Here is a 126,739-nt window from a genome sequence, read left to right as displayed (position 1 = left end):
TTTCGACTTCATTAAATCGAAAAAAAAGGCGTTTTTTCAGATTTCGCGGATTTTTTTCGCCGTAGTGCGTTAAAACGCCGCTTTTTACGTCGTAACGAAGTCCTCCAAGAACGCGCGTAAAAACGGCGTTTTGTGCATCAAAGCGCGCGTAAAAGACGCATGTTGGTGCACATCACCCGCGTAAAAAACGGCGTTTTTCTAGTATGAAAATAATCACAGACCGACAATAAGCACTCACAAACTAAAGTCTTCGAACAAGTTATGATTCAGGGTTGCTGGCACCTCATTAAGTTAAAAGTTGGCATTGTTAACATGAAGGCCCAGAGGTTGTTAATTGTCTTCTATTGTCAGTAAGGCCATTTTGTTCTTACTGCAGGAGGTCATGGAACAGGTCACCCACAAACCGCCGCACACTGTAAGCCAGGGAGATTATCTGCAGGGGATTTTGTGTGTGTTGATTCAATACCTGGCCCATATAATATTGTCTGATGGCTCTCCAGCCTGTGTTATTCTCTCTGGTTCACGCAGGGACATTTAGGACACCTACACTCCAAAAAGCTGCTCTTCAGAGGCTTTCTGGCCTTGTTTAGAGGGGAGTATTTTTAATGACGTGTGGAACCGTCTGCTCCTGTGTCAAACTGGCAGCCAGTATTTGTCTGACCCAGTGGTTGGAGAAAGAACATTTCAATGCACAGACCTGTGTATGCCAGAATCCTCCCTGCTGCGAGAATGCATGACACTTTTAAATCATTTAAGATGTTCTGCAAATAACTGCAGATGGCAAGAATGTATTCGAGTTCTACAGTTCATGTAGAATAATTAACTTTTTTTTCTGTTCATAAAGCTTTATGGCTTTTGTAGTAAGGAATGATACATTTATTAGAAATGTGCACGTTTTGTTCTTTGTCTGTCTTGGTAAGCCTCAAGAACCCCCACCCCCCTCAGCTCTCAGCTGACACTTCAAGAAATGGAGCATGTCAGAGTAAGTGGTCATCCTGCACTTACATAGCTCCAAAAGAGGAGTGTGTTTTTTCAGTGTGTTTCAAGCTGTCGGCAGTAGGTCATGCCATTTGTGGGCGGGGGAAGAATAATGGTACATACTGCCTGGAAGACCCTATCAGTTATTTATGAAGTCTTTCTGTACATACAGTGTTTCCTGCCAGGGGAGCTGGGAAACAACCACAGATGGAGAGACAACATGGTTCTGAGTCAACAACATAACTGCTGTTGCTTTGATTTGCTTTGGGTTTCCTTCTACTTTTCAAAAGGAAAAAAGTGACTTCTTAAAATGTAATTTGACTTTAAATTTCATATACTGTTAAAGGATAAGTCTGGTGATTTTATATATTTTTCTTATTCTAAACAACTAATCCCATGAAAACACCAGAATCGACATCTCTCTGATCTTTCTAACTAGTATAGTCTGTGCAGCCACAATGGGCACTGTAGTTTTTTTGTCGACGGTTCGACAAGCACAGTCCTGCTGCCATAAATACTCATCAGTGTACCAAATCTGCAGCTGAAAATAGTCTCAGATAAATGCACAGTTGTTTTCTGTTTGCTAAAAACTACTGTGACCAGCTGTTATAGGAAATGATTTGTTCTGCCACCAGCAGTTGTTTCAGCTGAACATGGTGTTGCTAGCAGCAAACACTGCTGACTCAGTTCTCCAGCAGTTTAGCTGACAGTTTTATATTCAGCCATGGATCAAATATTGACAGGCGGCTTTTATCAAGTCTACTCCCCAGATGCCCTAAATGGAGCATTTCCTGTTGGTTTACTTGATTTGTTAATTTCGTTGTTCACTGCTAACCAAGATAGCCACCATACTAACATGCTAATGGTAGTAATACTAATATTATGCTAACATGTCACCAATAAAACATTCAACATAACTGCTGGATTACTGTTGACGATGTATTGAAGGACAGTATAATCTATTTGACAGTTTGTCTCTTGTTACTATAACAGCTTTAACTCATTTTCTGATTTGTTAACGCCATCATTTAGTTTGCTTTTTCCTGGCTGATACTGTTGTCACAGTTTCACATAATGCCAACTCCTGTCGTCAACCTTTTTTGGAAGTGTTTAGCCTGCTCACTGCATGGCATAGTGAGGGCAAATGCTGTCCGCTGTAAAAATGATGGTTCGTTGTATATATTTGTGACGTTTTAAAGATCTATGTCTTCAGTAGGAACAAATGAGCTTGGACCTAGGTACCACAGAGTAGGAAAGTATAAATAGAGGGACTCATTCAGTGATAGTTTGTCTTTTCAGGGACTTTGCCAGCAATAAGAAACTTTCCATTAGCTTTCCTGGTCACATTCTGGCCTAACAGTAATGACCTGTTTGATTGTCCAGTTCAGCATTGGGACAAGGTAATAATTGTGCGGCAGGTTTGTGCACGGAGATAAGATAAGGTTGAGTCACCAAAATACCCAAATTTATGTATTTCAGTTTCATGAATACCATTTGACCCTTCTAAAGAAACAGGAGAGAGTTGTTGCTCAGAGTGCTTCTCCTGCTGTCTCCTACAGTATATGACATCAGTGCAGTTGATAAGTTTATTCTAATATTGAAAGACACACCGAGCCTGCTGGTAGCACATGGAAAGGATTTAATTGGAGATTTTCAAACATAGCATCAGTGAATTTGAAAGGTCAGTCTTTGATGCATTCATTTGATTTTAGCGTTTTGAGATGATATGTTTCATGGAATAGGTGGTTTCTGAAAAGGTACTGCCTCTCTGTCTATTTTAAGAGAAGGTCATAGAGTGCAGCTAAGTATGTTGTTTCTCCTAAAGGTGGATAGTGAAAATAGAGAGGGGCGCGCTGGGATCTCAGTTTACTCTGCGGGGAAGTAGTTCAGCAGGTGAAGGAGCTCTTTCCCCGTGCCTCTGTCTGTCTGCCTGTCGCCATGTCCCATAAACCTTATCAGTTTGTCGGCATTCATTCACACGTGGCCTTGTCTTTTTCACTGTCACTGTGTCTCCTCTCCTCTCCCTCTTTCTCTCAAGCTGCTTGCTGCTCCCTGCCAAGGAAACGCTGTGAATTAGAGCACCGAGCTCGGTGTCCAAGCACCCTCGGGTCATTTCAGTCAGTCTTCGCTCTGCCAACTGGTACAGCAGACATGCACCAGCAGCATATTTTGTGCGGTCTGGAGTCCCATTTTCCCAAACGCATCTAAGCGATGTAATCATCTTAAGTCTCGCATGCAAGCAATTCATAGCACTTTGAAATCACTTTGAAAGACAGTGCTTTGTGTGCTATCATGAGTTTTGCTAAAAACATGGAAAATGTGGGCAGCAACTAAAAACACAGCTTGAACCTTACGGCAAACTCTGTCAAGGGAGGATTTGATCACAATGTTCATGTACGACTTCATATAGAATTACTGCCTTGTTAAGAAAAAAATCAAATTGATGCCTTTAAAGGGATGAGGACATAAAAAGAAGCACTCGCGTTAAAATAGAGCCAACTTCCTCATTACTGATTCACTTACTGGCCACATAACAGTCCCTGACGCACTGATGAAGAGGTATGCTTATGACCACTGTAATTAGGACATGAATTGTGCAGGGAACTCTTTGCATATTGTTCCCGTGAGTTCAGGTCAGCTGTTTTTAGTAGGTCACATGTCCCTTAGTCTCCTCTATGCTTCAAGGAAGGAAGCCACGCCACCAGACTGCATGCATTTATGAGAGCACAGCACCGGCTCACATATGTAGGGAGAGCCTACAGTCCATTTTTACATCTCCTCCTGCGTTCCAGACAGGATTGCAGAGTCAGAATCCATAATCACACTGTACAATCGTACAGAATAGACACACATGTGTATGTGCTCACTGTCAACTCCCACACGCAATGAACCATTTTGCCATTTAGGGTTCATATCCCCCCCCCCATCCCTCTCCTCCCCTCCCATCCTCACGCCTACTAAGCTCATCCCAGGTGCCTGCTTTGCCCGTTCAGCCACTCTGCCCACCCACGCCCTCACACTCTCAGTCCCAGCAGCGGCAAACGTTTTCCTGCTCTCTTCTTCTCCTCTCTGCTCCCACCCACTCCAAAAGGCTGTGAATCACTGGCTGACATGCAAAAGCACCAGCAGGGCTCTTGTGATTTAGATGGAGAGGGACTAACATCTCTTTTTCTCTTGGTTTGTGAAGCATAGCCCATTATGATGGGGTCTAACTTACACATAGGTAAAACTCTTACAACTTTGTGTAGCTGTGCGAGGCGGCTGTAGGCTGAGTTAATATATACGTGTGTATGTGTGTGTTGGAGTGTGTCTGTAAGTGTAACACAGTGCTGGCATGCGTTTGTGCCAGGGGGACTGAGAGAACAAATTAATTGTTCTCTCATGTAAATGTTGTTTAGCACTTAGTGGAGTGATTCATGCGTCGACAAAATCAGCCTGTGTAAGTGACAGGCAAGTCCTTGCTGTCTTTTCAGAGAGCCACTGCTCAATGATTCATGTCCCCCAATCTGTCAGCAGGCGCCGACTATTGTAGGAGATCCAAGCCTGACTTCTCCTGAATGTTTCTCAAGTGTAAAAAGTGTTTTTGTTCCAGCTGATTGCAATTGGAAACAAAACATTCTGGCATATATGATGAATTCTGGTCAGGAGCATTTCTCAACATTTGATTCGCAGAGGGACAGTTTGTGTAAAGCCACATATGAGGACATGGCAGAGTCTTAACAGAAAACAGCCTGCCGCTGATCAGGAGTCTGAGACGCAGCCTGACGTTCAAGGAAGTTCACTCCCAAACTGTCCACAAGGGCTGCAACAAACAGTTTATTTTCTGGATTAATCAAGTACTAGTTTTTCTCTATAATTTCAGAAAATGGTGCCCATTGTAATTTCCGAGAGCCTAAGAGGGCGTCCTCAAATGTGCTGTTTTGTCAGAGCAGCAGTGTAAGAGCCAAATATACAGTATTCAGTTTAGTATCTGGCACAGTAAAGCAGCATTTTTGAGAAGCTGGAGAATGTTTGGCATTTTTGTTTGACTGGAATGCTTTACTAATATCAACATAGTTGATTCTGTTGATTAAACTGCCTTTCAAACTGATGCATGCCGCATTCACTACGTTTACATGCAGTCAATATTTGGGTTATGGTCAATATTCTATTCTGAAACATTCGGAATAACCTGTTTACATGTGTGAGCAAACAGGGGTAATCAATTGGGACATCCCGATCAAAACAGCGACGCACGGACAACGTGTCGACGCATGGAGAACGTCATGACGACCTGCACATCAATTCAGCTTCTTCTTCCTGTATCCAAAAACAACAACAACTGTGGTAGCAGTCGCCTTCGTTTGCGCTTTGGTGCTGGTACTGACCCACCACCACTATTCAAAGGAGCCAGAGCTGTGCCATCCATATCCATGCTACAATGGGGATATTCCGATAGGCGTATACATGACAAAAAATTCGGGTTAGAAAAGGAGTAACCCAGGGGTCATATTTGGGCTTTTAAAAACCGGAATATGAGCATATTCCGTTTTTTCAAAAGGGTTATTGGTGTTTACATAGCCGTGTGCAACCGGGTTATTGCTGATATTCCGGTTATGAAAGGGTTACTTGACTGCATGTAAACGTAGTGATTGAGTCTCTCATTGGGAAAACAATGCTGTTCATTGCGCTGCGTTCAATCTGTTTGAAAAGACACAAGGTGCTCCTCTCTTTGGCCTTTCTGCTGCGGAGTGGACTTGACCTTGATTGAAACATTCACGCAAACGGGCCATATACAGTCGGTGTGTTTCAGTTACACTGGTTCAGCCACTTGGCAACGTGAGATCACTTTCACCCACTGACAACTGTGATTGTCTGGACTCCGCTCTGCCAAGAAACGCTTCACACAGATGGTGAGAGAGAGAACACGGAGGTTGGATGATGGAGACCGATTTCACCGTCTCTTACAGGCCTCGGCTCTAAATATTTCCTCAGTGGGTTGATGTGTTCTTGCTGACATGTTTGCGGGCCTACATGAGCATCTTTGGAGCGCGAGTATACAGTGAGTGTGTCTGTCAGCGACTCATGCAGCCTGCGGAAGCTACACAGGCATTGTGAGGACTCGGCGGGGAGCTCTGTTCCCTTTATGTTTGCCAGGAGCAGCTCTCCACCCACGGTGGGCAGGCAGGCAGGCAGGCAGGCAGGCAGGCACGGTTGGCTGCTAGTTTGGCATTCACCGGATGACTTGGGTAGAGAGGAGGGAAGGCACACAGCCATTCATGGTCACATTATGCACACGGGGAACAGGAAAGCTGTGGTGGTTCAGAAATATTCTCCAATAAAAGTCTCTCTCTCTGTCTGTGACCAAAAGAAGAAATGTGTTAATTGGGCTATAGAACAGAAATAAGTGCTGAGTTTCTTTGCACCCATGTGCTTAAGGCTGTGTGTATATTTACCACATCCCTGCTGTCTAAACGTACTGTACATTGTTAACAGAACATGAAACACTTGTCAGACTCAACATGTGGCTGATGATTTATTCTCTCCTTTCTGCTTTTGCCTGGAGATTACAGGATTTAAGTAGGTGAACTACACCGATGCCCTGCAAAAATCAAGCCACCCTGCAGTGTGGCAGACTGCATGCTGCCTGCACCCACACTAACGCCAGCCTCATGTGATGGTGACACCGACAGGCTTTAATTGGCTTCTATACGTTCAGCAGACAGTTGGGGTCGCCAGGAGTCCGAGGTGCAGCATGCGTGAAACCATGTGGGCCTAAACTGCCACTTAAAACAAGTGCTTTCACCATTAGGCACCGCGGCCTACACCTGTCAGCCTGAAACAAAGTGTGTGATGGAGTAAGATCCCGCTGTTTGCAGTTTCACCGCTCACTCGAGGCGGCTGCGCATCTTCCAGTAAAACCAGCAACAAAATAAATGACGAATCAAAGCGAATGATGCCTGCACATGTTTATGAATAAATGCATTTATATACATTTAGGAGCAAATTACTAGACCCAACTAAAAGTTCTTTTCTTTTTTTCATTCGGGATGCTTAACCTTTCTCTCGCTCTTTCCCTCTTTCACCGCCCGCCTCCCACCTGCTCTCTCTCTTTCTCTCTCACCCCCTCTCTCCCTCCCTCACTTCCCTTACACTTTTCACTCAGCTACCCAAGATGGCGGCAGCCTCATCCATCCAGCCGCCGAGCGTTCACTCTTCTCTAGCCGGGGAGAGCGCACTTTCCCCGCCGATGGACAGCCCCGAGAGCCGGCAGCCGGAGGATGAGGAGGCGGCGGCAGCGCAGCCCTCCGACTCGGGGATTAGCCTCCGCGACCTGCCGGACCTGGAGCCGGAGGAGATCGAGAGGAGGCTGGCCAAAACTCGCCAGGAGCTGAGCAACAGGAGGAAAATCCTTATTAAGAACCTGCCGCCCGACACCACCAACCAGGTAGAGTTTATACTGGAGAAACTGGAGCAAAAGTCGCGCTGTTCACTGAATGTTCTGCTTTTACGCAGAACGAGACGTACTGTGCGTCGGTGGCGCTCACGGGTGTAGTTTGCATTCAGCTTCGCACTTTTCATTACGCTTAACATAAACATTATTGTTTGGTGATGAGAGACCCGGTGTCTGATGCGCTATGGTGACATTAATTTACCTCAGAGGGGAATATTTTTAATCCCATCAAAGCCGCATCTTCACGAGAAGCTTGAGTTCTTTATTTGATCAGTTTATTATGGGGTCTGGCGGCGTGTCATTCGTTAAACACACTCACCGAAACAGCGCGAAGTGTCAATAAATTGTTTCTGAATGAGTTTCTGCAAAAGCTGTCGCTTCCCTTCCAACACAGACATAGGTCTCTTACCTCTGTCACTCAGCTTAACCCATTTTAAGGTGAGGTGAACATATAAACCTTTCTTTGTCCCACTTGCAACTTTTTGCAGTATACATTGCAATCCATGACACATATATTGAAAATCAACGCTGTAATCAGCTCATTGGTTGAACTTGGTGTGTTTCAGACAGTGCAGTATTGCACAGTTAAAGTCCTCACTCGTGCCGCTTGTGTTGTAGAAACATTGTTTTAAACAGTGTAAGCTGTAGTAGAGTAACAACTGCTTCAGCAACCTCATTTTGTTAAATGTGATTTCTGACTATACGTCTTGTAAACACTTCACTACAATCAGATTCCTTCACTGGAGACAGAAACAGACTAGCCGGTTAATCTTTTATGTTTATTGTACATGCAAGAACTTTGTATACATGTTTCTTGTCAAAGACCACAGAATGACCTCACTGTTTATAACTATGAGACCGTTTTGGTTTCTCCTAGTGTCATTCGTCACTTTTGCCAGCATGTAAGCTTTCACAAGACGACCTGTCAAAGGCACTGATGGTGTATTCCTTCAGGGTTGTAGCATCAAACATTCTTAGAAAGAGGCACAGTGCCAAGCAGAACCAGCACTCTGCATGGTGTCTGTGTCCGAGAGAGAGAGAGAGAGAGAGGAGAGAAAGGACGAGAGAGAGGGAGTGTGAAAGGGTGCGACTGCATGGTGTGTGTGAGAAATGAGAAGGAGAGTGTAGAGAGCAAGGAACAGTGACTTGGATTAGATGAAGCGACAGAAGTGGAGTTTCTCTCTCCCTCTATTTTCCACATTATTCATGTGCCAGAACGAGTGTGATATGTTTAGTGAGCTCGAACAGAGCCGTCGGAGAGCAGAGCCGCATGAAGCCTGAAGCCTGCTGAACATCCCACATGAATTTATCCATTTAAAGGAGTAGTCCTCGTTGTGATGCTGTTGAACTGAATTAGCTCAGGCTACGTATCTTACATGTAGAGATATCTCAGCAATTTGGCATCTTGTCAAAAATGAAACTTTTAACCCACATCACAGCACTCCAGATGAGGATAAACACTGCTGTGATAGTTAACATTTTCCTCTGTGTGTGTGTGTGTGTGTGTGTGTGTGTGTGTGTGTGTGTGTTTTATTTTTTAAAATGTTTCAGTCGCTGTGCTCTGTTTGAGAGGCTGTGGAGTTGCTATGTTTAACCACAGGATCTGTAGCTTAAGCTAATGTCCATGTATCAGTAGTAGTGTGTAAATGATGAGTCAGTAATGCTATCGACAGGAAGATGCAAAAAAAAAAGAAAAAAAATCTCATAATAAATCACCAGTCTTTCATCACACAGAAATAAAAAATGTTCTCTCACTCCAGCTTCTCAAATTACTGCATCTCTCTTTTCTATAAATGCAAGTGAAATATTTTTGGTTTTTCAACAGATGGTTGGATGAAAAATGCAATTTGAAAATGTCATCTGGGGAAGTTTGTGATGGGCATTTTTCACTATTCTGACATTTAATAGAATAAATGATCAATCAGTCAGACCACAGAATAGCAGCCCTAATTGATATCAATGCACATACCACCTGATCTAATTTCTTGGAAGGACATCAAGCTTAAAACCTGTAGCTGCTCTGCTTTGGTCCTTTACAGAAATCCAGTGATATTTATAGAGCTGTTGATGTTACAGTAGCTTCCATAAGTTTATAGATTGATGACGAAGGAAAGTCCTCGTCAAGTGTCTTTTATAACCTGTCTGATGGACTCAACAATGCCCAGCCGGCTCCATCTTCCATTTCCCTCATACCCGCTGCCCCATTAGTGAACACTATATCGCATATTGTGTGTGTGTGTGTGTGTGTGTGTGTGTGTGTGTGTTTGTGTTTGTGTGTGTATGCGTGTGCGTGAGAGTGTGTGTAGTTCACGGTGCACTGTGTCAGATATATGGTCCTGCTGACAGTCCTCATCTCAGAGAGGAGTGGGGGGTTGGGTACAATGGAGTGAGGAGGAGAGACAGAGGAGTTAAGCGAGAGGAAAGGAGGGAAGGAATCTTAATGAAAAGAATAGAAAGAGGGTGGGAGACATGATGGGGATGTAAGACTTTTTCTTCTCTTTGATGATCACAATATCCCTCTCAAACATGAGCCATTAATGACTCTTATCCACAGCATTTTAGCAAATAAGATTTGCTCTCAGTAGTATTTTACTGAGTAAAAATCAACCATTGAATCCCCTTATTAAATTCATATCCTTTTGAAACACTTCCAAATAACTAAAAACACAAAGATCCAATTGAGATCTGTAATGAGCTCTTTCTGGCTGAGAAGGCAGAACGGCTGCAGCTTTGTGTGGCAGCCTGATTAATGTTCATTACCTGTAGCTATAACTTGTAAATAAGATGAGCAGCAGGAATGATGAAACGTTGATATGTATGTGACACATTTCAGTTACAGGTGTAGCATACCAAATTTTTACATGTTCTATTTCATTAGCTGCTCGCTCTAATTGTGGAGGACCTAATGCAGAACCATTAATCTGATAAACTTGAAATATTGATAGTATGTCTGTGAGAGCTGAACTGGAAGATTATCCTAGCAGAGACACAATCAGCACAAAAATAGTCAATGCTTGGCTGCACAGTGGTGTTGACTGACAAGTGGTCGAGTGCACATCAACCACACCAGTGGTATTTTAACCATTTCTTCTATAATGTTGTGGGACTGAAGGACTGATTTTAAAAAGTATCAGTATTGATGCAGCAGATTCAGAGATTCTTCCAACATTCATTTTTCTTTCCAAAACATGGTGCCTACATTACCCACGATGCAAGTCGACTACCAACCATTCGGTTGGAGATTGTTCTGCTAGTAGCAGCTAATATAGGCTGCTAGCGTCGAGCAGAGATGAGGAGTGGTCTGTGAAGGTCTGGTAAGCTCTCTGCTTTTTAAGTCCAGATTTTCTTTATCCTCACATGTGTAGCATCCAGACTCAGGTGACATCACTTGAGGCATTTTTTTATCCAACATTCAGAAAGCTGAAAATTTTCCAACTTACAAACAACTAAGCTGAAAGTATCTCCTTGAGGGGTTGAGGTCAAGTATTGAGAAAGATCTTTGCTCCTACCCCTACTGTGCACCCCAGACTCCACTTTGAATTTCAAGAAGAATAAAAGTGATGTTTAATCAAATCCAAGCACGTAGTGTAAAAACATATTTGCAGATGCACTGGAGGGTAAAATAAGAGTGTGTGTGTGTGTGTGTGTGTGTGTGTGTGTGTGTGTGTGTGTGTGTGTGTGTGTGTGTGTGTGTGTGTGTGTGTGTGTGTGTGCGTGCGTGCGTGCGCTTCCAAGGACTTGTTAAATTCTTGAATTATTCAGTTTCTCAGAAATACACAAAACTTGTGCAAGATGTGCACATGTTTGTATGTTTCTTTTTGAGCACCAGGCAGAGTGCTCGTGAGTGTGTGCAGTTGTGTTTGCATATGTACAGGTAAACACAAATACATATAAATGTCACAAAGCAGCGTGTGCCTGAGCTGTTCTCTTTCCACCCACTTCCTCCTCTCGCTTTGCATGCTGTGATGTGTGTATGTGTGTGTGTGTCAGCAGCAGATGTTCATGAAATCTGCCCCTCCTGACAGTGGGCAGCCTTCATCACCTTCACCACTTATGAACCTGCATGCAGACACACACGTTGTGATTTAGCTGTTTACGGTGGAATTAGTCACCTCGAAGTTTTGCAGATGTTTGTGCCACAGTGTGCCGCAGGCATTCAAGATACACCTGTTTCAATGACTACTGCAAGTACAACCAGGGCAGACCAATAAGTTGATGCAGTCTGTTGGCTTATTTTTTGTATGGCATTATTTGGCAATGGCTCCTGTCCGTGAGATGATGAAATTTGTTTGTGAAGCACTGTGACCTCCAATGCTCAGCCAGTTGAAATCCTTGGTGATGGTGGAGAGAAGGGTGATTGTTGTGGTGTATATTAGAGCTGAGTGATATGGGTGAAATTATTATCAGGATAATAATAAGGGCATGTAGTTCAGTAATTAGAAATAAAGTATCATGGCACAGCAGATATATGCAAATTCACATATGCAAAATAACCTGACTGATGCATTATATCAGATATACATTACACAATCCAACTTTGTGAGTTTATTACTACAGTTTGCTCAGAACTATTAACAAAAGAGTTGACGCAAGATAATTTGATAGATCATTTTGACAGTTCATATAAGCTACTGAAAGGCAGTAGTAATAGCTGCATATAATTAACAGTTAAGTTATGATTGGTGAAATAGCGTCAGCTTCAAACTGCAGTCGCACTGACCGGATAGAAGTTCAGTAGTAACGCAGAAAGAGAGTGAAATGCTTTGGAAAGCACAGGAAGAATGTGGTCTAGACTAATTGGATAAAAGCATAAGGAGAAATAATGAGTGTGTGTGGGGAGTGCTGAGGCAAGGTGGTCTTCTTGGTTGACCCGCCACGATACGTCTACATTCAAAAGAGCAATTTTAAGTTCCAATAAAAAAATGTAGTCAGTCTCTGTACTGTTACGGCTCCTCCTCTTGACTTTCTCTCACACTGCTGCTTAAACTGTTTGCACTTTGCAAGCTATGCGCGCCTGCTGTTCACAACTGCTGCCATTGGTGTGTGTGTTTGTGTGTGTGTGTGTGTGTGTGTGTGTGTGTGTGTGTGTGTGTGTGTGTGTGTGTGTGTGCGTGCGTGCGTGCGTGCGTGCGTGCGTGCGTGCGTGTTAGTTTGAAATACAGCAGGTGGAAGGGTTCAGGGTCCTGCTGGTCCCTGTTTACTAGAGTTGTGGATCATTGACGTTCATACAGCAGCCACACCGCAGAGGACTGGAGTTTGATGCTTTTGATACACAAATGAAGTGAGATTTTGGAAGTGAGGGTGTATAATGAGCCGGGGGAAAGGACTGTTATGTGACTGACAGGAGGAAAGACACACAATGACTTCAGACAGTTGGACATTAATGTCAGAAGTGCATGTTCTGTCAAATTGGATACACCTGACCTCATCCATCAGAGTCAGCAGCATGAAATCCAGTCAGTAGCAGCTCTGTGGGGCCAAAAACACCTCTGTAATGAGAGGTCAGATAAGAGTAAGCCATGCCACATTCCAATTTGTTACCCAAGAACATTAAAGCATACAGTATATCTGGCAAGTGAGGACCCAAGTGTGAAGACTGCTCATAGCGCCGTCTGATGAATCTCAGTTTTTATGGTGAGATGCTGATGGCAGAATCAGAGTTAACAGCATGAACCCCTCGATCCTCCCTCGAGTCAGTGGTTTATTTTCATAAATCGCTTTCAGGAGTTTTATTCTACCCACGAGAAACAATGGGATCTGTCATTCTGTCAGGTTTAAAAAAATAAAAGAAGGACAAAAATGTTACTACAGTAAGCCTTTATGGAATACAAACAGAAAACGTCTCACCCAAAATGTCTTTCATTAATCAAGTGCTCCTGTCAAAATGCCTCTCTAACTGGCAGGACAGCTTCTAACAGAAATATGCAGTCTGTAATTATACCGTTTGTCAAAGTCTTATAATTTTTGAGCCATATGACCAGAAACATTTATGTACTGTATGCATTTGGTTAATCTAGCAGTTATATTGCCATTGATCAATGGCTTTAGTGTGTGTGAAATGACACAAGCTCCTCACAAGTTAGTGGAGGCCAAATTATTTTCAGATCCAAAGTTGAGATCCTGGTGTCTTGTCTGACACATTTCAACTCTAAAACCTGTCATTTTTCTATCACCTTACACATATTCTAAATCAAACTATTACAAAGGTGATATTTGTGTGATATTTAAAATCTGTGTTTACGCATCACCATATTTCATGATCAAGCACTTGACCACATGTTCATTTTTCTGAATCCAGTAACGTGAAGCTTCTTTTGATTGTTTAAAATCCGTAATGAAACAAATGTGTGTAATGCAAGTGCAACAGAAGACGTTAACCTTTCCTCATCCAGCCTGTTGGTATGCATTATGCTTTCACTGGCGCCTTGGTGTAGGAGTACAAATGACTACAAGAGGCCATTTGGCTTGTACGTCTGAGAGCTTCTCCGCCACTCTCCACAAAGCTCCACAGTTGCTGACGTATACTGTAGCTTTCTTACATTAATGCAAAGCCACACTGTGGACAAAGTGTTGTAATGTCGAAAATGGATGACGACAGAAAGAAAGATGTTCAGTGCACACGTTCAGTAGTACTTTCAGGTTGTTTTATCCTCCTCTTAGTTTACCTGGAGGCTAGGATTTACCACCTCACCGCTTTCACACGAGCATAGATTGCAGATAAGTGAAGCTCAAATACTTCTCTGTACACATTTTAATTCATATTATGTGGCAAAACCCACGCATTGGATACTGCAAGCTGGCTCAAACAAAAATACCAAATATTCTTGAAATAAGCTTTGACCCAATGTCTTTAGGAGCCTGTTGATATGGGAAGAGTGACTGTCTGCTCAGTGGGGAAAATAACCTCCAATCTGAGCCCTGTGGCTTCAGGGCCAGAGCCAAGCCGAGACGGGTGAGTGCGGACGGGGGAGGGAGGTGGGGTCACACTGGCCGACAGCGGAATCGGTCCTGTCTCAGGGCAAGCCACCTGCTTCCCTCAGCCCACTGGTTCTGTCCTTTCTAAGATCAGATTAACCAGCTTCTTTGTGAAAGACTGGAGTGAAATGTAGACATGGACAAAGAAAAGCAACAGACAGGGCTTGACCGAGCAGCATGAGGCAGTGCTGCTTTGTAAGATGCTGTTCTTCCACTATCAGTATGTCTGACAGTATGAAAATGACAGGGGGAACTTCCCACATGAAATACAGAGACGGCACCTTTTCCCAACAATAAGTCTTAATAGGTAATTTCACCTCCTATAATGGGCGTCTTGGTGGTGATTTTGAGTAATAGTTTTCTATTGAGGAGTTATTAAGGCGTAAAAGCCTCTATTTTCAGACATGTTTTCTTTGAGGCAATCACTCATACTGTAATGCTGATGACTGCTCGTTGCTTTTGCCATGGCACCTCCACCCACATGTCCCCCGTTCTTTCCCTGGAATTTAGATTTTCTGACTCTAGTAGCTGGTAAAGATGGTGATGAATGGTATGCTGAGCTGCAGCCTTCAAAACATTGTTTTTCAGAAACGAATAATGGCATAGATGCTAATTCCATGCTCCAATGGAAAAGCATTTGATAGTCACAATACAATGAATCAGCTACGAATTATTTATTTTTATGCAGCTACTGACCATATTCTGTACTGACTGTATGCACATAGCATCGTGGCCGTTTTTCTGTACATGCTAATCTAATTGCATAAAGTATTCACAGATTCTTGTACAATCGGGGAGTTTATTCAAGTTGGCTGACATTAGTTCCATCTACCAAGACAGGGAATAATATAATCAGGTAAACTGGAAACATGTTTCCAGGGCCCATATGTAAATTTGCAGCTATTTGCATTTCAACCATTTGCACACAATGATGCACTGTGGGGTGGTGAATACTGTGCAAACACTTCAACAAGTTCTAGCTGTGTTTGTAGTGTATTGGCACATTAAGAGTCTGGCAGCCAGTGCTATAGCGCACCTCCTGGACCATGTGCCTGTGACTGCTGAGGTTGATTACGGGTTTGAATCCCTGCTCCCGCTGTGCTGCTTTACTGCATCATCTGTCTCTACTCTACTGGAAATTAACAGAGTGTCTGAAGAAGGCCAGCAGATGATGAAAAAAGAAAGGAAGGGATCAGTTAAAATGTCGCCACAGACAACCTCATGTGACATGAAACTTACTTTGACATGAATTGAAAGGTCAGTGAAGGAGAGGGGTAACAGTAAGCCAGCATGGACTCTTAAGCACACAGCCATTGTTTAATCCAGCAATGAAACAGAGTAAAGAAAAGCAGCAGGATGCAATTGAGGGAGAGGAGAAAGGAGTTTCAGTGGCCACAAGGGCAGGAGGAAGAGTAGGAGGGGAGGGAGCGAGAAAGAGGAGGAGAGAGCCTGGATGAAGAGAAGATAAAGGGTGTTAAAGTAGCATACATGGTGTTAAAACTCTGAGGGTGTGTTTGATGGAGAAAGTGAAAGAAATGTCTGCACTCGTGTGTCTTCATGCTTGTCTGTTTTCTAAGACGCTCTCCTGGCAGGCATTTTATAGGCCAGTGATGTGTGCTGTGCATGGTTTGAGCCACCTGTCATACACACACACTAACGAGGCTGTGCAGCTATCCTTGTCAGGACATTTCATTGACTTCCATCCATTGTGGACAGCCTAACCCAAAACTAACTTTAACCAGGACCTCACAAATGATGTTTTGTATAGGTTTATGTTTATACTGGCAAAAGTCCCTAGTGTCTAACACACGTACACACGCACATACGCACAGCTTTGCTCAGACCAAATATGGAAAGCAGTGTTTTCTATTAGGGATGCATTGTTGTAATTTCCAATGAATATGTAACAAATTGTTGAACTATGTTAACGCTGCAGCTGTTCTCCATGTTTTCAATAATGCTGTATTTCATGAAAGCCTATTCAAGTGTGGAATCTAGTTTTTTTTTTTTTTTTAATCAAATGTCAAAATCCAGGTTTTGTAAATATATATCAAAGATGCTGGTGTACTTCAGTGAGAGGCTACAGCAGTAGTACAGGATCACTAAGATCACTTGTGCTGGTATTGCTGCTCTATAAATGTGAATAATGATAATGATGTTATTGTAATGCTAATCATTTTAAACCATATGGCAGTGATAGGTGTGTGAGTAGCTTGCTGGCAGACCTTGGCTTCATCCTCTCTCTGTAGCAAATATCACTCTATCAGTAGGTCAAGGACACAGTGACTGCCGGTAAGGAGGCCATGCTGAATGTGTCCGTCCCCTAATCCCCCTCTCCCTCCATGCCTCTCTCGCTCTTACACACACTGACACGCAACTGAAATGATAGCCCCGTGTTTCACTTTACCTCAGTGGCCCTGTTGGTGTTTGGAAATGGAGTTTGTGTGTGTGTGTGTGTGTGTGTGTGTGTGTGTGTTTGTGTGTGTGTGTGTGTGTGTGTGTGTGTGTGTGTGTGTGTGAGAGAGAGAGAGAGAGAGAGATGAATGAACAGGTGTCAGAGTAAACACATCTTTCACTCCTCATTTTCTTCTTTGCCTGTTACTTTAGCTTGTACACATTACACTTTATAGATTATAAATTGTTCCAAAGTGACTCAGCAGAGTGCAACAGGGGAATCAGAAATGCCTAAACTGCCAAACCACGCAAGATGACAGATGGAAAGGTTAAAACAACACACAGACCATCTACACAGCAATTTGCAGACCATTTGCTTTTTATTTGCAGGAAATTGGGAGTGGAGGCGAGGGATGTCGGCTTAGGTTCATTTTGCTTTCGATAGCTGGACCGCTGGTTAAAAAACAATTAATTTTATGCTGAGGCGCACGCTGGACTGCATCTCCCAGTCAGTTGTGTCCTGGAAGAGTTTAGTGTCCTGGACAAAGAGGAGAAATTCTGGTCGAATATCTGTGTTTATGGACCTGGTTTGCCATGTTATGGGACACCAGTTTCTGAAATCAGTCCACCATTGAGAGCAGCTGCAGTGTAATCTTTCCAATGATTTGCACACCGTCATTATACGTCCACTACAAGTGCTTGTTCTAACCACCGACAGGCTCAGATTGTAATTTAGGTGTCACGCAGGATCACTACAGAAGTATTTTTTATCTCCCAGTCAATGTTGATGTAGTTTCACATTGTTGTAATGTAGCTTTGGTTTTGTGAGAGTTGTCCAGCAGTCAGTGGTCGGTGCTATTGTCTGCCGTGTCTAGCTTCACTTTTAGCTCATCCTTCTTTTCCATTTGAAATGGATATAAAGTCAGTGTTGACCCTGCTTCAGTGTACTGCGCAGTGCCAGAAGCGTCTTAAACTGTGTATCTTGATGCACCAATGTGTGTTGTCCTTGCAATGGTCTTGACGCTGCTGGTGTGTGGTTTTGTTTGCAAGATGAAGAGCAACACAGCATCTCTTTAATCTGAAACACTGTTGTCATAATTTAAAACTTTGGCAAACGCAGTTTGGTTTGATGTAGTGGTTTTGCCCAAGGTAAATTTCTTGCTCAATTTGCATTGCATTTGCATTTGTAAGCCAAAAAATGGATTCTTGAGAGCAACAAGGCTGAGAAGTGTTAGAGCTAAAACTGTTTCTCTGGTCTGCACAGATATTTCTTTTGTACTTGTACAAATGTATGAACATTTTGTTCTCTTCCACTTCGAACTCTTCTCCCAACAGAAGACTTTACAATTATTCATTTGGCAAACGCTTTTGTACAAAGCAACATGCAAATGAAATACAGTTCAAATCACAGTACATTGAGGGGAAGCCATCAGGAGTGCTTACAGGTGATTTTAACTTTATAAACATGACATTTTTTTTAAGAGAGAGGGAGAAAAAGGACAGAGAACGAGAGGTCAACAAGTCCTCTCGAAAACTCAGTTCTTCAAGCAGTTTCTAAAGACAGAGAGGGATTCTGCGGACTGACCTTGGTAAATCGCTCCACCACCAAAGGAACACACAGGAGAAGAGTTCAGATCTAGATTTCCTGCCTAGCAGTGACTGTAACTAGTCACACCATCCTTTGTTTCCAGATCGTGGTGAAAGAAAAGCCTCACGAAGGTGAATGAGGAGGAGTGGCGTGATGAGCCTTTTTTGGTTGGTTTGGATCAACCAACCTTGTTTGATGCACTTAGGCCGCGTTAAGTGTTGTTGAGATTTGGGTGGTGTGCGTTTCACCTCCTCTGCAAGCCTCTGCAACCTCTGTGTGAAGCTGATCAGCTGATTTGGGTTGAGCTAGTGATTTCATGTTCCTTCATGAACCCACCCTATGCCTGTGAGAGAGAGAGCAGGCTGCTCTCACATTCCCGATCAAGTCCATCCTCTCAGGACAGCTTGTTTTAATACAGTACCAAGCTTGTGTACACCAAATAGCTCTAGATGCTTTTTTTCCGCTGCTTGTCGACTCAGCCAGTCACTGACAGCCAAATGAAGCCACAAGGTCAATTTCTGTGCGCCCACACATGCACAGAAACTGACCCTGGGTTCTTAGGCTGGTGTTGGGTACTGACTGGGCTTGCTGGAACACGCAGCCTCTTAACGCATTCAGACATACAGAGGATGCAGCACAGCATGGAACAGAATGACATGCTTAGTTAAGTTACAGAACAGCTTGGCATTGCAGAACATGCTGTGGAATGGCCTTGAATAGGAATCACAATCACAGTGTGTCTTGCTGCTTCTGTCCACATACGGTCCAGGTTCTCTATCTAATCACTCTTGGGCATGAAGATGGGGCAAGACAGGGTGTCTAAAATGTGTGAGGATGTAGAGTCTCAGTGTATGTTAGTGTATGTTAACCATATCCATCTCTGCAGTGATGAGACAATAAAATGTAGCTCTGTGTCTCCATCTGTATATATTAAATCAAATCAGGGTCTTATGATTGTCAGTTTGTGGGTTTACTTTAGAGTTTTTGCTGTAACTTTGAATTGAAAGCTGTAGGAGGGGTTGTCACTGTCTTTTTACAGAGCCCAGTGGCTGTTTGAAACACTTGTGAGCATCGCTTAGCTATTATGGCAGTGTTAATTAGAAAGCTGTTGAAATAGTGCAGTGAGAATCTCAATGAAACAAAGGGGAACATCGTGATGGGATGTAGCGGAAGTAAAAGATCATTAAAACATGGAATGTAAAAGGAAATAGGGTGAAACAACCCAGAATATCATAGAAAAAAGTGCAACATGGTGTGCTCAACTGTTAAATTGTATGGCTGAGAAACAGACGCAGGACTGTTTGGACTTCTAAAAATAGTCTTTAAATGTCTTGCAATGTGCCAGTGCTGTGAGAAACAAACTCGATTGAAGTACAGAATAGCACAGGGAAGAGTTTTAGCAGAGAGAGAATGACACAGAGTGGCATGATTCAACCTTGTCTGAATGTCACTGAGTCGTCTGCAGTGTCAGTATCGGTGTCCTGTCCAGCACAGCAGTAACTAATGAAGCAGCAGCATTAAGAGAATAGAATAGGTTTGGTTGGCAGTAACGCTTCAAATCTCTTCTCTTATATCCTCATACATTTGTACAGGCATGCTTTGATCTAAAGGGTTTAATCCTATTTTATTCTTACTGTATTTGGATTGTTGTTAAATTGCATCCAGCTCTTTATTATCATTGTGAGTTTGTTGGTACAATAATGTCTGGAAAAACCCTTAAAACTTTGTCTACATATAGAAAAAAAAACCCAGAACAATCTTTTAAGTCATTTTCTAATTGAATCCTTAAAATCTTATTTTTTTAACAGATGATAAATTCTGTCAGGGAGTATTTCAACCTGCTTTCATTGTAAATAACTTGTTTAAAATTATTTTTAAAAAAAAATCAAGCTTTTCGTACAGCAGGATCAAGAAATGGATAAATATGGAGTAAAAGTCCAAAACAAGGACTGTCTCTCTTCTGTCCCTCTGTGTCCCCTCAGCGATTACAGCTTGCTCTGCTCTGATTTTAAGGGCAAGCGAGCTGACCCTCTCTGTGCGCTGCCTTGCATGGCCTTCACTGATAAGGAACATGCCTGCTCATGGTGTACGAGCGGGCTGGATGGTGGTTGAAGAGATAGGAAAAGAGAAGAATGTGCATACTAGAAATCATCACTTGAAGTCGGCGTATGAGCACTTGATGAGTGGTTGATTTTTTTTTTTTGTGTTTGTTTTGTCGTAATAGAAATGATGTGATAGATGGGATTGGAAGTGTTTTCCATCCACATGACCTCCTGGAAGTGTCAAACCTGCTTTCACTCCCATGTAAAAGGTGATTGTTGTATCACTGTGAGTTGTTGAGTTGCGATAATGCAACGTGCGTTTCTTTGTTTTCATCTTTGAATGGAGGCATGTCCAGCATTAGCTCACAGTGAATAAAAGCACTGGATTTGGGCAAAATTAACTGACAAAACAGAATAGTTGCATCCTCCCAAATGCCAATCAGATCTTAAAAGACTGTTCCCACCTTTTTTTTTCTCTTTTGTTCACATTCAGGGCCATTTATAAAGCCTATGTATTTACTTTAATCCAGCTCTTGAAACGGCCAATTCATGTTTATTCACTGCTTTTGAAAAGGTTTAAAAAAATGGATGTGAACAGAATGAGAGAAATGGTGGGAAGAAGTGAAGAAGAGAACGTGGCCACATCATCCAGACATGATCGCGGTGAATTCGGTGTGTCTGCACCTGAGGGTAGAACAGTTTGAGAGTCCTGCCTGATGTGCAATCATGCTGTGCTTTCCATTACATCTTGTCTCTGGTGGCACTTAACAATAATTGCTGTATGCTGAAGTGACCTTTCCACTGCCACAGAGTTTAGACTGTGGCTCACAGGATGTTTTAGCACTGCGGTTGTTTTATTATTTATTTATTTATTTATTTGTCATTGTTGTTTTTCAGTTTTTTCTGTTGCTCACTGTTCAGTCGTTCCGCCTACACTGTGTTCCTGCTCGATCTGGAACTGCTGTGCTCTTGGACAGGTCTGACTGTGACTGGATCGAAAAGGTTACTCATATTATAGGCGCATATCTATAAAAACAAAAAGCACTTGTTGCCAAGCTTTGAACAGTCGTCACTTAGTTTGTGTACTGCAGAGGCTGCGTGGCTATGAACACTGAGACCCATCAGGGAGGTACAGAGGTTAGTAGAGTTAGCAGTGTGCAGTGGAGTTCATAACAGACTCAGACAGGATGTGAGGATCTCTTTACTCCCTTTCCTGTCTCACTTCATCACATACTGTCACCAAAGAGACAACCTCAAACGTTTCTTCAGGAGAGTGGGCTACACTCTACTTTAAAAGATAAATTCCAGATGTATTACTTTGATGTGTGTGTCTGTGCGTGAGTGCAGTGCGGTGGGCTGCTGTGATTAGAAACCTGACAGGGGACTAAAAGCTTTTCATCTCAATGCACTTTTTTAAAAAGCGTAATTACCCATTAGAGACAGATTTCTGCAAATGGGGAAATCTGCCATCAAAGTGTTTATTGTGAAGGAAAAGAGTTTGCTCAAGTGTTGAAAAATAAGGTTTCAAAAGTGTGAAGAACAAAAGTCCTTTCTCGAAGATTTATCTAAATTCAATTTTCTAGTGGCTGTCTGAATACTCGGTTACTGGAAGCAGTCGTTTAGTTCCTAATGACTGTCTTGCTGTTGGACTAGTGCTGCCATGACATGACTCTGTGTCAAGAGTTAAGGCTGTTAAAGCCTGACTTACCCCTGACTGATGCTACAGAGTTGCGTTCACTGACCATATTTAATTGCACTTTCCTTTGTTGGTAAAAGTGATGCATTTCGTCTGTTGCTAAAATGGTTAACTGAGTAATGCTCGATTCACTGCAAATCTGATAACAATTCCGAATAATCACATGAAAATGCCAAAAAGTGATGGTGTTAGATTCTTCAGTGTTTGAATTTCTTGAATTTTGGTCACATTGAATAAGTTTATTTGAAGAAGCTTCTGAAAGTTTTGCTGATTTCCTGGCTCAAGTCTTATTTCTCTTTCTGTCTTTAGGAAGTCCATGAAATTCTGAAAGAATATGAACTGAAGTACTGCTTCGTGGACCGCAACAAAGGCACAGGTAAAACTCTCACTTTAGCAGACACACAGGTGCCCAAACACACACATGCTTGTACTCCTATACTTGTGAGGACCTCCACAGACATAACTCATTGCCTAACCTGAAACTTAACCACCACAACTGAATGCCCAAGCACAACATCAAACCGACTTCTAGCCCTGAAACCAAGTCTTCACCCCTAAACAGCCCTTAGAAGAATAGAGGACCAGTCAGAATGTCCTCAAGCTGAAATTGCAACTTGTCCTCGCAAAGATACATGTACAAGACCACACACACACGCAGCTCTGCTCAAATGAATGTGTAAACCAAACCCTAAACATAGAGCCATATCATATCTGTCATCACACATTTGTATTAATAGTTAGATGGAAAGTAGTGCAGTATTGATATCCACAGTGTGGAGGGAGTGAAGCAGCAGGAGCTCTGAAACACGGGGAGAGTTTTCCATATTAGAGACATAGTGGTGGGGTCAGGAGGCGGAGGAGCAGATACTTTCGCCTGTGACTCAAGTGACCAAGGTCTGCTTCCTTGTTTTTTAGCACAGTGATGGGGATTACAAGACTGGCCACATGTAGGTTACACAAGGTCCTTGGACCGACGGTTACCTATAAAAAAAAAAAAAAAGGAAAAGCCTATAAACAAATTTCTTCTAATGCAACACCTAACCCACTTTAAAACATTCTAAACTTCATGATGGTGGGATTTGTTGCAGAGGTGTTATGTTAGATTGCATTAGTTTGATCTATTTGTAGCACATAAAGTGGCAACTGAATGTATAGTGTATGGTATATAGTGTGTCTCCATTTCTAGGAGCCTCATCTGAAATTAGGGTCTATGGATCGGGGGTGCTGTATTACATAAAATCGTGACATTTGGCAATACAAACAAAATTGACCTGGTTTCTTTACAGACTTCAGGGATTAAGGCTGCATGATTTCAGCAGTGATATATACTTTAAAAATTGACAGGTGATTTGAGCATTAGAGGACTCACGTGAGTCAGTGATGGATTCATTTTTTTTAAAGAATTTAGTTATCAGCTTGGTGCTTGAGTCAAAATGGACTAAAATCTGTTTTTACAGCTTTTGCACAAATGACGAGTGAATACCTTAAGATATGTCATATAAACATAAACAGGGATGCTTTTGCACACTCCCAATCACAGGCTCACACATAGCAAATTTAATCTTAATCACCTCACACCTAAATTAACTTTGAACCATATTTTAGACACATTTTAATTATAGTTTTAATCCTTAACCAGAATCCTATCTTTAAATTAGCTGTGTAGAAAAGTGAGTGTCTCGTTTTAAAGGGTTTTCCACATCCTCCTCACCTTCTGAGAACATTTGGCCCTCATAAGTTTGAAAATACAAGAAGCACACACACCCACACACACACACACACACACAAAGCAGACCCCCCTTGCCCCCAGAGTGTGTCCCTTTCCAGGGAAATCTTACATAGTGCCTATATTTAGTCCGTGCAGTCAGCCAAGCACCTGAAACATAACGCTTTTAGAAAGTAGACAGGAGCTGTAAACAGCTGAGCTATCAAAGCACCAGCCCATCCAAAAGGTTAATGGGGTTTCAGAGCCTCATGAAACACAGGCCTTCATTGGACCGACAGCCACGGTACACTACTAATTAGGCCGCCGTGGTGGGGCTGGGTGTTGGGCTCCTGTGTACTGAGGTGGGTGGGGTGTGGTGAGAATCCAGCGTGAAGAACATCTGAGGTTGTTAAAGAAGAAGTAATATTTTCAATGGCACCACATTCTCCTCTATTTATTTTCATATGCTCTTTATCTCAATGTCAGCCGCCGCCACTCTTCTCGAACACCGCCACCCGTCTGTCACGGTCTTTGTCGGTCTCTCCCGTCCCTCTCACTCAACACTATTATCCTCCCTCCTCTTTTGTTTCTCCATCTCCTTCCTGTTTAGTGAAGTACCACTTGTTTCATTTCAAGGACTCATTTCAGCAGTTAGACAACATAATGTGGTCACGCCTGGGAGTCTCAGTATTAGCTCTTTGAATCAAGATGGAGAATGGTTCAAGTAGAATCTACATGTGTCTTCAAAGACTTCTCTCGATGGCCTCGGGTGACAGTGAGATGGAAGGGGAGGTTTTTCTTTTTGAGGTATTTTTCCAGGTAATATCGTCATGAATTGCATTGAGGACCCTGTTAAGATGGAATGTTGCGGCAGAGGTGTGGCTGTGAGAGGCTTTGTCTGCTCCGAGGCAAGAGCGTGGGGGCTTTCACAGCTTGCTACCTTCACAGTTGAGTTTGAAGCTGATCGGTGTTCATGAAAGTGCTGGTAGTCTCTCTGTAATTCTATAGAAGAAGAGAGGGGTAGAGGAAGAGACTGATTAACACGCAGAGAAGCAGAACTACAGACAGTTTTCAGACCATATTGCAGAAGCACTAGAAAATTGAAATTCAGTAAAATGTCTTCTTCCTCTTTCAAAGGTTGTGCATTACCACCATACTCTGGTAAGAAGTGGGGTTAAGTTAAGTAAGATTTAAAACAGCTGACATGACTCTATCCTAAGGTAACACAATCCACCTAATTGCACCTCCGAAGCTCACTAATCAACACGTTATAGCTCGTTTGTTACATTTGTTAAAAGACAAAAACATGCGTAAAAACTACTGGCTGCTGTCTTCAGTGTCACATTAACCAGACAGGCATGACAGTGGTGTTGATCTTCTTATCTCACAAAAGCAAACAAGAGTATTTCCCAAAGTGTCGAACTATGCCTTTAATGTTGCAGCTATGCGTTAGGACACAGTGCTGTATGCAAACATTACCCTCATGCTGTACAGCAGCGGTGGCCAACTATGTGGCATGGAGAGCCAACAGTCTGCAGGCTTTCACTCCTCTTAACGACACCAGCCTGCTTTGAACAGAGGCAAAGAACGTGTTAGTCACTGAGCTCACATGCTGAGATGATTGGTTGAAATGAAAACTAGCTGTACGTGACTTTTAAACCACACTGTACAACTCCACTATTAAGGCCACTATTATCAAATGTGCCCTCAAACATTTTATGCCCTTGGATGTTAAGCTTTATTGGGATTTGTTTACATTGTAATCCATGGGCTCTGCTGGCGCTGGGCTGTTGGCCTGCTCATGCTGTCTGTAGAGTCGTTGTGGACAAGCTCCTGCTGGAACAGCAGTTAAACTCAGTGACACTGTTTATTAACTCTTTCACCCTAATGAATAAGAACAACTGAGTTGTTTAAGGCTCTGCCTCAGCAGGCAGGGTGGACACTGCTCCCTGAGCTGGCATAAGAGAGAGAGAGAGAGAGAGAGAGAGTGAGAGTGTGTGTTTCTGTGAGTGTGTGGTGGGAGATCCCCGACTGCTTCAGTTGGAGGTGTGGAAGATTGATTTCAAGCTTCTGTAGCTTTTCACTTTCTGTGTGTGTGTACGTGTGTATGTGTGTGTGTGTGCTGAAGGATTGAATATTTTGCCTTGATCCAGTAACCCCCCTGGCTTGTCGCCTCTTCACTTACCCCCAAACAGAGACCTCTATCCAACCTGAACTTCTTTGTGTGTGCGCTGTAAGTGTGTTTGTGCTGATGTATACATGCATGTGTGTGTATGTATGTCGTTACAAATGTACAGCTGTGTTTCCGTGTCTGAGTAGTGTTCTTTAGTGTGTGTGCGTGGATGTCTGTTACTCATGATGTGTGGACATAAATTTGTTGACAGTCACATTGTGGGGAGTCCCCAGCACATTTATCATTTCATTTTAGGGTGAAGACTTGAGTTTAGGTTAGGGTTAGATTAGGTTTAGGGTTAGGCAAGTAGTGGTTATGGTTATGGTTAGGGCAAGTCTGAAGTAAATGAATGCAAGTCGATATAATGTCCTCAGAACTGATGGAAATACGACTGTGTGTGTGTGTGTGTGTGTGTGTGTGTGTGTGTGTGTGTGTGTGTGTGTGTGTGTGTGTGTGTGTGTGTGTGTGACATAGCTTGAACTTGCCAGCCATTGGATCAGTTTTCATGACAGCTGGATAACATCACCCCGACCAAGTGTTTATAGTCTGACTCACTCTCTCTTTCCTCTCTCCCAGTGTCTCTTTCACCTTTACTGCCTCTCCGGTCTCACAGCTCAAAAATAACATGATTTTACTTTTCTTTTTGTCTCTGCCATCATGCAGCGGTTGGGAAATTTGAAGTGAGCGCTCTAGCAAATCGTTTTAAGTGAATGAGCGGAGATGTGTTGAAAAGGTCCGAATTTCTAGTTGTGAAAACCCAGAGCCTCAGCCCTGAACAGCAGTATTTATTTTCCATTGCTTACCGGAGGGAAAGGATGGTTGTATCCATAGTGTATTTGTGTCTTTGTGGGTTCCATTAATCTCTCTCTGAGTGTGAATATGAGAGCATTCCTGTATGCAGGGGCGGCTGGCCCATAGTGGGCGATGCACCGCCCTCCTTAAGCCACACGAAAAAAAGAGAGGGAAAAGAGTGTATTTTGCAGATCTAAGTCTTAATATTTTTGTCCAATCAGCAGCCTGAATATTACTCTGACATTCAGCAGCCTGAATATCACTTTCCAACCAGAAGCCCTGCCCCCTTGGGTCGATTTCAGTCAGATTGAAAATCACCCCAGGCGCTCTTTTAGACTTACATATTGAGATTTTTTTTATTTATTTATTTATTATTTTTTTTAATTTTGGACCCTACAGTTCATTTCTATGGGCTCCGGGACGGCTTGCCCCTACGTGATTTCGTCATACACATTGATGCGTGCTCAGACAATTCACACAGCGTGCAGAAAAAAAGAAGGAAAAAAAAAGGAAAAAGATACTCACAGCGTGGGCACGCATCGGGACTCGGGAGACTGCAAGATCGACATGGCTAGCAAATGCAACTCCATCATTTCATTAAGGGAATTACCATTCAGTCGTCAAGTTAATGTTGATTAATTGGCTATTGAAGAATTGGGACCACCCAGACCAAATTTAAATATCAATCAGGTGTCAACAAAAGCAGGGGAAAACATACAGTTGCGGATTTTCCCGGAGCTGGTACGAGCGGAAAACATGGCTAGCAGTGGCTAACGCTCTGTTCTGCTACCCCTGTGTGTCCGGTCATCTTAGCCATCATCGCAACAGTTGCCCCCCCTGAGAAATTTGTCAGGAGCCGCCACTGCCTGTGCGTCATTATTTTCACGTCACTCTCACATCTCAAAGGCCTCCTGCTTCATCCTTGAGTTCACTGATTCACTGATGTTTATTTGAGTGAAACCTTTTTTTTTTTTTTGCAACGAGGTCACTACTGAGGTATGTCTGAGTCTGAGTTACACTGAACAGAGCTCACTTGTGACTCAGAGTGTGTGCAGCATGCTTTTCCTTTTCCATGGAGTCTGAGTAGATGTAGTTTGTGTTGGTGGCACATCTTTTTGGACTGTTAGGGGAGACCGCTGTTGTTTTTGTAAATGCTAACCACAGAGCACTTTCTCTGTTTACTTCAGCAAAGTCACTGTTGCTGCTGTTGCATCTGTGAAGCAGAAAGTGTCTCATGGGAAACGAACCAGTGTCTGAATGGCTTTTGTGTAGTTGTTGATCAGTTGTTGATAAAGAGGAGCTAAACAGCACTTGAAAATGTTAAACATTGCTTTTTTAGCTCCCGCACACAGACTTACACACTCACACACTGTTGTCTCTTGAGTAAAAAGACCACTGAGCAATTACGGGAGTGAAATGCTCACACAGAGAGCTGAAGTTCCACAAATGGGCTTCACTATTCTATTATTTGTATTTGTAATGTGTTTCATTGAGCCTTTTCTCAACATATGCTAAGATAAAGAAATCTATACTGTTTGATGCCTATACTACAGTACTTTGCTAAATGTAAGGCATGAAATGAGACAATGAAAGTATAATTCACTAAATACTCGTGTAACAGGAGCTACCTGGCAGTGCAGCATCACTTTGCAATATCAGAAGGTGATGAGAGAGAGTGAGAGATTTTGATATACAACATTGGCTTTGGCCAACGTTCAAGCCAAAAAATATGAAGTTGGTTAGGACTCGGTGAAGAACAGCAGCTCACCAGAAGCGGGGCTGTACTTTGGCTCACTGTATCATCAGGTGGTGAGTACACGGGACCGGGATGAGCAGAGGGAGCATGATCAATCTCTGCTCTTATTGTTACTGAGCTCTCAGCAGAGAATTAACCAGGAATTAGCCTGAGCCCGCCTCAGTAAATCTGTTCATTCATCTTACAGGACGTTGCTGCTCTGAAGCCATTTGTTCAGCTTAAACAAGTGAGGTGATGAACAGGTCAGCAGGTTCACTCACAGCTCCCTGCAAGGTCGAATCATGAACGTGTTCAGTTTTTATCATGTGGAATTATTTGCCTGCATGGTCGATAATCTTTCGTTTAATTCAAACTGTGCCTGCTCAAAGACTTTACACCACCCACCAAATTCCAAATTTACTTAACTGATTCTTTTGTTAATAGAGAAAATATTGCACATCACAACACTCCAAGGAAGCCATGTGTTGTCATTATGAGGCAGAACTGTAGCAGAACACAGGCGTTATCAGTCAAATTAGCTTAAAACCTGAAATTGCTTTTATATTGGTTTTATATATCTTTCTGCTGTTGTTATAGGCCCATGGGCTCTGCAATAGATGTACAATGAAATATTAATCATACAAAGGGAATGAAAGTTACTTTTTGTTTTAAGGATCTTCATGCAAAGGTTTCAGTGCCATCAAATGAATGAATCTTCTGTAATGTCTCAAAGTTTATGGGATTAATGCTTTATTAGAGAATATGTGGCTCAATATGGAAATATTGTTTGTCTGTTTTTGTTTTATGGTAATTAATTTTGTAATTGTAGTCTAATTTTCACAGTAAGTAAAACAGCTGGTTTTTCAGAATCCCACATGGGTCAGACTCTGCAGTTGAGGAGCTATGGATCAAGAATGGCATAATTCCCCCGGGGAACAGAAAAGTGATCCGTGGTGTTATTGTATGCAGAGAGATTTTTGTAATTGGTGTGAAATGCACACATATTCCCTGAGCTGAGTGTATCACGTACGCAGACACAAAAACACAATTGAGCATGCACAGGCCTCAAACATTTTCTGAACGCTAAGATTGTCACTTGGGAGAGTCTGTTTGTTTGTTTGTTTGTTTCTTCGTGGACTTGGAAACTCCTATTAGCAGCGAGTCCGTTAGAAGACGGATCAGACTCCTATGATCATTAGACATATTGGATTCTGGAATCATTGCACATTCTGTAGACTGACCTTTAGCAGACAGTGATGGAAAATACCATCATTCTTTGTAGCCTTCATAGTTTTTGCCATCATTCCCATCGGTTGTGAAAACATCTTACTTACCAGCTCCCACTCATTTCAGAGGTATGATCCACTGTATCCTTGTTTGTTGGTTTGAGTTCTGTTCCTCTTTGTTGATGCAGTCTGTCTGTTTGTTATCTTGATTTGTTTCAGCGATTCCTCTGGCCACATGAAATCATTTCATCCTTTCCTTTGCCAGATATAAGGCATAGACTGACCAATACTGCACTTTTAAGCTAGTACCTTCATAGTTTTTAATGCCCAATAAAGTGTGTATATTTGAGAGGTTAAAATATGGAACAATGGAATTTCTGTATTGCAAATTCTTGTTACTTATTGGCCGACATTAACTCCAATACAGATATATCAGCCATTATATCAACCTCATGGATTTATTGTATCACGCACTGTAACTACAATTAAAGGAGAACTTGTTATTCACTTCAGCTGTTGCAGCTGATGCAACTAAAAACATAATTTCAATTGACCTGCCCATCTTGCCCCTTGTTTGTTATGCAGATTTTCTGCTCATTAACAGTCATCTTAATGAGACTCACCTCTGTTTAAGTGTTTGTAAATGTGATTAAGTTACTTCACTGTCCTTTTCCTTGAGGTGTGTGTAACTGCCCTCTCCTGGGATGTAGAAGTTAATTACAGCAAAGATAATTCTTTTTGTGGATATAATTGACCCCATGGTAATTTACTCATACTACACCATTTTTGGCTGCCTTTGCTGTAATTGAATTTCCTCGGTGTACCAAAAGAGATTGCCATGATAAACTGTTGTCCTCTGTCTGTCTTCTAATTCTCGGGGGATTTTTCTCACTGTTTGTGTGGTAACTGGTTAGCGGAACCTCTCCTGGCTCTTCTCCGACCTCTGCTCTAATTGAACCGTACTGCTCGGAACAGTTTTGGCATGCATCTGCACCTCATGACCATATCAGTTCACTGAGACGGGCCTCCGCGTTGGACTTATTAGGTCATGCTGATGGGAGTGTTTATGTGTCTGTTGGAGTGTGTCCTGCAGCACACATATCTGTGTTAATGTGTGAGTTTAAGTGTGTGCAGCTTTGCTTCGGGCTGTTGCTTCAGCTCCTCGGCTAATGATGATTTTTTTCCTTAAACACACACACACACACACACACACACACACACACACACACACACACACACACACACACACACACACACACACACACACACACACACACTCACACACACACACACACACACACACACATATACAACACATATAAGCAGAACACCCCTGTCGCTTCCTATCTGTAATTCTTTCCTTCTGTTCTACATGCACTCCTGATGTTTTTTTTAACAAAACGCTCTTTGTAGGCAAGAGATCCCCTCAAAAAGTATCTAATCCACTCACCATCCTTTGATCTATGCCCACACTTTATTGCCTCCAGCCTCTCAATCCCTTCTTTGCTTCCTTGCTTCCTTCCTTCCTTCATTCCTTACATCCTTCCCTCGCCATTAGCAAATTGGAGGCACTCTACCAGCAGCTCGTTAGCTGGCCCATGGCCTGCATTCAAAAAGTTAAGCATCCATCATTATCAGTCTCCATGCTCACATTATTGTGTGCTGGGATTGCCAGAGCTGGAAAAATCTCCTAATCAGAGCAGATTACGAGTTGGCTGTAGATTTGACACATTCACATTCAAACTCTGTTGATGTTTGTTTTCACATCCCAAATGTGCCAACCCACCTGTCGCCATAGGCCTTTGATGAATGAAGGTGTGTGTTGCTCATTAAACTGGCCTGTCCGCTGCCCATGTTTAGTTTTAATACAGGAGGCTTTGTCATAACAGGCCTAAATTCATATGCAAATTCACAGCCTAATGAGTTTTAATTATTCATTCGTCATTATCAGTTCCTATCTTACGCCATCCATTTCCACTGCCAATCATTTCAGTGGCCTTAGGCAGCGCTCAATGTCATCAGTTATGATCAACTACTTATTATCTAGATTCTCACCTCATTGCAGATCACAGACCTGCTGAAAAGAAGTTTAGCTTCAGAATATTTTTGTTTCAAGCGCACATGTTGAAGATCTTAGATTTAAAACATAGGTCAGAAAGACAGTTGACTTTTGGGAAAACTTTGCTTTAGAAATACTTAATATGCAAGAAGTCTAAGCCTCGTCCTGGTTTAGTTGCACGTCTCTGCTGCTAATATGTAACTCGGCTCTGAATTGAAACCTCAGCCACAAAATGGCAGACAGGCAGCTCGACGGGTACATATGTAGATGCACACATCTACATATGTACCCACAGACAGGCAGATGAAGCTGTCTGCCAGCCTGTTAGGAATCTGCAGGCATCAATCCATCCGCCCAGCCAACCAGCCACAGTGAACCACCAGCCCCAAGCGCATCACAAGTCCAGAGGTATGTGTACTAATTCGGCAGCGCTGCGGAACCAGGGATCTGGGAATACAAAAGCGGGGTTTATCCAGGGAATCCCAGCTTTTCAGTGGGCCGCTTTGTCTTTGTTGCTGCACTGTCCAGTAATGAAGACAACACATGCTGGCAAAAAGCTCATTGGCCCGTGGCTTTGTGTGTGAGAGACAGTGTGGATGAAATACATACAAACCAAGGGACAAGTATGGGGTCAGTGACAAAGAAGTAGCAAAAGAAGAAGAAGCATTTTGACTTTGCTATTAAAACGCTCTCGAAAGGCTCTTCTGTGTTCTTGTCACTGCTTTCTTCCCTTTTCTGTTGGTGTATACATTAATAACCTATTCTGTTTTTTCACCACCCCTCAGAAAGATGAATATCTTTGACTTCCTGTTGGTTTGTGTTTTTTCTGGTAACTATGCTGCTGAATGGAGGGTTGATTAGCTTGGCCATTGCTAGTTCATGACGCCTGGAAGGGTGCATTTAGTTTAGAGGCAGGACATGGAAAATGATGGTCAGAGAACATGGCTGTGCTTCCCTGCCTGGGGTTTTCTGCAAATGTCTGAAAAACTATTGAGCTCATTACATGCAGCATACAGCATCATATGAGGACAAGTATTTGCACACAGTCTCAGTTCTGCACATTGCACAAAGAGTTTTGGTTCGACTGCACTTCCCTCCACACTGGTGGTTGTGCCTGTCTCAAAAAAATAAATATAAAAATAAATATTGCAGAATTATTATTGTTGCTTTCGCACTTCCACTAAACAGCAGCGGCAGAAGTGAATATTCTTCACTGCTGCCAAATTGCTGTTTTTGGTTTGCCCGAAATTAAGGTGGTTTTTCCTGTGAAAATATGAGAATATTATTTGGTTTTCATTTAGTTAGTATGACAAGAATTTAAACCAGGATTTGATTAAAAAACAAACAAACAAACAGAAACTATACTATAAGCAGACTCAGAATCAATAAAACCAATTTGATGCCCAACACTGACAATATGATCTCATTTTATTCTATGCAGTGTGACAACATTTGCACATTTCATTATTTTTAAGACTTTGAGAAAGGAGTAGGAAGCATTAAGTAGCATTATCCTGTTACTGCTGAAGTAAATGTTTTTGGACACTTTATAAACTGGTAGAGTTACAGTTGATTTATCTTGAGTTGTGATCTCACCCAAGGTTAATTTACTTTACCAAAAAAATCAATGCAGTGTAAACATAATAAACACACAGCACGTTCCTACATGGTTATGTAAGGAAGCTTTGTTTATGTAGCACAATTCAAAGTGCTTTACATAGGCAAATAAGTGCAGGAGCCCGCCATTCAAAAACAATGAGCAATAATCTCCAAAACGATTAAGAATAAAACAAGATTTAAAGCGTAGCTTAAACAAACCTTCATGTCAACATCCATAATTTTGCTTTGTAATGATAGAACTATTGAATAATAAAAAAAAATTATGTGAGCAGTATTCTGAAGAGTTTTGAGGACTCATGACTGTAATTCTTCTTTACTGCACATTAAAAGCAATTATTCCAATTAGGATATCAGTCAAGATGTGCGTGTGTGTGTTTTTGTGCATGTGTCTGTGTGTTCTTGGGTTGTTCTCACACTAGCTAACAGAGCCATTATGAGACGCTGCTCTTTTTATGTTTTCCACTTGCTGTTCTCCGTTTTCCTGTCTTAAGTGACAGCAGCCGAGTCCATCTAATTGCTTCCCTGGACAGCAGATAGTCACTGAGTTCTCTCTCTCTCTCTCTCTCTCTCTCTCTCCCACTTCTTTTCTTTTCTCCCTCTCTTTCATCATCTGTCCATCTGTCTCCTTGTGAATCACTGAATGTAAATCAGCACAGACTACGCAAATGTGATGTGGCTGCTATCTTTTATTACACGCACTCACTCTGTCTCACACACACACACACGCCCTGTTACTGTACCCCTTACCTCTTGCTGTCAAGTTGACTGAGTATGTGAATAGGTCATATCATCTTGCATGTTTGTGTGTGTGCTCTCCTTGTGTGTGTGTGTGTTCGTTATTTTAAATTCTTAAGACGTTCATTAGAGCAAATGCACTGTGGGTAGCTAATGAAGTGATAAGTACCCCCACGCACATGCCTGAGCTTATTAAAAAAAACCTCATGTTTGACACCGAAGAAGAGGAAGAAGCTGCTGCTCTTGCCTATGCTGGCTCTCACCAGCGTTTGTTCATTCCAAGCCAGCTGTCAGTAACATGGAACACTATAGCAACAGGCTGCCTAATAGCCACAAAGTCAATGCATGACTATATTTTCAATTCATATCTTAATATCAGGCTGTCTTTAACTCCTGTCATTACTGATTGACAGATGCAGACATACAATGCAGAGATGCATTGTTTCATTGGTTTCATATTTGGAAGAGTAGGAGCAACAAGTCATGCACAAAGACTTAGTTCATCTTTTATCTGTAGTGCACATTTTTCTGATATATTTATTGACTCCACAATCTAGATATTCTTAAAATATTTCCTTTTGTGTGGTTGTGTAGAGCAGTGGTTCCCAACCCCTGGGCCCTGGACTGCTCCCAGACCATGGACATGGACTGGACCAGTTATTAGAGGCTGTTTTTGCAGTAATTGCTTGTACTTGGCGTGGTATGTCTGTGACTCCCTGACATGCCCACAACAGGACAGTTACTTTGAACTAAAGTAGGTCATCAGTTCCAGATGTGATTAGTCTCTTAGTCGTAATTATCCGCTTAGCTACTCAATCTCCATGTGTTGTGTTAGTTTTACTGTTGCACTTAGCCAGCTTATATGAGTGAAAAACTAAAACAATGAGTTTTGGTAGTTTGAGGTAGGGGAGATGTTTTGACCCGTGAAGACCTCTACTCTCCAGCTCATGCAGTTGAAGGTGTAAGTTTACATACATGTCGATTAAAGTAATTCAAACTCAATTTTTAACCACTTGACAAATTTCATGTGAACAAAGTACAGTTATGGTAAATAGTTTACGACATCTACTTTGTAAGATAAGACTGTATTGATCCCATGCTGGGAAATTCACTTGTTATGACAGCAACAATGAAGATTTTCAATGGGTCATGGTTTTACATGCACTAAGCTGACCGGCTTTAAACAGCTTGGAAAATTCCACAGAGTGATGCCATGACTTTAGAAGCTACTGATTGGCTAATTGACAGCATTTGAGTCAATTGGAGGTGTACCTGTGGATAAATTTTAAAGCCTACCTTTAGACTCTTTGACTGACATCATGGCAATATCAAAAGCATTTGTCAGAGACCTCAGAAAACAGATTTATGGACCTCCACAAGTCTGGTTCATCCTTGGGAGCAATTTGTAATTGCTCCCGGGTGCCTCATTCATCTGTACAAAGAATAGTACGGATGTATAAACACCATGGGACCACGCCGTTGTCATACTGCTCAGCAAGAAGATGGATCTTAGAGATGAACGTACTTTGCGAAAAGTCAAAATTAGTCCCAAAACAACAGCAAAGGACCTGGTGAAGAACCTGGAGGAATCATGTACTACCAGGACCGGGTGTAGCTGGAGCGTTGAGTTATGAATGAATGAGCCTTCCCCCAGCTCTGCCATGATGCCCATCCATGGTGCCTTCTTGGGCCTCGGGCTGCAGTGCGGTTTCATTGGCCTGACTGCCTATTTTATGCCATCGGCATTGGTTCAGATACAGCCATGAGTGATGGTCTCACAAACACACTCAACTTACATTACACTGCCGAGGGTGGGCTTTGCTTTGTGATCAGAAATGACTTAATTAAGTCAGTAATTCTCAAGGATGATTGTGGTATCTCTTTATCTTTGTACAACCAACAGCAGTGCTGACAAAGACCTAGAAAAGTACAGGTATGTACTGCGGACAATGAAAGAAATGTGGGCCTTTACCACGGTCGAAATCATGTAAATAATTTCAAACCAGCTGTGGCAAATAAACAGTTTATTTAGCTCCCTGTGACAATCAGAAATAATGTTTTTCAAACAATGCAGATGTCCCATTAATATAATCACGTACGTATTAACCCTCAGGTGTCTCTCTTCAGTAACCAGAGTCTGTGGCGGAGGTGTTTGTCTTATCTGCAGCTCACACCAATGCACATGAAAACCACACAATTCATAAACACACACACACACCGACACACATGGTCTCACTCTCAAACCTGCAACTGCACAATACAGCATGTGTGCCACACACACACACACCACACATCACATAATGTTCATCTGATAGTTATGGCCACAGTGTTAGCAGAACTCTCGGCATTGCTTTTTATGTTTAAGGAACACACAATGCGCACAAAAGGTAAGAGCTTGTAACAACTGACCACAGAAACGCACGCATGCACGCGTGCACACACACACGCACACAGCTGGTCTTAAGTCTTCAGAGTGCATCAAAAGGGGAAGAATACTTGGTGTCCCTCCCTGTGGTATTGTCAGGATATGATTTTGAATATGCATATTTTTCTGTTTGTCCCAGTGTCTTTGGGGTTTTTTTGTGTGAGAGAAAGAAAGAATAGGGAGAGTGAGAGCCCAAATGAGCTGTAATAATGTCACTGAAGCATTCTTTCGTTACCTTAATGTGTTAATATAAGGGTGAATATGTCAGCAGTTTGTCATTAGCCAAGGCTACTTTATCTTGAATTGATTCCCTTTTGCAGTGCATGCAGTTCCTTCTGGTGTCACTCATGTGCATGTGTGATGTCACAAGTGCGTGTGCATGGGCTCACTAATGTGTGTGAGAGCTGCAGATTACAATGAATCACATTAGGGCTTCAATTAATGATATTTCATTATCGATTAATCTGCCAATTATTTTCTCCATTAATCATCTATAAAAAGTCAAATCAATCATACATAGGAGCAAATCCTCTCTTTCAAGAAGCTGAAACCAGACAATGTTTGGCTTTTTTGATTGAAAAGTGACTGAAAGGATTAAAATCAAAATGGGTTCCAATCAGCTGATTGATTCATCGACTAAATCACAGGGAATTTTGCTGTTGTCGGTGTTGGTGGTGGTGTTGTTTTGTGATTTAAGGTTTGGAACTCTCAAAATATCTGCAGCATTCAAGAAGGTATTGAATTAAAAAGCCTTCAATTATGCATGGCTTGTTTAGGGCGAAAGGCCTTCTTCATTTGCCCTGAAGAAGGCCCTAATGGCTGAAATGCATAGGCATGTGCTTACCTGTATTTAAATTCAATAGCCATGCATTATTAAAGACTTTTTAATTCACTACCTCCGTGAGTGCCTCAGACTTCTTTAACTGTTCTGAAGTATTAGATCCCCAAACTGAAAGCAGCTGAAGGACAGCATGTTTTCATACCCGAGCAGCAGTCCGTGCAAACTGGTGTTTGAGGTTAGATTTAAGGTGTTTGGTTAGACTGAGGAGGACGAGGGTGAAGGTAGGCCAGAAAGGATAGGAAGAGAGAGAAGGAAGGGGTGAAGAACATCTGCAGAATGGGTGGTAGAAGGATGATGAGGAAGTGAATTGATGGATGGAGGATGAAGGTTAGGATTGACTTAAAAATGACAGATTGTGTGACAAATGGTAAAAAGGGAGATGGGTGTGGGGGCCATGGCAGAGATAAATGAAAGAGATGGAGTGATCTACTGGAAGGATCAATAGATGATGAATTGATGATATGGTGGCTGGCAGGGGAGATATTACATGCACAATTTCAACACATAATCACTCTTACTGTCTGAAATATTTGCAACTGGGGACACACTTTTTCTGCTCTTGATCACTTGTTTACATTTAGATTTAAACCAAGAATTTTACGCAAATGTGCCAGAGGAGAAAATGATCAAGTGATGCCATTTTGGGTCAAAGGTCAACTTCACTGTGACATCATAATGTTGCACAAAAACACTTTTCTGGCTATTAGTCAACACCGTTCAGGAACAGAGGGGCAGACTGTGAGCATGTTTCACATGTGGTCAGATACTGAGTTGGTGACTCTAATTTTGGGTGTCCAGCTTCAGACTGTGCTGATTGTGTAGATCTTTTGTGCTGCCAGGTTAAAGATGTGTGTGAAGCATCTATATTTTGCAGTTTTTAGCTTCTTTGCAGCAACATCCGTATTTGAAGCATTGTAGTCACCACAAGCTCACTGCCGATTGTTGTTGCACCATGTGATGAAGCTCTCTATCAGTCCTTTGTTCTCCTCTGGAAAAACAGTCTCTCAGTGAAGACAGCATGTTTCTCACCAGAAATTATTCACTGGGATCATACATGTCAATATCATGATAAGTTCCATTTTAGCAAGAAAAGAAATATTTTTATTAAATTCCTTCCAAGTCTTCACTGCGTATATTCTGTGTGTTTGGACAGATGTAAACTGCAGCTTGACTGGTTGGTGGTTGGAACGACAAAAAGGCAGTAATTCTAGTTCATGGTTATGTTTCCTGCAGATTTCCATATGTATACTACAAAACTGTATACAGGCACACAGAATTACGTTTGGGGATCATCCATTTTTAGAGTGAAATGTTTCAGAGAGGGACAGAGCGGCTGAGGGAACAATGTAGCTGTGGGTGGCTGCGTGGGTGGCTGTTGAAGAGATGCCGAGTGTTAGATCCACTCAGCACTGCCTCTTATGCATCTCACCCCCCCATCCCTTCATTTCTTCATCTCTCTGTCCATCTATACACCAAATACACCACCCACCAACCTCATATACAGTATGGGATAACATTTACTGTAAATATTACCGATGCTACTGATAACAACAAGAACAACAAACACAAAAAGTATTTTCAGGTCCAGTGTTGTCCATGTTTGATTTTATAGGAACTCAGTCTAAATATTAATGTCCTCCTTTGTAAAGTTAGCTTGTTTTCTGTTACATTTGGAAATTACCTGAACCTACTTATTCATGTTGCATTCAAATACCAAGACAGTTCTTGCTCCCAACTTGCCTGCATGTTTGGCCCACACTTGTTGCATCTTGAGGCCTTTGGTGTGTGCTGGTGTTTTTTGCTGTTGCAGAACTGAATGAGACCAGAGCCTTCTGCGCCAAATCTGGCTCAGTGCCTGTCAAGGGTGAAGGTTTGCCGGTGCACAGGAGGGACATGTCCCAAGTAATGTTTTTGGAGGAAAGAATTTTCTCTAATATGTCTTGTCTGTACTAATATTTACATTACATATATATTAGTAATCTTTGGAGTAGAGTCCTTTTAGATAATTCCTATGTTCCCTGTTTTATTTGTCACAGTCAGAATAAATGAAATGACCAAAAAGTGCTTTTAAAAAAAGTGGGTTTTTAAAAGTGATATGTAAGACGGACAGGTTGTTGCAAAGTGTAGGAGCCGTGACTGGAAAGGCTCCATGACCTTTGTTTATTGGCCTGGACCTCAGAACAAATGACAAATGACTTGTGGCCAGGCCTCTCGAGGCCTTGTTAGTCATCAATAATGTCTTGAAATCAATTCTAAAAGCAACAGGTAACCAGTGTCATTGTGAGCCTTTTGGAGATTGCTGCATGCCTTCTTAATGATTAAGGGGGGGTCGTTGTGTCCCTGCTCCATACCAATGTTGTTAATTGTTAAAGTACTGGTTAATACTGGTTAATGTGTTAGTTGGTTTTCCGTTGGGAATATGTGAAGAAGAATTTTTAGCAGTCGTCAGGTTTGAGAGTTTTTGCTCTTTGAGAATAACGGGATCATGAATCCAAGCTCGAGCAGTTCTGAGATTGAGTCAAGATAAAGAGTTTAGGTCACGTTTGAGTGTTCAAGTCAGGACAGAGATCAAAAAACAAAATAGAGCCAGTTTGGTATTCATTATTGGCTTAATATGAACTTCTTTGGATTTGCTAATGTTTGTAATGTGATAGGAACAGGAAATTTGCTTAAACTGTTGCATTAGTGACTAAAATCATGATTAAAGCTCATGAGAAAAATACTAAATATATCAGAACTGTAGCAGAAATGTTCTTACAGAGTGACATCAGGAGAACCTTTCTTCAAACAGTGAATTTGATATCAAAGAATTTGGTATTTTTATGGGAAATTGATGGCTGACGGTCTATAGCAGGAGCAGTCACCAGTGCTGGGAGGGAAGCCAAAAAACGAACAAGTAAACAAAAGAAGCAAACTGAACAGTCCAACTTAAAACACCCATGACACTGAGACCAGTTGAGATAATCGAAGACTGACTTGTCAGAATAAATGTGCCAATGATTTACTGATATCATTTAAATCGCTTCATGCTGTGCTTTTGAAACATGGTTGCACAATTATCCATATTTTTTATACATACATATTCCATAATAATACCAATCTGTTGAACCAACAAATATTTAAGCCATAATGTCCTCCAGGACTGCCATGGCACTTCCACGGCAGTCCTGTAGGACATTATGCTGCATGCTGGAGGACTGTGAGGATACTGATGGATGGAAAGAGCGAGAGGCGAGGGAGCGAACAGAATCGAGAGGGAGGTGGTGATGATGGAGAGGAGAGAGTGGGAGGGCCGACGTGTTGGAAGACAAAGGGCTCTGGGGATGAGAGGACTGCTGGGGGAGAGAGAAAGGAGAGGATGAGAGAGGAGGATACAGCACGTCTGAAGTGTTTACTCACGTAGATACTGTAGCAGAGAGTGGCGGGGAGGAATATGTGATGCAAAGGAGAATGAGGGTTCATACAGAGCTAAGAGGCACAACCATGGCTGTTTGTGTGTGTTACATGTAGAAATACCTGCTAATGGTGTTTTATCACAGCGAGTAGAAGGCACAGTCTGTGTGCCACAAGTCATTCGTCCATTCTTGTCCTGTTTTTGCCTTTTTACTGGTGAAATCTCTCTTATAATGAACACGTTTTAGACAATGCAAATATTTGGATAGCCTTTCGTGTCGAAGCTGTGATCCTCTCAAAGTACACCATCGCTGTGATCTGAGGATTTATGCTCTTTGCAGTCAAGAACATCCTTGGGGCCTCCATTGTAAGGGTGATTCACAGTAGACTCTGTGCTCTCACTCCTGTGTTCCTGTGCAAAGTTTGTGTGTGTGTGTGTGTGTGTGTGTGTGTGTGTGTGTGTGTGTGTGTGCGTGCGTGCGTGCGTGCGTGCGAGAGAGAGAGAGAGAGAGAGAGAGAGAGAGAGAGAGAGAGAGAGAGATTGATAGATAAAGAGCAAGAAGCTCCAAAGAGAGCTTGTCCTTCCCAGCCTTTCAACCCTGGCTCACACAGACAATATATCTTTGGTTCAGGTTGAAATTGCAATGATGATATAATTTCTAAACAGCGTCCTCTGCTTCCAGCTTCCCTCTTATCTGCCTTTCATCTCTGAAGCAAATTGAAATCTTTGACATCGCCAATCAAGCAACTTTTTCACCTGTGGCAGAGAAGAAGCATCTGTGAAATAGATAAAATTGTAATTTATTACATGATGGCCTGTAAGGGATGACGGTATCACAGAAAGATGATAGATGACTTCCAGGCTGGTAAAATTTCTCATTTAAATTGATCTGTAGTGTTGCCCTTGGATCATAATTAGGAATTTTACAGAATAACCTGTTGTGTGAAGCGGAAAGCTTTCAGACAAAAAAGAGAAGAAAATAAAATTAGAAACTGGCTGGAGGTCAAGGTTATGTACACTATGACGGGCTTGTAAGAGGCAGGGACGCACAGTCTAATTCATTTTGGTCCTTGGTCTACAAAATGAAGAACCAGGGTCTCACTATTTCAATGAATATCAGAGTAAAAGGTCAACAAATTGATAATATTATGTAAAATAAGACTAAGTCTGCAGCCATAGTGGCCCTGCAAGGCTGCATGTAAAATGCTAATGTTAGCATGCTAACATGTTCATGGTGACAGTGTTAAGCAGCTATAATGTTTATCATGTGTACCATCATGGCTTATCATGTGCCGCGCCATATGGAGTAGATGATGATGGGAAAGATTGCTAAAAGTTTTTTGCTCCAGTGAACAAGTTATGTTTGGAGAAAAAAGGGAGCAGGATTTCATGAAAAGAACACCTCTCCAACTGTTAAGCAAGGGGGTGGATCAATCATGCTTTGGACTTGTGTTGCAGCCAGTGGCACAGGGAACATTTCACTGGCAGAGGGAAGAATGGATGCCATTCAATACCAGCAAATCCTGCAATCAAGCATCACACTATCTGTAAAAAAGCTGAAGATGAAAAGAGGATGGCTTCTACAACTGAATAATGATCCTAAACACACCTCAAAATCCACAATGGGCTTTCTCTAGAGGACAAGATGAAGGTTTTGAGTGACCCTCGCAGCCCCCCGACCTAAACATGATCTAAATTCTGTGGGTAGAGCTCAAAAGAGCAGTACATGGAAGGCAGTCCAAGAATGTCACAGAACTAGAAGCCTTTTGAAAGGAAAAATAAGCACAAACCCCCAAACAAGAACTGAAAGACTCTCAGCTCACAACAAAAAGCCTTTAGTAGCACTGATAGTTGTTAAAGCACTGACCATGCAGGGTGCCCAGACTTTTCCTTCTGGCCCTTCTCCTTTTTTGTTATTTTGAAACTGTGAAAGGAAAAAAGAAATCAGGTCATGTTTTACTCACTTAGCTAGTCAGAGTAACAGAAATTTTACCCAAGGATGTCCAAACTTTTGCATTCCACTGTATGTATATAACCAGTGCAAACAAAAGAAATCACAATAAATTGTAATATAGAATCAAAATACACATCGAATGTGAACCCAAGTATCATGAAAGTATCCACACCACCGTTGGTGTGTGACTGTGTGTTGTAAAGCACTTTGAGTGGTTGGTAGACTAGAAAAGCGGCATATAAATGCAGTCCATTTCCATTTACAAGTTTCACAGCACCACGCTGGCTCCATAAACTAAAGACACAATCCCACACGATCCCAAAACAAAAGCTCTCCATCTTGTTTTGCCTGTGACTCACAATGCTCCTCGAACAGTCTGCTGTGTTGCGTGTTCGATGTAGCCAAAGCGTTTGTGTCTGCAGTCCACAAGCTGCATACAGTCCCAAACAGCCCCCACTAAGAAGGTAATGCAGCCTGCTGCCTGAAAGGCAAAGTCTGGGCAACAAAAAACTGCAAATCAGTCGCTACAGCTTGTAAAGCTTAAATGCTGTGAGTACCCAGTGAAGGAACACCCGTAAATCCATCCAATAGTTGAGAGATTTTAGTCTGGACAGAAGTGGTTCCATCTTTATATGTCAAAATATGGTTTATATATTTAAATCTAGGTTGGGGAGGATGCTATTCATTTGTATTATACTCATCACTGAAAGTTAGATGCAGTTTTTCTAGTCATCAGCCTCAAATTTAAAGGGTTACCAAGCATTTTTTAAAGTGACCAATGAAGTGGTCATGACGACTTGCGTAGACTGAACTTAGATTTCGGAACGTTTTCTCCTTTTAGCCCACTGAGTTGTTTATTACCAAGAGACTGCTCACTCCACCTGAAACTTTCATCTGAGCCACAGGGCCGAGATGAAACAGCAGGGCCACCTTCCACACAGCATGAGGACCAGCCCCTCGAGTCTCAGGGGTCCGCTGTGCTGTTTGTAACTCCCCTGTTTTTAATTAGCTCCTTCAACAGGGTACGTGGCAGCAGAATTGCAGCCTTGGAGGTGATTTCAACGGAAGATTTCTTTTCTTTCCCTGTGCCACTACACACTCCTCATAGGAACATGGGGAATAATCGACGTGTTCAGAAGCAGAGACCTATAATTAAAGACGTTGGCACTTTTGTGCAATTCTTTTTTTTTCTCAGCTTTTCCCTTTTCCCTTTTTGACAAAGTTCACTTGGTAGCCCACTCAATGATTGCCAGGCTGTGAATTATTATTTTGTAAGATATTTTAGCGTCTTAGAGTTCTCCCTTTCACTGCTGGAGAATGTATTGAGTAGGATTTGATGTCAGCCCCCCGCTTGTTGGCCTGCACTGTGTCATTAGTGGCAGTAGAAAGCACGAGAGCTTTAGCAACCCAAACCATATTCCCTCCATCTCCACGTAATGCCTAATGTTAGGTAGCATACTTAGCGGGTTAAAACCAGATTAGACTCTCAGCTTAGTGTAAGGGATCCATTACAGAGTGTGTGAGTATGTGTGCGTTTGAATGTGTGTATGTGTAAAAGTATTAGATGGGCTTTGAGGTAATTGATTTGGGTGGAGGCGGTATCTGAAGACAGACATGGAAATGGAGATGGAAAAGCTGGGAGAGAAGTAGCGAGAGACCAAAAGGACAGACAGGCATAAAGCCAACAGATATAAAGAAATACAGGAGTCGGAGAGGAGTATGGTGGGAAGAAAAGGCACAAAAAGACAACACAGAGGGATCGATAAAGATACAGATGCAGTTGCGGGAGAAAGACAAATGCAGGCAGGATGAAGACAGAGATACAGAGAGGTGCGGATAGATTTTCTATGTGTTAGCTCCATCCTGACCTTGCATGGGATCCACCTACATTGATTGTTCTCTGTGAAAACTAAGACGCCTGTGGAGCAGATGTCCCAATTGTTGCTCATTTCAACATTTTTTTGGCTAATACTTTCCACCCAAGACTCCAGCGCCTACCTGATTTGCACATTCCTGTACATGCAGAGGAGCGGGTTATACTGTGGCTTTGTAGTTTTTGTATTGTATTTTTTAACCAAAGACTGTTGACACCGTGTCTGTGTATCTCTGTTTTGAGGGATTGGTTGATATGAAGGTAAAAGAGGTGTTTTTGAGTGGTGTGGCGGGCGTCCTGCATTGAAGACATTTCCAAGATACCTCCAGATCTCCTGTCTGCCCCACGCATGTTTTACTGTTAAATACATCTTGATTTGACGGCCTGCACAGGAGTTGAAAGGGGACAGTGTTGTACCCCATTGGGTCAGTGTCCAGTTATCAAAGAAACATGTCAAATATTCTCTGTTCCCTGCTTTTTCAGTGTGAGGATCTCCTGCTTTTCTTTTGTTGCATATCATTGTAAGCTGAATATGTTTGGGTTTTTGAATTTTTGTCAAACCAAACAAGCAATGTGAAGATCTCATGTCACCATTTTATGGACTTAACAATTAATTGATTAATCAAAAAATAAGTGGCAAATTAACTGATAATGTAAAATGCCATTAGCTGCATTCCTACCTGAATTATTGTATGTCCTCAAATCTACCACAAATAGTTTCCAGACTTGTTTTAATATCGACTTCTTTTTTTTCACGATGCTGTAAAAACGGCAAATGAGCTTTCTGTGCTTGTTTCTGTTGATGTTAAACTTGTTGGTATGTGTACATTTGACACCTCTGTGCAATGCTCGTAAGACTGCCAAGTACTTAAAGAACTGGTTTGTGATCTTAAAGGAATATGATACCAACTATCTTCATTTTAAAATCACAGATTTACCTCTTTCAGCCTTGAAAGATGGCTCTATGAGTTAGTAGCTTGCTCCTGTGGAGAACGGTCGCTCTAGTTGGCGTGGATTCCCACAGTTAGGATGGATATCAGTAATGACTCATAGTCGGGGCCCAAAAACATTCATTAAAACTTAAATTACCCCTGCACCATAATCCACATCTCCACCATTGAGTCATATGTTCAATTTACTCCACTTTCTCCACAACAGAGCTAAATACAGTGCTTGTGCAATTGCCTCCTCATAGCTGTGAAGCTGTTTGAAATGACAAATGCTTGTGTGGTGGAGGGAGGATTGATTGGAGCTGCAACGCACCGAACATATGTGATAATGGTAGAAGAGTGGATTATGACTCTGGGCTGTTTTGAGAGGTTTCTATTGAACTTTTTTATTACTGTGCGTTCAAACCGGTTGTCTTGAACCGGAAGCCACATAGATGCAACCAACTTTGACTGAGTAATCATGGTTTGCACTGCTTGTGATTGAAGCAGCATTTTTTTAGCACCAGAAATCACTCTAAGTTCTAATGTTTTTTTGGCTGTTTCACTCCCTCTCATGAGTGGCAGAGACACCAGCTGCCAGTGTTTTCATTTTAAGGATGAACAATTAATCACTTAGTGATTTGTGGGCCAGGATTTTAAAGTCCGGCATTCAACAGTCCATTTCCTGTGGGGTTAGACTGCTTGATGTGCACTCAGGCTCAGACGTGATGTTACTGTTGTCGCTGAGTCTTTCTGAAGGTGTCTGTGGTGATTCAAGACCTGGATCAGTAGCCAAAGAGTTTCTCTTTTCTCTCTTTCTGTTTCTGGGGTTGTTGTCATGTCAACATGTACACACTGACACTCAGCAGGCTCGAGCACAAACACGTGCATTTATGCAGATTTAGGAATGTAGGCTGTGAATGACCTGTTGTTTGGAGTGTAGTCTGGAATAGCTCAAACAGCGATGGGTATTAAAGCAAGCAAATGTGCATACCTTCATTTTTTACACTGATGAATGCTTAAAAAGGCACCAGAGGCCTGAGGGCGGCTGCACAGTGATGACAATTCCGGGCATAGCTCACCTTGTGCTTGATGTTCAGTCACTAGTAATATCTTAAAGTGTTCAAAATGGCCCATACAGTCATTTTATACCCATATCATATCCTTTTGTATGCGAGATGTTTTAATTTCCACCTCAAGAAAAACAGATAGTTTTGCAAGTGCAATTTATTCACATTTGGATATGAAATGTAGGCTGGAGGAACGTGTTATCCAGCTTTCTAATCACTCTCATTCACTCCTAGATGTCTTTTTTTTTTTTTCTTCATTTAAATACAGAGTTCTGTCAGTATTTGAGGGTGAAGCCTCTTTGGTTTTGGCAACCTGAATGATGCTGAATTTTATCACAGTCTGCTGTTTTTGGCGTCTCCATCTTATCACCACTAATGGAAGACAAGAGCTACAAGTGACACTCAACTTGCCCCCCCCAAGCTGCCAGTTGTCAGGGTCTCTTTCACTTCCAGCATGGAGCATCATTATGGCAAAGAAGAAATGGGATACAAAGCAGCAGTCCTGATCAGGATAGCATGGAAAAACACTAAAAATATGCCACTGCTGTTCACAATGCTTCTGGTAAATTTTGAAACAAATCCTATTCTGCCTCTGCATCAGTGACAGCCATGGCTGAGGGCGTTATGTTTCTGTTTTGTTTTGTTTTTTTCCATTTTTTGTCCATCCCGTTCTCATGAACATGAAAAAACCCAAACGCTCTCTTGGACTCAAGGATGAACTGATTAGATTTTGGTGGTCAAAGGTCACTGTTTTAGCCATAACTCAAGAATTCATATGCTAGTAATGACAAAATTTCACACAAATGTTTCATGAAATAAAATGATGAAATTTTATATCCAAAAGGTCAAAGGCGACCTTCACTGTGACATCACAACACCTTTCTGGCTAATATTCAACACCATAACTCAGGAACAGAAGGGCAGACTGTGACCATATTTCACAGTTGGTCAGATTCTGAGTTGGTGACTCTAATCTTGGGTGTCCACCTTCAAGCTGTGCTGATTGTGTAGATCTTCTGTGCTGCCTGGTTGGAGATGTGTGAAGCGTCTACGTTTTACAGTTTGTAGCTTCTTTGTAGCAACTACCCAAGCATTGTAGTCACCACAAGCTCACTGCTGATTGTTGTTGCACCATGTGATGAAGCTCTCTATCAGTCCTCCTCTGGAAAAACAGTCTCTCAGTGAAGACAGCATGTTTCTGAAAGGAAATTATTATCTGGAATCATATATGTCAGTAAAATGATGAATTCCATTTTGCCAAAAAAAAAAAAAAAAAAATTCTGCTGTCACATGTATAGTTATATCATATGGCACAGCCCTGCCTTATATTCATGTTGAGATATTTGGACAAAAAATATTGTTCTATTTAATTTTGAAATCTCTGCTTCTGTCCCAATGTTGTTCAGAAGTGTGAGATGGACCTTTCTTTCCTCGTGGTGAGGGCCCTGTGCCTTACTGCCAACCGAGCAGCCAGCGGATGCAGGGAGGAAGTGGAAAACAGCACCTCCAAAGCCACAAACATCATGAAATAATCTCTCTATTAGATTTTTGCTTGAAATACACTGTTGACAAAAACATGGCTCCTACAACAGTAGCCACTTTATACAGAGCTTGTATGTGCTTAAGATGCTATTTGAAGAACAGTGTGTGCACGACTTCAGAGTCAGGATCACAGCTTTGATAAAAGTCACTGGGCTGTGTTCTCATACAGGTGCATGACTGCCGGGGCAGCAGTGTCCTGAGGCACAGCGATATTCCTGCAGGTCAAAAGCTCATAGTGCAAGGCACAGCTGTCTTTAGTTTAGCTCTCCAAAAAAATCACACAAGCCTCTTTTTCCTGTTTTACTTCGATGAGACAGCCTTGCTGCAAAATGCAACCTCATTGTTATACTGACCTTCGCTCAGTAGTTCCAGCTTAAGTTGTTTAGGGAAGAAGTCTCATTTGTCTTTCTATCCATATTTTCCTGGCTGTAATGTTAATCGATGATTCTCTGGTCAGGAGTCACAGCTGTTTTTACAGCAGGATGCAAAGTATTATTTGCTTGTAAGTTACTTTTGACTTATCAGATAGTTGGGTCCAGTGTTCTCACCTCCTCAGCACTGTGCACATTATGTATCAGGTCAGTGTGTTCTAGTGGCTGAGCAGAGATCCCAGTTTTCCCTGCCTGTTGAGTTTTGTGGGGCTTTAGTGTTAGCTGTCCAGTTCAGTTTAGTCTTTTTGAGCATGTCTGAATTCTTGTTGTACCAGTTGTTGTTTTTATGTCACATACACATAGTTATTTTATAGTGCTAACTAGAGTTGGGCAGTATCCAAATTTTGATACCGTCAAACCTTCCCCACATTTTCCGAGGGTATACCGTGACTAATTAAAAGTCACTTTGCAGGGCAGCGTGACATGCGCACAGTTCAGACGGTCAATGCTCACGCTAAGAAGCACCAACTGGTAACTTGTAGCATACCAGAATGACGGGCAGAAACTCAGCTAAAAGCCTCTACCAAGCATTGCCACCCAAACGAAACAGAATTCATACCCCAAGAAATTATATGTGCATGTAACGAAAAAACTAAATAAAATAGCGCACATCTGCTGATTTCACCACTTCACGCAAACCATTAAAGCCCAGCATCATATGAAAGCAGAGAGTCTGATGATCACGAAGATGTCTGCCTCCTCACTGTGCGACGACAACTCGGCGAGCTAGCAGCCAAAGAGTAGCAGGAAAAAACTTTGCTAAATCATACAGTATGTTTTACCTTTGCTGTTTTGTGGTCAAAAGTTATATTCCAGCTCGAAAACACGCTGCTAATGTCTCCTCCTATGACTCTGTGTTAGTTTGAGATCGATCACGAAGGTCCTGCTTGTTTACATAAAGAGGAGGGGGTTTCTAGAATGGAGGGAGCGCTCTCTGGGCTTACTTCCTTCTGGATCTTCATTGGTGTTTCTACGGTGAATTTGGGCGGGTCGCTGAGCTATTGACCAGCGTAACCACGCAGTTAGTTTCACCGCTCTATCTCATGAAAGAGCTGAGCGCTCACAGAGGACTCTGCTGAGCAGCCTGAAGTGTTATTTTACTGTTTTATTTGCATTTTATCCTTTTACGAGAGCTAAGAACAATAGCAAGCAGAAAACAGGCTGAGAAAGTGTTTTCAACAGAGGAGTTTCTCCGTGTGCTTGGACGAGATAACGGTACTCTGCTGGGATGAGCCTAAATGAGCGCCTGGACATACCTGTGTTAAAACATCTGTAAAACTGCTCAGGTTCATTTTTTTAGCATGTACTTTTGCACAGTCACCTTTTTCTTGAGTAAAAATTCAATCAGATACATTGAACAGAGTTGACTTAATTTTTGTTATGACGATGCTACAATTATGTTAGACCCCTATAGACCTATGTGCGCAGCATTTTTTTAATGACGGTAATGAAACTGATACCGTTGCTATTTTTAGATACCGCGGGATACCTTATTACCGGATTACCGCCCAACCCTAGTGCTAACACTATTCTCTTAACACAGCATCCTCTTTTTCTCTGTCATTCAGACTCGCGTGCGCACACACACACACACACACACACACACACACACACACACACACACACACAGAGAATTCAATCAATTTATCACTGCCTCTTTTCACAGGCCATCAATCTGTCCATAGCTATTTTGATGTGAGGCTGCTTGAGGCTTCCCTCTGTTCCTCCCCTTCAGCCTAATAAGTTTTTTATGTGTGTGGTTTCATTAATGGGCCTTTTACACATCGTCTTTGAGCTCGGTATCACAAGGAAGCCTATTGGAAATTCTTACTCAGACTTCAGTGACTGGATTGGAAGTTAACATAAAACATCAAAGCCCTCTCAGTAGACCTACAGAAAAACGCTGAGCTGTAAAGACTGACGGCTTCTATACAGGTGATAAACTTTACAGGGTTGAAATGAAACAGGACAGCTGACGTTTTCAATTTCAGGAAAGGGACATAGATCATCTTCTGTGAATAAAAAAGAGAAAAACATGGAGCACAGGCAGTGATTGGAAGAGATGTTCTGTCAGAAGGAGTCCTGTTTGTTTGAAATGTGATTTTAGGAAATGATATACACACATATATATTTTGTACACATGCACCAATCAGGTTGTCGTTTTTAAATGAGATGAGGTGTGTATGTATGTGTGTCACAGTGGATTCCCCCTACATAGTGGCTCCCTATTGGCTTTCTAGCTAATGTGTTGTCTTTCTCTCTGTGTATCTGTCTGTCTGTCTTTATGACTGTCTGTCTGTGATTTTGGTTGTTCGTGCCCAAGTGTTGTCTTTTATCTTATCTTATTTTTTTGTCACTTTGCCACCTTTGGCCTGTCATTTATTTTCTTTGCTTTTCATGGAACTTGTTTTTTGCATGTTTTTTGACTGTGTGTCTCCATCCTGCATTCTGCACAAACTGCTTTCTGCCTGTTTTTGAATGTCTGCTTTAAATGTATGTTTGTGTTTGTCTCTCACACTTCCCCGTCCATTTATGTCTGTGCATCTCTTTTTTTGTGTCCGTTCCTGTCTTCGTCTGTCTTTTCCTCTCGTCGCTGTCTCCATAATGTCCCCTCCTCCAGCCTTTGTGACTTTGCTGAACGGGGACCAGGCTCAGGATGCCATCCGCTCCCTCCATCACAGCACTGTCCGGGGACGCCTGATCAACGTCACCCTGCAGCCCACCGACTCCCTGCTCTGCCTCACCAACCTGCCCCACACTTTCACTGCCCAGCAGTTTGAGGAGCTGGTACGCGCCTATGGTAACATCGAGCGCTCCTTCCTGGTGTACAGCGAGCTGACGGGCCACTCCAAGGGATATGGGTTTGTTGAGTACATGAAGAAGGACTCTGCTTCACGGGCCCGATCTGAGCTGCTGGGTCGGCTGCTGGTATGTTAGAGCAGTTGTTAAAATGATCCTGTTGTGTTTGATTTTTTGATGTTGTTACAACATTTATGTATAAGACAAAAAAAAAATGCTTACCTCCTTAACCCTTACAGTACAAAAAGATGCATTTTAGTTTGATGGGTCAAAACTGTGCTAAACCTGAATTGATTTGGCTTGAATTGGCTCGAAAATTTGAATCTGACATTTTATTTTAAGTTACCTGATTGCAATAAAGGATTTGATAATATTGGATTGGACTCCTGACCAAAACAATGCAGGTTACATATTTATTTTGTTTGATATAATTGTATAATTAAGCTCAAAACTCAACGGCCACCAGATTTAGTTTAAATATAAAAGTGAGCAGAAAGGAATTATACATTTGAGTCTTTTGTCACATCCTCCCATTGAGCTGTTTACTTCCACAAATCTTGGCTGAAGCTTGTATTCATCAGTCATGATGAATAGAAACTGGCCACACAGGGGAGGACAGATGATCTGTACCGGTACGGGTTCTGCCAGTCAAAACATAAAATTTCCCTGTAAAGAGAAAAGGAATCTGTGGGAAGAAATGATGAACAAAAAGCTCTTAATCTAATTTTAGTTCACCAATTTACTTTAGATTATACAACAGTTTGTCTGACCTTGCATTTATGATTAGCTCGAGCAGTGAAAGAAAAACTGTAGACTGAAGCACAGCTCAAGAGCTGACAGCACTTTTGAACCAACTGGATGAATATTTAATAGCAAGTGCATCAATACAACTATTTATTCATAATAAATGCAGAATTTAGAGGTTACTTATGTAGTGCAGTAGTGTGAAACCAGTTCAGGCTGTTAAAAAATCTGATTCAGTCTCAAACTATTTCATTGCGTAGGGCGATCGCTCATTGATGGTGCAGTGGATGGACGTCAACCAGCTGAGCCAAGAGGAGAACCTGCACTCCAAGTGTCTGTGTGTGAACCGGCTGCCGCTGGACCTCTGTGACTCTGAAGAACTGGCCCAGTTCTTCTCTGAAACGTACAAACCTGTCTTCTGCCAGGTGAGTGTGTATCTGTATGTATGAGAAGGTGTGAGGACATGCAGATTCTGGGGCTCTTTGCATTACAAGTATATTGCACAGAAAGTTATTAATTCTTTCGCAGTATGTTGAAAGACATCTAAATATGACAGGCAATTTCGCAGCGAGTATAATAACAGCCTAACAAAAATGTGACAGGGGCTTTTAGTTTTCACATCTCGTAGATCTGATCTGCAAAATTGTGTATCCAAGAGGTTCCGGCTCATTGAACACGTCTGTGCTGTGAAACCAAGGTTTGAGTTCAATGTTCCCAAGTTCTGTTTTTCATTCTCTGAGAGCCTGGTAGTGTCAAGGAAAATGTTATTCATTGAAAACGTCACAGAGACTTCTCTGGAGGATCTGTTTGTTCCTCATAATATGTACGACACTCTCACTTTGAAGTGTTTCCTCCTCCCTCACACACACACACACACACACACACACACACACACACACACACACACACACACACACGTTTATCAATCAGCAGCAGTAGCAGGTAAGAGGTGCTGATATAAAATTCAGGGGTTGGCGTTCCTCTCGGCCAAGCTCGCAGTGTCACTAAGCAACTGTTTCCATGGTGAGGTGTGGCTGCTGTGACACCAGCCCCACCCTTCCGCTCCCTCCCTCTCAGTCTGCTGGGGTTTTTTTTGTTTTTTTTTGTCCCTGGCTCAGATCAGCTGTGTTATACACCACCCTGCCCCATTACATCCACTCCACCCCCACATGCCCACTTAGGCATCACTCAATGGGTATCTGTCATATACTGCAGTTCCAGTTTTAGCTCCACCCCTCTGCCCCACTCCCTCATGAAAATCAATACACCCACATCATCCTGATCCCATGATGCTTTGTGGGTGTTAAGCTCATGTTGCTTCACTGTTGCAGAGCCAGCAGGCTTTGACCTATGGTTCAGCGTTTTTTTTATGTACCATACAGCTTGTGCTTGCCTGTGTGTGTGTGTGTGTGTGCACGCGCATGTGTGTTTGTTACTTACTCACTGCACTCCAGCATGTATGCACTGGAATAAGGCACAAAGCTTATGAAACCTTGTACACCAGTGAACAGGATGCACAAACAACATATAGAGGGATATGAAAACATACAAGGTAGCATTCAAACAAGTACTCACGGTATTATGTTTCAGGCTGAGACGTTCTGCTCATATCCCAATTTGATACTACCATGATACTTAGGTGGTGATTCAATATATATTGCAATTCCTAAATATTGTGATACTACAAGTACTGTCATTTGATATTATGATTTATTTACTTATTAAAGACTAGGCCATGAGAAAAAGCTGACTCATACACCTCTCTAGAGACTGTGTATCATGAGTCACATTTCCAAAAACAATGCACATCACGTCATATATTGTTATGATCAATATATTATTTCAGCAGCAGCATTGCTGTACTGCCTGAAAAAGATGTCAATATTTTTAAACTGCTACATTCAGCTGTTTTTTCTCATCAAGTTAGTGCCATAAGAAAATAAGAAATGAAAGAAAATGTGAGGGCAAAATTTTAACATCCTTCACATATGAAACTGAACTTGAAAACTTTCCTTTCAAAACCCTGCACTTGACTGCACATGAAAGCGGTAAATAAAATGTGAAATAGAATGAATATAAGATATCTACTTTTTCAAGTGAATGCTATGTTTAGCTGTTCCTGCTCATCAAGCCTGTGCTGTAAGTGTATATGTGCTGTCCTCTCCTGCCTTGTGATGTTTCTGTGTAGTGGTCAGTTGGGAGTTTTAGCTTGAGTTTTGACCCTTTGAGGTTGCTGTAGCTGGACACAGTGTAGTGTTTAAGAGTTAGTAATGTGAAGTCAACAGCTATCAATGCGTTTAATGCGTTTCCACTGAGCATAGGAATTATACACATAATATACATGTTGTTTTATGTTAAGCATGCAAAGTAAAATGAATTGTTTTAGATTAGATTTATTGCTGTAGCTGATTTTCATTAATTTCCACTTTAATGGTAAGTGCAATAATGTGTTAGCATCGAGCTAGCAGACTAAGCGCAAGTTATTTACTTACTTACTTAAAATATAGAATTATACATAAATGAAACTTTGCGCATTTCTTCATGAGAGCAAACATGACAGAGCTGTTGTAGGAGCAAGTTTGTCAGTCAAGTGTGATGCTATTGGGGATAAACTAGATTTCACTGCAAGAAAATACAAACACTGTGTGAAAAGTGTTATTGCCACTGCACTGGCTGTGTTTTAATAGAGATGACCAGCTGTGGTTAGTGTAGTCTGTCTGGTGATTTTCCACTGTGAAGACTGATATATTTCAGCATCCTGAAGGCCTAGGTGGTAAAGATACTGACCATATAAACTGTTTTGATACCTAAAAAGAAGTTGGCCATCTTTGATATCTGCGTGTTTATTTGTCTTAGATCGTTACCTAATGTCTTACTGTCGTCAGCTGCAGTCTGTCTTATGTAAACCTTCTTCCTCCTCTGTGCTCATAGGTAGAACTCAGCCCTCTTGTCACTTTACCTCTGTTCAGAGTGCACTTAACCTGTGGCCTTGGCCCTGAACACTATAATTCTGCTACCCACGAAAGGGCCCTCCAGGCAGCACTTTAGCTTGAGTCAGCCAGGAGAGATGGAGGGAGGAGAAGGTAACGAATGTCAACCATATTAGAGGGAAGGACAGCAGAATGGAGGCAGTAAGGAGGGATAGGGAGGAGTGAGAGCTGTGCTGAGAATGCCAGACTTATTAGAGAGAGGATGGAGTGAGGGAGGAGAGGGCTGACAGTGTCAGGCCTAATAGATGGAGCGAGGGAGGTGGGAAGGGATGAGAACTGAAGTGAAATGGTGAAGAGAGGTAGCCTGTCAGTCACAGTAAGTAGATTGTAGGCATATTTGCAACTGTAAATGTAGCAATGATGGCTGAGAGCAAGTTAAAAAGTGACATTTACTTTGAGACAAAAAATAATGCGCATGGTAATTAATATCTGTAAAAGGCTCCACAGAGTTGGGGAGGAACATAAGGATGGATGGATGTCACAGAAGTGGAGTATGGATGGAGGCAGGTTAATGAAAGGAATATCTTCCACTCTTTACAGGCTACAGGTCAAGTGAGTGGCAGACTGAGCAGAAACCGTTACTCGTGTCAGGCTCAATAAGGTTGCCCATGTCACATGTTAATGCAGTGACGCACAGCACAAATACAGCAGAAGACACCCCTCGTATATTTGTTTTCTTATTTTCCTGTATTTTCTTTGGCAACAGCTGGAGCCATTTGCCACAGTTAGTGCAGCAGATGATGGTCACATATTGCACAGACCAGCACAATATTTATCTATATTACATGATAATGAATAAACAATGATGCACAAACATTTAGGTATATTCCAATCGATATGATGCTGCAGCTATTACAAAAAAAGCAGGTAGCAGAGTAGCAGAACAGCTTCCATGGCAGTAGTGACAGTGTTTAATTGACAAGCAGTAACAGCTAGGTACAGATTTCAACTAAATCACAGGAATCACACAAGAATTTTGAGATTGTGACTGATCGCTGGACAAAACAAACATTGTGAAGGTGCCACTTTGGGTAATTGTGACAGCATTTCTCACTATTTTGAGAATTTTTACAAACCAATCAATTGATTAACAGAGGAAATAAGTTAATTCAGAACAAAAATAATCAGTAGTTGCAGTTCTATGCAGAAAAGTTCAAAATGAGCTCCACCTCAACCAACAACAAGAACTGTAAAATCTGATTTTACATAAATTCATGAGTAACAATAATCCAATCATATATAATGATGTAACAGTCACGGGCCATTTTTCTGCATTATTTCCCTGATTATACTCGCATACTTTTACATAAATAACATTTTCAATGCAGGACTTTCACTTGTAACAGAGGATTTTGACAGTGTGGTATGAGTACTTTCACTTCAGTGAAGGCTCTGAATGCTTCTACACTGACTGAAGAGGATAGCACCAATGGGATGGATATAAAAACTGATTAAAAAAAATTTAATAAACCTCCTTTTAAATCAGCACCATTCCACAATGAACCAAAAAGGCTGTAATAGGAACTCAGAATGAGCTTTATTTTACTGTCAGAAATCGTAGGCAGCTTTATTCCAATGCAGCAGAAATGAGCTCATTTTGAATATGTAATGTGATTTACTCATTAGAAGAACATGTTCCTCTCAATCACTGGCACTGATTGTTGCACAGCTGATGAAAGTGTTTCCAAGCACAATCTTTAGATGCTTGACACAATTATTGCCCCCTTTGGTGAAACTTGCAGTATTTTCAAAGCTTTATTCAAAGAAGGAAAAACTCCAAGAATAGGTGTCATGTTTGATTGTGCAATGCTGCACACAAAGATAATGCAAAACCTCCACAAACATTTGGTGTTTGGAGAAGTTCAACTTCGATTTAGTAGAATAGTTTCATCTGAAATCTCCCAATATTAAAACTAATGATTTGATTATTTTATCTGGAGTCTTCCTCTTTGAAATGATTGTTTTGAATAATAGTCACACTTTCATCCTCTGAGTCGTTCCTTCACTTTCACACACACACACACACACACGCACACACACACACGCACACACAGTGAAAGAGAGGGAAAGACAGTTCACTGCTCACAGTTCAACTTGTCACTGTGACACGTCATGTACCTTTCTTCACAGACAGCTGTGACAAGGCAGTCGTGACCTCATCACTCAATTCAGACAGCTGATGTGGCCATTTAAACTCTGCCACACACACACACACACACACACACACACGCGCACACACACACACACACTCACGCAAACTGACAGGGGTGTTCCACACAGCATTCGACCTACCACTGACTAAGTCAGCATTTCTTGGCTGGGGACCACAACTCCGGGTCAAGAGCTGTCAGGCACACTGATAGCATCTTTGGTTTCTCTGCACTCTTGCACACACACACACACACACACACACACACACACACACACACACACACACACACCGTACATAATACATTTGGGAAAAGACCGTTTATCAGGAAGTTTCAATTGTTGCAATTAATACCTGCAAAACTGAGCTAGAGAGTATCGACACATTGAGTGTTTTCTCCTTCAAACTCCTGCTGTCTTTGAGCTTCTGTGCTGAAGAAATTCAGCACAACACGTGGTACCTTTAATCTTTGATTAAACATCCATCTGGCCTCGTTGACCTCTGTGTGAAATGTCCTCAATTGTATTTCACATGTCTGCTGTTGAACCAGTTATACTTGCTGATGTTAGATTAAGGTAATTCCTAATGTCAACCAACGTATTAATATAGTGTCTTCTGGTCCTAAAATACTAATTTCCTCAAGCTCTAAGACTCCTCTACTCATCCTCCGCACTCCACCATAAAAAAATAATTTTTCTTGTGTAGCATAAAGGGACTACAACTTGCATATCCTTGTGTAACCCTGTGTTGTAGAGCAACAAATTAACCTTGAAAGTTGAACATGACAAATGCAAGTTATTCACATAGTTAAGATGCAGATATCTCAGTGTCAGAGCTGCTAACATCTGTTTACAGCTAAATAATTCAGAATTTTGCATTTCGGTCAGCTTTGAGCCTTTGGTCTGTTGCTAAGTTAGTGTTTGTTATTATTAAGAATATTTTCTGTATTGACCTTACTTCTCACATCCAACAGAAGATGGGAACAATAATCAGGATGTCTTTTGATTTGATCCTCTGGTTTATTAACTGCAAACTCCGAGAAGACTCTTCATACAGAGTTTTATATGAAGTGAGTTTCTGTCTTTCTGCTCTTACACTGTACAAGCAAAAAAGGTGCTTGTCAACTGCTGTTAATTATGCTAAAATTCAAGTTACTCCCTGAGTGCCAATGCACTTTGACTGGACTGATTTGACTTTGAGATGTTTGAGTATGTTGTCAGAACCAGGGATGCTAAGTAGTGAGTGTGATGCAAGAAAATAGCTAATCTTAGATCAATTTCCAGCACACTAAAGAATAATAATAATGATGAGATAATATGCAACAAGTTCCATTTCTTATTTTGCATGAACATCATCATCTCTTTCTCCTATGTATTATACATATCATTGACATTCAGCACTGAATGTGAAGGCCATCTTACACCAATTGAGAAAATTAAGGGGGAAAAAAGAAAATCCAGAAATTGACACACAACTCGATCAGTCTAGTCCAAATCAGTGCAGTAATCATGATGAACAATAAAATATCCAGTGATCTCATCAAAGCTGCTCACTGCTGCTCTGATATACACATCATACCACGGACCTTGCGTCGCTGTGGGTTAGTTCAGTCAGTTCTGTCATTCCAACCTTGTTGGCCAAAGTATGAAAGACGTATTCTGTTAATAATGGATGTAGGGTAATTACACTTTGCCGGAGAGAAATTTCTTCTGGGCCAATCTGTTTTTGATTTACATCAGGGGTAATTTACAAGATGAAGAATGAAGTACCAGATTTATGCAGTTAATTACCTTAAATTTTTCCAAATTATACCTTGAGGACAAGGAAGAGCCACAGCCATACATTACAATCAGAAGTAAAAGATGTCCACGACTTAAAAGGGATTCCAATGAAAAACTTTTCCTTTCAGTCAACACTTTTTTTATCCACCCTTTAATATGTCAAACACAGTGTTGTGCTAGTTCTTGGTTACAATCAACGTCACATGTTCACTCTGTGCAGCAGCTATTGTTTCCTGCCTGAAGACAGCAAAAATGCATTTATTTGTACTTTTGAAGGACACACATGTACTACATGGACACAACAGAGAGAAAACAAGTAGGCACAAGCCTACTAGAGATTTACATACAAACAATTATTGCACAACAATTATTAATTATTAAATAATTATTAAAACAATTATTGTTTGTGCAGATCTGAGTAATGATGGAATATTTTATGTAGTGTGAGTGCGGTTTGAGAACAATTTGAGGAGAGGGAGGTTCACTCAGTTTTCGCATCATTACTCACGCATGCACACAGACACATAGTTGATGATCACTTGAATACCATTTGCACACAATCCAATTTGAATCCAATTTAACATATATAATGTACGTTTTGCAGTTTACCCACTTCTGCTCTGGTCTTATTTGTTGTGTGTGTACACAAAAAATAATGATTAGCAAGTTTTTCTCTGTTTCCCCTCCTGTCTTTTCTGGCTCATATCGTCATCAGCTTCATCAATCCCTGATGTTTTTCTCCTTCACTTCTCTTTCCTCCTCCTCTTCCTCTCTTTCTTTCTCTCCATCCCCTCCTCACCCCCCTCCATCCATCCATCCATCCATCTAGCTCTCAAGAGATAGAGTGGTTCAGGTCATTTCCATACAGTTTGCTTAATGTATGCTGATGATAATAGCCTATCGACCTACTCCTCCACACATACATCCATTTTCCTCCATCGTTCCCTCCATCCATCCATCCATCCTCTGTTCAGACCGGAGGGAGCCGTAGACGAATGAGAGCAGGGAGGGAGGGAGGGAGGAAGTGGAGGGCCACTTGATTGAGCTCTGATGTAACAGGCATCAGCGCTCAGGCTGAGAAAGTACAAATACATTTGTCACCCACTGATTCATGATCTGTCCATTTTTAAAATAAAAATGTCTGATATATTTGCATATAAGTGTGATTATATGATGTTTTTTATGTTGCAATCAACCAAATCCTCTGAAACGTGGTGCTTTAGGTTTCTTTCTTGTAAGTGCTGTTAATATCACACAGTGTCCTTCAGAGCTGAATTGTGCAGGAAATGAATCTGCAAAAATGTATTTTTTTCAGTGAAAATGTTTTGAATGGAAATATCAATGGTTCTGTGATACAAGCTTCTCAAACTGTCTGATCCAAATATATAGACCAAACAATTAATCAAGAAGATAATTGACAGATGAATCTCTAATGAAAATAATCATTAGTAGCATACTTAGCATATGAAGCCTTGTGGGCTTCCAAAGAGACCCAGGCTTACATAACATGAAGATAACAAGATGCGTCTTGATTGCTAAAAAAAAAAAAATTAAAATATTAGGAAAGCTTCTGATTCAGGCATATAAATAGGCCATCCTGTCTGTGTGTGTCACTCTGACCTCTAATGTCTTGCTTTAAAACAGATATTTTGACTTTTTTTCGTCAAAAGCCCTCATTTATCACAAAGTACCACATACACCTGTGTCAGGTCAAAGTCTTTCCAGGGCTATGCCCGACACAGATGATACCCACATTGAGGTTAAACTTGTGGGAAAACGTTGTGGGGTTGGCTGAAATAGGCTTGTTTCGGTTAATCAAGACCAATGGTGAATCTGTGTCCATCGGGAATTTGTGAGACTCTGTTATGCTTGTTTACTTCAGAGGCACCGACTGGTAGAGTGTGTGCAACATACACTTTCTGAGCTCTCTCCTATTAAGTCTCAAATTGCTGACTGCCACTGTAGTAAAGGAATAAGACAGTTTGGAGACCTTTGATGCTTCTATCTTCATCCTTTGTTTATCTTATTGTTATTGTCAAGTGGGGGTTTTTTCCATCTTATTTTTCATTTTTTCATCCATTCATTTTTTTTCATCCCTGTTTTTAATGTTCATTCTATGTCTTTTTTTATGTGAAGCACTTGGAGCCAAGTTCCCCATCAGGCTGTACTCTTAATGATCATTGTCTCCAGCAGAATGTACAGTCAGTCACTTCAATAGTAATTTACAAAAAAAAACATGGAAGTATGACATGAGGAGATTAAAATAGCTCGCAAACCCTTGATAGCCGGATCAGTCTCAGACTGTGGGCAAATCCTTTGAAAGGTAACATAAGTCAAGCACTCCACATGTCATTTTTAAGTATTGTAATTGGCTTCAGCCATGACCAACAATAGGTCAAGTGGTGTGTTTTAACCATAAACCATTAGCTTTTAGGCATTGTCATTATCCAATGTCATCCATTAGCTTTAAGCTATTAGCCTGCCTGCATTATTTAGCTGCTGCTCTCACACTGGAATTGACTGAACCCTCTTGATAGAAATGACCATCTTCTTCAGAAGTAATGTTCCTGGTCAGTAGTGCTGTCTGGCCAGGGCAAATCCGTTTATTGATCAGTAACCATAAAGAAAATGTGACATGTTGATGGAACATTGACCCATCAACTTTCCATGTCATTAAACTGGTAGCAAGAGATTATTGTTTGGTTTAGATCACTCCCCATTTTTGTTGCTTTCGCACAATGTATGTGTGCGTGCACGTGTGTTTGTGTTTGTGTGTGTGTGTACAGTCCCTCCCTCAAGCAGTGCAGGAAGAGGATGTTATCTCTTACATGATGTGTTATTTTTGAAATCCTTTTTGACAATAAGACCACAGCGCTATCTGTGAGTTACTGTATACAGTTACACAAATACACACACTTGAAAGTCAAAGTGTGTAGATTCTCACGCAAAGTTAGATTGTAATTTTGACCACTCTATAAGTTCTTGTTGGTGTGTTTGATGAATACATGCGCTTGCCTAAAGCCTGATGAGACAACATAACTGATTTAGCAGTGAGCTAGCATCTTTGGACTGGCTTTACAGTCTCACGCTGGTGACTTTTGATGGGAGTACATCACCATGGTAACTTTGCGACATAGACAGCCTCCCCTGGAGGAGATTGCATTTTGGCCATTGAATCCAAATATATTTTTTATAGCTTTCTGGATAAATGGTGTCACTGTTCCTTGATAGAGCCATGGACCTGATGCAGAAAAAGAAGAGGCTTTTTGCAGGGACCTCCTTTGCTTGCCCTGATGATTTATTAAAAGATAGAATAAAAGAAAGTAAGGTTTCCAGGGCTTTTTGCCTTCTGTGGTGAGGAAAAAAACACGGCTTCTATTAAACAACATACAGCTTATATTAGATGATTACAGTTTTCAGTGAGTACATTTCCTCTTGCATACTGAAGGAAAAAAAACTCTCTAAAACACATTGATTCTATTAAAAAAGCTGTTGGTGATAATGTCTCAGGTGTATGTGATTTTCATTCCTGCAGATAACTGGTGAAGTCTAGAAGGGGTGTTTTGCATGGAGCATCTGCTGGCAACAGATAGCACCATGGGCAATGCTATAAACATCCACAGTGATTGCAGGTTTCATTTTGCCTACTTACACTTGAACATGAACTCCTGAACATAACCTCCAGTGAGGCACTTCAAATAATCCATCCATTATCTGTTCCTTCTCATGGCGTGACGGCACACACAAGTTGTGGTTTGGTTCATTCCCTGGTTTAGAAGTCACTGTTTGGTCTGAGTTCAGTACAGCAGGGGGGAAAAAAAAACAAGCAGACAAAAGGAAACCATGAATCTTCCATACATAAACACACCGGCTGGTTGGTAGATTCAGACCCAGCACTTGTTTGCTGTTAAGAGATTGGTCAAAGGAGGGTAGCATCTTGGTATAACCGATGTAACTGATGCCTGGGAGTCTTTAGTAGTCTTGGATATTTCCTGTTGTCTGATTGGAGCGGGTTTAGTCATTAGCAGATATGAAGGATTGTTATTGATACCAATAACTGTATTCATGTCAATAAAATTATTAGTAAGTGATAATGGGGCTCCACCCTGAGATCAGGGGCCAATGACAGGTGGATACAGTCTCAAAAGGATAATGAGTGAAGGGTTGAATCCGAGCACTGACCCTCACATCCAGCTGTTACCACAACACATACATACAAATAATCACAGACAACTGCTCTTTAAAATGATCACACAACATAACAAAGCCCGACAGCGTGAGATGCACAATCAGTGTGATGTGCTGAGCACACGGAAACAAGCAGCAAATACAATGATTGAGGTATTTCGAATGGTAACACCAAGAGAATGTCACAATACAATAAAGGTTACACAACAGTTAAGCTTAAAGTCACACTATCATAAACCTGTCTCTGCCCAGGCTATGTTTCAGTCATCTATAGAGTCAACTTAATTGAAAGAGAGCGTGTGTAGAAGACAATGGTTATTCCATGTCTCTCCTGCAAGCAAATTGCCATTGCTGACTACACAAGCATGATCTTTGTTGAAGATCCGAACATGTTCACCGAACATAAATAGTCTCTTACTCATCCAGCGAGTTAAAGGACTGTTGCTGAGGTTACTTAAAGTACAAATGTTTGATTAGGAACGATACACTTTCTCTTGCAACTTGATATTGCAGTGAAAAGGTGAGGTGGAGCGGGAGGTGTGATTCATATGTCCTTGCTGACGTCATGGCTGTGGGTCTCGTCCAATGGGAAACCAGGATTTAGATTCAAACCGTATCTTAGTCTCGAGATGAGATGTGTTTGTTCACATAGTAAGGTCCTAACAGCAGTCAAATGAGAGGAAGCAAGCAACGTCATTCATTTTAATTAATTGAACAGGGGAGGGAGTAACAAAAGGCATCCGCTCGTGTACATAATCCTCATGATTGGAGCAAAGCTGCTGCAGAAGCATAACTAATCTTGTTGGTTAAATAAAATGGTCAATAAGTGAAGTTTTCCTTGCCCTGAGACACAAAAGGACCACAATGCATTATATGTATATTATGTGCAGATAATATAAGGGGTCGAGTCAGTGCCAGTTATTTCTCTGAGATTTCCGATCTTGAAACTTCGCTTCTCAGCCTTTACTGGCTCTTCATGCAAAAAGCAAATGACGAAACAGCATTAGTGTCAGTAAAACCTTAAAGTAGTAAAACTTTCAGTTTACTCATGAGTTGTCACAAGATTTTTACTTCCTTTACTTACTTTTTATTTTGAAAGTTTCAAATTTAAGTTCAAAATATGCACGTTTTAAATTCTTATCTACATACAACTGAAAAATATCTATGCTGAAGTAAACAGTTGTCATAATTCGATTCTGATTGTTTCTTCCAGCTTGCTCAGGATGAGGGCAGCCCTGTTCGAGGCTTCGGCGTGGTGGAGTATGAGAGCGCGGAGCAGGCAGAGGCTGTGCTGATAGAGATGGACCGAACACTGGTGGGGGGACAGGAGGTCCGTCTGTCACTCTGCACCCCCGGCACCTCAGGGAGAAGCACCCTGGCTGCACTCATCGCCGCCCAGGGTATGGTGAGTATGATGTACTCTGGAGCGGCACAGTGATATTAAAGGCACATATCTGCACAGACTGCATATACCCACGAATACAGACAATTAAACGTTACAGTCTATTCTTACATTCATGCAGAATTCCAGGTCATTGGTAACAAAACTGATGCTCCAATCTACAAAGAGTGATCTTAGAAGATATCAGGCTATTTAATTTCTCCCAATTTCATTTTCAGTGACTTTCAGTGTCTAATGTCCAAAAAATCCAACATAGTTAATCTAGTGTTGTAGTAGGTGCCAGAGCACATCCATCCATAGACTCAAAGCCATCACCAAGGTCAGGCAAATCACACTGAACAAATAGTACAAACTGCTAAAATAAGAAATCATTTATCCAACTTTTATAGTTCTTTTCTGAATAGGTTCTCCAAAGCACAATTATTTTACAGTTTTTACCTTTTTCATATCATACCCACACATGAAGTGAAAAATGTGAAGCTCCTCACACAATTGCAGATTTTGCTCAACACACTGAAGACATGCTTTTAATATAATGAAGGGGTATCTTCTTCTAAAGTTGACATATTCACACTTTCTGGTTACTTGCTAATAGTCCACACATTTCATGTATTTTAGTCGTCAGCCAAGGGGATGATAACTTCCCTCCAATAGGGTCTTGGTCATAGAGCCTATAGGCGGATGGTGCTGGTGCCTTGGAGGTGGGGCAAAGTGAAAATGCTGTATGAACAGAAGTAATTGCTGCAATTATAGCAACACTTTCTAGTGAGCAGTGTAGCATCCAACAAGCACAAGAGCAGAGCGACATTGACAATACTGTTATGTTGCTTTGAGTAGAGTATGTCCTGTGTGAACATGGCAGCTTGCAGACCTGAATAGCCTCTCATGAACCTGGTAGCTGTTACATGTAGACATGCACAGCAGGGTTAGCATGTTGTTAACAATTGAAAGCTGTAGCTGAGTTAAATAGATCCAGCAAGTAAAAACACATTTAAACAAAACAAGCATAAATTCCTTTGATGGGGTGATTTGGAAAACCAGTCCTTGTCCTTGGTAACATTACCTCAAATCTAGAGGTCTATACACTGTTCAATCAAAATATTCGACTTTGCAGGCTTATGTGCACACACAAACAGCCACTGTGCATCTAATGGTGAAGCCAGTGTCCACTGGTCATTGCACATCCAGCCTTCATGTATCTGACATGGTGCACATGCTTGAGCACTGGCTGAACTAGTGTTTGTAGCTGTGCCATCCCTCCTACACAGTACTGTGCTAACACAGAGGCACTGACATGATAATTATAGTTCTACAGACTGATTGGGCTCCTCCACTGTCTCCTACTGCCTGGAATAAACCAAACTCCCAGCTCGCGACACAGTATGACACTCATACATACACACACACAGACATTCAGATATACACCAGCAGTCTTAAAAGCACAAGAAGAGTTCCACTCAGTTGCGGAAAAGGAACAATACTTGTCTATCTTCCTGAGTACATGGATTTATAAATAATCATGTGCTCACAGGTACTAAATTTAGATACAAAAGTAAACATTTTAAGCTAAGTCACTATGCTTTTACAATCAAAATCTGAGCACGGACAGGTTTGTGTGTGTGTGTGTGTGGATGTGTGGATGTAAGAGAGCGAGAGAGAGACAGACAGTGTACAGAATAATTTTATAACACTGCTGTATTAACCCAAAATCTTAGATAATATTGGATAATATTATATATTAGATAATATGGTCTTACATTCAAGGACAGCGTGTAAAAGTCTTGACACACTTACACACTTCTGTCTGTCTCTGTCGACGAGTGTAGTGAGAGTTGAGAGGGAAGCTAGCAGTTAACTGAATGTGCATAGAGTCTGTTGAGTTCTGTACAATGCTTTATCCAAAAGCAGCCACTGAGCAAGCATGGTCTGTATTACTGTCTACTGTCTTACTCCAAAGGTAATGGTGCCACTCACAATTTCACAATGTCAGTAGTAATTTAAACTGCCCACAGACACAAAACACAACAATGCTCAAGTCTCATGGAAAACCTTAATTATGTTTTCACATGAATTGCAGGTTTATGGTTCATTATGAGTTACCCATAGGCCATGGGAAACCATCACAGCTGGCTGCTTTACTCTCATATGATGATGAATATTTTAGATTACACTAATTGAGTGTATTGAGGGCTACAATTAGAAGTCAGAGTTGGTAACTAAGATCTTAACTGCAACACTGTTGATCCAGTCTTCACAAAATTTTGTGTGTACTTTAGTCAACACTTACATTAGCCTAGTAAGCCTGCTATAATTTACTCAATTTACTTCACTCAATTTCAAACCGCTGCACTGCCACTTTAGATTATTTATGTGTGATGTTATGTTCAGCTGTTGCAGAGCAGAAATGATCAGGTGCAGATAAAGAGGTTGTAACCTTGAGATGGATGGTTTAAAAGTCACGTGTAGGAAAGCAGAGCAGTAACGGTCACAGTGACTGAATCGCAGCAAAGAAGATGAAAAGACACTGAGAGAAAATGTGTTTCTGAATAAATTAGCAGAGGAAGATGAGGCAGACATGAGGAGGAAGGAAGACCTAAACACAGAGAAAGAGACCAGGAAAAAGAAGGAAGAGGTAGAGATACAGGAAAGGTTTGAGCCTGTGAGGAGGCTGTGTTAGTGCCCCGAGGCTCCTTTAAGATTATTGCAGTGAATGTGAGCAGCTGGTAAAAGAAACATCAGACCTTCAGAAAGAGATCGAGACCTGCTCCTGGCTACAGTTCTCCTCTGAGGCGATTCGCTCATTTCTCCACTTAGTGAATGTGAGTGTGAACACTAAGGACCAGATGGCCTCCTCCTCCCTCCCCCCGCAACCCCCCGTTACTTCTCGCCTTCCCTTCTTCGCGGTTTCCTTACCTCCCTGGCGTGTGTGTGTGTGTGTGTTGGTGCGTGGGTGTATGGCTGGATTTTGTGCCAGTAGCCAAACAGACTGATGCATGATGACATTTTCTCCAGCAGAAAGAAAAGAAAAGAAAAAAAAAGAGCTCTCCCCCTCCTCCTGTCCTCCTCCCCTCTCTCTCTCTTCCCTTGAAAGACGCTGTCAGCTACGACTAGCCTTGTTCAACACTGAAACACACACACACACACACACACACACACACACACACACACACACACACACACACACACACACACACACACACACACACACCAGTTCTCCTTGCTGTACCACACAGATCCACATACTGTATATGTGTAGCAGACTCTCCTCTTCCTCTCTTGCTGTCAGGCTGGAGTCAGACCCACTCCATCCCCATCAGTAATGCTGTCTGTTCAGGATGTGACAGGGAGGAAACAAGGTTGACTTGAGCTGAAGTCATGCCGTAGCTAGGGGCAGACGAGGAGGAAATATCACTATCCTACTAATGTTGTTTTAAATAGCCGTGTCTTCGGGCCAGCCAGCGAGCACTGCCGGCACACTGTCAGCGCTGAGGAGGATCTACAAGGGCTGCTCCGTTCGATTTGACGCGGCCTAATTCAGCAGGATGTCATTTGAGTCTGCTGAATTAAATTTCGCAGCGTGATGGGTGACTGCATTCTTATTTGGGAACAAGCCCTACTGTATGTCTTTCGATTAAAAGCGAGTCAGCAGACATCTGTTTAGTTCCAGGAAATCCAGCTCATGTCAAATGAAATATAGGCTTTGCTATTAACAGGGGAAACACGCAGAGAGTGAAACTTGCCTCTCATGTGCGCTGAGAAGAGAATTGTATAGAACACGCAGCTACAACAACATTTTGGGACGCAGTAAACCTGGGCGCGAAACAAGCAGCACAATACATACTGTAGACTGACAGGTGGAGGTGGAGCTGCGGGTTGTGAACATTAGTCAGCTAAAGTGCTGCACCTTGAACACTGACATCAGTTTCAAATGGCATATTTGACTGCACTTCATTACGTTGGTTCGAGTGGAAACTGGTCCAATCATGAAATTAGAGTGCTGCGTGGAAGCTGGAACATTTCTGGGTCCATCTGTCTTATTAAATTTGGTCCTTTTGTTGTAGTTTCAGGTTTGTGGGACTGTGTTATAAAAAGGTGATGTTGTGTATTTCTCTACACCAATCAGGATTCAGCGATATTTCAATTTCAATTTGATAACAGTTGTTGGGGTGTTTGCTTACGTTGCCAGGCCGCTGTCAATCAAATCCCATCCACCCACACAGTCCTTTATGATGTACATTGGCTGAGTTTTACACAGCTGAGCATTACACTCCTAATACAATAGAATAATGTGTTTTTCCTCAGCGTTGATTGTTGAGAATTTGCTAACAGGTATTTAGTTTTATTAGAAACACAATTTGAAAGTGTTAAAAACGGCTTTAGAGTCTCACTCGCTTTTCTCTTTAAATTGGTTTGCACACTGTACAATACACTGTCACATGTAAGATTGTCGCAAGGTTGTTTTGTTTGTGCCTTTACTCACTGTGTGATTTCTTTTCTTCACACCTCCAGATTGCAGCAGATTGCAGCAACTTTTACGGAAAAATGTCTCACGTTTTTTTCTAAACATGTTGACGTGAAATTGGCAGAGAACTTTTAATGATTTCATGTCTGAGAAATGGCCTCTACTGTTTCTCAACTTTCTGCTGCCACTTTTTCCTCTGAACACTTCTTCTGTCTTGTTTTTAACTTTTTTTTTTTTTTAATCGTGTTTCTGTCTGTTTCTGAAGTCGCTCTGTCCCTCTTTCTTTCTTTATTTTCTTTTGTCTCCCAGATCGGCTCCCCTCTGCTGACATTGCAGACATATCCCAATGATGTAAACTAGTGTAATGATTACTGCAGCCATCAGGGACTCCTAATGACGAGATCAAAACACATACTGTACAACACACACACACACACACACACACACACACACACACACACACACACACACACACACACACACACACACACACACACACAGCCTAGCTTTTCTTCCTCTAACTTGCGTATGTATCTGCATTTTTGCTCTCCAGATTCTGAGTAATAGGAAAGGTCTGCTACCAGAACCCAACCTTGCCCAGCTGTTGACCAGTATGACCAACCCTGCTGCCCTGCAGATCCTCATGAGACCATACCACACTGGGAAAAGAGGAGGTATGGTTGTCAGTGACAGTCAGTGCAGTTAATGCATAAAAACAACTGGATGAGAGTACCCAAAATTAAAAGAATAACCTGAACTCTCACAAAAAAGCTTTCCCACTAGGCTGAGGTGGAAACGTTGATGCAAAATGCGACAAAGTGGAATGGAAACAGATTTGGTGAATAAATCATGACGTATGTGAAGCATGTGACTATGTGAGCCTCTTCTTCCACAATGGTTTAATGGCACCTGATTAGAGAATTACTGCCACCAACTGTTAATCTTGAGGCACTTCTAACGTTCGCATGGTGAGAGAGATGAATCACATTTTCTGTTACCCATTTTCTCTAAGTTTGGCTCTTACTTGCACTACATTTGGGTGGAAACCTGGCAACTGACAAGTGCTGCTGTATGGATCAGCTTTTCGTTTGGTTTAAGTCTTACAAATAAAACCCCCAGAGTAGTGATGTACACATGTTACTTTATGCACTCTGAATTTGCAGTATAGCCAGTACTGTGATAAATCACCTCTTTTACCCCTCTGAATTATACATGATGACTTACATCAGTATATACCATGTAGTGTGCAACACTGTGGGCTATTGGTGTAGATCAGTTGCAACGACCTCAAGCTGGCCCAGTGGTAATCTCATGCTCGCCCTGTGTGTAAGAGCTGAAATGGATGGGGGTGCACTGGAGAGGAGTGTTACTAGAGCTCAAGGGGAGATGTCACACATCCAGTTGAAGTTAAAGGTTTGTGAACCTTTTGTACTACACAAAGCATGATTCAGTTTTTAAATGTTTACAAGTCTGATCCATGATGCATTGTACTGTGTGTGAGGAGTGGGAGGAGCTGCTGGCTTTGTCTTCAAACAATATCTTTAATGTTCCTTCAGACAGACATGCCGGACTCTCCTGCATAATGTTACGATCCTATAGGTTTATGTTAGGACCACCTCTTCGGTGTTCTCTTCAGTTTATGACTTCAGTGTATTGTTCTATGAAATCATGTTCTAGCTGTCAGTTTGGCACGGTGGGCGAGTCTTGGTATTACAATACTCACAAGCCTTGGCTTCTGCTGCTGTGGAGGACGCACAGGGAAGAATCAGAGCTGCAGCAAATTTAAAACATTTGGTTGTTGAATTTGCAAAGGGAACATGGTGCCGTAATTGCTGAATTCAACCAAACTTGCCTCAGTAAGTAAATTGAAGCAGGAGATTGTGTTTTGTGTGCTGGCACCTCACCTTTTTCTTTTAAGCTCTGTGACTGGATGTTTTTGACCAAATTGCACCTTGAGAGTCATAGTTAACTGCTCCCTCAAAGGCTCATATCTTTTCGACTTTTTATCAAAGAGCCAGGTCTTTTCCAAAGCAGTTGTTAATCTTCTGTCCTGTTGTCTATGGTAAAGTGAGAACATGCAGAGCCACTCTCAAAATGCTTTTTGTATTTTGTTCATGAGTGTTTGCAGCTCCTGCAGTTCCCTTTTAGCAATATACAGCAAAAAACTTTCAACTTCAACTGCGCACTTTGAATCATCTTTGAGATTTGAAAGCAAATTAATGCCCTGAACTCGTTCTTTTGAGTGTTCTTTCTGATGCTGAGGGCCTGATGATAATCAGATATCCACTGTATGAGTCTGTCCCTCTGTTAAGCCCTCCTATATACTGTAATCACTTTGTCGACGGCTTCATTTGATGAATGGCTAATCACGTATTAAAATGAAATCGTGTGACATTAGCGGAACAAATGAGAACAGGAAGGAGAGAAGATGGGAGAGGTGGGGGAGCTCTCTTAAAGAAGAGCACGCACAATTAAAGTCTAAAATTAGGACCTTGATTAAATGTTAAACTTTCTCTACCTATTCTGGTGGAAGCTACCATTAGCATTGACGCTCACATTTATTATGAGGAGACCTTGTAATTCATAGACGTAACACACACATATGCACACAAAAGCCAGAGAAAGGGGGTGTGTACTTGTGTAGGGTGGCGATTGCCCAAAGGTGAGAAACGCCGTGCGACCAATTTGGCTGATATGAATCCCGAACAAGGAAAAGGTGTTAAACGTGTGAATGTGGGCAAACCCTACTAAATATAAAAAATGTGTACACGGATCCTCCATTAGAGAAAACACTGGAGCTCAGAAAGTCATACCATACTAGTCAGACTCAATGAACGTCAGTCACACCAAACTTACTTTTTCTTGTTGCCATGGTGATTCACTGAGCAAGAGGATTGATTATTCTGTATTCAAATCAAATTATTCAGCACCACAAAGAAAACCACACAGGGTGTTGAAATAGTGGTAACAAACCAGCATTTGGCCGTACTTCTTCCTCCAGGCTCAATCAGCGCGAACAGCAGAAGGAGACTGTTGTTTGTTCATTGCTTGATTCTTTTTTAGAAGAAAAGACGACAATTATTGGTGCACAGAACATGCACAGCTGTAACCACTGCTGTAAACTGGCTTCCAGTTAAAGTTGGAGAGAGACGTTAAGTGAAAATTGGACAATGAAGATACCTTTACCAAGAGGTAGAGCAAATGTACTGTAAGGATTTGTAAAAACAGGGCAAGAAAACTGGTTTCACAACAGTTCGGTGTCGTGCTGTAAAATTCAAGTCATTGTTTCCTGTCTGAAGACGCTCAGCATCATCGGTGAAGGAGCAACATTAAATCCCTGCAGGAAGTTAGTGGTGGAACACAACTACGTATATTTACTCAAAAACTACACTTAACGACAATTGTAAGGTACTTGTACTTTACTTGAATATTAACATTTTCTGTTGCTTGTACTCCATTACATTTCACAAATATTGCAGTATATTCATTTGTTAACTAACTAGTTACTTTGCAGATTCAGATGAATAAAATATAATCTGTTATAATAGTTTAATATAAGATAATAGAGGAAATTCACAAGCTTGCAGTGTGTTGGTATTTAAAATCAGCTTCAACACATCAATCATTCATCAATAATTGGAATCCAATAATATGATGTCCAGTATCCTGAAATGGGCCATTCTGCATAATGAGCACTTTTGGCCTTTTTTTAGTAGTAAAAATCCAAAGTATAGTAGCCTGTCTACACTGTGGTATTGTCACTATTACTTAAGTAAAAGATCTAGGAAGTACATAATTTAAGTAAACATACAAACAAACATACACAAGAGCTCACATTAGTACACAGTAGAAGTGAAAAAAGTAAAATAAATAGGTAGCCCTACAGTAATAAACTGTTTCATTTGAAACACGTTCACCTCTAGCAGCTCGTATAACAAACATGGGCAACACATCATTTTTACAGTTTAACAGAAGTATTTTATTAGCATCAGCAAACAAATAAAATGCTTAAATGAACATGAACAAGCCGCGGAGTGTGAGTTGTGTGTGAGTGAAGTGTGTGGAAGTTGTAGGGTGCATGAAGGAACATACGAGGAACCAAAGTAAGACTGCTGACTGTCTGCAGGAGAACACAAAAAACAGATAGTGCTCCAACAACAAAGGCAGTAAATAAAAGATGATATTTGCTTTTTGACGGTTCTGATCAAAGGTGGACATAATGATGTCAGTTAAAGTCGCTCATACTTGCTATGTGCACACAGCGCCCAGCTGAAACTGATGGTAGACCACAGAGAGATGAGCGTGATTCTCCACTGTGACCATCGTCTTTAGAAATGAAATAGTGAAATAGTTCAGCATGTTTCACAGCCACTATGTTCTTTACATTACAGCCTTCTCTGTTGACTGTCAGTACCTTTGACATATGATTAAAAACTGTTTCAAGAAGTCTGTATTTTGCATTTTTCTGCTTTTGTTTTCTCATCGATTTCTTATTTGTTGCTCCTTCTTTTCAACATTAAAATGGAATTTGAACTTGGAAAAGTTAAAGTTATGAGGGAGGCAATTTGCTTTGTGCTAACGTAATATCCCCAATATTGTGCTTGTTATGAAACAGAAGGCTGTGTGGTTGCTTGAAATGTACTGTAAATGACTGATGGATTGGTTGTCTGACTAATAATTCTGCCTGTGCACGCCTGTTGACAAGATGATTGATTCATGCATTAGTAGAAACAGAATTTATGAAAGAAAATCACAAAGAGAAGCTCAGATTGATGTTTTATTTGTTGTTTGTCTGTGTTTTTAGGGAAGTACGGGCGTCACACCAGCCTGCCGTTCCTCAGACCTCCTCTCACCACAGCTCTGCTCACACTGGGAAAAGCACACCAGGTCACAATAACACCAACATCTGTGTGGGATTGTTTTTTTACTTCCTGTGTGTGTCGATGTGTTTGTTACCATGTCTGTATTTCCTTTACCTTGCAGAGTGCGATGCTTGGTAATGGACTAGTCCTCCAGAACCTCTTGCACATGCAGCTCGCCCAGCAGCAGCTCCTGCACATCAAAGACAAACGCATCAGCAGCGTAAGACACCTGTTTGTGTGTGTGTGTTTGTGTTTGATCATTTGCATTAGTGGTGAGAGTAAAAGTAGTAGTTGTGGGTATGTGTGCCCTTACATTTTCACCTTCAGCATTTTATGCATAATAAAACCAAACAACCTCCGAATCAAGAAACCTCATAGCTTCTTAGAGGTTTGAAATTTCCCTCCACATGTTGATCTGCATATTTTAAAATGTCTCCGGTGTTATCTTTAATTGCTGGAGTGAAAGTCAAAAGTCACAGTGACTAATGTTCGGTGTGTTTGATGTTGTTTTACGAGCTGGATGATGACGGTTCAGAATCCAGAGGAGGAGAATACTGTGTGTCATTTTCTCCCTTTCACCCCTCCTCTTTGTAAACTCTGCGTTTGCTTCACTTTTTCATTTCTTTTCCTCATCTTTTCTTGTGACTTTCCAAATAATATACATTTCCAATTGCTTTACTGCAGAGGGGAATGTGAAATGAGAAAGAGGATACACTTATCATGTATATGTATGATACTTGAACAGCTGCTACAGGCGAGGCTGCTGGTTTCATAACTTGTATTCATAAAACTGTATGTGCACAGTATTATGTCTTTCTGTCCCTCCTAGATTCTTGTCCCTTTCTGTCCCTCATCTTCTCTCTGATCTCTGTTCTTTCTCCTTTTTCTTATTTTTTTTTCTTCCTTTGATAATGCTTTTTTCCCACTCTTCTTTCACTGTCTTTCTTTACATAATGGTTTTGCCTCTCCTCTCTCCTCCACAGGTCTCCAGTCTGCTCGGGGACCCGTCCAGACTGCTGATGCAGAAGGCTTTGTCTCTGCGGCCTCCAGGCCTTGTGCCTCTGGGGAAAGGCCTCCTGGGAGACTCCCCTACAGGTGAGCAGGGCCGACTATCAGTCTGCCCGTGTCAAATGATTGGCTGTAATTACTGCAAACTAATGAGACCGACAGTACTTCACTCAGCTGTCTTTTTGTTATTGCTATGTTTATCAAATTTGTTATTCTGTCATCTTCCGTTGTAAGAGCACCTGCAAACTTTGGATTACTTCTGTTTCTGTTACAATATGTGCCGTACATTCATCTCCCACACTGCTGTAAAAAAGCACGAATGGCTTCTTGTAAAGGGCCCAACTGGCACAGATCAAGGCTGGTAGTGGCTGTGTAGCTTGTCAATGAATGTGGTGCTTTATTGCTTAGAAAATTATTTAGGTTTAACCTGAACTTGATGAACTTTTTCAAGTATGATCTTTAAAAGCTCATAAAAACCACAACATTATTCTAAGCGCATTTTAAGGGATTCTTATGGTAGACTGCCCCTACACCGAGCAGAGCATTCACTGTTTTGACCAAACATGAGCATAGGACAGTAAACATAGGACATAGGACATAAACAAGGACTGAATTATACAGGGAAATAAAACTATTAAATAGTATTTTTAAGTCAAAGTAAAGTAGGTGGAATTAAAGCAGTTCACCCTCTCACCTCCATCGAAACTGGAGTTCTTAGATTTACCCTCAGCCCCCTTGTTGTGAATATGCCTCAGCTCGAAGCAAAGACTCTGTTCAGGCTGTTAGAGAAGCAAGCTGTACAGGTATGTAACACTAAGCAAAATTTTGCTTTGAATATTTGAGTATTTGTGCTTTTTCAGGTATTTCTCACTGCTGTGAAAGTGATTTTACTGAATGTGTGAATCTCTTGTTTGATGTGTATTGATATTTGTGAACAATGTCTGGTGCAGAGATGTAAACACAGAAGAAGAAGTAGTGATGTCCGGGTGATAGGATATGTAAGCAGCCCTGAATCAGTGTCAGGTGTGTGTGTTGGCCCTCTGCAGCCTCCTGAATGTGTCACAGTTGTATCATTGCTGTACATCCTCCAGGAAACTGCAGTGCATTTACAATTCAAATCCCCAGCTGAGAGGAGCTGTGATGTTTTAAATGGAAATGATATATCACAGACTGTGTGCGCAAACACAAGTAGTTGTGTCTGTGTGTCCTGATGTGTGTGTGCGTGTGCGTGTGTGTGTGTGTGTGTGTAATGTGAGGCGTTTATCAGTGCATGTGTCTGTTGGGATTGTTAGCTTAAGGCTTGTTAGAGCTGATTCTTTTATTGTGCTGTGGAGGCCATTTGTCAGAGCAATATTGGATTTATAATAAGTGTGATTTTGTGTATGTGCGTGTTTGTGTGTGTGTTCATTTTTAGTGTGTGTTCAAATTGAAGTGATGTGTGTGCATGTTTTTTTTGTGCGCGTGTATATGTATGTGTGTACATGTTTGTGTTTATTAAACCCTGGAGTGAGTGAAATATTGGGAGTGTGGAGCAAAGTGCTGGCCTGTAAATAAACATGATGATTTATGAGCCATTCTCAAATATTACAACTGGCTCTGCAGAGACAGTCGGGCTGAGCTCTCAGTTTCCAGCTGTCTGAGTGATTCGTCTCTGTCCAGAGGAGACACAGACACTGATGGGCATCAGTAAAAAGCATCTCATGTGTTTATCTGGCATCTCTCCTCCCCTTGCTTTCATTTCCCTTCAACTTCATTTCCTTTTCTTTACATTGCTGTGTTGTGTCTTTTGCACTTTTTGCTTTCATTGACTTTCCTTTGTGTGTCCTTGTTGCCTTTTTTTTCCCCTTTCTCTTCCCTCTTCTTTTTTCTTGTCTTTTCATTTACTTTCTTGTCATTTCATTGCCGTTGTTTTCTGTCCTTTCCTTTCCTCCTTCTTCCTCTCCTTACTTTCCCATCCTTTTCCTGTCCTTATTGTTTCCCTTCCTTTCTTTTCCCCTTTCTTTTCCTTCCTTTCCTTCTGTCCTTACCTTCTCCTTCCTATGTTGTCTGTCCTACATTTTTGTTTTTTTTTTCTTTTTTGCTTTCCTTTGCTTTCTTCTCCTGGCCCTTTCCATTTTGTTTTCCTTTCCTTCTCTTTCCTTCTCTGTCCTTTCCTCTCCTCTTACAGAGTTGGGCCAGGAGTCCGTGCCATCATCTACTCACAATGCCACAGTAGTGGTATCAGCAGCAGGAGTGATGCCATACCTCCAGGGTCGAGCTGGAGGGGGAGAACAAAACAGCACCCATTCTATCTCCACAACTGCCTCTGCTTCCTCCTCCTGTTCTTCTTCCTCCTCCACCTCCTGTGACAGGCAGCCAGCTCCTCCTGGGACCATGGTGAGCTCCCACTCGCAGGGACAGAGCTTCTCCTTGGGTATAAGTAACTCAGGCCTTGGCCCGCCTCCACCCAACCCTCCTGGAGGAGTTTATACTTCGACAGGACAGCACAACAGCTCAGATGGCTGCTCCCTGGCAAGCATGGTGAGCACAGTGAACACAAATCCACACGCACAGCACCGGGCCATATGACCCCACTGTTTCCCCTCCACTTCTGCATTTCACACTATTTGTATTCCCTTCTGAGTCTCTCCATGTGTTGTTATTTATTTATGCTACTCAGAAACATAGAAACAAAGAAACAGCATGATATTCCATCAGACAGCAGAGCAGACTTCAACCAGATATGTCGCTGTAACTGTGTTGGCTGCTCACCTTACATACTTATGTTTTCAAAGAGTTGAACTTTTAGTGTTACGGCAGAAAAGGCTCAGCGACGTGTTTGCCATCTCTGTTTAAATTTCCCCAAATTTAATAACGAGCAGGACATAGTTGCTTACATTATCCTGATAACGTGCAGGAGTGACTTCCACACCATGGGGAAATACTAGACGGTAAGCATGCAAGTTGTGAATGGGGCTTTTTTTAACCTGTAACCTCACACACTAATGTATTTACTTAATGAGGTGCTCTTTGGCCTTGTGAGCAACCGCTGTCGGTCGTTGGCAGTGAGCTCTCGTGTTAAAACAGACAAGCTGTGAAATCCATTTATTTTGTGTTTTTGGTTTTCGAAAGAAAAAATGCACCTCCTTCCAAACACTGTAGATGATGAGTGTCACTCTTTACTGCACCACTTCAACGGGTGGACAAATCTAAAGTTCAACAGACCCGTCTTGACTAAAAACAGTTGATACGCAACAGATGGATGGACACCACTCAGGAGAGGGGTGTGGCATTTTATTGACAGCACAACTTGACTTGCTTGTTGCTGTCTCACACTGCTCTCTCTCTACCTTGCTGTCTCTTTTGGATGGGTATTTATTCCTCATTTAACCTCATCAGGTCTCAACATGAACACAAGCATTAAGCGATTGTGTGTAAACAGTCTCAGTCTCTCAAGGGCTCCTCCTTTGGGAAATTCCCATAATGCACTTCAGTCTCAGCCTTATTTACTTATACAGGACACGGCCTTCTGTCTGCCTCCGTCTGCCAGCTTGCCTACCTGCCCCATGCTTTTACAGCCTGTTCACCTGTATGCCTTTCTGCACACTCTGAGTACTTGTCTGTGTTTTTGGCAGGGTCTGGTTTAAATAAAACACTGCTGTGCTAACATCATCATCCTCAATAACTCAGTGTGCAGAGATAATCATAGCGCTGAAGTTCTTAGGGGAACTGATTCCAGTCCCAGCCCTGTCTCCTCTAAAGCCTGTTTAATGGAGGGAAAGTGTAATTAACAGAGAGTACAATCCTCCCAGGTTTCCACAGCCCCTTCAGCACTTCAACACAATCTTTGCAGCATTAAAAACCTTATGTTGAGGTTTGTGTGTTGATGTTGTTCAGGTAAAATTTTGCAGTATCATTGCTGGCAGCACAGGTCACAGTACTGTTTGTGCATCCTTAGATGTGATCCAGATCCACGTTGTGAGTGAGGATAGAAATGATGCAAAGTGATGGATCAGAGAATAACACCATCTGAATCTGCTCCTGTCTTTAGGTAAGCAGTGGTCAGAGCTCTCTGTTGGGTGACCCTCCTAAAGAAGTCAGACTGCCCTCCAATCCTTATCTGAACCTGGCCAGCGTCATGCCAGGGGTGGTTCTGCAAGGTGAGCACAAAAACACTCAACAAATGAAGACATTATCTTATCAAACTGGATGTGCAATCAGCTCCATTAATGAAGCTCTTTCACTACTTTTGACCATTTGCTAAAAGCGTATCAGTTTCTCTGTGTTGAACCTTATGAAGTGCTCACTCCACTAGTACAGCGAGGCTCACTTAAAGTTAATTTACCAATGTTCATTTTTTTTCTTCATTTTTTGCACAGGAGGCAGGTGATGTTGGCTCATGTGCAAACTCTTTCACCTCAATTAATACAAACAGAACTATGTAACTCTTGTTAAAGAATATTCCTCCAAAACTGCCTGTAGTGATTTGATACTATTGGCATTGAAATTTTCCTTTAAAGCCCTCCTGGAGTATATCCATTCAACCAAAGTTGGTCTGTATTTTCAGTATATTAAAGACTTCACACAGCGGTGATAAATACAACGCTTCTCTTTCACATTATCACCTCTTCACAGCACTCAAGCTCTTCCACAGGCTGACTGAGGGTTGTTTGGTACATATGGAAGATACAGATCACCTTTGAGGAAGGGGATCATGCTCCATCAGTGGTGAACTGATGTTCATCTAAACAGATTACAGCTGTCATGAAGGAGCCAGCTACAAACTGTCCACAGCCAAGTTTTAAGAGCACAAGCAAATTTCTGTTGAAACATTCCTTTGTGATCTTTTAGTGCCTCTTAATGTTATCCCACAATGCTATCTAACATTATGCCTCCTTCATGGTTCCCTCCTGTGCTGCACAGGATCAGTGGGGAGTAAAGCCCAGGGGGGACAGGCTGGCTCTGCGGTGTACGGCACCTCGGTTGCTCCTGTCGTCTCCCAGGGCTCCGGCTCCTTCTCCCACAGCGGGACAGCTACAACCACAGCTCCATACAGCACAGATACCTCCACTGACTACAGCCAGTACAACCAGGCCTACACACAGGTACTGCAGCACAGACAGGCACACTGTACAGAGAGGATGGATGCATGGATGGGGGTCTGTCTGTTCACAGTTGTGATTTATAAGTGTTAGTCAGCCTAAAATATGAGAGAGAGGGATGGTGGCTGAACAGATGATCGGTGGATGGATACATAATGCGTGAATGGATGAGTGCAGCAGTGACAGAGTGAGCTGTATCTACAGGAGGCATGGAGCTGGGTGAGAATGAGGATGGGTTTGGATATTTGGACAGACAGAATGAGAGAGGATTTGGCAGAGAGTGCTGTGTCTATCCATCTGTCCCTACTCCCTTCCTCTCTCTACACACTCCACTCTGAACAAGTCATGAATCCTCCCCGCTGGCTGTTTGTCTGCATCTCTTCCTCCCTTTCTTTTCTTCCTCTGTCACTCTGTTCCTCTCTTCGCAGTTTTGCCTCCTCCAGCAGCAAGTGGCATATCTGATATTTGCAGCGCGATACAAACCCAATTTTAAATGTTAATTACAATCTAATCATCCAAACAAATGAATCATGATTAGATAACCAATAAAACGGTCGGTTTAATTTGTCTGGAAAGACCAGACAAAGGAGGGGAACAGGGGAGAGCCGTTGGCAGGAACAATAGTTGATGAATGACAAAGAAAGAAAGTTGGAGGCAAAAAATCAGCAAAGACAAGAAAATTACTGAGCAAACATTCATCCGTCTGCTCGAGCCGCTCTCCACCTGATGTTTACTGATGTGTGCGTGTGTGTGTAGGAGGCCATGCAGCAGTGGTACCAGCACTATCAAGCAGCACAAGCTCACACCTACAATACTGCTGCTCCACAGGACGGCACGGCTGCAGACTACAAGGAGCACACACAGGTAACGCACGCCCACATACACTCATTTGTGACTGTGCGGGATTCGATGTGTGCAGTTATGTGTTTGCGTGTGCAAAATTGTGACTCATCATTATTAGTGTGGGGGGGGGGGTTTCCACCAAAGAGTCACAGTGATTTCGCGCAATGATTTTTTTGTGTGTGTGTTTTATGTTTCCAAACATCATACTGAAAACAGGATCCTCTGGTGATGAGGGCAGTTCAGAATATGTTCTCACTGATGAAGAGTGAGCAGATAAATGGGAAGATAACACTAAAAATGATGCAGATGGACCAAAATTCATCCAGGTCTCTAAAATATTGCCAGTGAAACCTGCAGAGTTTGTGTTGAGGCCGGTGTTTTTAAAGTCGCGTTTTCACTGGCTTCTCCAAGCCTTACCTTTTTACAATTATTTATGGCAAATACAGATTGAATCCTGAATCTTTACCTGATCAATGAACCCTAACTGCAGCGTTTGTAAAATAACTGTCTTGTGTTCCAGGCTCCACCAGCGTCAACCTATGGGGATTACAGTTCCTACATGCAGGCGGTCACTCAGTACTACTCCCAGCCTGCAACAGCCAATCAGGCCTATGCCAGCAAGGTACACACACACACACGCACGCACGCACGCACGCACGCACGCACGCACGCACACACACACACACACACACACACACACACACACACACACACACACACACACTAAACCCCAACCGAAACATGATTCTAACCTTAACCCCCAGGATTGAGTCATAACCCTCAATCAGCTGTTCGAAGAGACAAAAACACAGAGGGCAAAATGTTGTCACTCTCAAAGTCTGCACTCAAATCACACACAAACACTCGCTCACACAGAGTACATACAGGCCTCAGGAAAGCTATAGAGCCCGGCATGGGCCAACCAAGAGGCTGGAGGATGGCCAGCAAAGAGCACAGGACAGCCCTTTTCAGACATGCAATATGTAACATTTATGGCTTTTTTTAGTTTGAGATGATGAATCAATAATTCAGTGACACAAGTTCTAACTTCCAGCATACCGTTTACTAATTATGTCGCACACATTATCAGAGGATTTGATCGATGATACCTGAGGGGCTCCATACAAAACAGGCTCTTTCAAACACAGCTAGAGTATGTGCGTCAAACAGCATGCTGTTTAAATGATCTGGAGCAGCAGCCCTCAGAGCAGCATGCTGGTATTTACATTCGGTTTGTCTGCGTGTTTATTTGGAGAGAGTGACCTCTCTATGAGACACTGATACCCCTTTTAGAGGGAACACATCACTCTGCGCCCAGCAGCTGAGACCAGACATCTCCACATGCCCTGAGCAGCCAGGTCTGGCTCATCTGGACGGGTGCGTGTGAAGTGTTTGCTTGAAGACGTAGCCATTGATCTCGCTCATGACACAGTTACATTTTGGTCTACTGAGCTCACTGGAGAATGTGATATCCTGGAGAAAATGATACGACGGAGTTCTGACATTGAGTTTCTTCCTGGCATTTAACTGTCCTATGAATATGCTGACACGGCTTTGTAGCATTTTGTTTTGGCTGATTGTCCTCAGGGAAAATACAGCAGCAGTTGAATGAGCAGTCCTGTTTCAGTGTGTCACCTGTCGACATTGGTCTATCTCATAATAGCCACTAGGGGGCAGAAGGGTTAACATGAATGAATTAATAGACAAGAGAAGGTTGAAAATCAGAGACGCTTTCAACAATAATATGCCTTCTTATAAAGAAATGGAAATGCAGTCTTAAGATCAGTCAACCACGTGTAGCTCAGTGTGTGTGTGTGTGTGTGTGTGTGTGTGTGTTTGTGCGGATGTGTAATACTCACATTGTGGATCGATCTGTCCACATGGTCACATTGCCTTTCAGGTAAGGATTGCCTTTCCTTATGAGGACAAAAACACAAGATTCCGTAGCTTAAATCATGAAATTTTAGGCTGAAGATGTTGGTTATGGTTTGGGTAAGTCTGCAGGAAATGAATGAAAGTGTATATAATGTTCCCTAAAGTGATGGAAACACGACTGTGTGTCTGTGTCTGTCTCTTCCAGGAGGTGGATGTGTGTAAGCCTCTTGGAGTCTCTCTGCACGCGGTCAGTAACGGCGCGGCGCCTCCACCAGCCGTCCTACCGGCTGCTGCCGTGCTCCCAGCCTACAGCACTCTGCCCTTAATGCCCGGTTTCCTCGGGGCGCCACACCCGGCAGCAGCCGCGCCAAGCCCTGTCACACACACACACACCGCTGCCACTGACTGGAACACCTACTACTATGTGAGTAGAGAAAACTCATGCTCTTACACAGGGTGTGACACTAAGTACATCTGTGAGTGAAGCTGGGGGAAATATCTTTTTCCATTTCTCCCATTTTTCTCAAGTGAGCACACTTGGGTGAAATCCAGACATTTCATATTGCAGCTAAAGACTTCAGTTTTTAGCTTCTGATATTAGCAGGCACAAGTAGTTGTTGACAATGAGGAGCTGAGGGAGAGGATCATTGTTGAATTTAGAGTAATAATTTGTAATAACCGTGATTGGATGGCTTTATTTGCCCTAACAATCCTACTGTAACAAGGCCAAAACATTAGAATAAATGTTAGTACAGACTATTATCTTACACATCTGTTACTCTGGAGTGTGTGAGTGGTGAGTTAAGCACTGTTGTTTGCATTAAAAATGAGCTACTGAGACTCGGCGAGGGTATCGGGATCACCCTTTGTTCTACTGTAGCTGCTTACAATAACAGAAGCACAGAAAGAGGTTTGTCAATGTGAAGCAGCAACAGGAAGCACTCACTGCGTCACTGGCTGCTCCTAATGCATTACTGCCTGAAATGGTATGAAATGGAGATCAGGGTTTGATTTGCCTCTGCTGCAGAGAGAAGCGGGCTCTCATTTAAAGAGGGAAATTATATTTTTCTTTATCGCTGTATTCAATCATATTTTAAGACTGCGTGTGTCGTATCACTGCATCAACAGTCTTACTGTACGTCATCCAGGTTGTGAGCGGATGAACAGGATCAGAAAGCAGCTTTTTTTCCGCCACGCGTAATTCTGTTCATGTGTTCAGACTTTCTGCTCTTGTATTATAGTGAATTGCCGGATAAATGTGACCTGTGCTCGGGTCTAAAAATGACTCTGCTTGAACTGCTCACGACACAGGCAGCTGCTAGCAAGGAAAGAAGTGCTTTGTTTTCAGGGGTCACAGGCCACAACGTTTCTTCTGAGACGTGGCAATAGAGCTGCATCATCCTCATGGTTTAAGGCTGTGAAATCAATGGAGAGAAGAGGAGGAAAGGACTCAGAGAGCTCGGTGACGATAGCAGACAGGATCCAGACGCCAGAGCTAAGCCTCATCTCAACAAAGATTTACATTTGTTTGTGCAGACAGCCTCTGTGGCCCAAGCTCACACTGTGAAACCTAAAGCACACACAAACACAGGATGTTTTTTTAGTTTATCTGCAGTTTTTCAGTTTAAGGTGTCGATGAATGTAGTGATGAAAACAGACTGTAGACGTTCAAATTCTTTAGTGTTTCCTGGATCATTTGGTGTTTACACTGAGCGTGCACTCATTTCAGTTACATGCTGCACACCAGAAAACAATGTTAGGTGACCAGTTTCTTTTTAGCTACTACATTTATTAACCATTATTTATTTACATAAGCAGAGGTGTTTACTATAGACGCTCATGTAGGCAATCCACACAAGAAAACCAAGTCAACAAAAGCAAAAGAACTTAAAGAAAGGGACAGAAATGAGCTCAATCCCAGAGAACTAATAACATATCTATATAATAAGAATGTTTTCATTTGTGTCCAATCACCTGAAAATATGAGTCATGTGTCGTTTCTTTAGAATGAGCTCTTTATATCTGCAGAGGGAGCGACCTCTCCCATCATGTTTCTACATGGCGTTACAGTCTGCAAGCTCACCACTAGACGTCACTAAATCCTGCACACTGGTCCTTTAATGGAATTAAATTAAAGAAGTGTGGAAGATGTATTATCAGTCTGAAACTGTTCTGTTACATGAAGTCAAACACGGTGGTAATGCTGTCGCCTCACAGCTAGAAGTCCCGGGTTCGATTCCCGCTGTGGCTCCTGGTGGCGTGTCCTCCACCATGTCTTCAGTGCCTGCTGCTCGAGGAAAAAGGGCCTTTCTGTGTGGAGTTTGCATGTTCTCCCCGTGCTCACCTGGGGTATCCTCCATAAAAATACCCCCACTAAAAACATGCAAGAAGATCACCACCTGACCAATTGTGACAAAAAGGAACTGGGTCCCCAGGTGCCGGTCAGCTGGCAGCCCATCGCTCCTGGTCTGCCACGGAGGAATTACTGACCAAGGATGGGTTAAAGGCGGAGAAAAAATTTCACATATGCATGGCATGTGCAGTTTCCCCCCCTAACTCTGCATGTTGTGTTCATTGTGACGAATAAAGGATGTCTTCTTCTTCTTCAAACGATCTGACGTCGCTGCAGCAGCTGATCTTGTTCCTTTAGCATGTGAGACATTTGTGGACATTGAAGCTCTAACTCCTCCCTCTCCTGCTTCCTCAGAACCAGACAAGGGGCCACAAGAGGGAGTACCCTCAGTTGGCAGTGCAGGAAGTGACATCATCAGATGGCGCCTACATCGGGCAGCACTCCCAAGGCCTGGGAGGGCAGTACGCCGACTACTTCAAAAGGAAGAGGCTCTAGTATGAACCAAACCACCTTAAAGCCTAAAGCTTATGGAGGGAGGCTCACGCAGCATCTGCTGGATGTCACAGCTCCCTCTAGTGGCCTTTCTGTGGCAGCCATTTTGCATCCCTACTGTAGGTATTGAGTTTGATAGAATTTGGGGTTGCAAATGGCTCAAGTGAAAGTAAGCCATAGTGCTCTTTGATCCTGGCACTTATGTAAACACAGACACACAGACACAGACACACACACACAGACAGACAGACACACACACACACACACACACACACACACACACACACACACACACACACACACACACACACACACACACACACACAGTGTTGCTTTTGTCCTGTTCAAGCCTTAACTCTTTAACTTAAACCGTTGTTCCTCAGTGTGTCAACTGTACTTAACTAATATTATCTTGTACATTTTTCTAATATAATGTAACTTAAGTATGCTGTATCTGTACGTATAAGCTGCTTTTGTATTTGCAGCCAGGCGGCCTGTCTGCCTGCTCAAACTGTCTTAGGACTGGTCCTACAGTCAGCCGTCTCCCTCTCCGTCTCCTTTGAAAAGACAAACTGCGTCTGTCGTTGCACACTCACGCTTTGATTAATCGGTCCAGCTGACACCTGTTTGTTCCCGCTTCTCTTCCTTTTACTGCCCAGGTTCCTCTTTTATATCTCCCTGTGGAGAATTAGAGTGCGTGTGTGCTTATGTGTGTTGATATGCTGTTTCTGTAGGAAGCGTCAGCCATTTCAATCCCGAGGTTTGGGAGCACATCAGGAAAAAAAGGGCCAAAACCAATCAAAGCCCTTAATTGTGGTGACTTACAATAGCTTCCCTCAGTGAATGGACCTTTCACAGAAAGACTGGACGAAAAATCAAAGGCTGGTGTAAATACAGTGTGTAATACAGAATATATAAAGCCATGCGTAACAGACAATATCATATTTAACGGATGTTTCCCAGCTCTTTGGTGACATGAATGAAAGGAAAACATTTACTACGCGTCTTTTTTTTTTCAATATATGCTGTTACTTATTTGTAATATAATAATATTCCAAGGCAATTCAAGTCACTTGTTAATATTGAATCAGATTGTGTTGACTTATATGTAGTTATCTGCTTTGATTTTTAACATTTAAGCCAAATATTAGGGCACAGTCCTTTCTCCCTCCTCTCCTCCCCCCTCCTACCCTCTCCTCTTTACTGTAACACATTACAGACATTTTGAGGAAAATGTGTTGGGACTGTAACAGGAGCTTTACTTCCATTTCCAGCAGCCATTAGTATTACAGTATTACAACATAAAGGTCTCAGACTGTAAACGTGTCCTGAATCTATACTACACACTAACTCAGCTGGTTTTGAGCCTGCTTGCATACTCAGATCACTCGGTATGCGTTCAAAGACCCTTGTTCTTTTTTGGTGTTCTGTTGATGGAGATGGAGGAGCCGGCCACAGATGATGAAAGTAGTGGTTGATGATGGAACCATTTTCAAGTTTCATTGGTTAGTTTCATTGGTTAATAGTCCAAAGCGGTAATTTGACGGTGCGTTGGCACACATTGAATCATTTCCATTAAACTTTATGCAAATATGTAGATTGTAGAAGTATATTTGGTGTGTAGTATGAGATTGGGACACAGGAACTGTACGATTTTCAGAGTGCATTGTCTTATTTTTCTGCTCGTCACATGCTTCTATAACAGGCCGCTGTGCATGTGTTTTTCCTTCTTTTCAAGTTTTTAGGGGAAGCAGAAAAGAAAAACAAATGATGGACGCTCACCACTTTCAGACAGCTCTGTGTTTTAATGCGATGGCGTGGACTTTGGTTTGTTACGAGCACAGGCCTCTTCTCTGACAAACCGGCAATAACTAAGGCTCCTTCTGTAGAAAGATGAATGTAAGGTGTTTATTTGCGCTTGGTAAATGTCTCTTTGTGTTCTGCTATCTGGCTCCGTATCATGGAGCAGAATATTACTAATGTCGCCATGGCAACCATGCTCACACACCAAGAAGCCCAATAGCAGTTGAGATCAGATAATTCATGCACATCAGCTTCTGATAACGGCTGGTTGTAAACAGTATGTGTGGTAATGTACGGTGGCCTGCAGGAACGCTTGTTAAGTACAAATGAAATGGCCGAGCGTTAAACGAAGGGCAATGCGTCTCCCCGTCACCTCCTCGCCGACTCTCTAGCTGTCTGCTCTTCATCCGATTACATGTTTAGTAACTCGATTTTCCTGTTGTGCGTCCCGGTGTCACACATCTCACTGTCAGTTCAGCGTGAATCATTTGTAACATGCAGCTGCGACACAGTTTGAACGGTGCATTCATGTTTTATGGAGGATGTGAATGAAAGAGAAAAGGAAAAGAGCCTAATAATGACAGAAGTGGAACATTTATTCTGCTTTTTGTGTGTTCTTTGTGCCATTGATTGCCTGCATGTGTGCACATCTTCAGCATCATGAACCATGTCACTGTTCCCTTTTCCTTTTCTATTATCGTTTATCTGTTTGGGAAGTATTTCTCCACTGTATTTTGCAGATTAATGGAGGATCTGCATCTGTTTTTACTTTCACGCTCATTTTCATACACCGGCGCCTTACATTTGCCTAAATGGTGGAGGCAGAATCTAAATTCAGATTGTTGATGGTGTCCTGCGTTCCTTTGAGTACACAATAGTTTATGTATATTGGATATTAGATGAATCTTATATTTAGCTTGTTAGCCTTGTAAAAGTTCATCAGCTTTTACCTTTTCTTCCTAATTTGTCTTTAGAATATCATAAAGCTTCTACAGTATTTAGCACGCATTTTTCTCCTCACTTTCCATTTATTTGAATTTTACTAACTTGTATTTGCACTATTGTGGCTGTCTGTTTCCTGTCGGACTTCTGGTGACTGAGCTCTTTTGAAATGCTTTTATTTTGGTGATTTTTTTTTTTTTATCTTTTCCCGGGCCTGCGCAGTATTATTGAAGTCATATCAACTTGTATTTAACCATTTTGCTTCACATAAAATAACAAGTGTAACTCCAAATTATCACCTTACAACATTTTTCTCAGTCTCTTTGCAAGTGCTTTCTTCGATTAACGGCCCTCAGATTCTGCTCTGTCAGGCACAAGTTTTGACTTGGGTTCAGCCTGTTAACGAATACAGTAACTGTCACGTTACAGGAAGAGCATGGAAGAAAAATTCAGTAATTTGAAATGCAGCTGGGACTTCATGTGTAATTCAGGATATCAGTGTGCAGTCAAGCTGCGTCGGTCTGGAACTTAAACACACCTTTACTCACCTTCTCTGCTGTGCTGCTCCAACACCAAAACTGTCTGTTTACTCAGACTGATCTATTGATTTTTCTGTCTTGAAATACCAACTGAGGCTCATTTTTGGGGAAAAGGCAGGAGATGCAGTTTGTCAGCGTGCTAACACACAGAGTTTCTGTTAAAAACTTAATTTTGGGAGTCAGATCTACTGTCACGTGACATCACTCTCTCTCCATCTGTGGCTGTTTGCAGAAGCTGTTCTGGCTTTTCTCCTCTTCAGCAGCTCTTTTAATTGATTCTCCCCCCCCCCCCCCCCCCCCCCCCCCCCCCCCCCTTCACACTGTACCACTTAACCTGACCCGTCCCGAATCAGCTGCAGACGCAGTTTATGGTGACGTCCTTCTGGACCACTCGGCTGTGTGGTCTGGCCTGGAGCCACAGTTTGATTTGCTTCCCAGTGTGAGTGGATGAAAAAAAGCCAGCTGGACTCCAGCACTCTCTTCCTGTTCTCACCTCCACCTCTCTATAAGTCTGTCATGTCTGTGTGAGTGTGTTCTCAGCAGAGATGGGGCCAGTGGTTGTTGTTGGTGGAACAGCTGAGGCAGCAGATTTCAGACAGCGCTGTCCGCTCGTCTGTTTTCCCGTCTGTCTGTCGCCCTGACTGACTGTCGTCCACTCCAACTGTCTGCCACGGTGCATTCAGGTACTAAAACCAGTAAGGCCTGAATTATTTTAGTGGTGGTGTGTCAGATTTTTCTCTGCATGATGTCTCACTTAAGTTTACGTGGAAGATGTTTTGAGAGTCTGAGAGGGCAGAGTCATGAGTTTCACTGATGCTTTGTCACTGAACTTGAACGAGCTTTAGGGCTTCCTTTGATTTTCAAGGCTTCACACAAGGTTGACAGAGAAAAAAAAAAGGCAGACTGAGAGCAGAACAAACTGTGGTGGACCTGAACAAGAAGTGTCAGTCTGTCAGACACAGTCTTCCTCTTTCCAATGGAGTCCAGCCACTACTACAACCCTGATTCCAAAGTGTTCCTGAGCCCATGTATTAATATCCTTTATACAATCATGTGTTCACAAAGTGGTGAACCTCGCTCCATCCTTGCGTGTGAACGACGGAGCCTCTGGCAAGTCTAATGGGCAAGTTAGAGCTGAGAGAAAGTAACTATTACAGAAGCATATTCTGATACTTTTTCAACATAAAACTTCCATGTGACTTCTTTGAAGTGAGGAAGAAGGAAAGGGACGTTGGTGTGCAGCGTGAATCTCAGCCAGAGTGACTCTCAGACTGGGTTGGTGAGCAAGATTCAGCTCAGCTCAGGTGATTTTATTTCTCCAAATAAATCTGACAGAATGGGCAGTGATGCTGCATTCACTGTACCCAGTTACACTGTAGTGTTAGAGCTGCAGCTCACATTAAACCATTTGTTGGCACCATTGAACAAACAGTTCCCCCTTTTCTCTCTCTCTGCCTCACACATGAAAATACAAACCTTTTCCCACTGACAGTTGGATTTGTGTGCAGCCCTGAGGTTGTTGTCCTGATTTTACTCTCATAGTGTGGGTGATTTTTGGTGGTTTAGCTGCTGTTTGACATGTTTGTTTCCTGTGAGGAAGGTCAAGCTGTTGTTTGTGATGATAGACAAAATCAGAAATTTGTGCTCCAAACAAGGTTTGCACTTTCTCAATCGGACCCCCTCTGCTCTCACATCTTGCCTCACAGACCGAGTAGAGCGTCTGCAGTATTCATTCATGCGCTTGCTCACAGTAGTTTGGTTTCTGAGCCACCATGTTGCCGAATTGCAGATAACGGGAGTTGAACTGTTGTTTACTTGGTCTGCTTCTGAGTGTGTGTGCTGGAAGCAGTGATCGCAGCAACTGTAGGAGCGTGTGTGTGTTTCTGTGGGTGTAGCTCTCTAAAAATGTGCTCTTGGCAGGTAATGGGGATAAGGAGAGACGGGCTGAAAGAAAGACAGAGGAATGGAAAAACAACTCCAGCTGCCTTCAGCTGCTCAGCCTGCAGAGGCTTCCCTTCTCTTCTTTCTCCTCTTCTGTCTGCTCTCTCAGTGAAGACTGTTGATTATGTGTGCCAGACTCCTGCATGTTCACATACCTGTAGAGCTGTCACACACACACACACACACACACACACACACACACACACACACACACACACACACACACACACACACACACACACACACACATACACAGGAAATGTCTCCTCTCTGCTCTGGTGTTTGTATTAGTTGGACTGTCACAGACCATTCTCCCCTCCGCTCTCACAGCTCTCCTAATGTGATCCAAATCTATATGAAGACACTCTTGCCCTCCTGTTTTTATGCTTATTAGTCTCCTCTGTGGAGCAAGTCATCCAGCCTCTTTGATGTCAACAGAGAAAAACAATCAGTTTGCGTCTCTGCCGCAGGCCAACTGACAAACATCGTTCCTGCCTCCCCGCTGAACAGATATCTGACAGCAGTCTAATTGTAGACGCTCAGATGCAGACACATAAGGTCACAGCTGGCATGAGGCCTCCGAACGTGTCAGTCATGGGATGTGCAAATGTGGCAGCAGAATAATCCTACTAAATCTGCCCCAATCACATTTAAAGGATAAGGCCGATGATATTGTATGTTTTTGTTACTGTCAACATGTCCCACACAGAGACCAAAGACCTGAAACAGCTGGGCACTGCAGTCTTAGCAAAGGCTAATCAAACAGGGAGAAATAGCGAATTTGTTTGGGACTATTTTCAGCTGCGGATGAATACATATTTGGTGCTCCAGTGAGTATTGGCAGCAGCAGGAAGCATCTCATTAGTGTGTCGTTGGTATTTCTGCACAGTGAGCTCTACAGCACAGAAAAGATGAATTAAACTTTTGATTCAGATCTGTTACTCTTTGATTTTCCCTCTTTTTGCTGTATAGAATATTTCCAAATGTGTCCTTTAAATTAGCTGTCCCCAACCACCGGCCACGGACCGGTACCGATCAGTGCCGGGATCTGACCCAGGACACACACACACACACACACACACACACACACACACACACACACACACACACACAATGATATGAGTTACAGGAAGTCAGTGCAGTAAATAGCGCGTTAGAGCTGCGGACCCCAACCACCTGGGTCTTTTGGTACCAGGCCGCACAGAGAGACTGAACAAAAAACATTTTATTGATCATCAGAGTCTGAAAGAAGTTTTATTTTGTAAATCAGGTGCATCCCCCTGTGCCTCTGTACTCTTGTCAAACCGCTCGTCTCGGTCACGTGAAACGATAGTAAAAAAAGTTATTAGACAAGTTAACAAAAATGATTGAAAGAAAGAAAAGTCTTTGGAGAGCTTCTTCGGAAAGGGGAAAAGTCCAAGTGATGAGACAGAAGAAGAGCCTACAACTTCCAAGAAAAAGAGAGCTGCATGTAAAAGAAAATATCAGCAGTCCTACTTAAAACACGGCTCTATCGCTTCAGCTGATCGTCGCGCACCGAGCCCGTTCTGCGTAATATGTGGCGACAGGCTGGCAAATGAGGCAATGAAGCCTTCACGTTGAAGAGAAACAAGCGCAGGGCCCCCACTAATTACAACAGCTACATTCAGGCTAATGGTGAGTCGTATTTTATAACAATTTGTTTTTATTCGTTTCTATGTCGGTCCGGCAAATGATTGCTTTACGTGAAACCGGTTCGCGGCGCAAAAAAGGTTGGAGAGCGCTGCTTTAAGTGAATCGACGATGTGGACGTGACCCGTGCCAAACAGCTGCATCAGTACTGGTTTAGCCTCTGTGATGAACGGTGGCTTCGTCCTCATTCAGAAGTCTTTATTCCTAAACATCAGCCAACGACAGCTTTTCTTTCTCTCTGAGTTTGAAGGACTCACCAGGTGAGCAGTTGTCCCTGCAGACTGGTCCCTTCACGCGCCCCTGCAGGATGTAAATAAGAAAAGGCAGGAATAAATTTCTCTGCTTGTTCTGGTTAGCAGCCTGGACATGGAGTGACTCACAGATGAAGTGTCTGTGGATGGCCTCTTCTCATGCTGTGAGCAGATTTGTTCATGTGTTTCACAGACGGCTGATTTTGTCTTTTTTTCTGCTTTTCAGTCAGTCTCTTCGACCAGTCAGTCAGTTTTGTTTTTAGGATGTACCAGCAGGGATGTTAAGGGGTTCATGAAGATGTCTTAGACTGTGGATATAGTGGAGTTTCCCTGAGTCTGGCACACTGTGTCAAGGTGAAGTTGGTGCCTGAGTGGAACACCTTTACTCCGGTTAATACTGGCCAGGTGTGCGTAAAGCACCACCACCCTCCAGTCTCACATCCATCAAGGAAGGCAGCCGTGAGTCAGAGCACAGCTTAATGAGAAGGACGTTTGGACACTTTCTGCCAGTTCGTCACATCACTTATGTTTTTTTCATGAGGACGTGTGCCATCCAGTCAGACGGTTTGTTTTCACGGGTGATTCTGCGGCTGCACCTGCGCTACAAGCCCTTAATGCACCTTACATGACTGGTTGAAAACCAGCCTCGAATCACCGTTGTTTTTGTTTGTTGTTGTCTGTCTGCCTGCCATGCTCAGACGTGATGCTAAAGGATCAAGTCTTGACTCTTTTTTTTTTTCTTTTTTTCAAATGCTGAATATATTGTGGAATTTAACTACAATATGATCTTTAAAGCTGCGTCTGTCAGTTTCAGTATGAAATAAATAGTTCAACAGCTGGGGAAGAAAATATTGTACGTGTGTGATTAGTTACCTTTGTAAAGGATCAGAGCCTTTTTTACTGGGGAATGTTGCGTGTTGTTGAGCTGAGGGTTGGACTGATGGAGAAAAAGTTCTTACTTTTCTGCGCCTCTCTGTGCCACCACTAGACGTGACGTCCTCATGATGATTGTACACAAAGGGGCCCCGTTCCCCCACGTTAACACAGCACAAGCACAGCCTGCTCACACACACACACACACACACACACACACACACACACACACACACACACACACACACACACACACACACACACACACACACACACACACACAGAGCAAGCGAAGGATGTTCTTGAGTCTGGCGTCACGCTGGTAAACTGTTAGCGAGTTCAGGACAAACTCTGTGTGTAAATGCAGCCTGAGCTTAGTTTTGCTGGACTGTTGGTTGAGAGAAATATATTAAAACGCAGTCGATTTTATTTTTAGAGTTCATTACATCAGAACAGAAAACCTTCTTTGTAGTCTTGTAGAGTTGTGGATTTCTGTCTGCTTGTAGTGTTTACACAAACACAGCTGAGTCACTTCAGGTTCAGATCCAGATGTTTCTGTTCTTGTGTAAACGGAGCCTCCTCTTAGCTTCAGTGCGTTGCCATTGTACCTGGATGTATTCTGCTTATTACATGAGGTCAGTGGTGAGGCTGGATTTTGCAATAGTGAATGACTGTGTGCGCGCGTGTGTGTGTGCGCGTGTGTTGACTACAAAGCTTTGCAATACTCAAGTATTTCTGATTTTCTGACACATTTTGAAGGCTGTAGATAAATCTAGATTTGCTGTGCTTCTTGCTTTGTAAACAGTTTTTTTGCTTTTTCAGTATGTGGATTTTTGTCTGAACTGAATTAAACTGTAGATTTTGCAAAATTTTATATCACACTGACATTGTTATTGTTTTACTGTGAATAAGGTATTTCTAGAGCAATTTGCGCATGCCTACTTACAACTGTAATATATAGAACAAACTGTTTTCAGTAGTTAATAATATATTGCATTTGGACTGACACAAAGAACACAACAAACACTGATTTTATTTATTTTTTCATCGTGTATTTATGGATACTTTTACCTTACATGAATCATACTTTGTCTTATTTTTTGAAAAATATATATATATATTTCTTTTCTCTTATTTTGAGCAGAAGGAATTGTCTTTTACATTCCTAAATAAAACATGGACTGAAGCACAACTTTGTCGACACTTTTTCTTTTTTTCTTTTTTTTGCCCTTGTGCCAACAATCACAGTAAAGCCTGTAGTACAGTTGCATTAAGTAAACTGACCATTTCTGAAATCATGATAATCTGACGGCTCATGTCTACTGATGGATTTAAGGCCGCTCAAACTGTTGGACATACACACAGATAAAGTACATTCATACATTTTCTAGCATATTGGAGGAAGGAAACAATACAAATAAAATGCACATACATAATTCTAAACGTTATGTCACAAAGAGAAATTATACGTTTCAGAACAATTGAACATAGAATGCCATGTGAATAATCACGGGATTATTCTTTCTCACTTCAAGCCCTGTTTACCATCTTAAGTCCTTCCATACACAGTCTGAAACAATGGCAATTGGCTCTGTTTTTTTGTAATATTATTCAAGGTACATTGACATGTCATCAAGTATTTGTGGCCTTTACAGATTTGAAGGTAAGTGTAAAGTTACTAACAGTATGGAGGAAAAAGTGAAGTGATGCTGCCCTCAAGTGTCTCTAACTGGTACTCATCTGAATCTCAATCCACAACTAACTACAGCGCTGCACCATGAGGACAGAAGTGCCACTAATCTGCTGCATATTAACGATCTGTTTCATTACATGATGAACTGAACTCAAACAATCAGAGGACCTGACAAATCTCAAGATTGGACTTAACACAGCGTAAAAGGTGTGGGGTGATTTGCACGGGATGAAACCGCATGAAAGAAGATTAGAGAGCTGAACGCTGAACAGGTCCTTTCTCTGCTCCGTTTCCATCTTCAAAGCTTCCGTGAGTGAGAGTGACATCAGCCAGCAGTCCACACAATTGCAGCCCCTCAGAAGCCACATGGTGATATGACCAAACCGGCACCGGGACCTTTGCTGCATGTCATGTCATGTCATGCCACCCTCTCTCCACATTTCCTGTCTGCCTCTTCTCTCCAATAAAGGCCAAAAACTCCATAATATCTTGAAAAAGTCCACACAATTATAAGGCAAGACATCATATGAGCAATGAGTTTGCAGAGAGCGAAGTCTGTTAGATACACTTGGAAGTCCTCTGTAAGATACACGGTCACATTAAGCATCGGCGAAGGCTGCAAGATTCGACACGATCGACTGGTTTCATCCAAAATACTCAACTCAAACGATGAAATATCAGAATAATATACGAAATACGAGAGCATCAAATGAAAATGTTAGAAATATGTGGGGCTACAATGAGTGGATTAGGACTAAAAGTCTTTAGAACAAAACTGTGGAAGGTTTATATGTGAGTATCAAGGAGGTTTGTGTGGAGTTCTCATCCTTCACCGTTGTCTCTCAGCACTGTGAAGCAGCACAAAGCAAATGCTGATCCTGGGTCAGTTTTGCTGCCTGCATCTGGTCCAAAGTCGACACGCTGAGTCGCCTTCACTCCCAGAGCCTCCAGCGCTTTGAGGTTTAAAGGTCATTCTGTGGCTGGAGCTGTTGCTGCATGAGGCTCAGCCCCTCGATCAGACGCTTGAAGGTGATCCTCCTCTCGGGCGTTTGCTCCCAGCACTTGCGCATCAGCTCGTATACCTGTTGAACACGAACTGTGTTAGACTGCAGAGTAAAATGTAAAACCTGACAAAGAAATCAACTTCAGATGTAACATGTTTTGCCTGCAGGTGCCAGAAGTGTTCAAATGCAGCAGCTTTTACTTTCTTTGCCAGTCGCTGGAGACGTCAACATGTTTAAATCTGCAAATACAAACGCCTGCTGCTTTAACTTTTCTTCCCTCTAGGTGGCGCAGGTTAGCTTGTGTTAGCTTACAGGCAGTTCATTGAGGTGTTAAGCATCTAATAATGCTCGCACAGCAATTGAACTCCCAATGCAGCCTTCTCACCCTTCACTGTTGCTCCTAACCTGAGAGCCATTCGTCAGAACATATTAAATCAAATCTGTCTTTATTGTGTTGTGCTGAGAAGACGGTTTCTTACAGGCTCGGGGCATCCGTCAGGACGCGGTAATCTCCTCCCTTCTGTCAGCACCTTCACCAATCGGATGACAGTCATCTGACCATGAGTCCGACCAATCATACCAAGGAAGAGCTGTGTGTGCGAGAACGAGGACGGGTTACATGAGAAAGCATGTGCAACACTGTTCAATGCAGCCTCTGGTTTTATTCAGATGTGAAACATGAAAATACAACTCCAGTGAAAATGGGCTAAAGAGAGCGATGAGTGCAGCTACAACAGCTTTTCTTCTCCAGCTTCTCTTAAATCAAGCTCTTTTAACATCCGCTTGACCTGTGCAGGTTTGCATTACTGATCACCTTCCAGTAACGGTTACAGGTGGGTCAGGATTACAGTGGCAGCTAAAAGCCTGATGGAAATCAAAGATCTTCATGATAAACTCAGCTCTTTAGTGCTGGCACAGAATGCAGGTTGGACACAGCTCCTGGTGGAGTCTGTCGTCTGCTGCTCTGGCCAAAGACCAACACCATCTGCCTCATACAAATGACTGTGTGTGTGTGTGTGTGTGTGTGTGTGTGTGTGTGTGTGTGTGTGTGTGTGTGTGTGTGTGTGTGTGTGTGTGTGTGTGTGTGTGTGTGTGTGTGTGTGAGAGAGAGACATAAATTCAGCTCTTATTTCTGCAAGACTGGTACAGTATGTGTTATTTACTGTGGAATCATTATCCAAGCTTCCAATAATAAAGGATTAGAGGTATTTCTACAAAGAGGGGAGAACAGCACTGACCATCATCGGGCTCTTGGAGGAGTCGCAGTAGGTGATGAGTTCATACATCGTGACCCCGAAGGACCAAACGTCTGAAGCAAGGTAGAACTTACAGTGAGTCAGACACTCTGGAGCATACCTGCAAAACAAAGCGTGACAGCATGAATACTTTGACTGTTACACGGCAAGTGTTTGCGTCACCGGACCGTGTTTCCGCTGAGGCACTCTCAGGCTTTTCTACTGCACTCCAATGTAAATATCAAATACTGTGGGTTGTTACTGAAATATGTTGCTTTAATGGTTTTATACAGTATTCCACACCTTCAGGTGCAGCATGACCTGCAGGCAGAAAAACACAGTGCAGATGTTCTCTGAAAGATTTCAGATTTTCTTTTTAACTTTTTTGAGAAATAACTTCCAGCTCTGTCGCTCCTCTCCACTCACCAGAAAACCGGGCTGTCATTTTCGTCTTTGACAGTGTAATATCCGTCGTTGTCCTTGATGCTCTTGGTGAGGCCGAAGTCCCCGATCTTCACTGTGCTCTCGTTCTCCACCAGCACGTTTCGGGCTGCCAGGTCCCGGTGGATGTAATTTTGAGATCCAAGATAGTCCATTCCCTAAAAAAACAAACAGGGTCACTATTCAATGCGTTCAGAGTGAATTAAAGTCATTTTATGAGCACTGTAAATGAACTATGAGTGAGTGACAATTTCATTGCAAGTGCCTCACTGTGACTGTTTTGCATATGACAATAAAGAACTTTCACCAAACATGTCAGAACAGAGTTTTGTCCTTTAAGCTTTTATTATGCTAACAAGTCTTTAACAGCTAACAGCAGCACCATAAACCTACAACAACCATTTGAAGGTTGTTGAATTTGATGCAGCAACACATTTCAAACCCGTTGGGACAGCAGCAACTAAAGCCTGAGAAGGTGTGAAATGCTCCAGAAACACCTGTTTGGAACATTCCACAGGTAAACAGGCTCATTGGTAGCAGGTGATGGTATCATGATTGGGTATGAAAGGGTCATCCTGGAAAGACTCAGTCGTTCACAAGCGAGGATGGAGGGAGGTTCACCACTTTGTGAACACATGATTGTATAAAGGTGATTACTACATGGGCTCAGGGACACTTTGTAAAACTGCTGCCTGTGAATACAGTTCATCTGCAAATGACCGCATTCTGGTTTTTATTTATGTTTTACACAGTGTCCCATCTTCTGTGGAATAAGGGCTGCACTGGCTGGAAAGCTTTACCTTGCATATCTGGATAGAGTAGCTGAGCAGGGTGCTGAGGCTGGTATCCTTCTTGTGTCTGGGTAGATACTCCTTCAAACTGCCCAGTGGGACATACTCCATGATCAGCTTAATGGCCTGACCACCTGCACAGGTTTACACATGAATGTGATCAGAGAAAGTCACAAACTCATCAGTACACATTGTGTTTTTATACAAAGAGAGGTTGTGTGTATTTGTGCGTGTGGCTGTGTATACATGCTTGGAATATTTTATTATGCAGGTGTTTCTACGTCTGCTGAAAACAAACACGTGGCTTTCACTTTGTCTGCAACTGAATAAAAACATGTTTGTGTCCTTTTGTGTAGAAAGAAAGAAGAAAGAAAGGCTCCACTCTTTCCATCTTACCTTCCTCTTGACAAATGCCCTTGTATTTGACAATGTTTTCATGGTAGAGTGCCTTCAGGATGTCGATCTCACGTGCGAGGTTGGTGCTCTGCTCCTCGCGGTTCTCCGGCTTTAGTGACTTCACTGCCACCAGCTCACCCGTTTTATCCCCCCGAGGATCATAGCGACACAGCTCCACCTTACCGAAGTGACCCTGCATGAGGAACATGTGACAGATTTAAGTTATTTGGACAATCAAGAATGAGTTCTAGTCTGCTTCCTGTGTGGGACCAGCTGTTTCTTATCATTGCCTAAATCACTTCAGTTCATTTGCTTGCCTTTGGTCTGTAGATAATGTGAGTTGTTAAAGCCATACAGCTCATTTTAGGTTATGGATCATACTCCTGGTGCCATTTTAATAACAGTAACAGCTTACCTCTCCCAAATCTCTGACTTTCTTCAGGAATCTCTTCTCAAACACAGTTGGGTCCACCTCTGGTGTCGGCTTGGGTTTGATAGATGGGTCTGAGAGGTGGAAAAAGAACCATGAACACATGTTGGGGGGAAAACATGTCTTTTCTTCTACATGAGCACACTTGCGTCATAGGAAGTCCATTGTGGTTGACAGTGTTAAAGTTTTCACCAGAATTTGTTGTGGTTATATAACCGTTCTCTTGCTCTGGTTTCACAAAAATGGCCTTTTTTAAGTGTGACTTATAGTGGATCGATAGTCTTGTTAAGGTGACTTTGTAGATGTCTTGAGAGTTTAATATAGGATGGTAAATGGAGGACACTAAGCTTTTGCTTTAATAAGGCTGACTGCAGTATCAAACTCAGGCCAGCAGATGGAAGAACGGAGTCTATTATGTTGCCATGGGGCCCAGCCAAGGGGCAGATCAGCGATAATGCACCTAGTGAACTTCCTCATGAACATCTGAGCTAAGTAAACAACTCTGTCTCTCTTTGCACTGCACTGTACTCTGCGGCTGCCAGGTGAGATACAAAACATGCAAAGCTTTCAGTTTATATTCCAACTGTTAACAACAGCCCTGAGTTTTTGAACCTGTAGCTGCTTTTTAGCCCGTTCTTCCGTGTGCACTCAATTCGAACGTTCAGGGAAACACCCAAACGGCAGAAAAGGCTGACGCAGTGGCAATAAAGCACTGAAGCGCAGAAACAAAGTGAGGTTTTGCTTCACACATTGGACCCACCCCTTTATATGAAAATACCTAACATACATATGTGGAGTACATGAATTCCCCTCATACATACTCTTTTCTTCCAGCATGTCTATGTCTCTGACGATAGCCCTGAAGAAAGGTCTCTTCTTGGGGTCGTAGTTCATGCAGTGGGTCATAAGTTCAGCCAGCTCTCTGCAGTCTGGGGTGGCCAGCTGGCACTCTGTTTCATAAAACCTCTCCTTCTGCTCAGCACAAAGACAAAAAGAACAAAAAAAGAGCAATCAGATTTGATATAAAAGTGGCGTGGCACGAGTTCAGATGTAGGTATGATCATATACGGTCATCGCCATCCGAAGGTCTCACGTGTGCCCTGACCTCTGTGAGTTTCTTCTCTTTGAGGGGAACCTCGCCATCATAGCAGATCTCCCACAGGGTGGTACCAAAGCCCCACTTGTCAGCCGCGACGCTCAGGGAAGACACGCTCTTCACACACTCTGGAGCGATCCATGGGATTCGATGCACACACTCTGCAGAGGCAAACACAGTCAGCTTCAGCAAATGTACGTCAATTAAGCACAGATTTGTTTCAGTTAAGATGATTAGTGGAGGTGTGTGAAATACAGAGGAAGGAAAAGAATCTGATGAGTGACGCTCGGAGTGATGGGACCCTTCACAAGGTGAACCTAAACATGTACTCACTGACCTTCTTACACACAAACACCTTCCACAGACTGAAATATCATGATGAATGAAAGGCTGTACTGATAGCACGCCGTATTGATAACACACACAAAGCTGAATTGATAGCACATCGGCCCTGTCTTCATCAGGTCCAGGTCCTGCCAGCGCTCGGTTGCACCTGAAGAGGCTCGACATCTTCTCTGATCCACATTCTTCATATCCATGTTTGCTTTTCACTTTACTAATATTGTCATTCTTTTTCTTCATGTCATAGTCTTCTTTTGTAATGCTGTCCTTTCTCTTTATATACGGCATCCATTGCATGTCTGTCTAGGGTCCCTCCTACTGTGTGTTGCTCTTCCTGTGGTTACTCCCTTTTACTGTTTTTTTTGTCCACATAGTGGGGTCTAACGATACTGGAAAACTTGTGATTTTGAACTATCTAAACAAAAACTGCCTTCACCATCTACATTTATCTATATCTATAGTCCTGTTCTTTAAAGAAATTAGCAAACTAAGACCTGTTATTTTCAAAAGGAAAAACACTATGTGGAAGTAATGGTTGGGCGTTGTCATGGGTCTGAGCCAACATACTCTCACCATGCTCCAAATACCAGGGACCGTCAGTGAAATACAGTGCCGCTCTGACAGTCTGACGGGGAGAGTAGCAGGGTTACAATGTTGACTGAGTGCGTCCTCTGAATCTAAAAAGCCTTGGCATCGCCTGTCTGAAATATATTACTCTGACAGGAAGACAGGCTAACTGATTGGCTGACCTCCGCAGTTCGCTTTTCGGCTCCACAAATCCATAAGAGGAAGGGTGTATGTGAGTAAGTGCATGCAGCTCAGACTGGAACGCGGCATGACTGACTGGTGGGAAACAGGAGGAGGAGTATCGAGAGGAAGGAGCAGTGGATGGGCTGAATGGGGAGAAGGGGGGGGTGGAGACAGAAGTGGGAACAGAAAGCAGATACTTGAGTGAAAAAAAGAAAGAAAAAAAAGAAAGTGAGGAAGTGATGAATGGATTTGAGGGTTTGAGTAAAGTGATCAGAGATTGCTGGGAAGCAGGCAAGAGGGCTCCCTGCGGGTTTCTCAGCACTTTATCCACTATATGTTCAATCAAATCTATGTACAAGGACATCAATGTGTAACTGGAAGACTGATTGTTCTGCAAAGTGGTGGAGACAGAAGAAGAAATGTTAAGAGTTCTGGGAACAAGGAGGGAGGGGGGAGCATCCCCAGGGGTGTGCAGCAATGGACATTTGCACAGAAACATTTCCAGTCTGCGCTGTGGTTTGCCAATCCATCTGCACAGCCACACTGTGTTATATCACACAAGTTCTACCTCTAATAGACAAACAGAAACATGAGGCGGCCATTTGAGGGGAACTGAGCAATCTGATCAATCCTTGTTGTGCCGTCTTCCCTGAACTCACATCTAGCTTTTATATAACAAGTTACAGTCAGAGAGGGAAATGTGCCCTGTGTGTGTTTTAATTATGTGACAAATATGATTCATGTTACTGACAACCTCCGCCTGATCAGAAAGGCTTTTCTCCTCTTTTTTATTTACTTTTTTTAATCCAGTGTTTTTTGTGAGAAGAGACAAGGTACAGAAGAGGCCTTGAAGCAAAAAAGACAATCAAAACAAAGACAGAAATCCAGCTCAGACATGGCAGTACACAACACTGTAAAATATCAGGAGATGAGGAGGAAGCATAATTTGAAAGCAGTTTGGCATGACTGACTGTCGAACTGATGGGAAACCAGTGTCAGTGTATGCCACTATGTGTGTCTGTAGTTGTGCCATTTTATGAGTTTTCATTTTGGTTTCACAGCCATTTACAGCTGACTGGAAAGGAAAGTGGAAGTTATTGTGAAATTTTCCATGGTACTTATCATCTAAACGGCTAGGTTTCACTTTTAGCAACCCCAGGAGTACACGAGAGTATGTGCATGTCTGTACTTTGCACTCACCCTCTCTGCTGAGTACTGTCATTGGTATTCCTGGGTCGCTGAGCTTGATGAAGGGCCCTCCTTCATCGGCGTCCAGTCCATCTCTGGCCAGCAGGATGTTTTTAGCACACACAAAGCCATGGACCAGCTTTTTGTCCTCCTACACACAAGATACAATAAATGTATTACATCACAATCAGTGGGGCAAATATAAAGATTATATGAATAAAACGGACTTAACATGGTGCAGGTAATTCCATGGATGTACCATGAGAGTTTGTGTGTTTGTGTATGAGTGTTTTCCTGTCTCACCAAGTAGCTGAGAGCGGCGGCCAGCTGCTTGGCCACCTGGAACTTCCAAGGCGTGCTGAGTGGGCTCTGCTGTCTCCTCATAAATAAGTCCAGCGGTCCTAGCTGGACAAACTCCTCGACCATGATGTCTGTTCCACACAAGCACAAAGAGAACATCAGGTTTCATAAAGAGACCCACATGCTCACACATGGGTACACACACAGTTCTCAAAGTGCACTTACTCTCCTCGTGGTGGACACACACTCCATACAGCAGCACTATGTGTTTGTGGGACACTTGACGCATCATACTGGCTGTTTCAAAGAAGGCCTGTCAACACAAAGATAGAGATGACTCAACACATAGCACCCTACAGAAACCTCCATGGACCCCACCACGGACCCCACCATGAGACGTGTACACCATGGTGCTGTACAAGGATCTAGAAAGTGAGTGCCTCTCACCAAGGAGATGTCTCTGTGCCCAGAACCCAGCACCTTCAGGACCACCTTGACTTCCTGGAACGATGCATAACCTGCATCTTCCTCCTCCTCGCTCTTCACCCTCAGTGTGCCAGAGTAGATGTTGGTTCTTGTGCCCCGGCCAAGGTGTTCCTCCTGGTGTAATCAGAGCAGAGACATCAGAGCATTACATAAAATAGTTGTATCCACTATCCAAACTGTGGCTGCTACAAGAACAAGCTGAGAGAGAGTCTGTTTATTCCAGGTGTGCTGGAGGATAAGCAACATCTGCTTGTGCACCATACTTCGAAATGAAAAAACAAGTACTTATGGGTAGATAGATATAAGTTCAACTGTGTGCTCTGTGAGGGAAATATGCAAATATGTCATGCCAGATATTTATTATACACACATACATGAGAAATGAAAGTTCACCAAGTCAAGATAATGTCTGCACAAGTCTGATGACACTAGGCTGCCTTCATATTCGAGGAATCCCTTTTCCTTTACACATAATGACAGTAAATTATAGAAAAAGAGATGATTAAATCAGCTCTTAATGGTATAAATTCAATTGTGTGCATTAATCCAAATGTGAGGAAAAAAACATTAATTTGCATACCGTAACAACATTTGTGAAATGGAAACCTAGATAATGCAAATGCAACAGCCTGCAACACTGTCACAAATTCAGCTGTTTGTGTGTTGACTAAACTGTGGTATGGTTAGAGGCTGCAGTTTGTGCTGGTCTGGTATTAGCACTGACAGGCAGCACACTAGATGATTAAAGTGTCGCATAAAAAAAAGCATCCACAATAACTTTGTAATACATTATAGTGATACATTTTTACTTTTTTGGAGAGTTTCACATCTGCAGACAGTCTGTAACTGCATTACATGAACTGCAGTATGATCATGACACTGAGATAGACATGAAGATGAGGAGGTGTACCTGTTCAATCTCCTCCTTGAGAATGCGATGGAAGCTGAACTGACTCTTCTGTTTCGGTGTCTGAGGGGCCGGGGCTCTCTCTTTAGTGACCACCAGCAAGTTGGATATCTCTGCGATGCAAACACACACACAGGCCACACCAGGGTGTTTATATGAAGTTGTGCATGTTACAAACCATATATTAGTCACATTTTCACAAGTATGATACTACTTTAAGATTCTTCTTTGTCAAAATCAGGCTGCAGAGACAATTGCGTGTGTTCAGTAATCCCTCACAGAAAGTGTCACGTCTGCTTGTGATGCTGTCAAGGCCATGTGAATCTAACACTGTCAACAATTTAAACTAATTTGAAAAGTCTGCACTACATTTGTACGACAACAATGAACTCTGAAAACAATAAAAGCAGAAATGATGTTGACACACAGTGAAGTGAACGCGTCTTTCGCAGCATGCAAGAATGCTATCAATGCTCAAACATGCACTGGCATTCAGCATGAAAGCAAAACTGTGTTTACATGTGGTAAAACGAGCTCTCAACAATTACGTCAATGTGGCAATGATGTGAACAGCTATTCGGGTCGGGTTACCATACCGATTCAGTGTATTTTTTGTATATACAGAGCTTTGTGTGGGAGGATGAAGTCAGAGTGTGTCTTTGCATCCGTACTATATGTGTGCATGTCTGTGGGTGTCTAATGTTGTGACAAAACCAGCACACTGTGGTTTAAGGGGGGAAAGGTATCTGCACTCCATCAGCATCACCATGAACGACTGTGAAGAGCACTGTTAAGTAACATGCTATCTGTGTTTTCATGTAAAACCCAAAAGCAACATATACCCACACCTACTATTGCTTCACTGCACCCACTCTTTAAGCCTTTGACACAATCCAAGCTTAACCTTTATCATTTAGTCTGAGTCTAGGTCCAGGCCACACAAGTGCCCACTCTCAAACCACACAGTCCTTCTTTCACCCATATGCCATCAATTTATATTATTTTCATAATAGTTAAAAACCATGCATCGACCCAAAACAACAATAAGTACAAGTAAACTGCATCATGCTCTCAGGATGTAGGCATATCAGCGTGTTATTGTTGCAGCAAGGATGTTGTATAATACATTATAAATATTTTAACAGGGACAATAATACAGCACTCCAGTCTTTTATCTCCCTTTAAAGCAGACACAGCCCAAACACTGACCCTAAAACGTCATGCCTTATGATAATAATCAACACCACACAACCTCAACAAACAAGAACCGCTCAACAAATCCATACACACATGTAAACATGGCTCCACCTTTCCCTGAGTGAGGTAAACACAAGAGTGTTAGTTTGGCTCCGGAAACCCACATTTACAACTCTCTTCCTCCCTGACACCATTTCACACAGACAGACAGACATGCACGTTCTTCATGCCAGCTTCCCCTATCTCAGTTAGTGAGAGACACAAACGCACACACACATGCATTTACTGTCGAGAGCAACTCCACTCTAAATCTTGCATTGGGGAAAAGCTTTTCTTCACTGACCTCTATGGGTTGAAAGTTTCAAGTCTGTTTCATTTCTAACCACACCCAACATAAGAGTCAGGTGTGGTCCACAGCTGAGTGTTACCACACCCAGCTGTGATGTAGCATTGCACAAAGTAGTGCATAGAGCAGTGCTATATTGCACATGGTGTGGACTGAGGACAAACATCTTGACGCCAGAGCAAGGCGGATTGATAGTCTGCTGTGGCACCTATCTGTTTAAAAAGTGTGCAAGTTGCAGACTCGTCAAAGGGTCAAAGGGTTTTTCTTAAGCATTTGTTCTTGCTTCTTGCACTGACCTTGCAAGTAACCTTAGTCATGTGGTGCAAATGGATTCAGAGAATGCGTTTTCACAACCATCCTAACAGACAGATGTCCCACTTATATAAATCGAGTGTGCATGCACTGCAGGGGGTAAAAAGCACGCCACTCTGTCCTGATAGCGTTTACATGCACATTTTCAGTATTTATTAATAAAGCTACTTGCTGTAAACCATAAAAATACTTAGAAATGAAGTTGTGTGTGTCACTCATCCTTGAGTTTCTAAATCTTTTTTACTGCATGCCAAGTGTTGATGACATCTGTTGGGTCTGGCAAGCTAACAGAACACAGCACAGGTGACACCCTGACACAATCAATTTAAATGAAATACATGAAATTGCTGCTGTTTATCGTCACAGGTTCTCAATCATTTTGGCTTGTTTTCTATCCCCCCCATGTGTGCACATTTCCTAATGGTGTCCCTCAGAAACCAGTCTTTTAGCACATCTGTTACAGTTCTTATGATACTTTTTCCACAACTGCTTTAAACAGCTTTATATCGTAGTGGACCCTACGTGGACATAAAGATATAATTCTCCAAAACTTTCTTATAGTGTGTTCAGTACAAACTGCTCTTGGTGTGTAAATAAACAGCCGCAGAGGGTTACTGGTCTTGTTAATCCTAGTTACTCCCACAGTGGGGACCCCGATTTTCTGAGCCTTTTCTATCTTGGTAAATGTGTGGTTACTATGTGCCTCTCTTCATTTGGGTTGGGTGTTACTGCATGTGCCTTGTAGTAGATCACCAAAGTTAAGTTTACCTCTCGGCTGAGGAGGGCAGCAGTGCAGCAGCTGGAAGTGGAGGTTGTCCGTGCGAAGACTTTGGCCTTCCAGGTGCTCCAGCAGATCCCCGAGAGTGGAACGAAAGGTCTCAGTGCCGTACAGGCGGAACCCATCGGAGGCCACTTCAATCTGGAAGTTCTTGTACTGACGCACAGGACGAGACTCCCTCAGGTCGAGCTGGATGCAAAAAGAGAGAGTTTTTAAATGGGACACAACAAATTGGCAAACATGGAGGATGGGGAGACTGAAGGAGAGATCAATGAGAAATCTGAAAACTGAACATTAATGAGGAAGAGCAGGAAGAAACGGAGAGATTCTCTCTATTCTCTGAGAGAACCCAAGGAAAAATGGAAAAGGGTACTGAACTTGTTTAATATCTTAAAAACTAAAACAAAAACTAAACTAAACAGAGTGTTTATCTTTTGTAGAAACTATAATTATATATGAATCTGTTTCTTTTTCAAAAAACATTTATATGGCTCTGCTTAAGCTCTAAAGACACATGCAAACACCACAGAAATGTGTCACTGCTAGAACACCTTAACATTTATTCATTCCTTGTCTAAACCGTGTGTGTAAACAGTGGGTCAGCTTTGTGAATGTCGCGTGTATGCGTGTGAGAATGTGTGTGGGTGTTTCCATCCATGCAGACTCATAAAGCTGCTGTGCACTGCAGTGACCTGCCTTAATCCAAGCATCCTGTAATCCAATATCAAACAAACTGACAATATTTGGTTTGACGCTCCTGTGTCTCTTTGTGTGTGCCATGCCCTCTGATTGGTGATTATTTAATTCAATTCAATTCAATTCAATTTTATTTGTATAGCACCAAATCACAACAGAAGTTGTCTCAGGACACTTTCCATATAGAGCTGGTACAGACCAAGCTCTTTTATCTACAGAGAACCAACAATTCCCCCATGAGCAAGCACTTGGCGACAGTGGCGAGGAAAAAGACCAACCCAGGACATCATTGGCATGCCAGTCATTACCTGTCCTAATACCACATGGTTCATTCATATTGTCATTTACGATAGCCACACAGCGCAGACTGCATTAGAGGATCTCAGCTTACATCCGTTTATCACTAAAACCTTTTTTAAACAATCACATAACATTAATTTTGGGTCTCTGCTTGGCTACAGAAATCATATTTCAGGTTAATTACATTTACATTTTTCTTTTAAAATCCAGAGGTAGTCACACAACAGTCTGTAAGCTTTTGGCTCTTATACTAATAGTAATACTTACAATACTTAAGCTACTAATGCATGTAACAACTATAACTTACTGCTTATCCTATAATGGAGCAATGACACATATCATTTCCCAAAGTTTTCCAGAGTTCAACAAAGACGGGCTAGTTGTTTGCTGGAGAGTTTTTGGGAGGGATAAATGATATAGAGCTTCCTAACACCTCATGAATAAGTCTACTCTACCTCACTGCAGACAACAGTGATGATGATGTACTGGTAGTCAGTGCAGCTCCAGCGCAGGATGTAGGTGCCCTCCTCGTTGCCCTCCTGACGCAGCTTGTGGATGGCATACTCCGTACTGAGGAGGGGGATAATGCAATTAATGGGGGCAGTAATGGGGTTCTATGAAAAGCAGATAGAAGGTTTAAAGTAAAAAATGTCAACACAAAATTCATTTCACAAAACATCTCCATACGATAGCCCTTCATTTAGGCTGGCTTTTAAAAGCAGTGTGTGATCTCTGCGCAGGTAGGAGGCAGACAGGGCGGAGGCAAAAACAAATTAAGGTCAGCAACAGATGGTTTATGGTGAACGTGTGTAATAAAACTGTCTGTGTCAAGTGACCTTGTGCTTTTGTGAAGAAACAAGCACACATACATTGCACCAATAAATCTGCCAGTACAAACCAGATGGGTCCGTGGCAGCCGTTGTTGATGTTGTGCACGACTGAAGCAGGGGCCACCTCCTTGCACAGGAAGTGGTGGGCATCTACTGTCAGCCTGAAGTAACCATCCACAAGGGCAGCGAAGGACAGAGCCCCAGCCCGAGAAGCCATTCGCAACTCCTGAAAAGAGAAGAGATGAGGAGAGAAAGATGAGGCGAAGGAGGAAGGGAAGAAGTGGTGAAAATAGGAGCTCTTACAAGGCCAATACTCCAGAGGGCTATCTAAAAGAGCAGTGCTGGAGTACAAACCTCAAATCCATCTTCATGATGAAGTATGATATCATCATTAGTCACAGCTAATAGCATGAAGGCAGAACGGCTTTGCTTTAATTTGAGATAAATCCAAACAGCTGTTGCCTTTAGTCACATTAACTATAAAAACCAGTAGTGGCAGAAGTCCAGGTTACCAGAATAAGTGAGAAAGAGTAATCCTATTATTACTGTGAGACACATCTCATGGGTATTTGCTTTGATATATTGAGGCAAATACAGCATCAAAGCCACTGGGATTTTGTACAGTAAATCATTTTCACACTAAATTCTTGACACCAACTTTTTTTATTCATGTAAACAGATTCTGTTTACACTTTCTTCTGTCGCAGTGTGACACTCTACCATGCAGTCACATCCTCATGCTGTAAATGACGATCCACTGCTCACAATAAATGTGAAGTTACTGCTGGGGTTAAACAGATTTGGGTCTCAGTGACAATATGGAGGTTGGTCCCACATGAAACACTGTGCTGTCTGATTTGTTGGTATGTCTGCCTCACCATCCTCTTGTTGTCCTGTCTGTAGATGGTGACTGTTGCCTCTTTGATGACAGTGTGGGTGATCTCATGGAAGTCACAGAACACCACCCAGCCTTCGTTCACCTCTTTCTTTCTATCGTTCTTTTGCTTTCCATCCAGCTTGTTCTTCTTTGACTTGCCCTTTTCTTTAGAGATCACAGGAGTCTGTTTTAAAGAGATACAAAACACATATACACACCAATTATATAAGAAAATGAACCATCAGCATTTTCAAATAATGTCAAATGATGCCACCTGAAAATACTGCAATGGGTTTGTCCTTGAAAATATGCAGAACCATCACATGTGGAATAGTTACCTCAAGGGCGAATCAAAAACAAAATGACGACAGCTATACTGATCTTCCAAAGCAAACGACACTTGTCAGGAGATGTGTCCACTAAACCATCGTAGTCATTTCTTGAGAGGTTTTACTGAACTAACTGCAGTTCTGCATGCATAACAATAAGGAACCTACACGTGACATTTGATGATGCTTAATATTGTTCACACATTATGTAATTCAGCCGGACTGTGCAGACGATGAAAGCAGGCACTGAAAAAAAAAAAGGAACACTAGTTCACCAAGTGTCTCATTTCTGTATAATATTCCTTTTACATGTCTTCAAGGACTTGGGACTTGATTTTGTGGCTTTATCCAACCACACCTTAATCCTATTTTTCCACATGGAAACATGTGTTTTGTCGTAGCTATTCAACACAAAGTTAACAACATTCTTCCTATAAGACGTTTGCATAATTCTGTCGAGAAGCTGTCCAAGTGTGGGTGATCTCATGTAACGACAAAGTGATTTGTCTCTGCCAGTTTATCTGGATCTCCTTTTCACACAGTTTCACTCACTGTAGGAGGCTTCTTTCTCCAGGAAATGCCAGTGGTACCAGTAACCAGGACCTGCATGTCATGGCTTGTCTCCATGTTCTGACTCTGGCTCTGCCCTTGGCTCTGGTTGCAGTACCCTAAAAACAGTAAACAAACATTATACTACAGCAGTTATACATCCAGCCAAAGTGAATGAATGTATGAATACTGCAGTTACAGGACACATGGAAAAATATTTATAGTTAATTGGTTTCTCAATGTTGTTTTTCAAAACTCTTGTAGTGTTTACGCAGAGACATAATCTTTCTGGCTATGGTTACTGCATGTTTACATTGAAAGAAAGTTCTGGTCTTAAGCAGGTTACATAAACCATCAGTGCTTGAAAATATCACACATTGGTTAGAATCATCCAGAGTCTGGTCTATTCAGTGACATGTAAACATCTTGTTCCTTTCACTTTTGATTTTCGCCATCTGCACAAAAAATGCTTAAGCTTTTTTTTTTTTGGGATGTAAACAAAGTTTTGTTTTTTTTTAGAAGGTGGGACACCACAAGTTCTCTGAACGTAAACATGCCAAACGAATCACTCTAATCCACTATAACTGGTTAAAATGTTAATGTGTTGCAATGGGACTGTATTTTGTCTCATCGTGCCTAATAAGTTTAATAATTATATCACTTCATCTCTCTCTCTGGGCTTAATACCAACTTCCTCTATTGTTTTTATAGCAACTCCCACTGGGATTATGTTGGCAAACAAACCGCTGTCTCTTTTCATCATCTATAATCTCCTCTAATACCAATAAAACTACATCTCAAACAACACCCGACCCTGAGCTGTTACCACAAATCAGGCACGGTGTGTGAGAACTTTCTTCCTGAAATCTTACCGTAGTAACCTCCATTGCAGAGCTCTCCTTCCTGCGTCACACTGAGTGAGATGGGCTCAAACATCTCGCTGCCAAATCCGCTGGTCAGGCCCTCTAGTGTGGCCAGATACTTGATCTTCAGGTCATACGGCGTGATGTTGCTGTCCTTGACTGTGCGGCGGTTGAATTCACTGAGGAACTTCTTGAAGACGTTGTTGATGCGGATACGTGTCAGAATGTTCCGCTGCTTAATGTTGCGGTTCAGCGACTCTGGGATGAAACGTTTGTAGCTGGTGGGATAAAGATAGAAGGACAGATAGACAGTTAGAAATAAATGTATGAGCAATTTCTTTCAGTATGTCCTATGCTTTGTGTTGTGAAGGTAAAGGAAAGCTATGGATCAGAGTAGGCATTCATTAGTAGCTGTTGTTCTTTAGCTACATCTTGTCTTTTTGTGTGTATACAGGCACTCTAACCTTTGAACGTGGGGAGTATTATGAAGTGAAGAACATGAACATAATTATGTTCCTCCATAATTATATAAGAGCATAATAATGTATGGAGATCCAATTAAGGTTGCCAATTCTCAAATAAATACATATTTTCATAGTTTTCAATTATTTGCTTAGTTAACAGTTTGAAAAGTCTCCCAAAATGTATAACGTATGAACTCTTGGAGCTATATTACCCAGTGTCACCTGGGCTGTCAACAAGTCTAGCCGGCTAACTGTTAAAAATTCAGCACAAATATGAACAGGAAAACACCACTTTTCTCCAATCTCTCCAAGGGATTCTGATAAAGCTCTGAATTAAACAATCTATTTTTCCCCCAGTATGTGAATACACTTCATTGGTTTGAATTTCCATGAGAGACAGATCTTGTGCATGCTACTCCAGTAAATTTGATAAAATCTCACAGGATGGCATTGAAAGGGTGCTGTCACTATGACTCTTAGATGTCGGTCTGTTGAAGCCGCACCATCCAAAACTTGTTCAGAAAATCAATGATTCAAGAACAAGCCATATTGTGCTAATGTGCGTGTGTGTGTTTTACCTGATTTCTTGTGAAGTGGACATATCCGTGTTTGTGGCATAGTGAGTGATAGCAAGCACAGCCATGCCCAAACACTCATTTTCTATCTCGTGTTGCTCTGCCTCCGACTGGGACGTCCTCAGTGGAACCACGCCTTTCTGAAAGTCATGCTGGCCCTGCACAACCAATACACGTTTATGTTTAGTAGAAAAGAAAAACATAGAGACACACCAAAAACAGAAACTTGACACGTTACACTTTAGATTTGAAAGCACTGAAAGAACTGAAGTGAGAACAGTGGCTCTAAATTACACAGAGGGGTTATGTTCCTGTCTATTGCTGAACATAAAACGGCACTTCCTGGTATTATTACATTTCCTTCCAGCTGTTGACATTTTGAAACCCCGCTGTGAGCTGTGTTGATGTTTGAGCTTCTAATCAGGATGAACTTTCAAAGCTACTTCAAACAAAAGAAATGACAAATACAAGAAAAAAAAGGTGTTTGGTTCTTTGTAAAGGCAACACTGAGAGAGCAGTGCTTCAAATGTCCCCATGACATGACAAAAAAAGCCATTAGTGACTGATTATTTTTTCACCTGTGAAAACAGGTAGTCGAGAGAGGCAGCGTCCAGCAGGGGCGTCCCTTCTGGAGTTTTCTGTGGGCTAAGTCCTCCTCTGAGTTTACTGATGCAGTGTCTCCAAACTGGAGACTCTCCTTCAGTGGTGCCATGCCAGTTTCTGAAATAAAACCTGACAGGAGACAGAAAGAGGACAAGTGAACAAACTTTATACAGGGTCTGCACCCAAGAAAGCACACACAGCTTTAAAAAAGTGGAACATGCAGTGGCATTACAAGATCAGGTGGGTTGTTTTATGCTAAATGAATTCCAGAAAGCCATTACGTTCTTGAATGTGCTTATTTAGATGTCACATGTCCAGGAACTGACTACCAGGTTTTGAAATTACTGCCTGGAAGGAATGAGGATGTTCTATAAATAACAGCCTTGAGTTTGCACTGATGGGATTTTGCGGTGGAATGTCGAAATGAAAAGATGAGCTAAACCCTGGATCACTATATGCATGTGGCCAAACGACTATTATGCACTAAACAAAGATCCATAGGAGTATGAGGTAGTGAGGATAAAAGAGTGAAATCAAAAGCTTTATAACTCCAACCTGAATCATACATCACGCACCTGAGCGTGCACAGACAAACAATGCAACAGGAAGTGCTCTACTGCCTCCTGTATTATATGTAGTGATTAAAGTTTTCAAAGTGCATGTTAAGCACTTGCTCATGTCCATTTTTCCCCATTTTGTCATCTCCACTCTCACGTTTCATTCAAGTATGACCCAGTCAGTTAGAATTGCAGTCCTGGGCAACATTCAAGTATTTTTCCCTTTAGTCATTTGCCTTTTTTCCTGTTTACTCAGAAATGAAGCAGTATTTGAGCAAGACGGTGATGTATTTCAACGGAAAAAATCATCTCTGTCCAGCGTCACAGACATCTGTTTAGACGTGTGACAGTGGACAGGGAGACTGCTAATCAAACACACAAAATAACTCCATGCAGAAAGGCTAGAGCCCACCAGAAGCCAGGACCCCCTGAGATGAACTTTGGTGGACATTTGTCATGTTTTCTTCCATTTCTTGTTTCTTGCTCTTGTTTACACAGCTCACGTTTTAAATGTTTCTAAAAATGGCAGTTTCCGGGGCTGCATTAGCTCATGCGTTCAATCAATGAACGTGCACTTACACCTGGACCAATCAACGTACACCAACATGTGGACCAATCAATGTACACATCAGTCAAGGTTCCTCTTGTGCTGAGCCTACGTTTACACTTAGAGAAAACGCATACGTTTTCATACGGTTTGGCCTCTCATTTACACACAAACAGAGTTTTTTCACGGACAAAAGATCATTTTTAAAAACTCCGGCCAAAGTGGAGATTTCTGAAAACGCCGGTCATGCGTTGGCGTGTAAACAGGATTAAACAGCGTTTTAGGTTCCAAAACGTCACAACATGCGACTGAAAATACTTAACATAATGCAAGCGACCTATGTTTACACTCGCGCCATAGGTTTGGCATAGTTATGATGCGCTTGACAGCGGATTTATCCGGATTCATGTAAACAACAACATTTTTGACAACAATGTTGTGTGCACGATGTTATTTTTGAAAACGGAGGGGCCAAAATATCAGTTTTCCAAAATACCCTGCTATGTGTAAACGTAGGGTGAGAGAGTACCTACTCTGAAGTAAGAGCTAAAAAAGTCCCTCAAAACGGTGTTCTAACAAATCCCATCATTCCCAATTCCTGTAGTGCGGAAACAATAAAAAACACCTAATGTTAGCCATAAGGAGCCACCGTGCTGTCCATTTTCTCTTTTTAAGCCGTCGGTAATGTTGGTCTGTCTAACTGATATGTTTCAACAACTACTGGATGGATTCCAATGACATTTTGTACAGAGATTCATGGCCCCCAAAGAATTTGTCATTGGACAAATGTTAGCATGCTAACACATGGTAGCCTTCAGCGAAAAGTAATGCTGTACTTACAGACCTGCTAGCGTGGCTGCAGACTCTCAAGTTTTGTTATTTCTCCTGTTTCTTTTGTTTGTTTGTTTTTCTTTTTACCTGACTTGAATCCATCCTGGTGGCACTTCAATCCCTGTGTGTGGTTGTGTTGATCATTTGTTTATGCTAAAGATCGTGTGTATATCCAGACTTGACCACAATACCGTGTCTGTCTGGCAGATTGCACTACAGTACGCAAAGCAGGCTGCAGCAAAACACACACACACACACAACACACCACAGTTACACTCTATGCACACTGAATTTTCTCTCCGCTTGCTAGTGTCACAGCAGAGCACAGCGAAAGAGGAAGTGCAATTGACACCACAGTAATGTTTTCTTTCCTCTTTGCATGAAATGCTACCTAATTTGTACAATGGATTCTCTGAAGAAGAACACAACTCTACTTTAAGTAATGCAGTCTGGTACACATATGACATTGCTGGTCTGTGTAATAAAAACTTTTCCCTCCAAACTTGTCAACAACTCTAACAACTATTTTTTTGCAGGTTCCTCTGTCAGCAGCACCTCTGCCGGTATACAAACCTGGCACTGACAACATACATCCATCACATCTTTATGCCATATCTGCAACCTTTAAAACTACCTGCTATAGTAACAATAATAATCTTTATTTATATAGCACCTTTCTCAACAAGGCTACAAGGTGCAGTTATGACTTTGTTGTACTCATTCCACATCCCCAAATATCATGGCAATCCTTTTCAGCCAGCATGTTTCTATTGTAGATGTTTGCGTCTCCTCAGGATGTTATGTGAACTTGTGGATGGGTGATGGATGAGGAGGAATATGCTGGAGGTGCTGCTAAGAAGGGAGCCATTTGTCACTGATGTCTTAGGAATATAACAAATCTGTATTTTCCATTACTCGTTTAGTTTATTTCTTGCTAGAAAACCATGCATTTGTACATACAAAATAGGTACTTTTCTCATTGGTTGTTTTTTATAAAGAGGTAAATGGTTAACAATATTTGAAAGGTGACACATTCCTGAGATTGCCACACCAACCTTCATAGCAGGAAGGCTGTTTCTCCTGAACATTCCCATACAAATGACTATGTACATAGGTAACTTACATAGGTAACAAGGGTTAACAGTTAAAGCCTGCTTGGTATTGCTCCACCTCCTGCTCATTCCCACCAGAAAGAGACATTCAACATCCCAGCAACCAGTTTTTATAGTCAGGAGTCAGCATGCCAAGGTTCCTGCCTTTGCCTGCCACGCACTGTTCCCCACACCGAGAAATAATATTTCCACTATCTTGAAAACTACACTAAATTGAAGTGATTCAAACCAAGAAATGATTTCATGGAAACAAATGGCAGCTACAAAATTATGACATTCATCTTCAGTGTAGTCAGCCACTGCTGTGATGCCATTCTTACCTCATGCGGTAGCTCAGCTTGAGACTGGTTTCATCTGTGATCTTGAACTCATAGTTGGGGGGGTACCATGTGTCAGTTGTCTCATTGTACAGGGCAAACAGATTATGGCACAAGGGAGAGATTGCTGAGGAGGGAAAGAGAAAAGAGGAGAAAAGAGGAAAAAAGAACAAGTTAGACCAGTGGTTGGATTGGGACCCTGGTTTTAGAGAACACTGTAAATTTCTGCATTAACCGCATAACTTCAAATGCTTGAAATGTAAAGAGACTGAAACGATTTTCATCTTAGCCCAGCTAACCAGAGTAACCACTCAGCTAAAATGACTAATGGTAGAGTAGAGAGAGACATTTCTTCTAAGAGCCTCTAGAATGGTACTTAGTTCTACAGAAAATGATTCATTATTTTTGAACTGTTGTTGCTACTGGTTGGCACTAGTGTGATGTACTATGGTGATTTTACTAAGGGGAGCCATTGATTCTCCAGCAACAATGATGTTTATCTCTATTGGAATCTAATTTCACATGCTAACAGCTCATTTTTAGCACTTAGAGATAAAGCAGTAATAAATGTTCATTTGGATTTCAGATCAGTGACAGACAGGGAGAAGTTCTCCTCTGTCAAAGTGTCGTTTCATATTCCGACATTTATTCCTCGCTGAAAAGTTACCTTTTCATGAAGTTAAGAGGAAAGAGCAAGAAGTTGAGAACTTCTCAACTTTACTGCAATTTATCTGTGCGTTTCAAACTTTCTTACACATACCCAGGGTTTTCTTATCAGGTGTACTATCTTCCAAATAATCCACGTTGAATTTGTTCAGACTGATTTGCCTTTTGTTAGAGCAGCTAAACTGGCAACTATATGCCACATACTAGACTGACAGTAAAATGTACAACATGTCCTCCATTACTGCAATTAACAGAGATTATAACAGGCAATTTTTGATTCTGCTGAACAGTCATCAGGTCAGTCACTCACAGCATTTCTTGGCGGCATCCACACAGAGCTGCTCTGCAGTGTAGCAGCCGGTGATGTACTCGATCTGGTGCACGTCCGGCATGTAAAACTGGATCTCCAGGCCGCAAGTGGAAGTCGGAGACAAGGAGTACTGGGTCTTCCTACTGGACCTCCTCATCTTTCCACAGAGTTGCCTGCTCAACTCCATCACCCACAGAGTTGACATTCAGCCACTGGATAAATGAAGTGAAAAAGAGAAATGAGGGAAGTGGGAATGTCACATTAATTGCTTGCCTTCAGATCAGAGTTTCTCAAAGCAGCTACTTTGTGGTTTTCATAAAGACTAAACTAATGTACTCACAAATTACTGTATTTTGACGGTCAGTGCAACGGTAACTTCATATACCCTGTTTTACAATTACAACTAAAAACCATTCATATTACTATCTTATATTTTCAACACTATTCCTGTGGGGATTTTTAAAAGGAGCTTTCAATACCAAGTTCACATCAATTAGCACACTTCTGTTAGCTTCTCCCACTCATATATTATTATATAAACAATACTTTCTGGGGAAATAGGTGACCACTGTGTACTTAACATCAATCAAGTGTGTGTATGTGTGCTACAGTAAGGCGAAAGTATTGATTGTGTGGTGAGCTCAGCAAACAGCAGCAAAGAATCTGAGTTCAATGTTCATTAACCTGATGACTCATACTGAACGTTGTGCAGAGCCACAACACACAAAAGTAGACAGATTACAGTGATGCCTCACTAGAGTGCAAATGAAATGACACCAGCCTCTCAACTGGGCCGATGACACACGGACGACAGATGGCTGCTGCGCAGGGGCTGCAGGGAGTTTGGGCTTCACTACTGGATGAGTCTAATAGCCCATCTACACCGGCAGAGCAAAGGCAGCATGTCAGCAGCAGCAGCCCTGAGTCCCTCATCAGCACACTGGACCCCTTCACCCACTTTTTTTGCACTCAATGGGGTGCTGACAGCACACAACAACAACGAGTCTGAAACAGTTGGATTGGGTATCGGTGGTGGATCTTGCTTGATGTTACTTGTGAGTGCTGCTGTAATATATAAAGTTTGCACCAGCTTGTGACTTAATTGTGATTTAACTGACTTAACAATTATTATCATTTTAATGAAAAACAACATGTATTATGATTATCGAATAATTGAGGGATATTGCTTGTCAAAGTTAGGAAAGCAATGTTAAAAGTCAAGCCCGAGGTCGCCTCCACATAAAAGAATCATGCCGGTCTCTTCTACACAGTGAAGCACAGGCTGCAACTGCTAATTATTTTCATTGCCGATTAATCTGTCAATTATTTTCCCAATTGATTAGTGCTTGGTCTATAAATTGTCAGAAAAAGGTGAAAAACATTGATTGGTGTTTTCCAAAGTCCAAAGTGATGATGTCACATTTCAGAAGCTGGAATCTTAAAAAAAAAAAATCACTCAAACCAATGAATCGATAACCAAAATAGTTGATCAGTAGTAGTAGTAGTTGCCCAATAGTTGGCAACTAATTGATTACCTGATTGATCATTGCAACACTGGTATGGGATCAGTGCTCTGTAACGGCACCACTAAAGACTTCTTCAATGAAGCCAAATGGAGGCGTACTGTGAGCCAATGACACGAACAGCCTCATTATCTCATTTCAACAAAAGCTGACAGAGTGAAATGTGAAGAGATTGTGATGTAGAACTCATCATCAGTTCAACATCATCATCTTCCTCTGGTTTAGATGAGCCAACTTTGAAAAGAACAGACGCCACAGAACAAGTCTGCTGGTCAATGACATAGGACAGAATTATGTTTCCTTTATCTCTGTGCACCAAGCAGACTCCATTGAACCTGAAAACAGATGTCAGGTAGATATTATTGGAATATGCACACAAGCTCTGAGCCCTGTCGCAGTACAAGCACGACTAAATTCTGTAGGTCAGATGGACTTCGGTATAACACTAAGTCCAGCTGAAGGCTTTCAACAGTGAGTGGATACTGAATTCTACTGAATTCAGACACATGAACGTAACAATATGAAAAGATCACAATAATCATGTACACAAACGCACAGAAAGCCATTCAACACCATAACTCTGTATTCCACTTCAAGGTTGGGCCGATGTAAATGCTGTCAAACAGGTTTGTTATTAAGCCAGACCAGTAATATCATGGCACCACAATCACGCTAACTGAGTGACAGTTTTAAGAAGCAACTTTGTCCATCTTTGGTGTTAGACAGATTAATGACTCTTGTTGGAAAACATTTACTGCACTTCCAGTAACAAGCTGTCGTCAACTCAAAGAGCAGTTTCTTCACCCGTCTGAGTGTGGAGGGGCTAAGCCCATATGAGCATAAATGAGAATAAAACATGTCTCATGCTGGGCTGAAATGAAATGAGTGCACATAAATTAAGCAAATAACAAACAAAATATTATGTTTATCACATTGTCATATGACTTATTACTGCATGCAAGATTGTACACGAGACAGAACAGCAAAACCAGTAACTGCCCCAAAGCCACTGTCCACACCGCTGTACAGTAAGGAGCAAGGAGCAGAAAACATATCACTAACCTACAAAAGAAAAATCATCAAGTGGCATTCTTCCCTTTATATTGTGTAACAGCACAATTTTCTCATGTCTTCACTGCCCAATCCTATTTCACAGTAAGCTTAAACTTCATTTCTCATTTATTGCAGCTGTATTTCTTGAGAAGTGATTTTCAATGAGTCATCTGCCTCTTACAGTTAATCACTCCTCTTTCTGCCTAAATTCAATGTAATACTGAATGTCTCATGGATGTCATTTGTACTGTAGTTAAATGTAACAATGCTTAATGTGGTAGGTTTCTCTAATAAATGACATGATCAAGACTGGTTGAGACTGGCAGCATTTTGCAATCATAAGACGACACTTTCATCACTTCTCCATGTCTGCTTCAGCTGAAAAAGATTCTGGTAGTTCCTCCTTCTCCCCCTCAGTGACGTCGCTCTGCCTTGTCTGCATGCCTTTGTTTTGCAGAAGGTAAAATGACTTGAACCATTATTTCTGGCAAACAAACTGAGATCTTGGGGCAGTTTATGATGTAACTAGTGACTAGAGACACTTCGAACAGTTGTGTGGGTGATTCTTCAATTGCATCAATTTAGAGTTCATCCCGTCTATCTAAGACTGTGGAAGGAAGCCATTCTAAAAAGTGGAGGTAAAAAAAACTGACCACAAGCACCATGAGAACAAGGTGCAGCTGAAGAACAAGAAAGCGAAACTGAACAAGCCTCTTTTTAGCCATCACAACCTGTTCTCACAGATACAAAACTTCCTTCCTGTAGCTACTTTTCACAGTAAAACACTTCCAGCAAAGACAATGTTGTATGACTTTTATTGTGTTCATGGGAAGCCCTGGTTGACAGCTTATCAGAGGTTAGTTAGATGTTTATTGAGTTTTTCTTTTTGTCAATAGGTTGATTGCAGATGACATCACGTCACTTTTGTTGTGGCGTAAACAGCAGATGGAGGGCAGGACGTGATTTTTCGCATAGGAAGCACAATAACACACTCAAAATGGCTACGTTTTGCATCGTTTACGGTTGCTCAAATCGATCAACCTCTGAAACCATGAGGAGCTTCTATCAAGTACCAAAAGCAGTTGTTCATAAGGGTGAAAGGAAAAAAAGGCTTGTTAACAGTCTGCAGTTGGAAGGAGCTAAGTCGGATAATGGTGGAAATGGTGCAACATTAGCTTTTTTTTTAATCTATGGTGACAGATTTAAAGTAATAGCTACACGCAACACGACTAACAGCCAAATCATCATTAACAATTTCACACATTTTGTCATACAAAGTGCAACGATAAATTATCAAGGTAAGCAATGATTATATGACAGGCAGCCAAAGGGCCAGCAGAGGGAGACAATGGCAAACAAGCTAACAGTCAGCTTCTCATGCTGTCACACATGTCAAAAAAGGCCAGCAGAGTGAATTGAGCACTGACCAAAACAATTAAACGTCACAAATCTGCTCAATTCCAACACACTTTGCTGCAAACTGCTCGGGTGCAGTGAGAGTTGCTTGTAGACATTTTTTTATTTGTGACTTGTGACCACACCTGTAACTGATGCAGGCTGTGATCTAAAAATATTTTTAAATGAATATTAGATTAATGAACGTTGCCATTTGTTCCAGCAAAATTCTGGGCTCAGTTAAATGGCTTTAGTCAATCATGGCTGAGAGTGCTTTCCTCATAAAACATTATGAGCCTTCACACCCTCCTGTGCTCATGTTTGAGATGATAACAATCAGTGGGGTGAATAATGAGTGTAGTTATTTACACACTGAATAAATAGAGACTTTATTTGAATTTAGTTACACTAAATGGTGGACTAAGATATTTTGTTTGCTTTCAGACACAAGGAGTATGCTTGTAGTTTTTATCTTGGTACAAAGGAAGATTATCATATTATTTTATCATTATTTTGAGCATATTACAATCAGTCTCATTCTTGATCTTATGTTTCACCTTTGTCATCAGTTTATATGATGTTTGTCTGCATTATGGCTACAGTGATGCATTTAAATAAGGTAATAAAACTTAGCAGTGCTTGGTTGCAACACTGTTGCAAGGATACATGCTGAGTTAGGACATCCCCTGAAATGTCTCAGTATTAATAAATTATTTTGCCAGTGCACTTTTTCTGTTCCTGTTTTGCATGATTCAGCAGCACCCATGTACGTTTATGGACAACACATTATTGGTACACCTGTGTCTATTGGTCAAGTCAGCCACAGCCGCTCAAAAGCTCAAACTAATCTATAAGCTGTTCAATAAACTGGTTAAATTGTACTATTTTGCAGCAAAGGAAAATGAAACTAACAACAGCATGTGTATGTGCTTTGGTGGTTAGGGATTCAAACTTTCTAGATCTTCATTGTGTCTCTCTCGTTATGCATCTTTTGATATTTTAGGCATTTCACCTAAGATATTGACTTTGCTGTAAAGAATTGGCCATGAATTAAGAATTCTAGTGTTGTGACACAATCATCAAGCAGCTTCACTTAATTACATATTTTAAACCAACAAAGCAGAAATCAATCAGTGAAAATTTCTAGTCAAATGTTACCTTAATGGCATGTTATGAGGCAATATCATAGTATTTTACATTTTCCCAAGGTAATGTCAACTCAGAGCAGGTCTTCAATAATTCAATAAATCATGGCACTGAATTTGATAAAACAAAATTAATTCAAGTAGCAGGACTATGCTTAAAACACACAATGCTGTAACTTGGATAGACAAGATTTTTATTCTTAAAAAATGACCATTTTGTTTCATTTCAGCAATATGTGGTACACTGTGTTTAATTTTTTCAAAGCAACAAAGCCAACGTGCCTGAAAAGAAATGACAGCAGACAGACAACAAGCTGGCAAAGACATAACGTCACAGAGGCCTCTTGGTTATTATGAGAAAATGTCAAGTAAGTGATAATCCACTGCTCTTTGATGTTAAATGTCAGGTTACTGTGGTGAATACCAAAAAGTCTTCTTATTTCTTCAACTGAAAAAAAACCTCAAAGTTTTTGGGAAGATCAAACTATAAAGAATGTTCAACTTTGATCATATGAACATAAAGAATTTCTGATTTTTAATCCATACTAAAAATTCAAAATGACATTTTCTTTGACTAATTTTACATCAGCCACAGCCTGCATTTGGGTGAAAAATTACCCCTCGCTAGTTCAACTTGAAATCCAAGTTCACTGGGTTAAAAAAACAAAAAAAACACACCCACACATTTTGGTCTATACAACTGTTCACAGTAAAAATACAATAAGACTGCCATTTGTTCTTCTAATGTGAATACAATGGTCATTAAATGTCTGAAGTTCTTTAAACATTCAAAGTCTGACAGTTCAAGTCTCTGTCAAAGGTACACTGCGGGAGAGCTGCAAGAAACCACTTTCCCTCACTGTTTGACGTGAAATTTTAGTGAGTGGTGGTAAAGCCAGAAACTGTGTGCGAGTGTGTGTTGAGCCCAGGAGGAAGCACCTACTTTTGTCAAGCTCAAATGTGTGAAGTGACTTACCCTTCGTTGTCAGGATTTTGCATGCACATTATTTGTATTCCAAGTATGGCTGCAGCTGACAGTGATTTAAACCTATGACTGTTTTCTCAACACATTAATTAGATGCCTGGTCTATAAAATGTCAAAAAAAAAAAAAAAGGCCATCAAAAGTTCCCAGAGTCCAATGTGACTTCATCAAAATGTCATGTTTAGTCAGACCAACAGTGAAAAACCAAACAGTCATAGATATTCTGTTGATTATCACAGAAAAGTTAGTTAGTTAGTTAGTTAGTAAATAAATAAATAAATAAATAAATAAATAAATAAATAAATAAACTGAAAAATTCACGTCTGAGAAGACGAAACCAGTTCATTTTTGTTATGTTTGCCTTAAATGTCGAATCACTTACCAAAATCACTTCCAATGAATTCTCTGGCAAAACACTAAAACATACTTCTGGTTTAATGGACCGATGATCACAGCTGTGACGGTGAGGGACACAAAAGTGAAACCTGGAGCAGGAAGAGCCATTGTCCGTCTATTCTGTTAGTGTGTTAAATTCCAGTTAACAGAACCATCATTAAATCAAACCATGTCCTTATTTATTCTTCATTATAATAATTTGACTTAACTCATCATCTCTTGTGTCGGCCAGGGTCCCAGTGCCCCCCCTGCTCAGATATAAAACTAGCAGCAGTTTTCTTTTCAAAGCACATCGAAGTGATGGGATATTTTTCGCTTTCTCCACTTTCAGTTTTGAGGACTGTCGGGACAGTCTGGTTTAAGTGGACAAAATTCTAACACATCCAGACAAATAAAATATTCTTGAAACACAGATTGTCCTTGTGAATCTTTTAAGTCATCGCTGTCCTTCGATGGAGTCAAACTTTCTTTTAATTTAATGGCAGCGTCTTTGTGATGACGTTGTTGTACTAGATTGCATCAGACTACAAGATCTTCTAATAATTTATCCTCACTCTATTCACTTGGATATATTCCTAGGTAAATTCTTATTTGGATTAAATCGTAATGACACCGTACATCAGCCCCGCAGCTATGTCTGAGCCTCTGGCCATGGATGGAGACTCGCTGCCATCGTACCGACGTTGGCTGACATTAGCTTCTTAGCATCTCTACTAACTCAAAGCTAACGGCAGCTGGATGTTTGTCCCACTTGACAACAACGAAGAAAGATGACAGACAAATGTGTGTTCAGCGGACCAAAAGACAGACATTTTCTTCGATGGCATCATTCAATACACGGTTCGCTACTCACCTAGCAAGCTTAGCCAGGCTGCTGGCAAGTTATTTCCGTTTCGTTTAGTACATTTGACGCTTCAAGCAAGTTGGACCTCCTCGCTAGACGAAGTAGAAGTATCGCTTGTCGGCTACTTGATTCCGAAACTGCCAGAGAAAAATATCTTGTATCCAGAAAAAAAGAAATATTGGGTTAATTCCACAGAATTTGTTGATAGTTGGTAGCTTTAGCGGAGACACAGTCCACCTCTGTTCTTTCCGAGCCTTCCTGACAAGTAGCGTCCCCTTTCCCGAAAACTACGCAGTGGCCGTGTGTAGAATACGGCAGCTGATTGGCTGCTTAGCCCGTCAGTCAACATGGCGACATTAACTCTGGGGTGTCTCGAAACTGAGGGGGGCGTGTTCCTTTTTGCGTGTATTATCCATGTTGTAGGATTACAAATGTATTCACACAATGGGGACAATATAAGGCTTTCTTTTCTTTTCTTTTCTTTTCTTTTCTTTTCTTTTCTTTTCTTTTCTTTTTTCTTCTTTTTTTTTTTTTTACAAATTATTATAAATTATGTTGAGTTTTGTTTCCTTGTTCAAGAATGAACATTCTCTTTCAACTTTTAATCCAACATGGTTCAGAGGTCTTTAAAGTAGAAAAAAAAAAAAAAAAAAAAAAAAAAAGATGACCTTTAAGACTGTGATATGACCGACAGGAAAGCTCCAGATCATCTACTTGGATTTAGGTTAAGGTTAGGCTCAAGGTTGGGGTTGACCTGAAGAAATAATTATGGTTGAAGTAAAAATCCACTTTAGGACCTAAAATAATTTACTTTGAATAATTATTTGCGTCTGCTGTGTTTTTTCCACCAAAAAGCTCAATAAACTCAATTACAACTCCTTCATGGGAAAATCCAGAATCTATGAAGATTCTCTGTGACACTCGCTGTGTCCTGCGTTTGTCTGTGACGTCAGTTCTCAGTGTATGTGCACCGGAGGTTTTACGTCATCACATCACGCGTCATCACATTTCTACGTTGCACAATGGACCACGGCTGGCTTCTGAACTAGCTGTGATGTCACAAAATGATGCTTTATTTGATGAATTTGAACACAGCCTTTTAGTATCAAACTCTGCTTCTAATTAATAGTACAATAGGTCAAACACCTAAGTGAAGTAACACTTTTGAGTGGAGGGGGGCATAGGTTAAGGAAAGCCTCCAGGGAATGAATGTAAGTCAATGTATTCCAAAGGGACAAAAAGAAGGCATAAAGCAGGGGAACAAATAAGGACTTTTCACTCTCATGGACTTCACATTTGTGCACACCTTGTGAACACTGTAGCAGGAAGCATTATCATTCATCCTTTTCATTCTGAAGGTGGCAAAAATGTAGGTAGTTCCTCCCAGGTCTTGTTTTAAGCTACAATATCTAAAACATCTTTGTGGTTGTGTTTCCAATACCAGGCAACATGCAGTCATTGCCTATGCTTGTAAATGCACTGCACCATCTCTTGAAAATTTGCATAACTGTCCTTCTGGATGATGCTGTTTACTGGAAACAGTGTCTGCACATTCAAGTAGCAATATCCTAAATGTGCTTCGACATTCCACATGTTTTATCGAATTCCAAGAAATTCTGTTGC

At 41.8% G+C, this 126,739-nt stretch overlaps 2 protein-coding genes across 2 annotated transcripts; one reads left to right on the top strand and one right to left on the bottom strand.

The window, feature by feature from the left end:
• The first annotated feature begins 7,116 nt into the window (after positions 1–7,116).
• On the top strand, positions 7,117–85,785 carry raver2 (ribonucleoprotein, PTB-binding 2). Its single transcript, XM_070960852.1, has 16 exons — positions 7,117–7,405; positions 22,416–22,482; positions 51,231–51,538; positions 52,414–52,578; positions 64,475–64,666; positions 69,679–69,799; positions 73,930–74,012; positions 74,109–74,207; positions 74,971–75,082; positions 77,163–77,515; positions 79,026–79,134; positions 79,898–80,079; positions 80,833–80,940; positions 81,440–81,541; positions 83,000–83,218; positions 85,502–85,785. The coding sequence occupies exons 1-16, from the start codon at positions 7,133–7,135 to the stop codon at positions 85,640–85,642; spliced, it is 2,634 nt and encodes an 877-aa protein (XP_070816953.1). The 5' UTR covers positions 7,117–7,132; the 3' UTR covers positions 85,643–85,785.
• Positions 85,786–94,863: 9,078 nt separating this feature from the next.
• On the bottom strand, positions 94,864–125,386 carry jak1 (Janus kinase 1). Its single transcript, XM_070961778.1, has 25 exons — positions 125,126–125,386; positions 117,778–117,989; positions 116,805–116,928; positions 113,413–113,566; positions 112,838–112,992; positions 111,805–112,073; positions 110,936–111,051; positions 110,056–110,238; positions 109,246–109,403; positions 108,803–108,917; positions 107,342–107,540; positions 104,722–104,831; positions 103,773–103,925; positions 103,551–103,638; positions 103,329–103,456; positions 103,038–103,176; positions 100,755–100,906; positions 100,471–100,621; positions 99,635–99,723; positions 99,220–99,412; positions 98,833–98,957; positions 98,018–98,190; positions 97,595–97,712; positions 96,836–96,946; positions 94,864–96,434 (listed from the first exon to the last, which is right to left on the bottom strand). Exons 2-25 carry the CDS (start codon positions 117,980–117,982, stop codon positions 96,315–96,317), a joined length of 3,528 nt encoding a protein of 1,175 aa, XP_070817879.1. The 5' UTR covers positions 117,983–117,989; positions 125,126–125,386; the 3' UTR covers positions 94,864–96,314.
• Between the last annotated feature and the right edge of the window lie 1,353 nt (positions 125,387–126,739).

The sequence above is a fragment of the Chaetodon trifascialis genome, chromosome 4, assembly GCF_039877785.1.
Source record: "Chaetodon trifascialis isolate fChaTrf1 chromosome 4, fChaTrf1.hap1, whole genome shotgun sequence".
In the NCBI taxonomy this organism is placed as follows: domain Eukaryota; kingdom Metazoa; phylum Chordata; class Actinopteri; order Chaetodontiformes; family Chaetodontidae; genus Chaetodon; species Chaetodon trifascialis.
Note: the sequence above shows the minus strand (reverse complement) of the source record. Positions and strands in the feature narration are given on the sequence as shown.

Bases quoted from the DNA above. Each gene is read 5' to 3' on its own strand.
- raver2 (XM_070960852.1), top strand. From the start codon at position 7,133: ATGGCGGCAGCCTCATCCATCCAGCCGCCGAGCGTTCACTCTTCTCTA. The intron at 51,539-52,413 runs GTATGTTAGAGC...TTCATTGCGTAG, and splicing joins AGCTGCTGGGTCGGCTGCTG to GGCGATCGCTCATTGATGGT. The intron at 79,135-79,897 runs GTGAGCACAAAA...TGTGCTGCACAG, and splicing joins GCCAGGGGTGGTTCTGCAAG to GATCAGTGGGGAGTAAAGCC.
- jak1 (XM_070961778.1), bottom strand. From the start codon at position 117,982: ATGTCAACTCTGTGGGTGATGGAGTTGAGCAGGCAACTCTGTGGAAAG. The intron at 113,567-116,804 runs GTAAGAATGGCA...GTCTCCTGTCAG, and splicing joins AAGCTGAGCTACCGCATGAG to GTTTTATTTCAGAAACTGGC. The intron at 112,993-113,412 runs GTGAAAAAATAA...TTGGTTGTGCAG, and splicing joins TCGACTACCTGTTTTCACAG to GGCCAGCATGACTTTCAGAA.